Genomic DNA, 121,105 nt, shown 5'->3' on the forward strand with positions numbered 1-121,105 from the left:
CAAATGTTAAACTTGGACTATAATGGCTAAATGACTAATTATGGCCGCACTGATGTTTACACAGTGTGTAAACAAATGTGTAAATAAATACCTGTTTTCATGCCGATATATTTTTCTTTGCCTCTTAAATAAAGATAGACATGGTATTATGCATAAACATATAAATTAATAAAAATTGTACATTTCAATAAAGTCATAAGTTTTGTTCATTTCTTCACTCTCTCTCTCACACACACATCTAATTCTGAGCTTTCACACCAACAAACCATAATTTCTTTGAATATTTTTGCTTGCTGTTTCTATCCATATTCATAGAGTTTAAGCCTGGGAAAAAGGTTTTTAAATCTCCAGGTCATTCCAGTCTTACACTTTGCTTGCAAACTGGGCAGGAGCTTAATACCCTGAATGAGACTGTTTAGCAGCTGTTTAGTAACTCCAGGTACTTCATTTGGCAACGTAATTCAGCCTTGGTTTGTCAAATACAGAGACAACAAATTAATAAGCATTAAAGTGCGGTTTATGGGTTGGGGTTTCTGCAATGTTATCAGCGTGTTAAAAGCTCATATTCAGAACCAATGTCTGCTTTAAAATGGTGATCTGCACCATGTAATCTACTTTCAGCAGTTATCACCGGTTATTGCACCGTAAACTGCAGAAATACAAGCAGAGTTGCTCTGTCTGCCTTTACTATCCGTCGGCTCCTATGGCGGAGGGATATTTCAGCTGGATACACTCAAATGTAGTGCAGGCAGGCCTCTTAATAACCCCCTATTTCGTCACTTATTTTGGAGCCCAAATAAGCGATTTCACTTTCAGAAACCTGCCCAAAAAAACTGCAACCCGTGACTCATGAAATTTAGAAGCGCTTTTAGAAAAAGAAGCCCAAAGTCGTATTGTGTCCGAGGGTAAAATAAACTTCGCGCTCACTGTTGGCAATAGGGCTTGGGGTCATGACGTATTACTTTGTGTGGCCGCCATATTGAATGCTTCCGCCGCCGCTACTCAGACTACTGCCTATGACTACCGCGTACTGTACTCCGTCTCTCAGCCGTGTTTTAATTTGATTAATTTTACCTTAACTTGATTTCAACCATGGTAAACCGTGCTGTGTTTGTGGGCTGTAACAGCGCAACACATGATCGCCATGGGAAAAACATAGAAAATGGGTTAACCTTCCATCGCTTTCCTGCCTGGAGGCGCAACCACGGAGAACAAGTGTCAGCGATAAAAAGAGTCGTCGGCTCGCTTGGATCACGGCTATAAGACGACCGAACATAACTTTCCACAGTATCCCAATGTCAATGAGAGTGTGTTCCCTGCCTTTTCATTCTGGTAAGTTAAGGATGCACGGTTTTATTTTATAGCCTAACATTGTTTCTTTCCTTCAGCCGCGACACCACATACATGCACATAAATACTAAAACGGCAGCGGGAAAAGGCTCAAATACGCGAGAAACCCAGAGGGTTTAGGGAGGTTTGGCAGTTAATGTTACTAACTAAACCTTTGAAACACATAGCAGCTAGTTAAAAGTACATTACATGCGTGAGTGGTTGTTAGCACTAGCAGTTAGCAGGTGCCAGAGCCCGTCTGAGCACAGCTTACCTTTGTACGAATTACTGTGTTCCCACTGTTTGCTGACTTTATGATCTGCAGCTCCTGAACCCATCCATTCGTGAACTGCACATGAGACTCCAAGGACTTGTAGCTTTGGATCTGTTCTGAAGTATAGGCGCTCACACCACTAACAAGGTAGCCGAAGACGTCTGATATGCAAAACAGTGGCAACAAGTGGTCGTCGGCGCTCCATAATAATGATGATTTTGTCAACATACCGGTCCCTGGCTTCTCTATTTAATGTGTCCCGGTAAATTTCAGATCCTTTTGGGATTTTAACATATTTTTTTCTATCTATTCTTTCTCAACTCTACTTCTACGTCTCTTTGTTCAACAACGTTAAGTCAGAGGTATTTTAAATTGCGTTGCCATCAACATGGCCGCCACGTCCCACAATGCAACGCGGATCCCAAGCCCTATATAGGGTAGTTCATTGTTATTGTTTTGATGCGGGTTTTTCGCGCATGCGCGCCGGACTGGTAGGCAAAAGGCGAAACACAATGGCGGACGCAAAACAGAGAAACTGACGAGTTCTCCACGTATTTTTCTTCTTTTGATAACGTACTACAAGATCGTTTTAAGAGTAGGTTGATGGTTGATGGTATCAGATTGCCAGATCCACACAGCAAAAGCCTGAAGGGACAGAGCGAGTCTGTGAAATGCTGGCCAAGGGTTCCGTACTGCGACATACAGCTGCCTTATAAACACGCAGGCCAGTACAGACGAGAGAGCACGAAAGCCCCTGAAACCACTGGACGGCTACAATTATTTTATATCGGGAAAAAGGCTCCAGCAACGCCCGCGACGCCTAGAGGGATTAAGATGTCAGAAAATGGATGGATGGATGGATGTTGTTCACACATGTTTGTGCAACAGCACAAAGCGGCGTCGGACACAGGCCGCGTCTCAGCAGAGAGTAAGACCAGCCCGGTAGGTTAAAAAAAAAAAACATTTTTCACTACAGATTATTTAGGTGTTTTTGTTTTGTTTTGTTTGTTTTTACGCAGCAGCCGCTGCCTGCTCCGCCGCCGTTGTCTGAAGCAGCAGCGGCTGCTGCTTCAGACAACGGTGGCTGCTGCTGCCGCTTCTCTGGCCCGTGTAGCGATCGCCACCTCCCCTCCGCCGCTATTTAAGTAGAACAATGACTAGAGCAGAATTAAGTTGTATTTACCGGAGATGAAGTGTAGACTGCAAATTCTGTCGTAGTATGATGGCTCCCCCTGTCCATTGGGAGTGTCTGCCTGTGCTCTTTTCATTGAAAATATCCATTTCTTTCTTCGTCCTTCCTCCTTCGGTAAACGACAGAAACGTACATCCAATGATTTGGAATGCCTCTGTGTGCAATCGGGAGCACAACAAGTCCTAGGCATTGTTTAGATTCCAAAAATAAACGAAGTAAAAGTACGCTCTAAATCACCTGTTTTGTCATGTAGTAGACGAGAACAGTACTGTTTTTTGCCTACCCGCGGGACCCGGATGTAGCGCAGACGTCATGCGGGAACTACCCTAGTTCCCGCATGACGTGTGAACAACATCCATCCATCCATCCATTTTCTGACCGCTTAATCCCTCGTGGCGTCGCGGGCGTTGCTGGAGCCTTTTTCTCGATATAAAATAATTGTAGCCGTCCAGTGGTTTCAGGGGCTTTCGTGCTCTCTCGTCTGTACTGGCCTGGCGTGTTTATAAGGCAGCTGTATATGTAGTGGTACGGAACACTTAGCCAGTATTTCACAGACTCGCTCCGTCCCTTCAGGCTTCTGCTGTGTGGATCGGGCAATCTGATACCAAAAACAATCAACTTACTCTTAAAACGATCTTGTGATACGTTATCTAAAGAAGAAAAATACGTGGAGAACTCGTCAGTTTCTCTGTTTGCGTCCGCCATTGTGTTCGTTTTTTGCCAACCAGTCTGGGGCGCATGCCGGAAAAACCCGGATCAAAACAATAACAATGAACTGGTCTATAGTGAGTGCAGCGCGGGTCTGTTTTGCTACAGTTTTCTAGCACTCTTGAAACTACGGAAAGCGCCGAGGGTAAAAGAAACACAGTCCGGAGAGCGCGGCGGGGGAAAAACATTAGGGAACGGTGTGTGTGCTTTGACGCGCGATTAACGGCGACAAAAAAATTGTCGGCGTTAAAATGGGTTTACGTTAACGCCGTTAATAACGCGTTTAACTGACAGCACTAATATATATATAAAGTCAGTCAGTTGACTGTACTGGCCAAACACTTCCTGAGCAGCTTGAGTGTGCAAAATAGTGTTTAGGGTCTGCTAAGATTCGTACCGAGTTTCAACAGTCTTCTTAATGAAGAACACACACGCTCTGAATTCCAATTAAATCTTTATCTAACCAACTTTCTTAACCATAACTGAATTTCTTTAAAGAAAAATAACTCTAGAGACCTGAGTGATGTTAGTAAATACTGACAAAGAATTGACTAAAGTGACCTGAAAAGTGACCAAAATAAATATAACAAATGAATAGATAGAATAGCATATTTACGTGGGAATAGCACACTTCCAGTTTGTGGTAACAAAAAAAAAAAATAAAAAATGGTAGAACTAGGCTACCATTTTACAAGCTAACTCACCGATGTAGATGGTGCCCAAAACACTGGAGCCGAGTCCAGTGATTGAGAACTGTGGCTTTCACGTTGTTAGCACTGCTATCAGTTGTGATGCATACGAGTTTGTCTTCATTCAGACCCAATGGCTCTAATAATTCTGGCAAGCCTTTTGCAATCACGTCAAGCTGTTTCTAGACATTTACTTCTCAGGTTCCATTCTTTGTCTATGTAGGGGATTGAGAGGCCTAGGTAGGCCTCGGATGTGCGACTTGATCAGAGGTCTGACGTTTTGGCGTAGTAAGACACAGATTGCATCTCATTTTGCACTGATTCCCTGCACTTATTGTACAAATTAGGTAGCTCTGTGTCAGAGAAATAACTCCTGCGGCCCAGGACTTTGTATAGCGGATCAAGAGTGGCGGTAACTGTTTTTATGCCAGGTTTTTCAACTGCTGAAGAAAAAAATTGCTGAAAGGGGGGGACAAAAATCTAATAAATCTGAAATGGTTTTACAAGAAGGCCATTTATTTACACAGCAACATCCAGCAATGCAGCAGAAAATTAATTAGTTTCAATTTTATTGAAAAATAATTCCATGAAGTCATCAGCTGAGATCTGAGGGAACAGCTCAACTATGGCACTATTTCCATGACAAAAATCCATTGTTGTGCAATTGCATGCTTTTACATAATTTAATGTTTATCAAATAACTCTCAGTCTGTTAGGTACTGCCTGGTGAATATCAGCCCTATTAGCTTTGATATTAGGACAATAATTGAAAGACTGACTTGAGCACTGGCTTTCTTCTAACAGTGAACTCTGCACACATATGGAATAAATGAGTGACAACCCCTCTTTAAGTATGACAATTAACACAAATAAATACTCATCAAATGAACATTATTATAAAATGTTTACCAGAATTAACAATATATTTCAAAACAACAACTATTCACTAGACTAGTGAAAATTAATTTAAACTTCAAAGCAAAATTAAGATTAAAGAAACTAAGGAACTGTGTACAGACAACAAGAACAAAAGTACAAATAAAATGGTTGAAAACATCACTATAAAAATCTAAGATCTAAGTTAGAGAACAAAAGTTCATCTTAAAAAATTAGGTTGAATTAATTTAAATCATTTAGAACATTTGGTATGTTCAATCCATTCACAATGCAATGCCAAGGTAGATAAAACATTATAGAAAATAATTTAAATAATGATTTGATAGGGATTGCACAGTGGCGCAGTGGGTAGCGCTGTTGCCTTGCAGCAAGAAGGTCCTGGGTTTGAGTACACCCCTGGGTCTTTCTGCATGGAGTTTGCATGTTCTCCCTGTGCATGTGTGGGTTCTCTCCAGGTACTCCAGATTTCTCCAAAAAACCCGACTGTTAGGTTAATTGGCCTCTCTAAATTCTCCTTAGGTGTGCATGGATGGTTGTTTGTCCTGTTCTCTTTGTTGCCCTGTGATAAACTGGTGACCTGTCCCAGTCTCTCGGCCATTGAATGCTGGAGATAGGCACCAGCACCCCTCATGACCCCATGACGGATAAGCGTGCATAGATAATGGATGGATGGATAATGATTTGATAAACTGAAAATCAATAACCCTCAGGACACTTGGTTTTAATTTATGTAATTATTTCTCCAGAGACAATTAAACTCAAATTGCAAATTTAAGAATGCAGAGAGTGATATAAGGGGAAGATGACTGGGAGTTGTGTTGGAAGCGCATCCGGGTCACGTCACCAGTAGCTTGATAGCCTTGTCTTAAGTTACCCAAAATACCATCAAACAACATTAATGTTCCCCAATTAATTTTAAGCCCCTTATCAAAATAAAGTTTGTCATAACTTTAAAACACAACCCAAAACACATTAAGGTAAGTCAAGTTTTTTATATAGCACATTTCAGCAGAAAGGCAGTTCAAAGTGCGAAAACACAAGAACATCGACATCACTGGTTGTGAGACCAGTAACAAACAATACATCTTATCAAGCGAAAACAGACTGCCACTCTGGGTCCCTGAGCAAGACCCTTAACCCCAGATTGCTTCCAGGATTCTCTGCATTTAACATATCCCCTTGGGGATATGTTAAATGCAGAGAACACATTTCAATGGAATGTATGTTGCAATGACAATAAAGGTGATTATTATTAAACACATGGGTTTTCAGTCTTGATTTAAAGGAACTCAGCGTTTTGCAGTTTTCTGGAACTTTGTTCCAGATTTGTGGATCATAGAAGCTGAATGCTGCTTCTCCATGTTTGGCTCTGGTTCTGGGTATGCAGAGTAGACCAGAACCAGAAGATATGAGTGGTCTTGAAGGTTGATACAGCAACAATAGGTTTTTAATGTATTTTGGTGCTAAGCTGTTTAGTGATTTATAAATCAACAAAAGTGTTTGAAGGTCTATTCTCTGAGCTACAGGGAGCCAGTTTAATGACTTTAAAACTAGAGTGATGTGCTCCATCTTCCTGGTTTTAGTGATGATGGGAGCAGCAGCATTCTCGATCAGCTGCAGTTGTCTGATTGAGTTTTTGGGCAGACATGTGAAGGCAGTAATTAATGCGACTAAAGATAAACGCATGGATGAGTTTCTCTAGATCTTGTTGGGACATCAGTCCCTTAATCCTGGAAATGTTCTTCAGGTGATAAAAGCCTGACTTTGTAACTGTTTTTAGGTGTCCTTGAAGGTTCATGTCTGAGTCCATCACTACACCCAGATTTCGGGCCTGATCACCAGTTTATAGTTGTCATAACTGAAGCTGTGTGCTGACTCTAGTTTTTCCTCTTTAGGACCAAAAATAATAAATTACAAATAATAACTTACATTTTTTTTCTGTTGAGATGGATAAGGTTTTGGCACATCCATGCATTGATTTGTACTAAGCAACCGTTCAGTGCATGGATGAATTCAGAGTCACCAGGTGACATTGTAATGTAGAGCTGTGTATGATCTGTGTAGTTATGGTAACTAATCTTGTTTCTTGTTAAAACCTCAACTAGTGGGAGTATATAGATATTGAATGGAAGGGGTCCCAGGATTGAGCCTTGACACCCCACATGTAACTTGTCTGCTCCGACCCAACTTTCCAGGTGCTTTAGTAATATATCATGGTCAACAGTGTCAAATGCTGTGCTAAGGTCCAACATAAGTAGCACAGTGGTTCTTCCACAGTCTATATGTGGATGTTTTGAACACTTTGACGTAGGGCAGTCTAAGCATGGAAACCGGACTGAAAAACATCAAAAAGGTCGGTCATTGTAAGGAAGCTATTTAACTGTTGAAACACAGATTTTTCAATAATTTTACTGATAAATGGTAGATTGGAGATTTGTCCAGATTGCTCCTTTTTTTTTTTAAATCAGAGTTATAAATGCTGCTGGAGAATCCAATATTCAGGTGGACACAGAGCTTCTTTATTAAAACATTTATTGCAAAATGTGAATAGTGGCAGATGACGTAGGCAGGCAGTAATGGGCAGAAGACCAGATGATGCAGGTGGGGTGAATGGCAGAACAAAACTGACCAGAGGTTGCGGGCAATGACAGGCCAAACCAGTGATGAAGGTGGGAGCTGACCAGAACAGGCGATGTGGACCGAGGAACTACCAGAACAGGCAGGGTGAGTGGCTGGAACACAGGGGGAAACAGGCAGACTTGGGCAGCATGCAGACACAGGCAACTTTCAACAGAAGAGTCCAGCTGGCTGAGTACACAGGAACAGGTAGAGGCAGAGCACATCACAAAAGACAAGACAAGACATTCTGGCAGGGATGAGTTGGCTGAGGCAGCTATTTATAGACAGGGAAAAAGGTGAGCAGAGTTTGCAGTAATTACTGGCTGCAGGTGGAGCTGATCTAGGCTAATTTAAAGGTGACTGAGGAGACTGATGGATTGAACAGGGGCTGGTGGCTGAGAGGTGACAAGCAGAAAATTTGGCGAAAGTCCAAAACAAACAAACAAAAACCTAAATCATGACAATCAGTGGTTTAATAACTGCTGTTTTTAAAGCCTGGGGCTAAAGACCTGATGAGAGGGACAAATTTACTATTTGAATAAGGTCAGGTGGAAGACAGGCCAAACTTTTTAATGAAGGTTGTCAGTAGGAGATCAAGACAGCAGAAGGAGGACCTTGAGTGATGGATAATTTGTCTCAGCTTTTATAATTGAGTAGTTGAAACGTGGTCACTTTCTCTGCAGTTATGTTTGTGCATGATATGTTCATTGCAGGCCATGGTAGCGTGGAGTTGAGGCGGTACAAAAACAGGAGGGTTTGTGAGTCTTTCAACTGTTGTGAATGAAGCGTGAACTTTGTTGATCTTTTTGTTTGTGATTTCAGTAAAAAACGTTTCCCTTGCATATTTTAGTGATGCGTGATAGCTTGCAGCCTCATAGGTTCATGGTAAACGTGAAGTTAAGTTCTATGCCCTATGACAAAGTTTTCTTTCAAATCTTACAAATGGGGCATTTCACCATGGAGATTTCTTTCTACCAGAGACAACCTTCACTTTAATGGGAGCAATGGAATTGATAATGTCTGAAATATTAGAATGTAAATTATATGCTAACTCATTTATTGGATTATATCAAAGAAACGAGGTGGAAGAATAGACTTGATTAAAATTTTCGGCTGTGTTGTCTGCAAAAGAACATTTTGTTATATCTGTTTTGCTAAGTGAGCCGAAGAAGATTGTACTGTAAGATAAAAGAGAAATGATCCCCTAGGGTGACATAAATTACACCTTTGAAATATTTCCAACGTTGCTGATAATCAAGTCCAGAGTGTGTCCTTGATTGTTAGATATGTTGAGTCAAACCAAAATTATCAAGTATATTGCACAGCTTTTTTGCGCCTCTGTCTTTAAGCTTGTCAACATGGATGTTGAAAACTCCCACAATTATTAAACATTCATAATCAATGCTTATAACGGATAAAAGATCATTAAAGTCATTGAAGTTTAATTTCTTTAACATATTTTGGGGTTAGTGTCTGTCTTTAAACATTAGCAAAGCTTTGTTTCATAAGGTCGCTGGTGTCATGTATCGATCTGGTGAACCCAAATTCCACCACACACAGAGCCTTGCTTTAAGACAGTTTATTGAAGATGGTGGATAGTGGATCTGAAGAACCAGAGAGCTGTACTGGTCTGGATCAGGTGAGTGGTGACGGTTGAAGTGGGAAGAGGCTGAAGGACCACGGGTGCTGCACAGAGAAGCCAGGCAAGTGCAGGTAGCCAGGTAGCCTTCAGGGCTAAGGGAGAGTACAGAAGTTCCTGGTAAGGTCAGCAGCACGGCAAGAGTTCTGGGTGCTGGTGGACAGCAGGCAGGCACGGGGAAGATGAGTACAGCAGGCTTGAGGTGAAAGGAACAGCAAGAAGGCAGCGAAGGACTTGAGGGGTAGGCTGGAGCAAGAGGTGAGCAAGGGGTTGACGTGAGGTGAGTTGAGAGAGACGTTCCAGCAATGAAGGGCCTACTCCTGTGTGTGAGCTCCGTGTGGGGTTCGGGTTCATCTTTTGGCTGGTCCATGCTGTCAGGTTTTACTGAGATGAACCGAACTCACGCCACACACATGGAGCTCCGTTTTAAGAAAGTTTATTGAAGGGAGGAAGTGAGCCAGAGTCAATAACAGGACGGAGCAGGTGGAAGATGAATGCTGGTGCCGGAGAACAGGAGGGACTGAACGACTGGTGGTTGCTGGAGCGCTGCGGACACTGCGCCGCAGAAACAGGTAGCCCCCAGAGCAGGCTAGAGAGTCCTGTCACAGGGGAGACGAGATTAGTCCAACAGAGGGAAAAAGCCTTACTTGACGCTGGGCGGTAACGGGTTGACACGGGGAACTCTGGAGCTCAGCCAAACGTGGGAAGATCTTTGGCTGGAAAGCAACAGAAGGTTGAAACTCAGGAAGAAGTAGGAGTATCTCTTACTGAGCATCAGGGGATTGAAGATTGCAGACGGACCAGCGGGGAAGTGAAGGCGGAGTGAGGCTTAAGAAGGGAGGCTGGCAGGTGAAATGGATTCTGTCTAATTAAAGCCTAACGGGTGTGACTGATTACTGGAGGAGTGGAGGGTAAACTGAGCAAGAGTATGATAAACTGAAAACTCACAGGAAACAGGAGCAAGACATAAACTAAACCCTGACAAATTCTATTCTTGATTTAACAAGAAGCCAATGAAGGAAAGCTAAAATTGGAGAAATATGATCCCTCTTGTTGATTTTCACCAGAACTCTTGCTGCAGCATTTTGGATCAGCTGAAGACTTTGAACTGCATTTTGTGGACTTCCTGATAGTAAAGAATTACAATAGTCCAGCCTTGAAGTAACAAGTGCATGGACTAGCTTTTCAGCATCACCCCTGGACAGAATGTTTCTAATTTTGGCGATATTCCTGAGGTGAAAAAAGGAAACTCTGGAAACCTGTTTAATATGGAACGTGACCGGGATCCGAGATGGCAGGATAGTAAACAACTCCGGAGACAGTGTTTGAAATATGTTTTAAAAAACCCTTGTAAAAGCTGTAAGTAAGGTTTGGAAGATAAGACACTGATATGTCTAAAGCTTCGTCTGTGAAACAGTGCGAAATTTTTACAAGAAAACGCAAGACAGCCACCAAAACAACATCGAGTCCAACGAGTGGCGAAGACGCTAATATGGCTAGCATAGCTGAGGTGCTGGAAGAGCTAAAATCACTCCGGTCGGATTTTGGAGTCAAGCTGGATAGTATAAATGAAAGACTCACTGGAATGGTAAGCGCTATGAATGCACTGGGGGCTAAAGTGTCTGAGGTAAAACAAGACCTATTAAACCAGGCGGCCCATATGGAGGAGGCAGAGGCGCGCATTGCCGAAGTAGAAAGTTCGCTTGAAAAAACAGAAACATCATTGACTTCAGCTATGAAAAGAATCCAGCTTCTTGAGGCCAAAACAGATGACCTGGAAAACCGAGGAAGGCAAAAGAACCTGCGTTCCTTTGGCATTCAAGAAGAAACAGAGGGAAGGCAACCACTGTTTGACTTTATTACCAACATGCTACCAAAATGGCTTGAGCTCGCACCGGACAAGTCGTTTACATTTGAGCAGGTACACCGCACACCGGCATCCGGGAAACCTAACCAAAGCAGGGCAGTTCTGATTCACTTCTTAAAGTTCCCGGAGAAGGAATTTGTGTACCGAGAGGCAAGGAAAAGAGATATTATACAAGATGGGGCCAAAATCATGTTTGCACAGGATCTATCTGCTGAGACGGTGCGGATCAGACGTGGGTTCCACCCGGTGGTGAAGCTGTTTGTTGATATCGGTGCATTCCGCGGATTCCAACACAACCCCTGCAAACTTCGGATCCTCCACGGTGGAAAGATCCATCTCTTCTCATCACCTCAAGAAGCTGAACAATTTTACAAGAGTCTTCCAAAATAAGCACAACGGTTGCTTCTGATCAGTGAGTCATGAAAGCGAAGCTGGTTAAGAAAAAGGAAAACAGATAAGACATTCTATTTGGCTATTCCTGCTCCAATAGAACTGATCAACGACAGGAACATAAGCAGGATAAGTTCTAAGTTAATGGGCAGTTCATATAAACATAGCTGATCTGCTTTTATGTGCTCAAGTATTTTAAGTCTAACTTGAACTGTTTTGGAATTAATGCTTAAAGTTAAGCCTTAAATAAGTTCACTGTTCTATCAAGGGTTATGGATATTTTATTTCTATAATTAGACACTGTCTGCTGTGTGGAGTTTAGAAGAGGTCACGTTGACTAGTTGCTCCTCAGTAGTGTGGATCAACGTCCCCCATATCATTGGTTCGAGGGGGAGGGGGCATTTCAGATAAAGAAATGCAAAAGTTCTGTTGGGGGTTGTTTACGACTAGTTCTGTATCTTGTACGGTTGAATGTATGAATGTATGTATATACCTGCATTTTCAGTACCATCTTTACTTACTTTATTCTAGTTTGACAGTAAATTTAATAATCTGATATGGAGAAGTCAACCAAAGGAAATATTTTAAATATCAAAGTTACAAGATGGAATGTCAGAGGAATAAGGAAGCTAACTAAATTGAAACAAGTATTGGACCGACTAAAAAGTTTGAAATCTAAAAATTTTTCTACAAGAATCTCATTTAATGGAGCATGAAATACATCAGATAACCAAAAGATGGCAGGGTCAGGTGTATCACTCTTCCTTTACCAGCCACGCCAGAGGAGTTATTATTCTTATACATAAGTCAATACCATTTCAAACTATAAGATCAATCAAAGACCCGTATGGGAGATATATTATTGTGCAAGGATGCATTTTAACATTAAAATTAAACTTCATAAATATTTATGGACCTAACAATGACAACCCATCCTTTTATGAAAATGTATTCCTAACTTTGTCAACCCTGGAGGGACTTTATATCATAGGAGGAGACTTTAATTGCACCCTAAACCCCAGTATGGATAAATCTACACAAATGGACACCAGTCATGCACAAACCAGGAAAATACTCCTTAATTATATAAAAGATTTAAAAATAAATGAAGTATGGAGAACAAGGAACCCAAGTAACAAAGAATTTTCATGTTATTCAAGCTCACACCAATCCCATTCGCGTATTGATTATTTTCTCATCTCTGTGGAGTTATTGCCTCTCATGGAGAACTGCTGGTACAATAGTATTGTAATTAGAGACCATGCTGCAGTTTCCCTGGAAATTAAAGTAAATAAGATGGATCAAGGGGTGAAATGATGGAGGATGCAGACACTTTTGCTAAAAGACTCAAAATGTGTTACATTTATGGAAACTTGCATTGACAAATATTTTGAAATGAATAAGGATGAAACAACAGCTAGTATTAGATGGGAAGCTTTTAAAGCTTATATTAGAGGAGAAATCATCAGCTATAGCAGTAATAAAAATAAACAATATAACCAAGAGGTAAAATCATTAGAGAGACAAATTAAATCCAGCGAAGTAGAACTTTATCAGAGCAATGATCATACAAAATTACACAAACTGACTGCCTTGAGAACCAGATATGAACCAGACAGAGAAAGTGGCAAAAACCTTAATGTGGACTAAACAAGCTTTTTATGATCAAGGAGAAAAGGCCGGTAAATTATTAGCCTGGAGGATAAAACGGATGCAAGCGGAAAGAACAATGAATAGCATAAAATCGAAATTGGACACTTTTATTACAGACCCTTCAGAAATAAATGAAGAATTTAAAGAATTCTATAAAATCTTATATAAATCTGAATACTCTGGAAACAAAGAAGCACAAGCTGCATTTCTTAATCAATTAAAATTTAAAACCCTTTCAGAGGAGGATAAAACAACTCTTGATAGTCCTTTAACAATAAAAGATCTATCTGAAGCAATAGCGGCAAAACACCAGGTCCTGATGGACTTCCAATAGAATTTTATAAAGCATTTAAAAATAAATTAATCCCACCACTTCTCAACATGTATGAGGAATCATATAAAGCTGGAATACTCCCAGACTCACTGAGGTTGGCTACAATAACTCTTTTACTAAAACCAAACAAACCCCCGACTGAATGCTCCTCTTATAGAGGAATCAGTCTTATGGGATGTGATACAAAGATCTTGTGTAAAGCACTTTCTAGGAGATTAGATAAATATCTGCCCAATTTAATAATAAATGATCAACAAGGATTTATTAAAACAAGACAAGGCTACCATAATATAAGACGGGTCCTTAATGTATTGTATAAAAAACATAATTGTAAAGACACGGCGATGTTATCATTGGACGCACGTCAAGCTTTTGACAGAATAGAGTGGAATTATCTGTTTGAAGTGCTCCCCAAATATGGATTTGGTGAAACCTTTCTGAAATGGATAAGATTACTATATACTGAACCCACAGCACAAGTTTTAACCAATAATAACATGTCAAAACCATTTAATTTACAACGGTCAACCAGACAGGGTTGCCCCCTGTCACCACTACTTTTTGTGTTGGCAATAGAGCCTCTGGCGATGGCTGTTAGAGCAAGTACAGGAATATCAGGTATTAGAATAGGAGGAAGAGAACATCTCATTTCCTTGTTTGCAGATGACCTGATATTTTTCATAAGTAATTTGAAGATCAGTATTCCCAATTTATTAAAGCTAATAAAAGAATTCGGTGAATTTTCAGGATATAAAATTAATAATTCTAAATCAGAATTAATGTTTCTTAATGAAGACGAAAGGAGAAGCCCTATTGTGGTTACCCCATTCAAAACAACTACAAAAGGTTTTACATATTTAGGCATTAAGATCACTCCACCCCTCAATGAAATAAGCGCAGCAAACTATAATCCCCTTGTGGAAAAAGTCACAGAAATGCTAAATCGATGGTCAAATTTGCCTATATCCATGATAGGTCGAATAAATTTATTAAAAATGACAATCCTGCCCAAATTTTTGTACTATTTTCAAACACTTCCATTGCCACTGTCAGATTCATTTTATTAAAGTATAGACAAACTATTTAATCAATTTATTTGGAGTAATAGAAAAGCAAGACTCCGTCTAAAGTTACTCTATTTGCCCTATGACAGAGGTGGACTTCAAGTCCCTAATCTCAGATGGTATTATATGGCTGCCCAACTAACATCAGCTACTCACTACTTTTGTCCAACGGCACCTCCAGCTTGGGTAGACATTGAACAGCAATCTGTTCCAGATCTCCCCTTAAACACCTTCCTATATTCTTCAGATATAAAGACACTAAAAAACCCCACAAAGAACCCTTTCTTAAAAAATACAATTATAACTTGGCACGCAGCACATAAACATGTAGGTGACCAACCAGAACTATCACAATTTACCCCTATTTGGGGTAATGAAAGATTCACCCCAGGAAAAATGATGGAGGATTTAAACTATGGAAAACCAAAGGCATTCAGAAAATTAAAGATCTATATGCAGATGGCATGTTGCTTACATTTGATCAGTTATGCAAGAAGTATTCAATACCCCCTAAACATTTTTTTAAATACAATTGAAAAATTATATGTCATCAAAACTGAAACGAATAGTTGACATTCCACCCCTAACAAAAATAGAAGAAGTGTGCGTTGGGGACATAAAAGGGAAAGGTTTTCTTTCGGCTTTCTATAACTTGTTGATGCTTTCCTCCAAGGATTCAGCAATTGACAAGTTAGACGCTTGGAGAAGAGATACTCTTGAAGATATAGATGAGGAAGACTGGAATCAGGCCTGTTTAAAAGCACAGACACAAACGGTAAACACACGATTTAAACTTCTGCAATACTAATGGCTTATGAGAACCTATATAACTCCAGTTAGGCTTCATCATATGTCCAGTGACATTCCAGACACTTGCACTAAATGCTTAATTGAAAAAGGAACTCTTCTCCGTTGTTTGTGGGAATGTCATAAAATCCAGAAGTTCTGGAGGGATGTTATTAGATGCCTGAATTGTTTAAGGTTAAAGTCCCATTGGAGGTTAAAATCTGTGTTCTAGGAATATACCCAGTGGAATTTAAACAATCGCAGACTAAAACTAAATTGATAGATTATGGACTTCTTCAAGCCAAAAGGGCTATTGCATTAAGCTGGAGGAGCATGGAGCCCCCTTCCCTGGGACTCTGGAAGAAAGAAATTGCAAATTCGCGCGGACTGGAAAAACTAACATACATCAGCAAAGGTAAACAGCGAGACTTTGAGAACCTCTGGGAGCCATATATGAGGATCATAGAGACTGAAAGCGGAGCTTATTAATGATTGTCTTGGATGGATGTCTTGACTACAGTTTCTACTTTCATACTGTATTGTTATTTTTCTCTGTCTTAATCTAAAGAGTTTTGTCATTTTTTTCTTTCTTAGAACAAATACAGGTTTGAATGGTGAGTGCGTGAGTGAATGTAAGCACGTCTACAAAGTTAAGTTAGTTAATTTGTTGTTTGTAAATTTGTTGTGTCCTAAAAGAGAAAATTCAATAAAATATATATATATAAAAAAACAAACAAACAAACAAAAAACTGTTTAATATGGGATTTAAATGACATGTCTTGGTCGAAAATAACAGCAAGATTTTTTACTTTATTACCAGAGGCCAAATTAATGCCATCCAGATTAAGTGATTGATTAAGATGTTTATTTTTTAAGGGACTCTGGTCCAAAGATTACAACTTCTGTCTTGTCAGAATTTAAGTGCAGGAAATTTAAAGTCATCCAGCTTTTGATGTCATCAAGACATGACTGCAGTCGAAGTAATTGATTGGATTCATCAGGATTTATGGATAAATATAGCTGTCATCAGCATCACAGTGGAAATTAATCCCATGCTGTCTGATAATTTTGCCAATCGGATGCATATATATATACAGTAAAGAGAATTGGTCCAAGGACTGAACCCTGTGGTACTCCACAGGTGAACCTAGAGCAGAGGTTAAAGTTCTCCGTCGCTGAAACGGATTTCCGTCATTTGGAAAATTAGCGCAAATTGTTCCGTCTACACTTTTTATTCAAGGTTTTAAACTAAAGCTGCTCTCAACCAATGAAACCTGGCAGAGCCGGGACATTAGCCAATCAGAAAGAGAGTAGGGTGGGTCTTTGCAAAGCGAACATTGCCAGACTGAGCTTCATCGGTATTCATCATTATAACTTTTGGAAGAACATCTCAAACTGGCCACAGATGCATGAATGTAAGTAGCAGTGGTCAAAGGTTTTCTTTGGATTTATGCGAACCAGCAAGTAAGGAAGTGGAGCGGATTGACCATCTGACAACAACTTCCATCGGTAAGGGGGCTGTTGCTGCTCCTGCAGTTAATTAATTAGTTATTTCCACCTGCAGCCATGTCACCAGTCAGCGTTTATTGCCTGGCTTCCAGCAATTTGGCTGATAAACGCGGTGACCGACCAGGGACCTCCTCATTATTTGCTGTTATGTTTTATTTAAAACTTGAAGAGTAAAGCGCTAGCTCAGGCTAATTTAGCATTAGGCGCTTTTTTTTTTTTTTTTTTTGAAGAAGGGTCAGAATATAAAACAATTTCCTGCATTAGGAAAAAGTAATAAAATAAAATAAATAATTTCACCTGCGCTTTTCTGAACCAAAGAAGGAGGAGCTGCAATCAGTCAATATACAGCAACGTCCATCTAATGAGCCACTGCGCACCAGGACACTCTTTGATTTTGATTATTAAGGAAACTACATAAAAAATAAAATAAACTGCAGCTACAACATGGACTCGAGAGCGGGTTCAAACTGGGTGAGGCCAGAGGTGATTCTTAGAGAGCTTTTATGAAATTACTTTTAATTTTTAAAATAAAGCAATGTGAAGCTTCACTGTAGAAGTAACTTGTACTAGAAACCAAAATTATTCAGAATAAGCCTCCTGTCTGTGGATCTATGGACTCATTTTACTCCGACCCTAAAACACCTGCCAGACAGACAGCAGCCAAGATGACCTTCAACAATATTTAACTTTACTAAATACATTAATAACATTTTGCTAATTAAAAATGTTCATATTTAAAAGCAAGTTATGTTTTTTCCTGATAAACCTTGAGCAATTTTATTAAACTTCTTAAAAATGTAACATCCCATCCTTTATCGATTTTCTATACTGGCTTTTCCCTACAGTTGTGACGTCAAGCTGTATCTGATGGGGAAACGCAGCTCGACGTCACGCAGGGTCGTGGGGGGTGGGGGCTCGTCCATCCTGGACGAGCCCCCTGTGACTGGTCTCCAGTCACAGGGCTAAGATTTAACAGTTTTATTACACTTCAAAACAGCTAAATAATGCCTTTTTATAAACTCATGAGTTGTGATGATTAATTGCTGTGCAATAACGGGCAAAGCAGAGACTGATTATTGTAATGTGCGATCTGTGTTAAACTAAAATGTATGTCATCATAGTGTTGGTTGTGTGTCGTGCATTGTCCAGGTTGTGGTTGGCCTTGTATTATAATAGGATTAATTTATACTGAATATGACAGGGAGCCATTGGAGGTAATGTTCCGGTGTGAAGAAGATGATGTAATGATGCCAGCTGCTGTCTTTCTACTAGTTGTAGTTTATAGAGGTTTATGGAGGGAAGGGAGCTGAAACTGTAAAGTGGACTGTGGACCAGTTTGGCTAAAGTGTGAAGGAAGAACTTGATGCTGCAAATATGAAAGTTAACCAGGTGATGATGTGGAAAGTGAAGGAGAGGAAAGGAGGCTGTCCAGGATGACGCCAAGGCTCTGAAGTTGAAACGTGGGACAGAGACAGGAATTTTAATTTTGGTTAAAGTTGACTTTGCACAATAAGCAAGTGAGGGAACTAATATGGCATTATTTCCACGGTCCCTGAGTTGGCATTACACAACCGAAACCATTCTGTCTGGATTCAGAAAGGCTGGAATAATTGGAACTGCAACTGACGATGAATCAGACGTAAGCGACTTAGAAGCAGAAGTGCTGCATCGTCTACTTCCAGAGTTAACTGAGTTATTTGAAAGTCACACCGAGGATGAAGATTTCACTGGATTTTAGTTATTTGGATTTTAGTTATTTGGAGTGACGCGGACGCTTGGGTTAACTTCTTTGCATGTTATTTATGCTATAGTTATCTGAATAGCTCTTAATATGTTATGTTAACATACCAGGCACGTTCTCAGTTGTGTCATGTATCGTAAGCTGCAATTATAAAGCCTGTTTTTGCCTCCGTTCAATTTTTACTTAAAATTGCCTTTCAAGATAACATGTCTCTTCTTGATGTTGGATATTATCAAATAAATTTCCCCCAAAAATGCAACTTATACTCCAGTGTGACTTAAATATGTTTTTTCCTTCTTTATTATGCATTTTATGGCTGGTGCGACTTGTTCTCCGGAACGACTTATAGTGCGGAATACGGTATATATATATATATATATATATATATATATATATAGATATATATATCTATATATATATATATATATATATATATATATATATATATATATATATATCTATATATATATATATATATATATATATATATATATATATATATATATATATATATATATATATATATGTTAGGGCTGTCCATCGATTAAAAAAATTTATCTAATTAATTACATACTCTGTAATTAATTATTAATTAATCTAAATTAATCGCATATAATTTTTGCTGTGAAAGTGTTTTAAATATTTAAATTCAAATGATTCAATGAATAATTAGCATTAGATACATTAAAGTATCGGCTGTATCTAATGCATTATCTGTTGAATACTGATAATGCTTTTGGCCACCGGGCCGGACTAAATCGTTTGGCCAGCATTCACAGACTCGCTATCTGGACGGTATCTGGATGGTATCTGACAATCTGATACCATCAACTTACTCTTAAAACGATATTGTGATACATTATCTAAAGAAGAAAAATACGTCGAGAACTCGTCGTTTGCTCTGTTTGCGTCTGCCACTGTGCTCGCCTTCTGCCTTCCAGTCCGGGCCTATTCATAAAATATCCATCCAAATATTTCCATCTTACAGGCTACTTTTACTGAAACATCACGGACAGAGGGCTTAGTTTTAAAATTGAGCTGTCATTAGAGCAAATTTATAAACAATTGTTTTCAACAGCAGACAAACTGAACTAAACAGATGCCAATGTCAAACTGAACTCACGTCAACAGGAAACATTAACTGAAATAATAATAAAAAAAAGATGAATTTAACAGATGTCAACATATTCCATATTCCAATCTACTTTTTAGGCTAATTATACACAATTTAGACATATTGCTATTTTATTAGTTGTTATCTCTTATCTGATGTATTTCTGATGTTTGGCACTTTGTTTTACCTCGTGTTAAAGTGCTCTTTAAATAATGATGACATTCATGATGATTATGATCAGAATAAACTTTTCCATCACCTCCCAGAAGCTGGAAAGAAAAGAGACAAAAACATTTCTTCTCTTTTTCACACCTCACTTACTAACTCTAATATTTTAGTCTAAATACTTTAGCCTAAATATTTTAGGCTAAAATATTACACATTTTATTTGTTTTTCTTCAATCCCTCGGTGATGTTTAGTAATTTCTGCTAAAGGCTGCAGCATTTTGATTTAATTCATCTGAATGCAGTATTTGCAAGCCATTCTCTGTTTGGATGAAAAAAAAAACTGTCTGTGATATGCTTTAACAGCCGAGAGAGCGCACAGCTGGTGTTGGAATGAGCAGGTGCGCGCGAGCAAAGTAGCGATGAGATGGAACTCACCGCGAGGACAGTGGGTTGAGAAGAGTTTTTCAGACCGTGCCAGACCGGTTTTGAGCGTTGAGAGTTGTTTCACTGCGCGCTTGGATAGGTTCCTGCGCGCTCAAACAGAAGGCACGAATATCACTACACTGTTTCACAGAGTTGAGCGGCAGCGCTGTCTTCTTCTCTGTCTTCTCACGCCTCCCCGTGACTCTTTGGCGCCCCCCCAGGGGAGGCGCGCCTCACCGATTAATCTGCGTTATTTTTTTTAATGCGTTATTTTTTTTTAAATTAATGAATTGAAATAAACGCGTTATTTTGACAGCCCTAATATATATATATATATATATATATATATATATATATATATATATATATATATATATATATATATATATAAATAAAAGGGCAGTCAAAAGTAGCCGGTCAACAGTGGCAAATCGCCTTCTTTAGCAGATCTTGCCACCGCCTACATTTCCCCGATTATATAATGGAGCGATATTTGTGCCTTCTGGTTGAGCGCGCAGGAACCAATCCGAGCTCAACTCTGAAAAACTCTTCTCGCGCGACGCTCGCGGAGAAACAGCCAAGCGAGTGCACAGCACAGCTGGTGTTGAGCATGGAATGAGCAGGTCGCGCGCGAGCAGAGAAGGAACTGAGGGTGTGCGAGACCAGTTTTGAGCGCGCACGTGTTGTCTCACTGCGCGCTCGGAAGTTAGGAAATTGTCATATATTCACCTAATCTGATCTGTTTTATATGGTGCTATTAATTCAAATTCAACTGATTTTATGCAAATTTGTTCAAAACCTTGTTAAAACATGATGATAACGTGAATTTTTAATAATAATAATAAAAAAAGGTTGTTTTTGAAGAATTGATCATTCACTTTTTTTTGCTTTTTATTCAATTTAAAACATGCACTCTGATTCTATTCTTTAAATAATCACCTGTCTTGAAAGCTTCCAAAATACATCAGGGAGACTCTATTTTTTAAAATTCTCCCCTCCGGGGCTCGAGCACCGGCATAAGTGCACCCTCCTACCTGATAGTGTGTAGTCTGCTACTGTAAAAAACTTTGACTGCCCTGATATATATATATATATATATATATATATATATATATATATATATATATATATATATATATATATAAAAAAATAGGCACTACATAGTGCATAGAATAATATAGTGTTGTTGTTTTTTTTACTTCTCTTGGCAGTATAAAGATTAGAATCAATGTGGTTGTGACAGAAGACAGGATGTCTGGAGACAGGTACATCACCAATGTGCCAATCATGGAGGACACGGTTGGAGCCAAATCCCCAGAATCTGAGCACAGAGACTCCCAAAGCACTGCAAAGGGTATGACCTTGTTATCTAATGACTGGTGTAGCCTTTTTAATGCATGTATGAGCATTAATATTAGTTTGTGTGCATTGTCAATTGAAAAAAAGGACAGTCTAACATGTTTAATTCAAACATCTTTGGAAGGCTTTATCTAACCTTACTCTCGCCAGATAGATGTAGTTCCGCTGAGGTCCACACATCCATCTGGAATCGTTGCCCTTAGTAGGGATTTCAATACCTCATAGAATGGATGAGCCAATCAGGATCACCACACGGGATTTTCATAAATGTGACGTATTACAGCAGAAACTGTTTAGATTCAGACAACAATGGTGACTCACAGCAAGGAAGCAAGAGGTGACCAGATGTCCCTGAGTCCAAGTTTTGCTTGACCTGTCCCTGCCAAAAAATTTCCTGATTTCAGTGTATATTAATGGAGTGAAAAAGTTTAATGCAGCAAGAGAAATGTACCTGGTCATGACGCTGTCCCCACGTAGAAGAAGAGCTGAGCCAAACATACCTTCCCTACCTGTTTGCGTTGTAGATCAGGCAAAACAAACCAACACCCCGACAGAGACTCTGCACATGCCCGCCCGTGTACCAAAATCAGAGATGTCCCCGGTTTTCATTAGTGAAATCTGGTCACCCGATAACATTGATGCTCCTTATTTCATCACTGTTACCCAATCTACTGATTGCTTAGAGACTTCTTTAAAAGAACACCAGAGAACGGCTTTTGAAGGCTTTTTTTAGTGGAAACGATGGTTTCAGTTTCAGTGTTGGGTTCGATGTGAGTGGTTGAAGCAGCACGTCAGTAAAGATGATGGACAAGTGGTTTATCCAGTCATATGCAAGGATTTTTGATAAGGCCCCTCCTTCTAAAATACATCTCTAATAGAGCAATCCCAGATGGATGTGTGGAGCTCTGAGGAACAAAATCCATCTGGCGAGAGTCAGGTTAGGCTGATCACCACAGGCTAGATACTTCAATAAAAAATGGTCTTGTATAGGCTAGGATCCACAAAAAAGGTAGTCTCTTAGTTTAAGATGCAGATACATCTCAGCATCAGGTCTCAAAGGGACACATATCATTATTTTTCTAAAGTATGAAGTGCTTATGATCATAAGTGACTGATCAGTCACCATTTTACCAACAGCAGACCTGTATGTTTGGTTTAAAACTGCAATAGGGAGTTTTGTAAAAGCTGTGGACTTAGTATGAACATTTGAAAAAGCACACCTTACAGGTCCCTCCCCCTCCACAGCTCCTACCCCACAGAAGTGGCGCATTTCTACAAATTGAGGTCAAGCTAGAGGAGCTTGATTTTTTTCACAGAATATCTCTCTCATATTATACTGTCAAAAGACAGTAGAGACAGTTTTTCCATGGTGCCTCTAAATAGATTTGTAGGAAGATAAATGATTAAAAAGGAGTTATTGAGAAATGTGTGAAGTGAATACTGGGAGGGCTCTGATCGCTGACCATAAATGGAATGAACAGAGACCAGCGGGACTGTGGGGAGTTTAGGCATTTGGCAGATTGGAGGTACAAGAGGTTCTTGTGATCTGTCCAGACCAGCATGGGTTGTTCTGTGCCTTCCAACGAGTGGCGCCATTCCTCAAGTGCCAGCTTGATGGCCAGAAGCGTGAAATGTGAAATGTTTGTGATCTGAGTCAGAGTGCTGGGGGAGGACAGCTCCTACTCCAGTGTCCGAGGCGTTGACTTCAAGGGTGAACTGTCTTTGCAGGCTGAGGATGAATGAGGATGGGCGCTTGGGAGAATCTCTTCTTTAATCTCAGGAAGGCAAGGCAAATTTATATATATAGCACAATTCAGTACACAGACAATGCAAAGTGCTTTACATGACTAAAATACAGGAAATAAAGCAGAAAAAAGCAAGTAGGAAAAAGTAGTTGAAAAAAATAAATAAATAATTTTTGCATTTGACTATTTAACTAGTGCAGTGAATGCAGTCCTAAACAAATGTGTTTTTAGTCTTGATTTAAAGGAACTTAGGATTTCAGCATTTTTACAGTTTTCTGAAAGTTTGTTCCAGATAAGTGGGGCATGGGAACTAAATGCTGCTTCTCCGTGTTTAGTTCTGGTTCTAGGTATGCAGAGTAGGCTGGAGCCAGAAGACCTGAGTGGTCTGGAGGGTTGATACACTGATAACAAGTCTGTGATGTATTTAGGTGCTAAGCCATTCAGGGATTTATAGACTAACAGAAGGATTTTAAAGTCTATCCTCTGAGATACAGGGAGCCAGTGTAAGGACTTTAGAACTGGGGTGATGTGCTCTACTTTCTTATACTTAGTGAGGACGCGGGCAGCAGCATTCTGGATCAGCTGCAGCTGTCTGATCCACTTATTAGGCAGACCTGTGAAAACACTGTTGCAGTAATCAATTCGACTAAAAATAAACGCATGGATTAGCTTTTCCAGATCATGCTGAGACATTAGTCCTTTAATCCTGGAAATGTTCTTCAGGTGATAGAAAGTCGACCTTGTAACTGTCTTTAGATGCTTTTGGAGGTTCAGGTCTGAGTCCATCGCTACACCCAGATTTCGGACCTGATCAGTGGTTTCTAGCTGAAGCAGCTGAAGCTGTGTGCTAACTTTTAATCTCTCCTCTATTGGTCCAAATATTATTACTTCTGTTTTGTTTTTGTTCAATTGAAGAAAATTTTGGCACATCCACGCATTGATTTCTTCAAGACATTTACTCAGTGCCTGAACTGGTCCATAGTCACCTGGTGACATGGTGATGTAGAACTGTGTGTAGTCTGCATAGTTAGCTGATGTTATTTTTTTATTATCTGAGCTAGAGGGAGCATGTAGATATTGAATAGGAGGGGACCCAGGATGGACCCTTGTGGAACCCCACATGTGATTTTTGTCATCTCTGATGTAAAGTTACCTACTGACACAAAAAATCCCCTGTCGTTTAAGTAGGATTTAAACCTGTTGAGAGCTGTACCAGAGAGGTCGACCCAGTTTTTCAGGCGCTCTAACAGGATGGAGTGATCGACAGTATCAAATGCTGCACTGAGATCCAATAGTACCAGCACGGTGGTTCTTCCACAGTCTGTATTTATATGGATGTCATTAAACACCTTGATAAGGAGGTTTCGGCCTTCTAGTCCCAGGTGAACGTTGTCTTGGTGGAGGTTAGGGTGCATAACGGGGCAGCAATCTCACTATGATTGCAGATAAAATGCCGGTAGACGTTTGCGAAGCCCAGAAAATGTTGGAGCTGCTTCCTTGATTTGGGTTCTGGCCTTGACTTTGTCCGGGTCTGATCAAACCTGCCCACCCTCAAGGATCAGTCCAAGGAAGGTGACGGATGATTTGTAGTGATTTGCACTTTTCAGCTTTGACAAACAGTTTGTTTTCCAGGACGATTTAGAGGATGGATGTGGCAGAGGTGCTCGGTGAGGTTCTTGGAATAGATGAGTATGTCATCAAGGTAAACGAAAATGAAGATATTAAGGAAGTGTCTGAGAACATTGTTGACTAGATCCTGGAAAGTGGCTGGAGCATTGCAAAGTCCAACTGGTAAGACCAGATATTCGAAATGCCCCAAAGGTGTCTTGAAGGCTCTCTTCCACTCATCCCCCTGGCGGATTCTGACCAAATGATGGGTTCTGGTTCCGACAGAGGGGTGGAGGAGGCTTGGCCCGGAGGATTCTCTGTCAGCGGCCACAGTGGTTTTGCGGAGCCGAATGGAGCGGGAGCAAGGCGGAGCAGTGTCTACAGGAGAGCGAGAGCTGCAGTGCTAAATCAATAAGGGAAAGAGAGCTCACTGAGAGCGCGTCAAGAACCCGCCAGGGAGGTGTGAGCGGCTCTTGTGGAGCGGAGCTGCGGGAGGCTGATTGCCGGGTTGATGAGGTAGAGGCGTGTCAGTGAGGCAGAGAGCAGTGGAGTGTGAGCAGGGTTCGATCGATGACGGAGCTCTTGGGAGCAGAGTCGGAACAGCTGTGAGTTGAGGATCGCTTCAGGAAGTGGATGCACTGAGAGTCTTGGGAATTTTCTTGGGATCTGGAGTTTGAAGGTGGACCAGACCTGAACACAAGAAACATAAGGTGAGTCGAAGGAACACTTACGTGTCCAAAGATGATAGCCGACTGAGTCATGCCACCGGGGCTAGCACTCTGGCAAAGAAATGCTGGCAGTCGTTTCCTTTTATACTCCTCCAGACGAGTATGAAACAAGGAACACCTGCAGCTCTCCGCCTCCCTGCTCATCAGCCTCCACCTGTGGAAAGAGTGGGAGAGCAGCAGCACAAACTAGGAGCCGCTCCCAGATCCTGACAAATAGCTTATGCATTTCATGATATTTGAATTATTTCAATAAAGCATGCGTGTGTCCCAGAAAATCCGAGACTTGTTTTTCTGGCAGGGTTTTTGTTCAAAAATAAAAATTGGACTTCAGTTGATAGAACACCTAAAGAACGAAGGGTAGCTGGTGGAAACAGCTTTATTTCCATATCGTATCAGTATATTTCCTCCCTATTACCAGAGTTCCAATTTTTAAAATAAACATTGACACAAACATCACCTCAAACCATTTTCAGGGTATTCCTTAAAAATACCAATTAGAATAGCAAAGGAGCATTGTTTTCTATTATCCTACTAAATGTTTGTCATGACCTTTTCATATATTTAATTTCTTACATTATAATTCAATACAATGTCATTTACAATACATGTCATCTCAAGGCACTTTACAAAGTAAAATTCAATCAAATCATACAGAAATATTGATCAAAAAGTTTCCTATCTAAGGAAACCCAGCAGATTGAATCAAGTGTTGACAAGCAGCATTCACATCTCATGAAAGAGCATAGAGCCACAGTAGACAGTCATCTGCATTGTCGATGGCTTTGCAGCAAAACCTGATACTGAGAATGCATGAAGCGACAGTGGAGAGGAAACCTCTCCTTTATCAGGGAGGAAAAACCTCCAGCAAAACCAAGCTCAGTGGGAATGGTCATCTGCCTCGACCGACTGGGGGCTAGAGAAGACAGAAGGAAGCACACACTGATCAAGGAATTAATTCCTCAATATTGATTGGAAGCAATCAATTTCCAATACACACACACACACACACACACACACACACATATACACATATACATATATATATATATATATATATATATATATATATATATATATATATATATATATATATATATATAATATGGTAAAGAGAACTGGCCCAAGGACTGAACCCTGTGGTATTCCACAAGTGAAGCTAAAGTTTGAAGATTTATTAACATGAACAAACTGTAATCTGTCAGACAGATAAGATTTAAACCAGCCTAATGCTTTTCCCTTAATCCCTACAGTATTGTCAAGTCTTTCTAGGAGAATATTCTGATCAACTGCATCGAATGCAGCACTGAGGTCTGACAGGACAAGTACATACACAAGTCAATTATCTGAGGCCATGAGAATATCATTAGTGACCTTGACCAGAGCTGTTTCGGTGCTATGTTGAGCTCTGAAGCCTCACTGAAACTCTTCAAATAGGTCAGTACTTTGTAAATCTATACATAATTCATTAGTAACTACTTTCTCAAGAATTTTAGATAAGAAAAGAAGATTAGCTTAAGTAATGTTTATCAAGAGAGGGTTTCTTAAGTAATGGTTTAATAACAGCTACTTTAAAAGCCTGTGGTACATATCCATTTAATAAGGATAGATTAATCATGTCGAAAACAGGGGCATTCATCAAAGGGAAAAATTCCTTAAATAACATGGTTGTTATTTAAGGAATAAATATATTCCTTAAATAACAACCATATATATACAAATATATGTGTATGAACGCTCTGTGTTCATACACCGATCAGGTTTTGAAGATTCCTCCAATGCTGCCTCACTTACTGAGGACGAGGTATTCGTGTTTGGGAGGATGCCATTGATTTTATTTTTAATACAATCACTTTTATTTATGAAGAATCTCATAAAGTCATTTATGCTGAGAGCTAAGGGAATGGATGGATCAACAGAGCTATCACTCTGGGTAAGTTTTGCAACTGTACTAAAGAGAGAGCTAGGATTATTTTTATTCCCTTCTATTAATGATGACAAATATGCTGCTCTAACAGTAGACTTTTTTTCCACATTGGTTAGGATTCCTCTAGATGTCGAGAGTGCCTTTTTCTCTCCAATTTCCTGACATTGTGCTTGAAAAAACACAGCTCTAAATTAAACCAGGGAGCCAGCTTCCTGTGAATAGTCACCTTCTTTTTCAAGGAAGCTATGTTATCTAATGCAAAACGCAACGAGGAAGTGACACCATCCACAAAAGCCTCAATTTGTGAATGGGAAGTAACAACATTGGTGCCATCTGCTGCACATTTCTGTGATACTAAGGAAATTAAAAGTGGGACAGACTCTTTATAGTCTGATACAGCATGAGCAAAACCAATTGAATCTAGGATAGTATTAAAGTCTGCATTAAGGTTATCACATTCAGTGTCAACATGAATATTAAAATCCCCAACTACAATAAACTTGTTAGTGTCTAACACTAAATCAGATAAGATGAGAACTGATCTAAAAACTGAGAGTAAGGGCCTGGTGGATGATACAAAACAACAAACAGAAGAGGTTTTATTGCTTTGGCATTTGGATGAGAAAAACTAAGGGTTAAATCTTCAAAACAATTGTAGTTATTAATTGGCCTGGGACTAATTAATAAATCAGATTGAAAGATGATTTCTTCTCCTCCTCGTTCTGTAGTTCTGGGAATGTGTAAATTTAAATAATTAGAGGGAGTTGACTGATTTATACTAACATAGTCCTCTTGCATCCAGCTTTCTCTGACACAAAATAAATGAATCTGATTATCAGAAAATCAATTCATTAACTAACTGTCAGGGTTCTCTGTTTGGTCGGTGTTCTAACTCTGCTACACAGGTGGTTCTAGTTGGCTGGGGGGCGTGGCCCACACCTGCAGCTCGTTTGGAGCAGTGTTCACTGGCGTCTTAAGGATGACTCAGACAGATGGAAGACGCCAGAGCCTTACCCAGTCGTGATACGACGTGGCCTCTGACCAGATCTTGGAAACCTGACCTTGTGAGTTTTTTCGTATCTCTGAAATCTTTTTGGATCTCCTGCTTTTTCTTTGTTTTTGTTTGGACTACTCACCCGCCTTGACGTCTCACTCGAGGAACCAGCTCCTAAGAATCCCTGAAGCTCAGATATTGCTCTGGCGCTCCCCCTCTTACTCACTTGGTGATACCAAGCCGGGCCTGAGATTCCCTTCCCTGGATTCTGCTGGTTCCTCCGCACTCTGGTTGCTCCTTCTGCCACTACTGCCTGCCGTGGCTCGCTCAGGATCCCTCGCCGACTTACCATCAGTCCGCCCTCCAGCCGCTAACCACCAGCTATCCACCGTGAGCATTCGGTCTCAGAGTTCCCTCGTCACTACTTCCCCAGTTAGGTTTGCCCAACTATATGGTAAGCGGCTAGGCTTCTGGAGATTTCTCTCTGGTTCGATCTCTCTTAACAATTCTCCTTTTCTTCCCATAGTTTCTCCAGCACTGACGTTCAGACCTCAACAGATCCCATCATCAGAATCGACCTCTGTAGTCTGAATTTAAATAAAACATCTTAAACTGCGCATTGTCTTTCGTATTGTGTCTGCATGTGGCCAAAGCATATAAAAACCATGACATCAACAAAGTCATTGTTGTGTCTCTGCTCTGTCTTTTCTAACCCCCAGTCGGTCGAGGCAGATGACCGTTAATACTGAGCCCGTTTCTGCTGGAGGTTTTCCTTCCTGTTAAAGGGGAGATTTTCTTTCTACTGTCGCTTCATGCTTGCTCAGTATGAGGGATTGCTGCAAAGCCATGGACAATGCAGACAACTGTCCCTGTGGGTCTACGCTTCTTCAGGAGGAGTGAATGCTGCTTGTCAAGACTTTGATGCAATCAACTGGGTTCCTTTGGATAGGAAATTGTTTTGACCAATCTGTATAATCTGACCCAATCTGTATAATCTGATTGAATTTGACTTTGGAAAGTGCCTTGAGATCACGTTTCATGAATTGGCGCTATATAAATGAAATTGAATTGAATTGAATTGAGGGAGAGACCTTACATTTAATAAACCACATTCAATGGTTTTATATTTTTGGTTCAAATTGAGTCGTATTGACTATTATGATTTGCTCCTTTTAGATCACTTTTTAATCTGTTTAGTTTTAGCCATGGAAAAGACTGTCTCAATGGGGTAATTAATGGGTAACAGTACAGAAGCTGTATAGAGGTGTGTTAAACTACGTCTATGCTTACTGGTTTGGACCATGGGTTGTCAGCATTTTGGAGAACTAATAAATCCGGCGAGATTCCTAGAAAGAAGAGCTGCACTATGCATCCAAAGTGGGATGGATGCCGTCTCTCCGGATCAGACCAGATTTTCCCCAGAAAGTTTGGCAGTTATCAATGTAGCCCACATCGTTTTCAACTGGCTAATGGCTCTTCCAAGAGCTGTTGAGCTCCTGCGATTCCTGTATTCTGTTGCTGTGGTGTGGATTGTGGTTTGGTGTTCGAGACTCTCTCAATATAATAGATGACAGTCTTTGCACGCTCTGACTGTCCAAGTAGCACGGAGCCTGAACTTCTTCCCCAGCCAGAGGAGCACCATCACCCTCTCATCCTGCAGGTCCACCAAGTGACCTCTTCCCTGAAAAAGGTCAACACCAACTAGGCTGCAGGTCCAGACATGGTGTCAGGTTGGATGCTTAAATTGTGTGCGGGCCAGCTAGCAGGGGTCTTTCTGGACATCTTCAGCCTCTCCCTGCAGCTCTCCGTGTTTCCTGCCTTTCTGAGATCTGTTACCGGGCTGTCCACAAGAAACCAATCATCACCTGCCTCAATGACTATCGTCCCATCACTCTGACCCCCTTCATCATGAAGTTTTTCGAGAGGATCTTCCTAAAGTACACCAAGATGCCATCCCTGCTGGCCTGGACAGCCTGCAGTTTGCCTACAGGGAGAATCGCTCCACAGAGGATGCAGCACTGCAATGCTCATTAGCACTGCCCTCAGCTGACTCATCTGCAGCATTCCAACACCAATGTTAGGATGCTGTTCATGGACTTCAGCTTAACTTAGACCCCTGTTCCCCAGATAGAACCAGCACAGAGAGCCGCCATGAACAAGGACCCAGACAAAAAGCCAGACACGGAACCATCCAAGCACCCCCTGCCCCACTTATTAAAAAAAAAAAATTTAAGTAAAATTAAATTAAACCCAGCCCAACACTAACATTCAACTCCCACTCCATATACGACGACAGACACCCAGGCTGGGTACACCCCAATTCCCCTCCCATCCCATCCACACACTAGCAGAATGCACCCCCTGAAGGGGAGAGCATCTGCCACGAGATAATAATGTCCATAACCCCCCACCCAGGTAGGGCCAGACACCCAGAAACATTCTCCACAGAACCCAAGCCCCAGAGGCCCCACAAGGACACTTGCCCAAGGGCAACACACCCCAGGAACTCCGAGCTCCGGACTCACCCCAGACGCACATCCGCCGCCACACCCCCCCCACCCCCCCCCCTTCCCTCCCCCCGAGAGTCTTGCATGTTGCCGCCGGAGGCCGCCCCGAGGTCCCACCTCAGTGGGGGCCACAGACCACGGCCCCATCCACCCGGAGATGGGGCCAAACATGAACCGAATGGGCCAGCAGATCGGAGGGGTTTTCGCCTGAGGAGCAATTCAATGTAGAACCGCCACTGGACATACCTCGAAGAGACTTTTTTCATGATTTGGAGGAATCTACCGTATTTTTCGGACTATAAGGCACACTTAAAATCCTGAAATTTTCTCAAAAATGTATGGTGCACCTTATAATCTAGTGCACCATATATATGGTCACTGTTGTACTTACTGACTGATTTTATGTGGTACAATGTGCTCAAAAATCTGTTAAAATGTGTAAGTCACTACCTGATTAGACCCCTGAGCAGTCTACAAGATTGCCTGACTGTAATGTCGGAACTAGAAGTGCATTCAAGTAAAGGCCCCCACATACTCCAGCGTACTTCACTCCGTGGAGGTCTGCGCGTACTCGAGGCGTACTCAAAGCGGAGTCTGTGCGGACTCCGAGCATATAGATACTACGTGCAGAGCTAAATTTTTATGACCATGTACGCGGTGTCACGCTATAAACTTATCAGAGGCAAGAAGTCTTCACATGGAACTGTTTTATATGTGACACCGAGCTTAAGACTGAGCTGCTCCAAGCAGGCGGCCACAAAGACGTGCAGCGTCACAGTCCCTCTCTGTTGTCACAAACAGGTGTGTGGTGGGAGCCTGCCAGAAAAAAATGGCTCTAGGTGCTCAGCTAGCTAATCACACATTTTATCATTCGTTCCACCACTTCGTCTCACTAGCAGGGTGTGACAATTATAGGAATTTGCCACAAGAACTGCTCAGTACGCTCAACTATGAAGGTTAAAAAGTCTGCGGAGAGTCAGTGCAGATTCCACCAAGCTCACAGTATGTGCACAGTATGCCCAAATATATGGGAGCCTTTAGGCAACCCATGCCCAGAGTACGCCCTAGCAACAACAAACCTAGTAAGTTAATTCAATATATAAGTTACATTTATTTTGCTGTTATGTTAGAAACAGGGCAGTGTAGTCCAACTACTTTGGTTAGCTCTGTTGGGAGCTATCCTCTGTTGGAAGGATAGCTCTCTCTCTAAGGAGAGAGCTGTGTACGCGAAGGGGCAGAGTGATATTACACACTTGGGAAGAATATTTAGTGCGCTTTATAATCCGGTGCGTCTTATATGTGGACAAATACACACAGTGACACATTAATTCACCATTTTCAATTGCATTAAAATGCTGCTATTTCATGTAGGGGAGAATTATGAGTCATGTTTGGCGAATTTTCATGTATGTTTAGGCCTCCAAAAAGTTATTTAAAGGTGAGTAGTTATAATAATACTGAATAAATCCTTCAGATAGAACAGGCCTTCATAGCGCTTTGCTACCTGGGCCTAACAAGAGCGGTATACAAAGGAGCATGGGAAGGATGATGTGGATGAAAGAGAGTCTCAGCACAAATTTTTACAAAGAAAGATTGCAGCAAGAGTAAAAGGAAAGGTTTACAATGAGAGGCCAATGAGAACTGATAGGAGTGCTTAGGAGATGCTAGTACTAACAAAAAGACATTGTAATGTTTTCTAGGATCATAATGTCTGATTTTTTTTTTTTTGCAGATGGAAAATTTGCAGATTTACTGGTCCACCTCTGAGCAGTAGTTAGGTTTGCTAATCTGTCAGAATTCCTCTCTGACTCTTTGTACGGATATGTGTGGTATTTATTCCCAGATTGAACATTCACCAGGAGGGGCTACCAGTTTTTGCTTTTTCCATATTCACTTCCAAGGAAAGAGACTATTATAAAGGGTTGTTAAGAATTTAATGTAATCCCTTTCATCTTGCTTTTTTTGTTTTCTTTTTTTTTTTTTTTGTCCCATCAAGCTCAGGGTAGATTAGATGAAAGGTTGCCACAGAATGCTCTGGCTATCTATAAATCAGAAGTGCCTAAATGCAAGGTGCAAGTTATTTTTTATTTATTTTTGTTTGTTTTGTTATTGTTGTGAGAAGCCCAGCGAGCCCAGCTGTGGGACTTTTTATTTATTTTTTATAAAATCAACATTAATCACAGCACAGAATACATTTACACAGTCAATGTACCAACCCAAAAACCTCGCTCCCACCCCCACCCCCCACACATACACACACACACTCACTCACATTCATTCACCCACATTGAATGAAATCATTCATCCACAACTTACATTTTCAGGATTAACATTTGAGAACTTCCCACCTATTTTTATGTTTTCTGGCTTCATTATCGGTTTCAACCATATAACTTTCTCAAGTTAAAAAATGCTGAATAAATGTTTTAAAGAAATTAATAAGTGAGAAACTATTTTTGGCTTTAAAAATAAATCTTTTACCAAGTACAATGATTAAATTAACTAAATCGTTACTGTTGATGAACTCTCCTAGTAAAACAGAAACCACATCAAGCTTAATAGACAGACCAATCTTTAAACACATTTTTTCAACTTCCACCCAAAATTGAGACACAATATGACAATACCAAAACAAATGCAGGGTGGATTCAGACTCCTGACAACAGAAACGGCAATCATCTGACTCTGTCATATTCCATAGTTTTAACATTTTCCCAGTGGGTAAGAAATTATATATAATTTTAATTTGAAAATAACAATTTTGTACATCAACAGTAGTTTTATAGATTAGTTTAAATATTTTATCCCACGGCAGCGGGCAGTCAAAGTAGTCCTCCCATTTTATTTATGTGCAACCCTCAGTGATTTTTTTATTAAATAAAAATTATATATTTTTCTATTAATTTTAATTCCCTTTTGCCAATTAGAGTTTCTTATTAGAGGTTTACAAACATATATTTTAGTACTTCCATTGTTAATTATTTTGTTCAATTTTTTTCCAATTACTCCAATGAGTTGGTTAAAGGAAAACTTTGAACAAGCGTCACCATACAAAGTTCTAAATTCCTCATACTCCATAATTTTACCATTCTCATTGATAATATCATTAACAAAGATAACACCTCTTTCAAACATGTTTTTCCAAAAGAACGGCTTTCCGTCTATTAGTATATTGGAATTCATCCATATTATCTGCTGCAAAATGTCCTCTCTTTTTTCTGGTACATAAAATTGAAAACACCACCATGAGTGGCTTGTTTCCTTTATGAATCCTTTATGATGTTTCCCAAAAAATCTCTACATATGGAAAATGGGAAGGCATCACTTGTAAAAAAGGATACAGTTTCTTGTGATACACTATATGTTTTTTGTCCAATAGGACACTTGTGTACCACTCATTGTTAATGTACATCTTTGGAAGAATTGATGCTTTTAAAGACAAACACATAGCTTCAAGTTTGAGGAGTTTCAAACCCCCATATTTATAGTCATTGTACAAAACCTTTCTTTTTATCTTTTCTGGCTTGCCATCCCAGATAAAAATCAAAGATTTTCTGCTCATAACACTTAAAGAAAATTTGTGATGGAGCTGGTAAGGACAGAAATAAATAAATAAATTGAGTAAAAATTAAAGAATTAACAATAGATATTTTACCATACAAGGTTAGATATTTCCCTTTCCACAATTGCAGAATTTTATCCAACTTTCTTAGTCGATTATCATAATTTACTGAATTTATATCTTCCAGATTTTCTGGGATCACAACACCAAGTATGTTAACAGGTCCATCTGTCAACATAACAGGCACTTTACATTTCATTCGAAATTATGTTTTCTTTAAACTTCAAATCCTTAATATTTTACATTTATCATAGTTAAGTTTAAGCCCTGATTGCTCTGAAAAGATGTCCAAAATATTTATAAGGTTCTGTAAACAATGAGGATTGGGGCTAATGAAGAAACTTGTATCATCCGCATACATTGTTATTTTACTTTCAATATTATTATTAATGAGCCCTTCAATATTTTTATTTAATCTCACTTTAATCGCTAATATTTCCATTGCAATAATAAATAAGTTTGGAGACAAAGGACACCCTTGTTTAAGACCTATTACTAAAGGTATTGTCCCCGAGATGTTTCCATTATTTATAATTCTACAATTAGTTTTGTTATATAGCGTCTTGATCCAGTGTAATATTGAGTTGCCAAAATTGAAAAAAGATAAACTTTTACATACAAAATCTAAGCTAATTTTGTCAAATGCCTTCTCCAAATCGGCAACAAAAATGAATCCTTTTTTATTCTCTATATTATAATTTTCTATGATTTCTAATAACTGTCTAATATTATTTCCTATATTTCTTCCTTGTAAGAAACCTGATTGGTCTTGATGAATAATATTTGGTAAAGCAGACTTAAGTCGTATAGCCAAACATTTTGCCAGGATCTTAGCATCATAACATTGAAGTGTTATTGGTCTCCATTTTTTTAAATATCCTGGGTCTTTATATTGGCCATTTGCTTTCTGTTTCAATAGCAGTGAAATAAGACCTTCTGTTTGAGAGTTTGACAAAAAACCTGTTATGTATGAATACTTAAAACTAGCCAGTAATGGTTTCTTAACCTCTTTATAAAATACTTGATAAACCTCTTTGGTATTCCATCTAATCCTGGGGTTTTCCCTGGATGGAAAGACTTAATTAACCTGACAAAAGCCAGCTGTATGTTGCTCCGCCTAGCTCCACTCACATACATCTGGGACACCGCCATAGGAATTGCCTTTACTGAAGGCTGGGCCTTATCAAAAATTCTTGCATATGATTGGATAAGCCACTTGTCTGTCATCTTTATTGACGTGCTATTTCAACCACTCACACCGAAGCTAACCCGTGACGCTGATGATAGCGACGCAGGAAAAAAAAAAATAAAATAATAATGTGTTTGCGGCTCTAGTGGCACGCGTTTTATTGACAGTGAGCTGACAGGAAGAGGGGGGAAGACAGGCGGCAAAGCACCACGGGTCGGAGTCGATTCCGGGCCGACCGCGTTGAGGACTAAAGGCCTCCTAACATAGTTAGCGCTAACCGCTAAGGGGCGCGTCTGCGCGTCCGCCCCGGAAAACAAAACTTGCCAAATCCGGTCGGGAGAAGGGCGAAAACATCGTTTCCACCAACAAAAGCCTTCAGAGGCGTTCTCTGATGTTCTTTTAATGAAACAATAGTACGTAGATTGGACAACACGGAAGAAATAGCAGCATCAATGTTAACGCTTGCTTCCTCAACGAGCCGCCATTGCTATCAAAACAGTCTCACGTCATGGTCGCGTCTCCACTACGTCACATCTATGAAATGCCAGCCCTGCGTCCTGATTGGCCAGATCATAAAATTGGTTGGGGAAATCACTTTCTACCGGCGGTGTCCCAGATGTATGTGAGTGGAGCTAGGCGGAGCAACATACAGCTGGCTTTTGTCAGGTTAAGACTTAATAGCTTCCATAAGTTCTTTTTCTTTAATGAGGCCTTCACAGGAACTACTTTCTTCAGAACTCAATTTTTTTCCTAAATTTCTGGAGAAAATTTTATTGTGTCAGGATGAATTACCGGATTTGAAAAAATATTTTTAAAATAATTTTCTATTTCATTAAACAATATGGCGTTTGTAGTCAATACTTTTCCATTTGTTTGAATAAGCTTAGAAATGTTCTTTTTTGAAAGATTTTTTGTTTGGATATAAAAAAAAATTAGAACACTTCTCACCTTTTTTCATCCAAATTGCAGTCATAACTTTTCAGTAACTGTTTTTCAACCAAATCGGCTAACTCTTCTTGTTTGGTTGTTAAGGAATTCAATTGTTAATTTGTCGGATAATCATTACCATCAATAACCTGTTGTAGATCCTCAATTTCTGTCTATAATACCTGTTTTGCTATTTTGAGTTGTTTTTTTATCCACGAAGAATAAGCAATGGCATGGCCCCTAAAACAACATTTGAAGGCTTCCCAGACTATCTGGGGATTTGAAGATCCTACATTATGTTTAAAAAAGTCATTAATAAATTGCTTAGTTTTCTTAATAAATTCATCATCTTGTAGAAGCATTTGATTAAACTTCCAATATCCGGGCCCACGTATATTATCTTCAATTACAATGTTTAAACCTATACAATAATGATCTGAGCGCAGTTTGTCATCAGTTGATATTGCAGTTACCTTCTTTAACAATGAAAATGATATAAGAAAATAGTCAATATGACTTGCCTGGTTTTGTCTTCTCCAAGTATACCGTACTACCTTAGGATTTTTAAATCTCCAGATATCTATTAGTTTAAATGCATCCATAAGATTTCGGATCTTTTGTAAAGATTGAGGATGATAATCTATTGAAGAATTACCTTTTCGGTCCAGTACTCTATCTAAGGCTTCCCAGATAATCATTTCTCCTTGTTGTTCCTGCAACTTATCCCATATTTCTTCATAAAAAGAAGGTTTGTCTACGTTTGGCCCATACAGATTCAAAATACACATCTTTTGACCCTGAATAATTGTATTTAATAATAGCCATCGTCCTTGTGAATCTTTTTCTATAGAGTTAAATTGGAAAAGAAATTGTTTTTTTATCAAAAGCATAACACCTTTTGAATTTCTGTGACCATGTGAAAAGAAAATTGGACCATCCCATTCTTTTCTCCATTTATCCTCATCTAAAGTAGTTGAATGTGTTTCTTGAAGACAAAAGAGATCATGGTTGTTTTTCTTTTAACCACATAAATATAAGTTTTCTTTTCTTGTTGTCTGCAAGACCATTACAATTATAACTAATTATTCCGACTTCATTGCCGTTCTTATATAGACCATGAGACCTGAGTAGATTAATTCTACATTTTATTGGTTCTTTTAATACCATAAATTTCATAAACTTGAGAATCTTGTAACTAAAAATTACAGCATCACCTGCCAATTCCAAGGAAACCGATATTACAAAAAATAAATCCACAAACCCCCCATCCACACCACATGCACACCCACAGCACACAAGACAGAATAACACATAGAAGTGCAAGTTATTACTCTTCTTCAGTAGGGGCTCTGCAGCTGTTCTAAAAAGAATTTGTTTGTTGTCCTAAACAGCTGATGTTTAGATGTATGCTGAAACTTGAGGATGTTTGTTTGTTAGGACTCTGCTCTGACCTTTCTTTGCCATCAAAGGGAGACTTTAATTCCACGTTTAAAACTATACATTAGTAAATGGTAAATGGACTGAACTTATATAGCGCTTTTCCAGTCATGCTGACCACCCAAAGCGCTGTACATACACTATAGCCACATTCACCCAATCGCTCTCACAAATGCACACACATTTTTACACCGAGACATAGCTCGGTTAGTATCTTGCGTAACAGCAAGTGAGAATGCTAATCTGCAGAATGATTTCAGCAGAAGATCCCTGCAGAATAGAAAAAGTAGCTGAAAAACATTGAAATCAGATTTGAAGAATTTGAAAAAAAAAATAATTTGAAGGGATTTGAAGAATTTTAAAAATTTAAAAAATTTGAAGAAATAGAAGAATGTAAAGAATTTGAAGAATGTGAAGAATTTGAAGGAATTTGAAGAATTTGAAAATATTTGAAGGAATTAGAAAAAATTGAAGAATTTGAAAAATTTTAAACATTTGAAAAATTTTAAACATTTGAAGAATTGGAACAATTGGAACAATTGGAACAATTTGAATGAATTTGAAGAATTTGAAAACATTTGAAGGAATTTAAAAATTTTGAAGAATTTGAAAAAAATTTAAGAATTTGAAAGACCTGAAGAATTTGAATAATGTGAAGAATTCTAATGTATTTGAAGAATTTGAAGGAATTGAAGAATTTAAAGGAATTTGTATTGATTTCAATGGGAGCAACCAAAAAAAAAAAAAAACGCACAAAAAGTGAAATATTTTAAAAAGTGAAAAAGTTAGCATAACCATGAGAAATAGCAGTCATGCCGGGAACGAGCCAAACATTTTGATACCAAAATTGTTGAAATCGGTTGAAGTATGCAGGAGTAGTTAGATGCCGACGGAATAATAATAAAGAAAAACAGGAAAACAATAAGTGAGAATGCTGTATTGGTAGTCATTCATTAGTAGAAGCTCGTGGCGTAGCGGGTAGCACAACCCATTTTTGGAGGCCTTTAGTCCTCGACCCCGGGTTCGAATCCGACCCACGGTCCTTTGCTGCATGTCTCTCCCCTTTCCTGTCAGTCTACTGTCAATAAAAAAAACCACTAGAAGCTGCAAAAAATCAAAAAAAGATGCAAGGAATGTATCAGTTACTGCTGATTGCACTATAGATTTAATATTCCCACCTTTAATAATTCAGGTGGTTGGTACTAGAAATTAGTATGTTTAAAATAACATCTTTAGATAGGAACTGGTTTTGGAACTGAATCAGTCACATACTTCATCTTCCATACAAGAAATATACTAATGTTAATATTTCCTTTCTCTTTATATTAGATTTTATAACGTGGTTAAGAAAATCCTTCCCAGAGGCCAAATTCTTAAATTCTAAGCTGCTCTAATTTTATAACTATGACCACAATTATTTAAAACAACAATGCAACTTCTCTGAACTGCACAGAATTTGTCAAAGCCCAACTGGCAACAAATCTGTTGAACTCCTGGAAATCAACTGTTTCTGAACTGAAATGATGTTTGTTTCCCTGTGGTCACCCAGCTGGAGTGCCAATCCTTCATTCTGTGTGCTCTCCCATCTTCCTATGGAGTGTGCTTGCCATGGCAATCACCCAGCTGAGGCTGATCTTCTTCATGGGAGCCATGAATAAGATGCTGGAGTTCTTGGTGACTCATGGTGACCCAAACTGTAAGTGTAACACATACACACAACAATTTATTACACATCTTTAGAAATGTTGTGTCCAATGCATTCAAACTGCCCTTGACTTAGTGTTAAAGCTTAATTTGTACAGCTGCTGCTATTCAATTCAATTCAGTTTTATTTATATAGCACCAATTCACAACTCATCATCTCAAAGTCAAATTCAGTCAAATCATCCAGACAGATTGGTCAAATCTGTCTATCTAGAAAACCCAGGAAATTGTGTCCAGTCACTGACAAGCAACATTCACTCCTCCTGAAAGAGAGTGGAGCCACAGTGGAAAGTTGTCTGCATTGTAGATTGCTTTGCAGCAATATAGCGATGGTGGAGTACACCCCTTTAACAGGAAGAAACTTCCACAAGAATCAGTGTGAACGGCCATCTAAGACTACCGACTGGGAGTTTAAGAACACAGAGGAGCAGAGAAGCACTGATCCAGGAATCTTTTTTATATTAGAGTGGGTAATGGCAGACGATCTGCCCCCTAGATGGTGTCACAGCTGACAGAATGCCAGACCAGGTGTACCTAATATGAAGAGGAAGAAAGACAGAGTGAACATTAAGTTAAAATTTGAAATAACAAATATGGAAAAATTGGAGAACAGTAGGAGAGCAAAGTGAGAGAAATCGATCTTGATGACCTCCAACATTCTATTCTCAGTTTAAAAGGTAGCCAGTGAAAGGAAGCTAAAATCTTTTTAACTTTCAAGAGAACTCTTGCTGCAGCGCTTTGAGTCAACTGAAGTGTTAAATAACAGACCTGTTTGCGGTCGTCCCAGGTTCTTTTATCTGGTAATGTGGTGTTTCTATTGTAGACTTCTGTAGTAATAAAAAGACTCTTTAAACCGTAACTATATTTTACTATATTTAATATAAAAGGCAGAGGAATGTTTACAGCTTCAGTACTGGTCTCTCATACACAACAATGCAACAGGTGCCCGCAAGAGTCCTGTTCATTCTCTCACCCAGACGTTAAGTAGGAAACATTGTGTCCACACAACAAAAAATACCCTCTAAAAATGAGAAAAAAATATAGTGTTTTAGGTGAAAAATTGCTTATTTGGAGCAAAATAATCTGCCAGTGCAGCAAGCAAATGGGACTTGGTAAGATTTCTTAAAACAAGAACATCTAGTAGTAAGCATCCAAAAAAACTTAAATAAAGTATAAAAATCTATTCTTTCTTTTACTTGTTAAAATTTCTTCTCTTATTTTAAGCAATTTATTCTCATTTGTTAGTCATTATTGCTTAGAATTAAATGTCCTCTAACCAATTATTGCCCAAAACAAGCCTACAACAGGCTTAAAAACACGTCAAACGTACTTGATACCAGTTAATTTAAAGGCTTAAAACTAGTCTGATTTTCTTTGCTAGAATACTTATTCTCTTATCTAGAATTTATTTCATTATTTAGGCGTAGTGAATGTATGGGAAAAATACACTTGACAAGAACTTAAAAAAAAGTTTTTATTCATATTTTAGCAGAAATCTCACAGAATTAAGAGAAATACCCCCCAACCCCCCCTAAAAAAAAAAACCAACAACAATGTGCCAAAGCTGACTGGCAGGCCTAACAATGAAGAGATGATGATGTTGCAGCATCGAGACAGGGCCCGAACACTGTTGCCCTTAACTGTTCAAACAATAAACTTCAGCATTCATCTCTCATACACACTACCTAAGAAAGGTCTGATCATCTAACTAGAGCTACTCAATGAAACAACAAATAGTGCAATTTGCAATTGTAATTTCAGAGGGATTGCAAAACCTTACCAGCAGGAAGTCCCACCGGTGGCTTCAGGACCTTCTTACAGACACCATAAAAGGAGAGTTTGGTTCTGTAGTCTGCCCAGCGCTCCTTCAGCTCTTTCACATAACGCGCGTTGTCCTTCACCACTATTCGTCTCAGCTCCTCAAGAACCTTGGCATTATATTGCAAAAAAAAAATTTAATTAATTAATTAATTAATATAACAGGTTTTTCTTAAAATACAAGGATACAGGCTGACCGGTACATTCTTCCCTTAATTCTGAGTAGTGAGTGTACTTACATGGTCTATGTTCTTGAAGCACGAGTAGGCCTCAAAGATTTTGAGATTTAGTATAATCAACTTCTTGCAACTGATAATTATCTATAAGTCTATTAGTCACGTTTCTCAATTCTTTTCGAGAGGGTCTGGTTTTACCAATCCGAAATAGAGTAAATATAATTTGCTTGTAAGGCTAAATGCAAATGTGAAATCCAATACACTTACCAACAGCTGCATCTTTCACTGGAGTGCTTGTTAATGGGGTGTGGACCTCAGGGGTGCTAGGGGTGCTGCTGGAGCTTAACAAAAGGAGAATGGTAGATGTGGTGGAATCATCAGTGTCATTGGCATCCATATATTGCAGTTTTCTTTTCCCACTTGCAGGACTGCCACCCTGGCTTTTCTTCGGTAATTGAACATTGTAGATTCTCTTTTGCAGTCGTTTGAAGACTTCAGTCTAGGCAGAAAATCCAAAGACCAAGAGAAAGACATTGTTCTTGGTCAAATATCCACATTTGCGGACTTCCGGTTCCGCTATCGAGGGGATGGCAACCTAATACGTCTAGCTCCCGAAAGGTTTTACAAATCAACTCCCTAAAAACCGTGATTTTGTCAACCCAGGTGGGTACTTTTAAGACAATGAAAAAGGGGGTTTCTACTAGAAGTAGACTAAGTATGGCGCCGGCAGAAGAAGACTCAAACGGGAGTCACAGCCGTAGCAGCTCTCCAGACCAGGCAAACACAGGAGAAAAACATCGCTCCGAGGCTAGCCTGAATAGCATCCTCAGCGAAATTCGCGCATTTAAAGAGGACGTGATAAAGAGAGCATGGCAGAAAAAGGAAGTGTTCTGCGACAACGTCCGCTTCTATGTCGACCACGACTTCCCCCCTGAAGTGCTAAAAAAACGCGGCGAATACAACAAGGCCAAAAAAGTGTTGAAAGCAAACACTGCATGAAAAGTGAGATTTTCGTCCCCGTAAACTACCGCAGATCTCCCTCATTTTCGGCAGTTAACGTCAATTTGCAACCCGCGCTTGTCGCCGTTTGTCAGTGCCACAAATTGTCGAAACCGGACTATGACGTATGTGGAGAGCGATCAGTTGTACTAATGGCCCTAATTAGCATATGAATGCAGCGAACCCGCGCGGCTGGCCAGGTCTGGCCATAGCGCCTGCAATTTGTCTCCGAGTTGTGAAGACGGCGTCCTGCTTACTGTGAATCACAAACAATACACTTTAATAAAGCTTGTTCTTGCAAGTTGAAGGTAAGTTGAACGCGAGACGTCGTCCAGCCATTGATCACTTACCAGCAGTTGTGGTTTTATTTCATCTTCAAGCTCAGAAGAGGACATGAACACACAGTAGCGGAGCGCTCAGCACGTTTTTTTCTTCTTCTTCTTCTTCTTCTTCTTCTTCTTCTTCTTCTTCTCTTCTATCATGGCGGATCGCAAGCAACTTTAAGGTGCATACCGCCACCTACTGTTAATGAGTGTGTAGCAACACTGTTTTACATCTATTAAATTCTATTTGTTAATTTTGTATTCTGAAGATAATAAATAATAAATAAATAATGCTTTCCTTAATCTATAAATATCCTTTATATTTCCTTTATTTCCCAATTATCCTTTAAGACACCATTCTTGGCATGTCCTTTTATTCCCAACAAGTTTGTAAAATTGTCGAAGTTACATTTACATCCATACTACTTTTAATTTTCATCCAATATACTAAACCTAATTTCATTCTTCTGAATTCCAGTGGAGTTTCTCCAGTCTCTACTAAAAGAGCGTTGATAGGTGTTGTTTTCACTGCTCCTGTGCATATACGTAAAGCCCTACTTTGTAATCTATCTATTCTTTGTAATGTTGTTTTAGCTGCTGCTCCATAAATAAAACTGCCATAATGTATTATTGATCTCATGAGAGCCTTATATATGTTTAATAATGATTGTCTATCTGCACCCCAATTATTTCCAGCCACAGCCTTCAGTAAATTTATAACTTCTAACTAAATAACACATTTTACGAAGTGATCAGTCCACAAGTGAAAAACCAGGAGACTTGTTGATGAAACTTCTGGCCATGATGCTTTTGTCATGGCAATCAACCTTCAAGATTTCTGACAATGCCATTACATCACTTCTTCTGTGCATCAAGTCTGTGAAATGTGGCTCTGTCTTGCTAAAGGCGAAACCTCCCCCTGCAACACTGATTTGCATTTGTATAGCTCACAGCATTTTCATTTACATGTTAAAGCCTCCCCTAGAATTAGGAGGAGGTGGGTCATGGGGGGACAACTGCCACGTCAATTTCTGACAATTCATGGCAGTTTTCGGTGTTGACTGCAAATTACCGTGAACAGCCGTTAACCTGAACTTCCACGACAATCTACAGTGCCGCATAGTGACGAAAATCACACTTTTCATGCAGTGAACCCCGCGAAGATGCGGATTTTCTATGATGACGGCACCCGGCTGTTCGAGAATGCTGCGGAAGCTATTAAAGATATGTCGGCGCGAGGGCTCCCAGTTATGGTGATAAAGATCCCCCCCACACCGGACCAAGAGGAGATCCAGCTCCTCTCTACCTGGCAGATGGTGAGGGGACAGAGAGACCAGGTCGCAGTCAGGAGCCCTCCGCTGCGGGCGGCTGCACACAACGTAAAAATCAAAACACTCATTTTAAAGATAAACTTAAGGAGTTCAGACGACAGCCCCCCCACCAACACATCAATTGACTGATCATATTTCCGCATCTATCAGATAAGTCTTATTTGAGACATTTACACCTCATAGGTCTTGTTTTCACATGCAGAAATCTGCCATAACAAATCTGCCTCACCTGGCCCATATCCATGTTTGAGTTCTGTCCATACTTGTACTTTTCTTTTGTTGCTTTATCAGATGAGCGGGACTTGTTTGGCCAGTCATCCTAGACTTTTTCCTCATTTTCTTTTATTATTTACTTTATTTGAACTTTGGCTGAAGTGCAGCCACACTCCAGGGCCCCACCTTCGTGACGTGGGATGTTCCCCAACGAGGACCTCGTCTTATCTAGGTCCCGCAGGGCTTCATGGAGGCGAGCCCCTGCATCGGAAGAGACGGTTCTGATCTGTTCTGGTGATGTTCTGTTCCAGAATGTTCGATATTGTTTCTTGTTTGTGTTCGGGAAAGATAGGTTTAGTATACTATGTCCAAGTTTCCCAGGAGGGATTTACGGGTATATAATGATAAGTGTAGACCACAGTAATACACAATGAACAGGCAAACCCTTAAGGTGATATCATTTAATGTGAATGGGGTTTTAAATCCAGCTAAGAGGAGTCAAATTTTAACAAAAATGAAAAGGGAGAATGCACAGATTGTGCTATTACAAGAGACACACCTTACCCCCCCCCCCCCAGAGCACGAAAAACGTAAAAGAATGGGCTTTTCTAAGGTCTTATAAATCAGGCCGCAGGAGAGGTGTAGCAACCCTGATCTCACAACAAATACCATTTGAACAGGTCTCAGAGATCTTGGACAAGGAAGGGAGATATGTAATAGTCTCAGACAAAATACATGATGTAGTTATGACAATTTGTAATGTTTATGTCCCCCCCCCCTGGAAGCAAATTGGATTTTTATAGGAATATATTCGATTTGATGATCAAGGACACAGGGGCTGTCATATGTGGAGGTGATTTTAATATCCGTCTCAATCCGAATTAGGACTCATCTAAAAACCTTGCTATCACATTGTTGCATAAGAAAATTAATGCCTTAATGATAGAACTTGGTATTCTGGATCTGTGGAGAGATTTCTACCTATCCGGCCGTGACTATACTTTTTATTCGCATCCGCATGATGTTTACTCCAGGATAGACTATTTTTTTATATTGAAGAGAGATCGACATCGAATTCACAATTGTGACATTGGAAGCATTGACCTATCTGACCATGCCCCCCTCTCCTGCACTGTAGATATTATCAATAACCCGGGTAGTACTTTATGGAGGTTGAACACGGGTATCCTAAATAACCCAAGATTTAAAGTCCAAATGAAAGAAGAAATAAAAAGGTTTCTTGAAGAAAATGATAATGGTGAGGTTGATTCAGCAACAGTATGGGATGCTTTAAAAGCAGTTATGAGAGGGAGAATAATATAATTCTGTGCCTATGAAAAGAAACAAAAACAATTATGATTAATAGATCTTAACAAAGAATTGAAAAACCTTGAGATACAACATAAAAGAGAACAAAAACCAGAAATACTAACTAAAATAAAAACAGTTAGAAAAGAAATAAATCTAATATATACACAGAAAATTGAAAAAAAGATGATATTCACAAGACAAACTTATTACGAATCTGGAGCCAAATCACTTAAAATCCTGGCAAGAAAACTGCTAAAACAACGAACAGACAACACAATATACAAAATAAGAGATTCGGACTCTAAAACTCCACAGTACAAACAAGATGAAATACGAAGAACGTTCAAAAAATACTACAAGCGCTTGTACACACAACCCCAATTAGAAGGTGATCAGCAAATTGATTACTTTTTAAAATCTCTCAAATTACCATCTATAACACAAGAACAAAACAAATTATTAATAGCCCCTATTACAGAGGCAGAGTTAACTAAGGCCATTTCCAACCTAAAAACAAACAAATCACCTGGCCCAGACGGATACTGCTCGGAGTGGTACAAGGTACTCAAAGCTGAACTAGTACCAACCCTTCGCCGAGCTTGTAACACGACCCTAATAGATGCCAAAATGCCTCCCTCATGGAGTGAGGCGGTGATTTCTGTCATTCCTAAGGAGGGAAAAAACAAACTACAGTGTACTTCCTACAGACCTATCTCTGTGCTTAACGTGGACTACAAACTTTATGCAACCATCCTTGCCAGAAGACTAGACAGAGTTCTTCCTCAGCTTATACATAACGATCAGACTGGATTTATTTCACAAAGACAGACTCATGATAACATTAGGCGATCTTTACATATTTTACATTATATCCAAAAGAATAACATTGAAGCCTGTTTAGTTAGTATTGATGCCGGGAAGGCCGAGCTGGCCTTTTTTATATAAAGTCCTGGAAAGATTTGGCTTAGATAGCGTTTTTATTAAAGTGATCGGTACATTATATAACAAACCGTTGGCTCGGATAAAAATAAACGGATACCTTTCTGACACTATAATACTAGAATGGGGCTCAAGACAAGAATGTCTAATCTCACCTTTGTTATTTGCACTTTATATTGAGCCCCTAGCCTTATGGATAAGACAAACTCAGAACATTAAAGGCATCTGCATTAATGGTGAAGACCACAAGGTGGCACTATACGCTGACGACGTGCTGGTTTATTTAAGTAACCCTCCTGACTCACCCCCCAAATTAATGACCGTCTTAGAAAACTTAGGTAAATTCTCAGGATACAAATTAAATATACAAAAGACACACATTTTGACCATTAATTATAAACCCACAAAGCAACTTAAAGAAAAATTCCATTTTAATTGGGATCAAAAGTCAATAAAATATCTCGGAATAAACTTGCCAAAAATGACTCGTACGATAACAGAGTTAAATTATGGCCCCCTATTGGTGAAAATTAAAAACGATGTACACAGATGGAATTCAATTTTGTTTCTTAGTCTTAGTCACAGGATCGATTCTGTAAGGATGAATATTCTCCCACGATTTCTCTACTTATTTCAGGCACTCCCTGTAGATATTCCTCCAAAGCTATTTTCTGAACTGAATAAAATTATCTCTAGATTTATTTGGCAAGGCAAAAAACCCAGAGTTAGATTTAGGACATTACAACTCCAAAAAGAGCAAGGGGGAATGTCACTACCTAATTTTAAAGATTATTTTTACGCGGCTCAGATCAGACCCCTAATTAATCTGTGTAACCCATCCTTCCAAGGTAGATGGAAAGATATAGAACTCCTAAGTCAAACCTATCCCCCAATACAAGCTGTACTTGCTCACAAACATCTGGGAGGACTCATAGATAAGGTACAGAATCCATGGATCAGAGTCCAGTTGAAAATTTGGAACCTGATAAAAGATGACTATAAATTAAACGACAAGTTGCAAATAATTCAATGGTGCGCTTACGATCCAGAATTCAGGCCTAATGCAACAGATAAAGGATTTAAATGGTGGATTCCGAAAGGGATAACGACATACTATTCCCTCACAGAAAAGGGACAATTTAAAAGCTTTGATAGGCTGAAGGAAGACCATAACCTGGACTGTACCGAATTTGTTAGGTACCTCCAGTTACGTAGCCGATTTGCACATATTAGAAAGGAAATGGACCTTAATGACCCCATATTAAAAATCTTTATTGAAGCTTATCAAACAAAGGTATCATCTCCAAAATTTATAAAGGCCTACTGTCTACAAAATCCCATAATACAGATTACATCAGGAAAAGGTGGGAGAGGGAGGGTAATCTGCTAATATCTAAGGAGGATTGGGCTGACATTTGCCAGTCCCAGTGGAAATGTACCAGCTCTCACTCATGGCGAGAGTTTGGTTGGAAGTGTGTGATCCGCTTCTTTCTAACACCAAAACAGATGACACATTTTGCCGGAGGAGAAGCTTTGTGTTGGAGACAGTGCGGACACCGGGAAGCCAATCATTGGCATATCTTCTGGGAATGCCCAGTGGTTAAACCCTTCTGGGCAGAGCTTCATAAAATATTAAGTGGATTATTTAATACCAATTTACCAATGCAATTTTCAATATTATTTTTAGGAAACTTTGATCTACAGATCAGGAAAGCTGATGAATACTTATTCGATATTTTGATAACCGCTGGCAAAAAAGCACTAATAAGACACTGGTCCACCCCTGACCCACCCACAATACAGGAGTGGATAAGTATTGTAAATGACATTTATCTAATGGAAAGAATCACCTTCTCACTCCGACTTCAAAAATCCATATTCAGTAAGAGGTGGGCCAAGTGGGATAAATACACTGGCCTTGAAGAGACACATATACAGGTTGGTACAACCCTACTATTTATTTTTTCTGAATGTCCTGTATATAAGCATTATCTGTATATAATTATTATTACACTTAACTTCAAAAACTGTATGGTAGACATCCTGCTTGTTTACCCTAAGTCTTTCTGTGTATGTCTATCTTCCCAGTTTTTTCAAAGTTGTTGGAAGAAATGTATTCAATTATGTATAGTCCTGTAAAGACAAAAAGTATTTGTGACTGACAATAATGGTTTTGTGCATTCCCTGGAGGTACTTGCTACAATATTGTAATGTTCTCACAAAACAAAAATAAAAAAATTCAAAACTATATCCACATTTGCTAAAGAAAAAAAAACTTAACCAGTATAAAGCTTTTTTATCATACCCTTCTACAACTTGTATCATTAAATAATAATAGCAATAATAATACTAGAATCGTTCAACTTCTGAAGAAGTTGAAGAAGGCGTCCGCCTCGTGGTGCGTATAACTCAGGTTATTGAATTGTTACTTGTAAAAAAAAAAAAAAAAAAGGAAAATTTGGGGACCCCCCATTGCACCAGAGGGCCCAAGCGGCCCCTTAGTACGCCTATGGCAGGGACCTGCCCTGGCTGGCTGGCTGATGCACAGAAAACTCCCAACAACTGCAGCTCAATTTGGGGAGGGTTTGGGGTTGTTGCCGGTCTGAGGTGATTTGTGAAAAATCTATAAATCGTACACCAATGAGTGTTACATTTCCTGAATCCAGACAGAAATACTTACGTTTTGATGTAGAATTTGTCTACGTAGAGTGAAAATTGAGCGAGTAGGCTTAAGTTGTTCATTGTTTTTTTAGACAATTTTGTCACCAGGGTAGGTGAAAATGGCGTGAATAAAAAAATCTATAAGTCCTACACCAATGAGGGTTACATTTTCTGAATCCAGACAAAAAGACCTACGTTTTGGTGTATAATTTGTCTACATAGAGTGAATTGAGTATGCTGAAGTTGTTCGTTGTTTTTTGCATAAGTTTGACTTTGGGGTTGTTGCCGGTCGGAGGTGATTTGCGAAAAATCTAAAAGACCTACACCAATGAGGGTTACATTTCCTAAATCCAGACAGAAATACCTACGTTTTGATGTATAATTCGTGCATGTAGAGTGAAAATTGAGCGAGTAGGCTAAAGAGAATTTTGTCACCATGGTAACTAAAAATGGCGTGATGAGAAAACGATAAAAGATATCCACATTCTGTTTTCACTTCTGAATAGTTCAAAGATATATCTACAAACTGGAAGTTAAACGATGTTCGTAGGTGAAAGCATGACGACACAGTAGAGTGTTGAAAATGACCATTTTTCTGTGTTTTTTTGCAAATTTTGTTTCAACCGTAACGGGAAATGGCGTCAAGTACAAAAAGCCCGCATCGCGTCGTCGAGACGAACGTTTTGATATATAGTATGTGTGGGTAGACCCTGCAGTTCGGCCTGTATTAACGGTGACGGAAGAAAGATATGGAATAATAATTTTAAAGAAACCCTTATTAGGTGCATAGTATAAGTCCTCCGCCATGCATTTTCAATGCATAGGCGGGCGCCTAATAATACCTAATAGGTTTAGGTATGTTACCTTACAAGTATGTTACCTAAGGTAATGGGTGCATGTATGGGAGACAGTGGAATGAACAACCAAAGGCCTCTGTAAACAAGTGTGCGATTTGAGGTACTTTATTACATTGAAAGCAATACTTACCCATGGGCGCTGTATGTCGAGCTTATCAGAGAGCATTGAATAGTAGATCATGGTGTTTGCTTCTCTTCACAGTGCAATGCCCTCAACACTGACACCGTCTTGGTCATTGTATTCCGGATGAGTCTACATGTTAGCTCTTTGGACAGCTCACACTCTGCTCCTCTCCCAAGTATTTTTAATTGAAAAAAGTAAGATTTAACATTCTCCCATTCACTATCAGTGTATATTACGTATTGGGGGCTTGGCAGTGTAAGTGTTCTGCATGTAGTCCCCCCACTCTTCTCCTCCTCTTTGCTGTCACTGTGACAGCAAAGAGGAGGAGTGGCCGCACACTGTGTTCCGTTGCTGACCTCAATGAATGCGGCAGAAGAACTGCATGAGGCCTTCTCCTGTAAAGGAATCAGCAAAAACTTGTCAGAAAACCAATGCTTAATTAATTAATTTAACAAATAAAAGTTCAGAACATACCAACACAGAATACAATTAGTTGAACACATAAGACGAGGCAATTTGGTATGAGAGAGAAAGAGGTGGGACAAGAGTTACAATACCAAACCCCATGATATTGAATAGCCTATTTATAGGCTATTCAATAAACTTAAAACTTCATTATTATAAACTTAAAAACGAAGACGATAAACCACCAACATGACATCACAGTAACACCACTAAATACAAAATAAACATGGGTCTATATACTAAATAATAGCAGACTATTTAAGTGACAGGCGAGTGACAGGATGCACTAGAGTTTTGATGACAGTGAAGTGGTGAGTATTTTGGCCAAAAGCGAAGGATTGTAGATGGATTATAATGTGCTTGTATAATGGGACATGGTTAGTGGGTGGCACACTAGATATGAGCATGAACAAAACTGAATACAATCACCTAGATACCACACTTTGGCTCAAACTCCCCAATATACATTTAACAAAACCCCAGTCCAGTCAATTACTTTTCCACCGTAGTCTCTGTGCATTACTGTGTGTATGCAAACTGTGTTTTTTTCCCCTCTATCCACTGCCATCAATGGATATGACATAAAAACGTGTTGCATTGTGCTACACAGCATTCTGGCATTAATTAATTAAAACACTGATTGTACATGAGGTTTAAAAATGTTTTGCTTACCACAGGGTGACACAGATCCCATATAGATTTTCTTTGCAAAAAATGGTCAGGACCTGGGAAGAGGTCACTAAGCTCTTCTCTCGAAAGCATCTTCAGTGCCTCCATATCGATATTGGCAGCTGTGTCACAAACAAGAGACAAAAGGTACAGAACATCAGCTGAATCAAATTAATCAACAGACGAGGTTCACTGATGCCCCAGTGACTGTCATTTAACATTCTTTTAGTGTGCGGGAGATTCTATTGAAGAGTAAGTGAATAGTACCTCACTTTCACTTTTGTTACTTACAGCAACATTCACATTATCTTCTGATCTGATCCAATATTTGTTGATCCAAATACTTTTGGTCCCATTTGTATAAAAATCCCATTCAGCAAGCTCATACAAGCCTATTGTAATGAATTATAATTTTAAAGGCATACTATGCAACATTTTTCAGTTAATGTGTTCCATACCGTTTTGGATGATTAAATGAGTCATTTCAGGCAAACAAAGGTTTTCTCGGCCGCCCTGGTGGTCTGTGGGACCGCCTCGTCAAGATAGCGCTGCGGGAAACCCTGATGTTCATACTTTCACTGTGTTAGTCATTGTTTGTACTGCCGTTTTTTCGACTTTTCATTGTGTTCGCCTGTCTGCTAAGCTCAAAACAACCACGCCTGGCTTGACGGAGAAACCAGAACAGCTGAGCATCTTTATGACAGTGCACTTTTACTTTCGCCCTCTGGGGGGAGCCTCGCTGGAAAATCAACCCCGGTTGCATAGTATACCTTTAAATTAAATGTAACTTAATTGACATTCACACAGGAGCACCATCATCACTGTATCACGTTATCATACTTACCTGTTAAGATGTCTTTGGCCACACGGTCTAACTTTTTCATATTGTCATTCATATACCCGTCCTAAGCAAAGCAGCTGGAAACAAAACACTTGGTTAACAGTGAATAAAAGCAAAATACTGTCAAAACATTCAAGCTATACGTTAGACAGAAAATCATGCAGAGCCAGCCTTTAAAACCAGGAAGAATTTTTTAGGTAAACTATGATCATTAACAGCCGCATTAGTCAAAGTAATCAACAGCATGTTTGAGACCAAAAATAGCAAATGCAGGGGTGTCAAACTCATTTTGGTTTAGGGGCCGCATACAGCTTAATCTGATCTCATAGGGGCCACACAAGTAAACTCATTGCAAGATTAAATAGTACTAATAAAAGTGGACTTGTTGTTGATCTTTATATTAAGCGAATTTCACTTTTACAAAATATATTATGAATAACCTCAAAGTAATTCAACAATACTTTTATGCAGTTAAATATTTATTTAAGTTCATTATGCATAGGAACTGATCACAGTGATTATAAAATGTTGAAAAACATTTCACAGTTTTTGGGACTTAAAAACACGATAAATTGCATGATAAAATACATCAAACAGATAAAAATTACAAATTATTTAAAATCAATGTTCCACATCTGAAGCTCAGTGCTGCTGTTAGTTCCAATTGTAACGCTTATACCTTTTCAATAAACAATTATTGTTTCTTTTCCTTTTGTTGCGCAATTCCAAAGGAATTAACCAATTCCAGAGTTCTATAGGCCATTGACAAATTTAATTAAAAGTAACTAAAAGTATCCTTAAAGGACAAAATTTAGAAAAATCAAAGGGCCTTTTTAATGGTTTCAGAACATCTCTTTTATTCGGCCACAAAATCAACAAAAAGAGAATGATTTTTTTAAAGCTATAAAACCAGTTTTAAGTCTAATAGCTTAAAATGGAAACATTTTAAATCTATGCCAATACATAGATTTTAGGTGAGTGTGTTGCCACCGCATTTCTACTATAATATAAAACAAACAACATAAAATAAACGAGTCATCGTCGAGTGGTTGCCAGAAAACACTCAATGAAATCCTTTATCTAGGTTAATTGGGCTTGATTCAACAATATTCTTTAGTGATTTAGGAAAAACGCCAGCACAAGCAGCTAGCCACAGCGATGAAAGAGATCCCGAGTTCACCTCTGACCGGGAATTTAAAAAGTGCTGCTAGTTTGACCCGCCAAAATAAAATACGGCTTGATTATTTTGTGCAGGTTACACGTGTAGTGTTGCATCATGTTGTCTGCTCTGAATAAAACACAGCGGCCCTCGTGGACAATATAGGAACTGTAGATTTTCAATTGAACGCAGTACATGTTTTTTTTACAATAATCATTGTTGAATAATGACAAGGCATTTAGCCACCGGGCCGGACTAAATTGTTCGGTGGCCCGGGGCACGTTTCACACCTCTGAGCTAACACAAGGTCGATGTCACTCTGATCATGCAACCCTCTATGGTCTGAAAGTTTCATACACACCTGATAGCATATCTGTATCTTCTGATATCCTCCTGGTCTCAAATCCTTGCAAGCAGCAGCCAGGGTAAAAAGAACGCGCAAAAGCCGATAGGCGAATCCAAGTCAGCCCAAATTGGGAGTGCATGGAATTGTGAAATAAAATCAAAGAGTTATGAAGTAGTCAATTATAGCACTCAATAAAAGTTTATTCTCCAGTTTTGAAAAAGAAATTGAATATTTGTGTAAAAGAGGCTGGGTGCAATCACACAATTCACTTTAGGTCAGTCTCCCCACCCCCCGGTTTTGTATGGAATTGTCCATTGCAGGAAAGCGAATAGCCTACAAAATGCAAAACGTGGGTTCTCATCTCAATCTATCAAGTTAGGAACACTTTGTGAAGATGGCTGGTTGGCGATGTTTGATTTGCTTTGCATTTATTGCAGTGACTTTAAAAGTGTTTTTAAGCCATATAACACGGCACATGGACGTAGTAGAAACTTCCGTGTGGTTTGTGGAATCGATGGGTGCAAAGAAGAATACCGGGTATTGAATTTGTTCTGTTATCACATCAAGCGTAGGCATGCAGCGTACCTCGCCAATGGTCGTCCGCCCAGGGATTGCATTCCAGTTAGCTCCAGGTGCCATGGGGGTGAACGATTTGACATGGACCTACCTATTTTTTCCAACTGTATCACTCCAGCTACCCACCAAGTTCAATATTCTACCCAACTACCAATATGAGGCAGAACACAACGCAGGTTGACTTAAGATAAGATGACGCTTGCAAAGAGAGCGAGGCGATTGAACCACTGCAATCTAACAACGAAAAGGTAGGCATACAAACATTGATCGAATTTTGTTCCAATCATTTGTAATGAATACATTTTCTAGAATATTTTTGGAACCACTTGCATAACCCATAAACCGGTGTAAACTTAGTTGTGAATTTGAGCAAACCCAGAATGCATCATTGTCTAAAAGTGCTAAAAGCCTGAGTTCCTTTAAATCAAGAGTAACAACACATTTGTTTAGGATTGTCTTCGACTGTTCTAATTAAACTATTTTTTGAAATATAATTAGTTAAAAAAAATCCAAATGTTTCTTAATGTTTGATTTTAGTTTCTATTTTCCCACGTGCTATTTTGTGTCTACATTGTGTTTCTACATTCTGACTTGCTATTATTCAGTTTTTTCCCCTATATTTTAATCACGTAAAGCACTTTGAATTGTTTCTGTACTGAAATGTGCTATACAAATATATTTGCCTTGCCTTGCCTTGTCTGTAATGCAAATGGCACTGGCAAAAACAACTTTGACAACTTTGGCAGATTCAGCTTGTCATTTAACAAGCTGAATCTGCTACTTTAACAGGAATTGACCAGACATGCAGCTGCCTTTACCGTGGATGTCCGTGAAACATGCTGTCTTTCTCGGGTAGGTGTTGCTTTTTTGTGATTTTATGGGATTTACTGAGGACAGATCATATTTTTACTTTCATTTTTTGCAATAAAAGATGTGAATACAACTTAAAATTCCTCTGAGTGACACATTTTATGTTTTGACCCATATCCTGTCATTCATGGTCTTTATAATGCCATAATAGTATGCTTTTCTGCCTCAGGGTAATACCAACAGGATTATAGGGAAAACGCAGCAGTTAGAAATGGCTGTTGTAGGAACCTTGCAGGACAGAGTGATGGATGTCTTTGATAGACACGACCCTTCAGTCGGCATTGACCAGCTCCGAAATGAGATTTTGGCAACGTTTGAGGGTTTTCCAGATCAATTTGACCAACCATCCAACTTGACTACAACTTACATGCAGGACCAAACCATTGAGGAACTTTTTAAGTTAAGTTAAGCGAGGCTCTTCAAGGGTTCTTACCATTATAAACAAAGTTTTTTTCTATGTTCCTTACATCAAGAGTCTACAGCAGTTGCTATCCAACCCTAGAATTTTTAGCATGGTCAGTAATCCACCAGAAAATTGTAACAACAATGGATATCTCCATGACATTGTGAATGGCAGCCTTTTCAGAACTCATCCATTGTTTTCTGTTAAGCCAACTGCTTTACAGTTAATTTTATATTCCAATGAAATAGAGATTTGCTTCCCTCTTGGACCCCATGCCTCTATGAACAAGTTACTCATGTTTTATTATACTGTAGGAAACATAAACCCCAAGTTTAGGTCTAAGCTTGCTGCCATAAGACTTCTTGCCATTGCAAAAGCTAAGGATATCTCAGAGCCTGGTGCTGATGTTATATTAACAAGAATTGAACAGGATTTGAAGGAACTGTACAACGGTGTCAACATTCAAGTTGGAAATAGTGAGACTATATTATATGGTGCAGTAATATCAATATGTGGTGATACCCTTGCTCAGCATGACCTGGCCGGGTTTAAATCTGGAGTTGGGTTTGCTTTCAGTAAGTGTAGGCATTATGAGTGTGACTTTGAGACAATGCAAAACCAATTTGATGAAAATATTTTTACCCTAGGAACATTACAAAGTCACATCAGACAGTGCAGGGAAATAGAGAGGGCCAGTACAGACTCTCTTAAAAATGCCCTCATGACTACCTATGGTATAAGTAGAAGGAGTAAACTTATAGATTTTTCAGGCTATGATCTTATTCAACAAACCCCTCAAGCTATAATGCACATCATGCTTGAGGGTGTTATGCAACAGGAAATAAAATGTGCATTAAAGCACATTATTTTGTCAGGGCATATTGATCTACACTCTATAAATTCAGGTATACAAGGTTTTCCATATTCAAGCAGGGATATACAAGACAAGCCATGTCCAATCAGTGTCAGTACAGTGGCAGATGCTGATATTTCTGAAGATATTCCCCTTTATTATGAATAGCATCAAGGACAATGTCTATGTTCAGTATATCATAGAATTAATTGAAATAACACATTATTTTTGCTCCTTTTGTGACGATGGAAACCTTACAAAAACTGAAAGTAATGATAGAGCAGCATCTGAAACAATTTGGCAACTTTTCCTGGACAAAAACATAACCCCTAAGCAACATTATATGCTACATTTACCTTCACAAATTGAAGCACTGGGTCCTTTGACGAGACACATGTGCTTGAGGTTTGAGTCTAAGCATCAGTGGTCCTCTAAATAATAGTATAAAAAATTCTACAAATCTCTTGTAAATCATAGCAAAATTGTCAAAAGTACCTATCAAACAAACAATATATTTGCTCATGAAAAAGAATTAGGCCCCACATCAGCGGTTTCAGAGGCCTCAGAGGCATATGTCAGTTCAAAGATTATAGATTTTTTGAATATTGACAGTTTCCATCATGTAATCTCAGTGAAATGAATGTCTCTTAATGGCAACAAGCACATTAGTGGAAACACTTTAATAGTCACAGACTCAAATGATGGGCTCCCTATTTTTGGACTAATAAGTAATATTTATTTATGTAAGAAAAAAGCTGCTCAGAATCAGTTGTATTATCTAGGTAGGATGAAAAAGATGAAACAAGTCAAATAATCTTAACAATATTCAGTCAATAACCCCCCCCCCCCCACGTTGGTGTGCCCCAAAGGCACAGCACCACAAAAGCAATTCCAAAATTTGGCCAGGACAAACGTCAATGGAACATTTAACACCAATCAGCATGAATAATTCATGATTCAGCATATATCACTCAAGACCACAGTACAAGCATTTATCTAAAATTTTTAGTTCAACTAATTGAGTTAGGCCTGTTTTAGGTTGCTATGCGCACATTATTTTAATTTTACATCAGACTAGGTAAGTTAAGACTGTTCAGTAACCAAGGTCGAATCCGTCTACTCTTCCCCCACCCCAAAAAACCTCCACTCTCCATTCCCTGGACAAACATCCATCACTGCCATGCCTTAAAAATCCAAGAGTACCAGTAGGGGGCATCACAGGGTGGGCAGGGCCTTTCCCCACTTGAAAATGCCACCTCGTCTAAGAGACGATAAATACAGGTGAGACCCCCAGGGAAATCCCACTCTCCGCCAATCTGAGCAAGAACACCCTGTATTTAATCGGAAAATTATCATTACCAAGTATTTTAAGTATTTTATTGGTGGCAATAAGATCCTGGTTTTCCCTATATCAAAGGAAAAAGATTGCATCAACTGTAGGTCTTGGTGTGTGGGTCCGAAGCAGACAGTTTCTATTCTTAATCATAAAACCATAATGCAACATGACAGTATAAATGTGATAACACATAAAATCAAACAGGAACATGTAAGTCGGTGGAATAGGGCAGTAGAAAAATACAGTAATATAAGAGTAATGAAGAGAGTATGTCAAGAACGCAACATAAAAAAAGCCTTCAGGCCATTCAGAGCAGATGGCACACATGAATCTAATTGCGCATAAGTGGTTGGCTCAGGGTTCTCAGGCTAGGGTGACCAGACGTCCCCGTTTTCCGGGGACTGTCCCCGTTTTGGACCACCTGTCCCCGGCTAAAGCTGTCCCCGGAAATGTCCCCGATTTTACCGAGGGGGAAAATGTGTTGCGGTAGCTGGTTGCGCTGCTGATAATATAAAGACGAGGAACAGAGCGCACCACTAGATGGCGGTAATGATCCTTTTGGATGTCAGATGTCATTAAAACACGAAGAGGAAGAAGAAGAAGACGAGCGCACCACTTCTAAAACAGAAGAAGAAGAAGTGGAAAGTCGTTGTCAACTGGTGGCAACTGATGGGGAGCTGCTGTGTTATGGTAAGTGTGTTAATCGATTCATTTTATTTGGATCAAGCTGATCCTGTGAGAAATGTTTGTTTTTTTTCCAGGTTAAAAAATAATCAATAAAAAGTAAGACAAGACCACGAGTTGCTGCTCACATGAGTAAAAGACACTCAGATAAAATGTAACAGAATGATTGAAAACTCTTTGTAAGGCGCTAATTTGGTTTGCCGGTTCTCCAGGGATCAACAAGGGTTCGTCTAAAGATGTTTTAGAACTGATTGGTGACCTTTAGTTTATATTTCAGATAGTTAGTTATTAGTAGAGTTATTACATGTTTTTTTGCTGATTTATGGCTGTGATTTATGAGCATAGACTTCCAGGCTTAGGTTTAGCATTTCTCCTGCTCAGTTTGGATTTATAAAAGTTCCTCATGAAAAAATAGGAGTCAGTAACAGGAGAACTGAATGAAGATCTGCATGATCTGAGAATGATGGAGTAAGAGATAACCACCTGTTTAATGTCCATTTATTATGTTGTTTTTGCTTGTAGCTCCTCATATTGTGGTAATTAGCATTTTTTGTATTTAATCAGAGGAAATAATAATAATAATAATTGGAAGTTTTCATGTTGTACATTCTAATGTTTTTGGAAGTGATTTTAAATATATAATGTCTCTGTTTTAGAATAATGTAAGATTGATACAAGAGGAGAGAGGAAGAAGATAGGAAGACAGAAAGGAGGTTAAATGAGAGTGGAGGAAAATAGGAATATTGATGTAAAGAATGATTGACGAGAAGGGAGAAATATTTACTTAGAATATTAATAAAGTTCAAGTGATAAAACTCTGACATGATACACTCAGGTTTGAGCTGAGAAGCCCAATTGTCTGAGGATATAACCTCTTTCTGAGTCTCTGCACTGAACATGAGTTTCACTGCACTTCCCTAGCTGTGGCACAATAAAGAGCGGGTTTAGTTGTTTTGTTCTTTTTCTTGTGTTTTAAAAAATTCAGTTCTGCACATAATATATCCTCTTCTCCTCTTATTTTATCCAGACCTGGCTGATGGCTCTTCAGACACAGAACGCCTTGAAGAAACCAGAGATAAACTCATGTTAGCTGACTCACTGACCGGAGTTAACTCACCTTAAAGGAGCAAACAATATACTCACACATCAGCTACTACCATACACATACACATAATGTAGTTATACACACTTTATGTAAGTTTATACATGCTCATGCTGCACTATACACACAATCACTTGCATTCATGTCAAGGGGTTTTCCAAGTCTGTGCCCTTGTTTCACCTCACATCACCTCAATCCATTGGACAATGTCTTGTTCCAAACAGGCTCTATGCACTATGTGCTCTATGTGCTTATAGCCCATTATGGGAGAAATTAATCTGCTTTGTGATGCACAGAACCCTTATGTGGTCAGTTGACAGTAAGAAACATATATCATCCTTTACCAGCGAGCTTGACTACTACTTTTTGATGTTAACGCAGAAAAAACTATTTCTCATAGGTATGTAGATGTGAACAGAATGAGTATTTGTTGCAGTTTTTTGAAATTTGGGGGACTCTGTCTCCACAGACAGCCACCGGCTAAATGTTTGTATTTACTGATTTTTCTTTTCCTCATGTCACTTTCCCCTTAGGGGGTGGCAGAGCTCTTTGAGCCCCACAAAATTGGAAAACCTTGCTAACCACTCTGGACCCCTCCACTCCCACTCCCACCACTTTGCCCCAACCCAGAGACACAGTTCTAGTTTCTATTAATAACACTATTTATTGATTTTATTAATCTTAGGATGCACTAAAGGTCTGGAGAGGCACATTCCTGTCTTTTACACTTGATTTTTATTGTTTAAATATTAATAAACATGTAAAAATAAACGAAACCATTACTGTCCCCGTTTTCTAATTTCATCTTGATTAGATGTCTTGATTTTTATCCACGAGCAAGAAATGTCCCCAGATTTGATTTTAGAAATCTGGTCACCTTATCTCAGGCATCTCTTCTGGTTAAGAAATCATAGTTTTCTGGCTTCTTCTTCCCCAGTATCGTCAGTCCTCCTTTTGTTCCCCCGCTTGCAGAAGGTGATTGAGCTGGATGGCAATGTGTGTACAGCTCCGGCTCGGGCAATGAGATGGTCAGCAGACACAAGCCTTTGTTATCTGTTCGAAAACAGAAACAAAAGTGTAATTAGTGTCATTCATTCAAAACATTCAAAGCACTTTCACATCCAAGATATTCCTGTGCACAATTATTTAGCTCTCTGCTTAAAATCCTGCACTGTAATTATTACATAATGCCTTACCTATATTAAAGGTGTAATCTTAAAGTTTAAATGTATCTGCAGCAGTTTTTCTCTGTAATTCTTAACAGAATTCATCCTATATGTCTCACCTTTCAATGTCTGACGGTTAAAAGTTCTCTGCAACATAATTTTATTATCTAACTCATTTCATGGCTACTGTGTCTAATCTCTACTGTGTCAAGGTTCATCTTATCTCATTTAACACACACAGTCAGTCTCAACAAATAATCATATTAAAACCTTTTGGAAACTCCTTACTGAATTATGTGTTTTCTTAAAACCCAAACAGTAAACCCTTAAGTTTGTAAGCGATGCACCACTATATAGATTTCCAGAACTTCATTGTATTTTAATCAGAAGCATTCCTACATATCTTTGTCTTATTTTGAAAAGCTCACCTGACACCGTCAGCCGCAGATCCTCCAGGAGTCCTCCCGATCACTCCGGTCAACCAAACTTAAACTTTGATTCTGAGAATCCCGGGGATGAGAAGATCTGGCCGTTTTCCCATGTAACGCTAATTCGTCTCTTTCAACTGGAGGAGCACCGTTCACCACCTGGCCTGACGTGCGCTGCCAGCACTACCGATGCCACACCTCGTCAACACTCAATCAACACTTAAATAACTTCTCTCCCCCCAGGTTCCGTAAACCAGATGTTTTTTATAGTGGACAATTATGAAGATTCTTAAACATAAACAAGACATCCTTGCTTTAATTATTGATGATCACATTAAAGTTAAGAATTTAGCCTTCATAAAAAAACTATTGTTGTCAAATCATTGTGACAACGTTACAGTCCCCCCCCAGCCGGAGGCACCGGAGACCTGTCGCCGTAATATGGCTTTAAGTTGACCACATTAACCGATTCTATTTTTTGGTCCTGGTCTATCCACTGTATCTGGTAATTTACGGGTCCTATCTGCTTCTTTACCACTGCCGGCCCTGACCATTTGGGCACAAGCTTAGCAGAAAATCTGTCTGTAGCTTTAGAAAGTGGATGTGTTCGGACCCAGACCAAGTCTCCCTGGAAGAGCTGTACACTTCTCCTGCGGCTATTATAATACTTGGCTTGTCTGGCCTGGTTCATCCCTACTCTCCGGCTAACTTGTTCTGCCATTTTTTTGTGCCTTTCAACTAGTTTATAGGGAGACTGCTGGGGATTAGGTGGATGGCTAATGATTCTCTCTAAGGGGCCTTTAAGATAGCGTCCAAGCATAAGCTCAGCCGGGGATCTCCCTGTCGTCTCGTGCTGAGTAGCATTGATGGCAAACCGGAACTCCTGAATCCACTGGTCCCAGTTGATATGATACTCACCCACAAAGGAGGCTATCATAGTTTTGATGGTTTGATTAGATCTTTCAGTCAGGTTGGCTTGAGGGTGATAACTGGTGGTAAATTTTTGAGTTACTCCCCAAGTTTTACAGAGAGAAGCCATCTCATTGCTGTTGAATTGGGGACCCCGATCTGAAACCATCTCTCGTGGAACCCCATATCGAGTAAAGATTTCATTTTTCAGGATGCAAGTGATTTTCGATGTTTTGCTATCTTTTAAAGGAAACATCTCCACCCACTTGGTGAAATAATCAACGGTGACCAGAAGATATTTGTTACCTTTTTTGCTACGTGGTAGTGGTCCCATTAGATCAACTCCAATCTTCTCCCACGCTTCATTGACTGCAGTAGGCTGCATAAATCCAGCTGGTTTTTGGTTTTCAGGTTTATAGGTTTGGCAGGTAGTACAAGTCTTTACATAGGACCCCACATCATTCCTGATTGTCGGCCACCAGGCTACCTCCAAAACCCTCAACAACATTTTCAACCTTCCCAAATGTCCACTCAGAGGGTGATCATGGAAGTAGCATAGAAATTGGGAAATTAAGGATTTAGGCACAACTAGTTGGAACTTCTCGCCATCATCCTTATTGATTTTCTTCCTGTACCATACCTCCTGAATTTTATAGAACCCCATTCTATTAGGTCTGTTAGTAGTAGCAGCCTGGACCATATCAAGGAGCTCAGGGTCGTTCTCCTGGGATATTCTGATGTCAGCCAACGACAAAGGTAAGTCTGTACCTAATTTACGCACAGCTTCAGATACTGCTCGAGATAGGGCATCAGGAGCGGAGTTATGGAGCCCTTTTCTGTACTTTACTTTGAACTGGAATTCCTGTTGGAGTAGTACCCAACGAGTCAGTCGAGAGGTTCTTTTGGGACAGTTAAATGCCCACGTCAATGCAGCATGGTCTTTATATACTATGAATTCGGTACCTTCTACAAAATGTTGCCATTTCTCCACAGCCCATACAACAGCCAAGCATTCTTTTTCTGAGGCAGAATAATTACACTCAGCACCTCTTAGGGCTAAGTGTAATTGGAGGCAATGACACGTTCCCCCTCCAACGTCATCTGGACCAGGACAGCTCCTAATCCAACACCACTGGCATCAGTGTGTATCTCAAATGGCAACTGGAAATCAGGCTGCATTAATATGGGAGCCTTTGTCAAAGCATTCTTTAGTTGTTCAAACGCATATTGGCTTTCAGGTTTCCATTCCCATTTTCTGTCTTTTTTGATGAGTAGATATAATGGAGCAAAGTGAGAAATTAATTTGTGGTACCAGCCAGCCATCCCCAGGAATCGTTGCAGACTCTTCTTGTCAGTTGGGATCGGGTAATCTGAGACAGTTTGGCTCTTTTCAGGATCCACCTGAATTCCTTTCCCTGAGACTACATGGCCCAGGAACTTGAGTTCTTGTTGTAAGAAGTTGCATTTAATTAGGTTTAAAGTCTGGTTGGCCTGATGTAGCTTGGCAAAAACCTCCTCTAGGTCTTTCAGGTGTTGTTCCGGAGTGGGTGAAAAGATGATCACATCATCAATATACACAAAACAACTTTTCCCTCTCAGCTCCCCCAACACTTTTTCCATCAGTCTTTGAAAAGAGGCACCAGCATTTTTATGGCCGAATGGCATGCATCTAAACTGATAGAGTCCAAAAGGGGTTATAACAGCAGTTTTGGCTTTACTCTCTGCAGCTTCTGCCATTTGCCAGTACCCCAACTTTAAATCCAGGGTGCTGAAAATCGAGGCTCCATTCATCGATTCGAGCAGCTCATGTATTAGAGGCATCGGATAGGCATCCTGACGGGTCTTGGCAATTACGGTTCGGTAGTCAACACAAAACCTAAAGGTCTTATCAGGTTTTGGAATGAGAACTAATGGGGAGGCCCAAGATGACTGAGAGGGCTCTATGATGCCATCTTTTAACATTCTCTCAACGTGTTCTTTTATTATTTGCCGCTTGAAAGGTGAAACTCTGTAGGCTCGGCAGCGCACTGGCATTTCGTTGGTGGTATAAATCGTATGTTTTTCAACAGAAGTCCTGCCTAGTTTGTCAGTACATACGGATGGCCATGCTTGTAGAAGTCTTTTAACCTCTGGTGGATAATTCCCTCCTGTGGGTTTTAACTCCAAGGAAGGTTTCAATATTTCATTATTAGGCAGGGCCACGATCAAACTTAAATGGGATGAACAAGGAAGTGCCGGTTTGGTGAGTGCGGGCGAAGAAACAAAAGGGTAAAATGAATAACCCCGAGGTCCTTTGACTCCATAGGTGTAGTCCCCTAGATTAATGATGGTAGAGGTTTTTGTCAGGAAATCAAGACCCAATATGATGGGAAATGTAAAGTTAGTATCTTCCGCCACAAATGTCTCCAATGACCACATCATTCCATGCCAACAGTATAAAATGGTGGTTTTTCCTAAAGCACTATAAGTCTTCCCATTGGCTAGGGCAAACTTTTGGCTTTTAGCTTGTTTTAGTATTTCACCCTCACGTGCAACTTCCTGCCAGAAACTGTGGCGCATTAATTTAAAGGTGCAAGCAGTATCTAACACAGCATTACATCTTCTGTCTCGTACCTCTATAGGGACATACAACAGGGGAGATGACGTCTTCGGACCTCGTTCTATAACAGACACCACGTCAGCTGGTCTTCTAGCCATCCCTTTTTGCTGAGATTTGGCTGGAATCTTCCCTTTGGACTTATGTTGGTCAACTTTTCCCCAATAGGCCTTAGCTCCAGCACAGTCTTTTTCCAACTGTGAGCCTACTGTCACTAGTTGATCCATTGTTGTGAAAGTTCCTCGAAGGCACCCAGCTAGTTTAGGATTGCAATTATTCAAAATCCTCCTTACTAATTCAGCTTCTGAAATATCAGGCTTCCAACGTAAACACAATGCTCGGTAATCAAAGGCAAAGTCTCTCAAGCACTGTTCTGGTAGTTGGACAATGTCCCTTAATTTTTCATCCACTTCTGAAAGATAGTCTGTGGGCAGAAATGCTGTATAAAATACTCCCTTGAATTCAGTCCAGTTATGTATGTTGTTCCTGGCCACACACCACCAGCTGTGAGCAGGTCCCTTTAAGACACCAGTCAGAGTGCCAATTAATTCCGGCTCTGACAGCGGTCTCACTTTCAAGAATGTTTCACATTGATCTATGAAGTTTAATACATCTGCCACCTCTCTTGCCCCCCCCAAATGTTGGAAAGTCCATATGGATAGTAGGTTTGGCATACACCACCGGTCCCCTTCCCATAGTAAGTGGGTTGAATGGCATGGCTGAGGCATGTGGAGGTGGAGCCGGAACTCTAATAGGCCTACTCACAGGTATAATTGGGGGTGAAGAGTACGGTAATTAATTTCCCCAGACTGTGAGCTTGGTTGATTACACCTCGATGGATAGTTTGCTGCCTAAGCAGCACTAGCAGTGGATGGGCCCTGGCCAGTGGAGGTAAATGCAGTAGTAACTGTCGTAATGGGAGGCGAAAAGGTTGGAGTCCCATGTACTGCAGAAAGATCAAAAGTGGGGCGTGCAGGGATGAGCGGTCGGGTAGGTATAGAATGATTCAACTTCTCTATTTCCACCTTTCATCTCTCATCACGGCACTGTAGGCACTGAACTAACTTCCCCTCAAAATCTTGCAGTGTTGTAATCATGTGATGCTCTAAGGCCTCAATATTCCTATCTATATTAGATCTTATGTTTTGTTCTCTATTTATGGCACTATTTACAGAATCACTAAGGTTTTCCTCTAAAGCATTAACTTTTCCAGTTATTGCTATTAAATCATTTTTAAGTGCATTAATGTCTGAAAAGGTGATTTAAGGGGTAGGGTCTTGCACCTGTTCTTCCTCTTCCTCTTCATTTTCAGAGGCATACAAAGAACTGAGCAAAGAAGTTATCCCTCCCACTGGATTTCTCCTGGTAACCCAGGCATCACTATTCCTATCCCCAACTGGCTCTTCACCCTCTACAGGAGGGCTGGAATCATCATCCTCATCATCCTCATGCAATGAACCCTGTAATTTAGTGTCAAGCTGTGAACATTTGCAGTCTCATCCATATCAAAATACTTTTATCACAAAACTCACTAATCTTAAATTCTCCAAAACAATACTTTCTTAACTACACAAAATCAAATTAACCAAGCCCCATACTGGCCACCATCTGTAACATTGAGCACATTTAACGGCAATATTACAAAACACAAAGGGGGTCTTTTTTGGATTTTGCTATATTTTTGACAGCTGTTGAGCCTTTAAGAGGACAAATGGAAGAGAAAAAAAATACACGTCAGCTAACTGACGCACTTGCCGCCCCGGGCATATTTAATACAAGCAAACAAATGTACAAACAAACAAACAATCGTATGGACTTAACGGCCAATTATTATTAAACTCAGGTCCACCCGCTAAAATTAATCATGCAGAGTCCAAATCCTAAAGTGTCTCTCAAAAATAGTGTTCCAGCAAAAAAATTACCAAAAACAATGCGTCCAAAAAAAAATAACTCTCGTACTTTTACGTAATCGGTCAGTGTTCCGTTCAAAACAAGGAAAAGTTCAAAAATCAAAAACCGTGGGGCCCATTATAAAAATCTGCTGCAGCACTCAAATTAATAAGGCATAAGTCTCACCACCGTCTCTCCTCCTCCTGGCTTCGCGGGGCATTCCGCTCATCTGACACCGTCAGCCGCAGATCCTCCAGGAGTCCTCCCGATCACTCCGGTCAACCAAACTTAAACTTTGATTCTGAGAATCCCGGGGATGAGAAGATCTGGCCGTTTCCCCATGTAACACTAATTCATCTCTTTCAACTGGAGGAGCGACATCACCACCTGACCTTACGCGCGCTGCCAGCACTACCGATGCCACACCCCGTCAACACTCAATCAACACTTGAATAACTTCTCTCCCACCGCCCAGGTTCCGTAAACCAGATGTTTTTTTATAGTGGACAATTATGAAGATTCTTAAACATAAACAAGACATCCTTGTTTTAATTATTGATGATCACATTAAAGTTTATAATTTATCCTTCATATAAAAAAAACTGTTATTGTCAAGTCATTGTGACAACGTTACAATTAGTTGATATTCAGAAAGTGGGCATAGCCTAGGGAGGAGGCAGGAAAAAGTTTTGTGAATCACTTTCAGGTTGACATGCATCAAACCAAAGGACTTCTAATTGAATACTCCTTTTGCCTAAAGCGAAGAGCAATTCTAACTCCTTCAATTCCATAAGTTAATAATTTCTGTCTGTTTCAACAGACAGTTTATCTATTCAACCCTGGTTGTATTCTATAGCCACCTGTTTGAATGGTTTTGAAACAAACCTTTAAACTGTAATATCATCCTGTGAACGGTAACCCAATTGTTACTCTTTAAAAACATCTCCCCCTGTTCATTTAACTGCTCCATACTACAGCTCTAGATAAAAATAATATTGAGACTTTAAACCTGTTTCATTGATGTAATATTTGTTTCATTTATAAAACACACAATCACATTTTTAACCTCATGCAATTCAATCCTTTATTAAGTATCCTGTTCTTAGTTGTCATGTGTTCAGTCTAACCTTAAAAAAATTAAGCAGACATTACTCAGAGTGATTTTCTTACCTTTTCATTTATCCATTATTATTTCGATTGCATTTCCTACAGTTCTTCCAAATTTAGGCCACAGCATTTATGAAATTTCATCACCCAGTGATCCGTACATCCTTATGTTATGTTTGCACTACATCTTTTCCCAGCAGGTTAATCATGTCAATACATTAAGTTTTCTCCAATGCTAGAATTAGCATTTTCATATCCTTATCAATCGCTCTCTATCGTGAATATTGAAGAAATTATGTAGTTCCTTCAAACCCTTTAAATATTGACCACCTGTGGTCAAATCATCAGCATTCATTTCATGCCTCTTTTAATTCTCTGTTTAGCGTTAGTAGCTGCATTTTAGTCTGTGGATTAAAGGAATTCTTTGACGAACATGGCTCTGTGCCCGTATCTGTCTAGATCTCTGTAATTGGATGTTTGTGTTTTGAGTGTGGACCTGGTCAGGACAGAGAAAGTCTTCTCTGATGCTTCTTCTTTTGGAAACCCCAGCAAACCCCAAAAATGTTTACAGTGAATGTTAGGTGTCAGGTAATCCCTGTGGGACCACCTTGTCAGTTGCTGTTTCCAACCTGGTCCTAAGTGCCTCATCCGTCGAAACACTTTCACCACCCGTGACAAGTTCATAACAGTTTAAAACCACAGCAGATTGTCCTGGGTGTCTCCACACCCCCTGTGTGTAAAATGTCTCTCCACATGATCCCCTTGGAGCAAAACTACAGTCATGGCCAAAAGTATTGAGAATGATTCAAATGTTAATATTTACAAAGTCTACTGCTTCAGTTTCTATAACGGCAATTTGCATATACTCCAGAATGTTATACAGAGTGATCAGCATAACAGCAATTGATTGCAAAGTCAATATTTGCCTAGAAAATGAACTTTATCCCCCAAAACACATTCCAGCGTCATTGCAGCCCTGCCTTAAAAGGACCAGCTAACATCGTTTCAGTGATTGCTCCATTAACACAGGTGTGGGTGGTGATGAGGACAGGGCTGGAGATCAATCTGTCATGATTAAGTAAGAATGACACCACTGGACACTTTAAAAAGAGGCTGGTGCTTGGCATCATTGTTTCTCTTCTGTGAACCATGGTTATCTGTAAAGAAACACATGCAGTCATCATTGCACTGCAAGACCATCAAGCGCCAGGACCGTCTCTTAAAAGTGTTTCAGCTGCGGAATCGGCCTACCAAAAGCTTGCTCAGGAATGGTAGCAGGCAGGTGTGAGAGCATCTGCACGCACTGTGAGGCGGAGACTCTTGGAGCAAGGCCTGATCTCAAGGAGGGCAGTAAAGAAGACACTTCTCTCCAGGAAAAACATCAGGGACAGACTGATATTCTGCAAAAGGTACAGGGAGTGGACTGCTGAGGACTGGTGTAAAGTAATTTTCTCTGATGAATCCCCTTTCCGATTGTTTGGAACATCTGGAAAACAGCTTGTTCGGAGAAGACGAGGTGAGCGCTACCACCAGTCTTGTCTCATGCCAACTGCAAAGCATCCTGAAACCATTCATGTGTGGGGTTGCTTCTCAGCCAAGGGAGTCGGCTCTCTCACAGTCTTACCTAAAAACACAGCCATGAATAAAGAATGGTACCAGAATGTCCTCCGAGAGCAACTTCTCCCAACCGTCCAAGAGCAGTTTAACACACCTCTCTGCAGCTTCTGTACTGTTACCCATCCATTATCCTATTGAGACGGTGTCTTTCCCACGGCCAAAACTTAACAGATCAAAAACTTATCTAAAAGGAACAAATCATAAAAACCTAATAAAAATCAATACGGTTCACCTTGAACCTAAAAATAAAACAATTAAATGTGGTCTATTAAATATAAGGTCTCTCCCTCCAAAGACTTTGTTAGTTAACGAATTGATTTCTGATAAACAGATTGATTTGTTTTGTCTCACAGAAACCTGGCTACAAGAGGACTACGTTAGTATAAATGAGTCAACTCCCACCAATTATTCAAATTTCCACATTCCCAGATCTGTGGGAAGAGGAGGAGGAGTGGCAACTATCTTTCAGCCTGATTTATTAATTAGTCCCAGGCCAATTAATAACTACAGTTCTTTTGAACATTTAACCCTCAGTTTCCCTCATCCAAGCTGCAAAGCAATAAAACCTCTTCTGTTTGTTGTTTTGTATCGTCCACCAGGCCCTTACACTCAGTTTTTGGATGAGTTGTCAGATTTCTTATCTGATTTGGTGTTAAATACTGATAAGGCTATTATAGTGGGTGATTTTAACATCCATGTTGACACAGAATGTGATAACCTTAGTGTAGCCTTTAAAACTATCCTAGATTCAATTGGTTTTGCTCAAAATGTGCATGAACCGACGCACTCTCGGCTCCATACTTTAGACCTTGTTCTGACATATGGCATTGATTGTGAAGAATTAACAGTATTTCCTCACAACCCTGTCCTATCTGATCATTTTTTAATAACATTTGAGTTTAATCTAACTGAGTTCTCCACCCCCAAAAGAGGGTTCCATTATAGTAGATCTTTATCGGATAATGCTGTATCAAAACTTAAAGAGTCTGTCCCCTTTTTAATATCCTCCGTATTGCAGAAATGCCCTGCAGATAGCAGCAATGTTGTTTCTTCCAATTCACAAATAGATGTCTTTGTAAACAGTATGACTTCGTCATTGCGTTCTGCATTAGACAATGTAGCTCCCTTGAAAAAGAAGGTGATTATTCACAGGAAGCTGGCTCCTTGGTTTAATTCAGAGCTGCGTTCCTTGAAGCACAATGTTAGGAAATTGGAGAGAAAATGGCGCTCTACACACCAAGAGGAATCCTACCTAATCTGGAAGAACAGTCTATTGTTGTATAACAAGACCCTTCGCAGAGCTAGAGCAGCATATTTTTCATCATTAATTGAGGAGAATAAGAATAATCCTAGATTTCTCTTCAGTACAGTTGCCAAACTTACTCAGAGCCACAGCTCTGTTGATCCATCCATTCCCTTAGCTCTTAGCAGTAATGATTTTATGGGATTCTTCATAAATAAAATTGATTCCATTAAAAATAAAATAATTGGCATCCTCCCAAACATGATTACCTCATCCTCAGTAAGTGAGGCAGCATTGGAGGAATCCTTAGAACCTGTGCAGTGTCTGAACTGTTTAAAAGCAGTAGAGCTTTCTGAGCTATCTAAAATTTTAGCTTCATCTAAACCTTCTACCTGTATGTTAGACCCAATCCCAACCAAGTTGTTTAAGGAGGTATTCCCTCTGATCAGTGGTCCTATTTTAGACATGATTAATGTATCCTTGGTAAATGGATATGTACCACAGGCTTTTAAAGTAGCTGTTATTAAACCTTTACTTAAGAAACCATCTCTTGATCAAGATGAGTTAGTAAATTACAGACCTATATCTAATCTTCTTTTCTTATCTAAAATTCTTGAGAAAGTAGTTGCTAATCAACTATGTGAACATTTACAAAGTAATGACCTACTTGAGGAGTTTCAGTCAGGCTTCAGAGCTCATCATAGCACTGAAACAGCCCTGGTGAAGGTCACTAATGATATTCTCATGGCCTCAGATAATGGACTTGTGTCTATACTTGTCCTGTTAGATCTCAGTGCTGCATTTGATACAGTTGATCACAATATTCTCCTACAAAGACTTGAGCATACTGTAGGGATTAAGGGAAAAGCATTAGGCTGGTTTAAATCTTATCTGTCGGACAGATTACAGTTTGTTCATGTTAATAATAAATCTTCCTCAAACTCTAGGGTCACTTGTGGAGTACCACAGGGTTCAGTCCTTGGACCAATTCTATTTACTATATATATGCTTCCGATTGGCAAAATTATCAGACAGCATGGGATTAATTTCCACTGTTATGCTGATGACACTCAGCTATATTTATCCATAAATCCTGATGAATCCAATCAGTTACTTCGACTGCAGTCATGTCTTGATGACATCAAAAGCTGGATGACTTTAAATTTCCTGCATTTAAATTCTGACAAGACAGAAGTTGTAATCTTTGGGCCAGAGTCTTCAAAAAATAAAGTTCTTAATCAATCCCTTAATCTGGATGGCATTAACTTGGCCTCTGGTAATAAAGTTAAAAATCTTGGTGTTGTTTTCGACCAAGACATGTCATTTAAATCCCATATTAAACAGGTTTCCAGAGTTTCCTTTTTTCACCTCCGGAATATCGCCAAAATTAGAAACATTCTGTCCAGGAGTGATGCTGAAAAACTAGTCCATGCATTTGTTACTTCAAGGCTGGACTATTGTAATTCTTTACTATCAGGAAGTCCACAAAATGCAGTTCGAAGTCTTCAGCTGATTCAAAATGCTGCGGCAAGAGTTCTGATGAAAATCAACAAGAGGGATCATATTTCTCCAATTTTAGCTTCCCTTCATTGGCTTCCTGTTAAATCAAGAATAGAATTTAAAATTCTCCTTCTAACGTATAAAGCCCTTAATAATCAAGCTCCACCATATATCAGAGCTCTGATTACCCCGTATGTTCCTAACAGAGCACTTCGCTCTCAGACTGCAGGTCTGCTGCTGGTTCCTAGAGTCTCTAAAAGTAGAATGGGAGGCAGATCCTTTAGCTATCAGGCTCCTCTCCTGTGGAACCAACTCCCAGTTTTGGTCCGTGAGGCAGACACCCTATCTATTTTTAAGACTAATGTTAAAACTTTCCTTTTTGACAAAGCTTATAGTTAGAGTGGCTCATACCCTGAGCTATCTCTATAGTTGTGCTGTGATAGGCCTAGGCTGCTGGAGGACATCAGGGTCTAATTTTCTCACTCTACTGATTTCTACTGTTCTTCAGTCTACTGTTCTCCAGTTTTGCATTGTATTACATTGAAATGACTGTCGTCATTTCAGCTTTTAACTTTTTGCTCTCTCTCTTTTTCTTCATAGTAGGTACACCTGGTCTGGCGTTCTGTTAACTGTGACATCATCCAGAGAAGACGGCTCACCCGCTACTACCATCTAATGTAGAACAGATTACTAGATCAATGTGTGCTTCTGTGCTTGTTTGTCTGTCTTGTTGTGTCTCTGTTCTGTCTTCTGTAACCCCAGTCGGTCGAGGCAGATGACCGTTCATACTGAGCCCGGTTCTGCCGGAGGTTTTTCCTTCCCGTTAATGGGTGGTTTTTCTTCCCACTGTCGCTTCATGCTTGCTCAGTATGAGGGATTGCAGCAAAGCCATGTACAATGCAGATGACTCTCCCTGTGGCTCTACGGTTCCCCAGGAGTGACTGCTGCTTGTCGGGACTTTGATGCAATCAACTGGTTTCCTTATATAGGACATTTTTGACCAATCTGTATAATCTGACCCAATCTGTATAATATGATTGAACTTGACTTTGTAAAGTGCCTTGAGATGACATGTTTCATGATTTGGCGCTATATAAATAAAATTGAATTGAATTGAATTGAATTGATGAACAATGCCTTTTCCAGCATAATGGAGCACCTTGCCAAAAAGCAAAGGTGATATCTAACTGGCTCAGGGAACAAAACATAGAGATTTTGGGTCCATGGCCTGGAAACTCCCCTGATCTTAATCCCATTGAAAACGTGTGGTCAATCATCAAGAGACGGGTGGAAAAATGAAAACCTAAGAATTCTGACAAAATGCAAGCATTGATTGTACAAGAATGGACTGCTATCAGTCAGGATTTGGTCCAGAAGTTGATTCAGAGCAAGCCAGGGAGAATTGCAGAGGTCCTGAAGGAGAGGGGTCAACACTGCAAATATTGACTTGCTACATTAATTCATTCCAACTGTCATTAAAAGCTTTTGTTACTCATAATATGATTGCAATTGTATTTCTGTATGTATGTGATGACATCTGACATACACACATGAAAACCAGAGGGCAGCCGATCATGTGAAAATATAATATTTGTGTCATTCTCAATACTTTTGGCCATGACTGTATATCCATGCCTTCTCGTAGGCCGAATCATGAAGCATGGTTGTAAGCCCAGGATATCACCACCATTTCCTACTAAGTTTCTTGCTTTAGACTCCATTTACCCCAAGATGCATGCTACTAAATCACCATATTTAAACGTTCTTCCCTTTAAAGTCCAAGAGTGTATTGTAGGTGTATTCCCTGAATGCCAACCCGTCCAGGTCACGTTTATGTAACCGTGCAGTTGAAATCCATCACATGTAAAGCAAAGCAGTGATGCATAGTCCTGTTCAAGATGTTCTTAGCACTGCAGGAGTTCCAATGTTAGGTGCCATTGTAGCTTTATGTTCCCCAGTCAACCTTTATTAGGCGCCCGCCAATGCATTGAAAATGCATGGCGGAGGCCTTATACTATCCACCTAATAAGGGTTTCTTTATTAGGCGCCCGCCTATGCATTGAAAATGCATGGCGGAGGCCTTATACTATCCACCTAATAAGGGTTTCTTTATTAGGCGCCCGCCTATGCATTGAAAATGCATGACGGAGGCCTTATACTATGCACCTAATAAGGGTTTCTTTAAAATTATTATTCCATATTTCTTCCGTCACCGTTAATACAGCCCGAACCGTAGGGTCTACCCCCACATACTATATATCAAAACGTTCATCTTGACGGCGCGTTGAGGGCTTTTTGTACTTGACGCCATTTCAGCTTACGGTTGGAACAAAATTCACCAAAAAACACTTCTTCAACACAGTTGACCTCTCAAAAATGCATGGCTGAGCACAGCACTGGTGTTTTGGTCGAGTGGGTTAGGTCTTGGGCTGCCATGCAGAAGATTCCAGGTTCGAATCCAAGCTGTGCCAATTTCAGAGAACTACATTTTTATCCAATATTTCCTTTGCCTTTGGCTTTAAACAACTGTATTTCAATTTAAACTAGAATCGTTCAACTTGAGTTGAAAAAGGCGCCCGCCTGGTGGTGGGCATGACCGTCAAAGGCAAAGCTTCCGAGTTCCTTGGTCGTAGTCTCTCATCGCTTGGGGATTTTAAATCAAACCTTCTGAGTGAAAAGGATTTGTCTTCATCAAAACCTGCCGACCAGGAAAACTTTGCGTCTGCAGAGCTGCAAACTGCGTATTTCGATCTGAGACGCAGCTAATGACCTAATTGGCGACAGCCGACAGTCAAAGTTTGCCATTCATTTGCTACGGTAGTCCTAAACCACTACTGACGTAATACACTTTTTGGCCACAAGCGTCATTTTGGGGGCGTTGTTTCCACCTCTTCTCTTAGAGCCGTTTCTAATAGAAAGAAGAAAAGGCAAAAACGGTCCAAACAAAAGGTTGTAACGTTTACATTTGTAACCTCTGCCTTACATAAACACTAGAATTAAATCTTAATAACTAAACGTATAGACAATTATTTCAGTAACTCAATTCAGTAAGTGAAATACACTATATACAGGGGTTGGACAATGAAACTGAAACACCTCTCATTTTAGTGTGGGAGATTTCATGGCTAAATTGGACCAGCCTGGTGGTCAATCATCATTAATTGCAAATTGAACCAATAAGAACAGAGTGTGAAGGTCCAATTAGCAGGGTAAGAGCACAGTTTTGCTCAAAATATTGCAATGCACACAATATTATGGGTAACATGGGTGAGTTCAAAGGAGGACAAATTGTTGGTGCACATCTTGCTGGATGTGTCAAAACTTTCTTCAATTGAATAAAAACGAAACTGAAGTAATAATATTTGGACCAATAGAGGAGAGATCAAAAGTTAGCACACAGCTTCAGTCGCTTCAGCTAGAAAGCACTGATCAGGCCTGAAATCTGGGTGTAGTGATGGACTCAGACCTGAACCTCCAAAAGCATTTGCAGACAGTTAGTATGATAGTACACTTACCAGGTGCTTGTAGCGGATCTGTAGGGGGAACCGCTGTTTCATGTTTAACTGCAGGGAGCGAGCTGCTCTGTTCTGAACCAAAGGCTGTGCCAGATGGGGATTGGGAATCTATGAGAATTACGTCGGCATCACGACCTTCTGTCTGCTTGCACACTGAGGGCTGGACTTCGTCTGAGCAGCGGTGCTGGGGAATAGCGTCCTTTTCCCCGCTTCAGAGACACTTTACTCGTGGTCTGACTGCGTTTGGGGATTGGTAGAACGTGGGGAGCTTTCCTGTATCGGGCATCAATGTGGCCGTTCCCACTGAAATCTATAAAAATAAGATGAAGATAGTTAGAACTTTTTATTAGTATTTTACAAGGATATAATTAAAGTGAATATGAGGTTGGATTACCAAAGTCAGAATTTTCTAAAAAGATGGTTTCAAGATCGTTCACCGTGGGGTCTGAGGAATAATTAGACATAAAAAAAGAGACGTAAGCGGCTAGGTCAAGGTGGCGCGACGTGGTAGGGGATTTCCTACAGCGTCAGTGAGGGTTTCCCCGGGAGCGAGTTACACACATAACCAAGAAGAGCCCATGGAAAAAATAAACTAAAAACGATGCATGGTTACAATATATAAACAGGAAAGGGTAACTTACGGTATATCTGTGGTTGAGCGCGTGTAGAGCAGTCATTGGACTTCTGAGCGGTAGTAGCTCGCCGTGAAGAAGGATCTTGTGACATGTTTCAGGGGGAGTCACCGTGTATGCGTTCGATTAGGTGGGAGGAGAAGGATCCTTATATACATTATTGATAATACAGGCATTGTGTTGTCCGTGTGATGTTTTTTTTGTTTTAGGATGTGTAAAGGCGTGACTTGATGCATGCTGTCGATTTTTTTGATGACAGGGTGTCAGCTCTTTATGGATAATAAGCATGATAGCGTGAGGGTTGTAGAGAGAAAGACACAGTCTTTGTGTTGAGGGATAAGGTGATTGAGAGAAGGCGAGATCTTCCCCCTTGTGTCTCCTCCCGCGTGGGCGCTACGAACAAGCAGAGTATTGTTTTAACTGCTTCCTGACCGAGTCAACTTATGAACCTCACAGTGACCTATAGAGTGTATGGACTGATTATGTTCTAAGTTGCACTGGTGAGCGGTCAGTAACTGAGTTCAAGCGCTCACTGCTTAGAGGTGAAGGATAACATTGCAGGGTTCTGGCTGAGTGAACAGAGTTTGCACAAAAAAATGGTATTTGTTTTTTTATTTATTATTTATTTATTTGCAGATTCCAGATGGGCAAGTCATTTATGTGTATAAACGGTTTATTGTTTACATTTGTTTTATTTTAATACCTTTAGGTATTCAGAGTCTGACGGCTTTTATGGCTCAAACAAAAACTGATTTCCCCGCCCCTCCTTAAAGATTGGGTACGCATAATGGAATTAAAAGATTAGAAATAACTTTAAATAATCACAATAATACTACTAAAAGACCCTCAAGATTGGGTGTGCATAACGGAATTAAAAGATTAGAAAGAACTTTACATAATTACAATAATATAAATGAAAATGATAGTAGTAATAATAATAATATTAAAAATGTTGATAACAATGAGAATAATTCTAATAATATTATATCACATGAGGGTCACAAGTGGGGTCACATGACGGTCATGTGAGGGGGGTCACCTAAGGGTCAATTAAAAAGGGGCGGGACTGCCAGTGACAAATAAATCATCAAAGTCTAATCAAAATTTGACAGAAGGCATAGCCATATGTTTTTGTTGTGTTTCAATGAGCACAGTTCTAGATTAAACCAGGGAGTCAGCTTACTATGAATAACTTGCTTCTTTTTCAAAGGGGCTAATTTGTCCAATGGAAAATTTGGCTACAGCAATCTCTGATACAGATCTATTATAATGAAACCTTAATTTGGGGATGGAGAAGTCAGTTAAATTAAACTCAAATATTATTTAAAATGGTCAGCTAGGACAGGGTTGTGAGGAAATACTGTTATTTCTTTGCAATCAATGCAATGTGTCAGCCATAGGTTCAAAGTACGAAGGCAAGAATGTATAGGTTTATGCACATTTTGAGAAAAAACAATTTAGTTTTGGAAAGTATTAAAGACTACATCAAGATTATCACATTTAGTTTCTACACGAATGTTAAAATTCCCCATCATAGTAACCTTGTTAGTGTTTAACTTTAAATCATATAAGAAGTCTGAGGACTGATCTAAAAACTGAGAGTAAGGCCCTGGTGCACCATACAAAACAACAAACAGAAAAGGTTTTATTGCTTTTCAATTTGGATGAGGGAAAGTAAGGGTTAAATATTCTAAATAATTGTAGTTATTAATTGGACTAGGACTAATTAATAGATCAGGCTGAAAGATGGTTGCTACTCCTCTTCCACATCTCGTAGTTCTGAGAGGTAACTGTTTCAGACATGACTTCCACCATAAGCTTGGCCCCTGATGGAAGATAGGTGTAAAATGTCTGTGATGATACGTAGTAGAAAGAACCAAGCTAAAAGGATAAAAATCTGAAATAAACAATCATACTTAGAAGCCATATATTATCAGATACAACCAGCCACAGCGACAATGTCAACCACTAAGTCATATAAACTGGCTTTATTAAATATTAGATCTGTCAGGAAAATAACTTTTAATTAATGATTTCATTACTGACCATAATCTCGATATTGCGATTTTAACCAAAACATGGTTGCCTTAACTTAATGAGGCACCTATTCTAATACAGTCAATGTCTCCAAACCACAATTTTCTTTGTGAGAACAGACTGCAAAATAAAGGTGGAGTGGCAACTTTGCTTAGTGATTCACTAAAGGGCAAAAAGGTTTTGCTGGGAAAATTTGACTCTTTTGAATATTTGGCTCTCCAGGTAAAGAGCCCGGCACAAACCAGGTTCTTGAATGTTTACAGGCCTCCTAAGTCCAAATCAAACTTAATTTTAGTAAACTCTTATCTGTGATAAGAGGTGCAAAATAATTGTGTGACACACTTAGAAACTTTGGTTTTACTCAACATGTTAAGCAATAAACACGCAAACAGAGACATATTTTAGACTTGATCATCAGTAAGTTTCTAAACATTTACAAGGTCAACTGATGTTGCCCTGTCAGATCACTTTTCTGTTACCTTTGAAACCATAATTTCCAATGACTCAGTTAGCCAAAGAGACTTCATAAGAAAACATATCTTTAAGAACAATGCCACTGAAACCTTTTAACCAAGCTTACTCTTTTACTTCCACTTTGTCCCGTAACTCAGCAAATTAACTAGTAGAAACTTTCAGTTTAAAGTTTCAGAAATTATTGACTGCATTGCTCCAAGTAAAATGAAGGTTGTTTCTCAGAAGTAAGAATCTCCGCAGAGAAGTGCTCCAGATGTTAGAAGTGAAAAAAGGGTGTGTTGAAAAGCTGAACGCAGGTGGAGAAAGACTAGGCTCCAGTGCCCAGATGCGCTGCTATCACAAAGATTCCTAAGACTAAAAGTAGCTCTTAGTGAGGTCATTTTAGGACAAATCCTGAAGTCTTAGACTTTTACCTCGGTGAGACAAAAGTTATTCTCAAAGCGTCTTAGACCTTAAGATTGCTCGTAAACTGACAAAACGTTAGGAGTAGTAAGGAGGACCTTTAGCAAGCCTAAAAGTGTCTTAAGCAGGGAAGATGGTGGAAACAGAGACAGTTGTCTGGCTGATCCACCACCTAAACAGTGGAGCAATTGAGCACATTAAATTAATTAATTAATTAATTAATTTCAGCAGCCCGATTTGTTAAAGGCACAGCTCTAATGTCATTTTATTGAGGATAAATAAGAAATTTAAAGAATATATATAAAATAGGTGAGAAAGTATTTTCTCTATTGCATGATAACATCAGTAGCTTAAATGGTCTTCTAGAAGTTCGCTTACACCTTTTAAAAGCCTAACCAGGGACAAAGGCTGCAAATTAGTCCATGGCTACAAGCCTTATGTACTTGGACATCGGCCACCTGTTTGGTTGCAATGTTTAATTGTACTGTCCCTGTCAAATAAAAAAAAAAATAAATAAAATAATTGTGTGATGCCATCTCCTCGCTTTTGACTGCTGCATGGAGAATAAAAGCACCAGGACGCACTGAGAAATAGGCGCATTTATGAGGTAAGATCACTGTCAAAATAGACTTGTACATAAAAGGACAGTCGTGTGCATATTAGTCAGAAGTTGTGCATAACAAACATTTGAAGATAGATAGATAGATTAGATAGATTAACTTTATTGTCCCAGAGAAATTTGATTTGGGTTACAGACTCTGGCTGCTACATAGTCCAAACTATGCGTCACACTGCATTCACACATAAAACACTACGTTCAGTTAAAATCCACCCTGACCAACAGCACCACCGACTCCTCAGTCTTGTAAACTCATAATAATTGAAATCTCATGCAAAAGATACAACATACAGTTTAAATTGTTACAACTTCAATAACTAATATATACAAATTTAAAGTTTAAATTTGGGCTTTATTCTTCATGAACACAAACAGCAGAGGCTGCTTGAGAATACAGTTTTTTTCTTTGAGAATACGAATTCACAACAGTGGTCTGACGTCACGGTTTCCAAGGCTGGTTAATGGAGCGCAGAGCGCGAAGATAGGAGCCGTGCATGCGTACTATACGAGTACAGACTTGTGTTCTCGTCAAGTCCGGTCTTGGCAGGAACACAGGAAGATCGGACTTGACGAGAACGCGAGCACGCAGCATGTATCTCTGTGTATTGGAACAGAAGTGTACTCGTGACGTCATCACACCCACAAATCTTTAGCATTTCTTTAACATTCAAAACTATTTATACACTACACCATCATACCTTATTGAAAACATTTTAAAAATATATTTTTAATTTCTAAAAAGCCTAAAAAATCTCTAAAAAAAAATTACAGAACTGTGGGCATAAAACCAGTAATAGCAGGAATTTCTTTGTTGGGAGTTGTACTGGACGTATTTGTCGAGGCGATTAGATCTTTTAAAAAAATCAGCACATTGTAGAAGCAAAATGAGCAATATTGCTGTTGCTTTGGTCGTTGGTCAGCTTTACCAGCAGGCTGAACAGGAGGATTTTAAGATTGACAGCCTGTTTCCTACTTTTATCTTTAGAAAAAACATTGAGGATGGTGTTAAACACGTGATCAGGTTGAAATTGTGACTATTTTTCTATAAATAATTAAAATGAAAACCAAATTTTAACATTAGTAACAGTATGACAATAGGGTTAAGCTACTTTATTGCACCTACTGACCTTCACAGCATTGATCATTAAGAAAGGAAAAGTCACATTTCTATGTCTGCCCACTTTTACAGTGATTAATCTATAAATTATATGCAGTTAGTCCAGCTCATTCTTTCAGTGAAATGGTAAAAATACCAGAGAAGGGAAGACATTTGTTATATTTACTATACAACACTATACATTTGACCTTTTCTTTCTTGAGAACTATATTAATCTGCATATTAAGCAGGTATAGTTTTATGCTGTGAAAAGGTGAGAATTGAAAAAGCAATTATGGTAACATTTGGCATTTTTTATTTACAGGAAGAAACAGAAACAAAATATGTGAGGATAAACACCTCTGTGCTAATCCTCCAAATATTTTTAATGAAGGGGACCTGAAACCAGCCTTCTAGCTAAACAGGGCCACCATCGTCCTCCTCCTTCAGCTGCTGCCCATCCAGAAGGCCCATGGATGGTCACGGGAGATAGAGGTGCTGGTGACCCTCTACTGGCTGGCCTGCGGTGTATCCTATAGGGAAACAGCTTGCAGTAATATCTCTTACCTTCTTGTCCTTAAATAGAGCCAACAATGACACACAATTGATACATAGATTATATTAATTGGATAGAAGATGAAGACATATCAGCATATTACCTAAATTACAAGTTATTTTATATTTGGTAAAGGTCAAGTGGAGGCATGCTACAACAGGCACCACGACAGGGCGAGAAACATAATTGAGAGTGCCTTTGGTGGTCTGAAGACACAGTGGTGTTCCATCTTCTTAAGGGTGCTGGAGGTCCGCCCCACGTTTGCCCCAAAAGTAATCACCGCCTGCTGCATCCTCCACAATATTTGTATAGAGGCAGAGGACCAGCTAGACGTGGAGGACGAGGAGGTTGACCCAGAGGAGGACGGCCATCCAGCGGCTCAAGACAGGGAGCTGTCTGGAAGCTGCCTCCGAGCCAGACTGGCAGCCCAGCTCTGCTCCAGCAGAGCTGGCTGCATGTTTAAGTGAACATGACTACATCAGACCTAACCTAGATCAGTTGTAGTGATGTACACATGCTGGTTCATTTAATTTTTTTTCACCACCTGTAAAAATAATCAGTAAATTAATTTCCATTCCAACTATTTTTAATTGTATGTTTGTATCTGTTGTCTATTTGTAAAATATGTTAATAGAAGTTGTTTCTTTGTTTTAAACCATGTTAGTAACTGTTAATAATTTGGTGAATATATTACACCTTCATTCTGTTGCAAAGATAAAATATTTGTATAAAATAAATGTCTGTTATTCTCATATACTGTTATTATTGTTTTCTTTCCCTCCTTCTCCTCTCAATTCTTTGTGTCCTCCCTCAGAAGAAACTCACTTAGGTAGGAAAAACATTTATAGATTTTATTTATTCATTTTATATGCTGCTGTCATCCTTGGGAGACATTTACAATTTATTCCAGCAAGTATTGAGTTAATAAAGCAAGACACGTCAATCAGATAAACACAAAAAAATAAATCAGAACCAGCGGTACTACGCACACTACTAGGCCGACGGAAGTGTACTAAAGACCGTCTAACATTAGCCCTGGCTGCGGTTACCCTAGGAGGTCTGCGGGTCACTCTGCTCCATTCAACGTCTGACTTTTTATTAAAATTACACACTAACTCTGTAAACGGGCCATATATAGGGAAGCTTAAAAGTATAATGTTCTCGCCTCAAATGATCTGAAAACGTACTTTTGCAGAACAGCAGCAGAAAAGGGAATGTTTAACTTACCACTGTGAGCTCTGTTTGCGCTGTCTCGAATCAAGCTGCGCCCGTGGTGCATTCTGGGAAAGTGGTCAGTCTGAAGAACATATGCACGGCTCCTATCTTCGCACTCTGTTCTCCATTAACCAGTCTTGGAAACCGTGACGTCAGACCACTGTTGTGAATTTGTATTCTCAAAGAAAAAAATTTGTATTCTCAAGCAGCCGCTGCTGTTTGTGTTCATGAAGAATAAAGGCCAAATTTAAACTTTAAATTTGTAACTATTTAAACAGTATGTTGTATCTTTTGCATGAGATTTCAATTATTATGAGTTTACAAATGTTTGTTATGCACAACTTCTGACTAATATGCACACGACTGTCCTTTTATGTACAAGTCTATTCTGAAAGTGATCTTACCTCATACACATTGATCTGCAGCAAAACGATTGAAAGTCTGGCATTTGCGTCGTAATCGAGGGACCAATTCAGCTTTAAACACTCCTTCTGCTCCCAGAGAAGACCAGACAGATGCGCCGCTGTTAATTTTTTTTCTCCATTTCATATGACTCATTTTGCCATCTGCTTTATACAAGAAAGCAATCCCACTAAAATTCTGACAAGTGAGTGCACATTAATATCATATAGATGTTGTGCAATTATACACTGTTTAAAGTTATTTAATGTTTATTAAATAAACCTCTGTGTGTTAAGTATTGTGTGGTTATGATCAGCTCTTAAGCTGATATCAAGACAATGGTTGAAAGGGATGAATTCGAGCACTAGCGATCTTTTAACAGCAAAACCTGCACACACATAGAATAAAGGAGTGACAACTTCTTCTCAAGTCCAAGAATTTAATAACAGAAATAAATGAAAATCCAGAGAACATCACTATGTAATGCTGTTTATCTGAATTAACACAATATTTCGATTAACAAATCCTCTCTACAAGGCTAGTGAAACTTAACTAAACTACTAAGCAAAATTAAGATAAAAAGAAGCTAAGCTAAGCAACAATCTGAATGCAAAACAAACAAAAGACAAAACAAAAATGGTTACTCAAAATCAGATTATCCTTGTTCACTGAAGATCTGATTCCAAAAAGCATGGAATGGAATTAAAAAAAAAACATTTGCCATGCGTTTCAACCCATTCACAATGCAAAGCCCAAGTTAACCAGAACATTATTTTGAGTAAATAATATTCTGAAGATTGATTTGCTCAGTAAAATCATTTAACCTTATGACGGCCAATCTTATTAATGCGATCCTACCTTCGGGCGCTAGGGGTCGCTGCAGCGATCGTCGCTAACCTGTTTAAAGTCTATAGTTATCAAAATTGTATTGAAAACCAGCATTAATATACCATATTGATGCGGGAATAAAGCTCATAACACCATCGAAGGATGGCGGAGCAGAACAGTTAGGCTTTATGCTTTAAAACAAACTCCTTCTGAAATGTCCGAAACCGGATGTTAGCAAGGCTAATAGCAGTTTGGTTAGCGGGCGTTCGGCACTAACAAATAAAGGCTTTAGCTTTATTTTTAGTCTTAATGAGTGGGCTGGATGACATAAACATTAATGTCCCATCAATGTATGAAACCCTTGTGGAGATAACCTTCCTGTTAAAACCATAATATACACTCAAATGATATTAGCAGTACCGTAAACGGAAGGCTAGCGTGAGCTATTTCGTTAGCCCTTGGTTGTAAGCATCATGTGCCCAACGGTTTACAAAACATTTCCCAATAAACCTTTTTCTTCACCCTCAGCTCGCTGACCAAACCTGTCCTTTGTCTCGTGTTAGTTCTGTCCAGTTTGGCCATTCACGGAAGGAGCGTTGAAGGAGGGAAGTTGTTGGCAGGCTATTCAATTCAATTCAATTCAATTTTATTTATATAGCGCCAATTCGTTTATTTATTTTTTAAATATTTATTTATTTATTTATTTGAATAGGGACAAAGCACATTAATGAACATCAGTATAAAAACAAATGTAAATATGCCGGATTATAGCTACAAAGCTAGTTTTCATCTGTAGTCCCTAGGCAGGCAAATGCATAAGAAAGAACATATAATATACAATATAAGCATCGCAAGGAAAATGTTAAAAGTTTAGTGGTCACATGACTGGTTTGCTTTCATCCATAGTTTGAGTTGAGCTCTAAAGCTGATCAGTGTAGGGCTCTCCCGTATGTGTAGAGAAAGACTGTTCCATATGTTAGTGGCTCTCACAGAGAGAGTGTTCTGACCAAAAGTTGTTCTTCTGTGAGGGACCTCACAGTCTCCTCTGGAGGAAGCCCTGGTTCTCAGGCCACTTGAAGTCTTAGGTTTGAACAGGGTAGACACAGGAGATGGAGCTAGTCCATGTAGCGCTTTATAAATGAAGCATACATACTTAAAATTTATACAATTTTCAAAATTTAAGAGATTGTGCTTGTTCAAGATATTACATACATGGAAACAATTGGGTTTTTGGTCAAACACTTTAGGAGATTTTTTGTACAGTGATTCAATTAATTTTAAATTGGTAACTGTGGTGAGAGACCAACTTGTGATGCAGTATTCAATGTGAGATAAAATCATTGAGTGGAGAACCATTCTAGCAGCACCAAGTGTTAAAAAAGACCTGATTTGTTTAAAATTTAAAGGTTAAATTTGACAGTATTGGCAAGTTTTTTAATATGATTTTTGAAAGACAAAGTTGAATCAAGTATCATGCCGAGGTACTTGAATTCTGTGACAAGTTGTAATTCTTCTCCTCTCAAGAATACTCCGGAGCTTTTTATTTCTTTTGATTGCTTTGAGAACATCAAACAGACCGTTTTTTTGGAATTGAGAAGCAAACATGATTTAAAAAGCCAGTCATTTACTTGCTCCATGGCTAAGGTCATGTACACATGAAAAAAGTTGCTTTAACCTTTCGCATAATTTGAGTAACCTTATTTCTTAATGAAGTAAATTTATGCCTGTCTGTGATGAGATGGGATTTCATATATTTTTTTAGTTGCTCATCTCTGTCTCTCATCCATTTCTTACATTCTTCATTCATCCAGATATCTCTTTCTTTTGTTGTGGCTACCCCTTTTGGTAAAATTTAACATTACTTTGGTAATTTTCTTGTGACATAGGCAGCTGCTATTTTCAACATCTTTACTTTGAGTGATTTCGTTCCAATCACAACTTTACAGAGTTTCCACTAGGTTTAGTAGTAATTTTTTGGGAATTATTGTTTTGGTTGAGACTTTTGCATTTGGCCTATATGAATCATTAAAACGTTTTTTTGTAAGTTTTCTTGAGAAGAAGATGGCATTATGGTCAGACAACCCAGTCACATAATTAAAAATTTTGATAATTCTTCCAGGTTTATTTACAAAAAGCAAGTCTATCAAAGTTTTGGAGTGTAAAGTTATTCGAGTAGGTTGTTCTATTAACTGTTTAAAATTAAGATGTTCAGTGACTTGTTTTAGGTTCTTTCTAGCTTTCTTATCATTCCAGTTTACATTAAAATCTCCAATAATTATAATTTCTTTATTTAAATCACAATGATTAAGAAGAAGTTTTAAGTTGTTATAAAAGTCCAATTTAGCAGATGGTTTACGATACAAGCAAATTACAATAAAAGACATTGCAGGTGAGAGTGAGATTTCTACACCAACATACTCGAGCTGGATTTCTTCTGGCCAGTTTATCCCTCTACATTTTAGAGCGCATTTAACATAAAGAAGAATACCTCCACCCCTCCCATGTGTCTTGTCATTCCTATAAACATAATACTCTGGCATAGTTACCACTGAATCTGGAGAGTTATCTGATAACCAGGTTTCAGAGAGCCCCAGAAAGTCGATGTTAGAGTTGCAGAGCAGATGTTGAAGCTCTCAATTTTTAGAAGCCATACTCCGTATATTCAAGTGTCCGCCTAACAAGCCTTTTGGTTTGGCTCGCGGATCCCAGATTCATGAAACATGTCATCTCGAGGCACTTTACAAAGTCAAAATCAACCATATTATAGAGATTGGTCAAAAATGTCCTATATAAGGGAATCAGTTGATTGCTTCAAAGTCCCGACAAGCAGCATTCACGCCTGGAGAAGCATAGAGCTACAGGGAGAGTCGTCTGCATTGTCCATGGCTTTGCAGCAATCCCTCATCCTGAGCAAGCATGAAGCGACAGTGGAAAGAAAAACCACCCATTAGCGGGAAGGAAAAACCTCCAGCAGAACCGGGCTCAGTATGAACGGTCATCTGCCTCGACCGACTAGGGGTTACAGAAGACAGAGCAGAGACACAACAAGAGAGACAAACAAGCAGAGAAGCAAACATTGATCCAGTAATCTGTTCTATATTAGATAGGGCTGGGCAACGATTAAAATATTTAATCGCGATTAATCGCACTGATTAATCGCGATTAATCGCGATTAATCGCATTGTATTTACAAATTCCAAGAATGAATTCAAAAGTAGTGTAAAGAGCACTTTTATTTTAATGTTCTGCTGCCATATGAACAAAAGTGTTGTAACATTTGTAGCACTTATCAGTAACACATATTTAGTGTAAAGCTCAACATGTAAAACAAAAAATAGCAATAATAATAAATTAAAGCTTATTGCCACTGACAGGGAATTCTCTTTATGGGGAAAAAATCTACCAAAAACAGGCAATTTCTGAGGTAACTGCAGGGAGCAGCATTACCATTTTATGTTCAATACCAAAGTTTAACTTGGCAGTGGTTACAACTAACTTGTTTCTGTCATATTCCATGCTGGAAGAACTTTAAACTGAAATGCTTGCTAACTCGATATGCTTGCGTTTATTTGACGTTGACACGCGGTTTTTTGTTGTTGCTTTCTCGCGCGCATATAGTGAATGGCAGGGGGAAAACAGGCAAAAATACATGGATACTTTGAAACGAGAAGCGACTTCACCGACGGCGTCGATGCAGACCCCCCCCCCCCCCGCTCCGCTCCGCACAAAAGTTGTTCCGGCCGCCAACTCACCGCCTCGCCTCGCCTAAGCTCGCTCGCGGTACCTGCGGGAAACACCGCCTTCCGCCTTATGTCAGCTGTGTTTTTTTCCGGCCAGCACCTTTCTTCCTCTTTGAATCTGAGGCTGGGCTGACAGCGAGGTTATTGGCGCATTATCGCCACCTACTGTTCTGATTCAAACCCCTACACCGCAGCAACAGACCTTCACAAAATAAAAGCATGTGACCAACATGCGTTAACGCGCGTTAAAGAAAATATCGCCGTTAATAGTCTAATGAGTTAACGCGAAATTAACGCGTTAACTTGCCCAGCCCTAATATTAGATGATAATAGCGGGTGAGCTGTCTTCTCTGGATGATGTCTCAGATAACAGAACACCAGACGAGATGTACCTACTATAAGGAAAAAAAGAGAGAGAACAAAAAGTTATAAGCAGAAATGATGACAAGCAATGCATAATTGAAGAAGAGTAGAACTCGACAGAGTGAGAAAAATAGATCCTGATGTCCTCCAGTAGCCTAAGCCCATAGAAGCACATCCCCATAGGTAGGTCAGGGCAACATAAGCCACTCTAGTTGTAAGCTCTGTCAAAAACGAAAGTTTTAAGATTAGTCTTAAAAGTAGACAGGGTGTCTGCCTCACGGACCAAAACTAGGAGTTGTCTCCACAGGAGAGGAGCCTGATAGCTAAAGGATCTGCCTTCCATTCTGCTTTTAGAGACTCTAGGAACCACCAGCTGACCTGCAGTCTGAGAGCGAAGTGCTCTGTTAGGAACATACAGGGTAATCAGAGATTTGATATATGATGGAGCTTGATTATTAAGGGCTTTACATGTTAGAAGAAGAATTTTAAATTGTATTCTTGATTTAACAGGAAGCCAACGAAGGGAAGCTAAAATTGGATAAATATGATCCCTTTTGTTGATTTCCATCTGAACTCTTGCTGCAGCATTTTGCATCAGCTGAAGACTTTGAACTGCATTTTGTGGACTTCCTCATAGCAAAGAATTACAGTAGTCCAGCCTTGAAGTAACAAATGCATGGACTAGTTTTTCAGCATCACCCCTGGACAGAATGTTTCTAATTTTGGCAATATTCCAGAGGTGAAAAAAGGAAACTCTGGAAACCTGTTTAATATGGGGGTTGCAGATATCCTGTGTCGGCCCCTCCTGGGCGCACCTGCTTTAGGGACCCCTCTGGGAGTTCGGGGTTATGGGTCCCCTGACTCCTGCCTCTGTGCTCGGGGAAGGCGGGCCTTTGGTTCCAACCACTATCAAGCTATTTCCTTCTGGATAATTTTCACCTAAACTAGTGCACTCTCTCAAACTCCCACAGGTGCTGGGTCCCAGGTATTAAATGTTCACTTATATACAGTAATCTTATAATTTATTTATTTATTTATGTTCTTTCACTTTCTTTTTTCAAGTATCACATTACACATGTCAGCTTACATAATAATATATATGATTTAGCAATGGCATCTAGGTGTTATTCGATTGTATCTGTTGCTTTATGTCTGTTGGTTGTGCTGTTCTTTTTGCATCTCTCTTTCCAGGTGACGGAGCAGACGGAGAAGGTTTTATCATTCTCTCCCTTTTATCTCTTCTTTCTTTCACCTCTACTCTTTTTTTTCTTTTTCTTTTCTTTCTCTTTCTCTTCTTGTTCTTCCTTTACTCTCCCATTGTAATGTCCATATAATTAGAAATTCTCCTTGCAGGAATCACAATAAAGCTATTTACAAGCATAAATCAAGTAGAGCACTATGGCGAAAGCTGTTCGCTCCACTTGTAAAAGCAAAATCTGTCGAGCTCTATCTGGCATTGAGACATCAATTCCTATTGCCACATTGCTAGACAGGACACTGGGGAAAAATAAAAAAATAAATAAATATAGATCTACACAAAAACAAGGTAACAACATTACAAAATGTAATTTTTCTTATTTTTTTATCATTAATTATCTGTTCATTGGAGTCAAGTCCAAACTGAGTACATTTTAACTAACTTTGTCTAATTTTTTACTGGATTCATTCCTATGATTTTAACCTGGAATAAACTCCTTGTTTGTAATACGTCATCATAAAACCCATCAGTGAGGACCAGTTGAGCTGTATAAGGACCAGTAGAACCGGGCCGGTACCTGTCTGGGCTCGTTGGTTCCCATGAAGAAGGCGTGTCCTCCGAGGCCTTCCAATCCGCCGGAGCGCTCCGTCGGCGCCGCCTGTCCACACGAGTCCCAGACCACAGTGCGGCTGCGCAGGTTGTATTCGTGCTCTCCGCTGGTGCTGTGAGCTCCCTGCAGGGGGCGCCACACCACAGCTAATTAGCCTCAGTCTAAACATGTGGGCAACATCTGCTGAAGTCCCTGAAAAATGCCTTAACATTTAACCAAACCCAATCTATAAAGCTATTTTCTTTGCAGAAAAAGTTTTGATTTTAAATGCTGCAGTTTGGTTATGGAGAACATAAAATTTAGTCTCTTCTTGGCCAGAGTCTCAATTATGAGCCTTTGGTTTCATTGCCTGAAATTATTTTAACAACGTAAAGAAACAGAGCTTTAACAACAAACCAAGTTAACGGCATAATGACGTCATTTCTCTTCTGACTATCAGCTCTCAGCCTCCCTGTGGCTCAACCGTGGAACCATTTTTCTTATTCAGGCTTCATGGTGCATTCAAGTTTTTCAGTTGGTTTGTAAAACACTCAGAAGCTCTATTCTTTAGAAAAATATATAAAGTCTGATCATTTGGAAACTCTAGCAAAGTAAAGAAAGAAATGACTGAACGTTTGCATCCAAGAGACACTGAATGCAACACGGTGCATCGTTACATCTGGGATGAAGAAGAAGTGACATTTTCCTTGTCATATAAAAACACTTAATGAACCAAAGATACGAAAAGTTGGGCTTAAAGCAACTTCAATCTGTCCCATCAGCGCTGATAATATACACGACGGTCCAATAACTGCTGCTCAGATGTTAGAGGATGTGTTTACCATGTCATCATCATCTTCATCCTGGGACAGGGAGCGCGTCACTTTCCTCGTGGCCATTTCCTGTTGATGGATCCAAAGAGAAAACGTTCAGTCTGTGAAAGGAAAAGCAAAAGGACAGCTGAGATGTGAACTCGAACCTCTCCACCGGCGCTGATCAGGGTGGTCTGCAGGAGGTCGCCGGTGCCCCAGGAAGCCTGGCTCTTCCAGACCAGATCGGTGGGAGGGTTGTGGGTTCCTCCTCCGGACGCAGCCCAGACCTGCAGAGTTTGGGAGACGTTTAGTCGCCCCGTTTGGTTCTGGTTTAACGGAACAAACCCACCGACCGACCCGTGGAGCGAACTCACAGTCACGGTGGATCCGGCCTTCAGAGTGAACTTGCTGGAAAACTTGTAGGCGATCGGCGTGTCGCTCCCGACTTGTCTCTTCAGCTGCCAGTTGGCCAGCGATTGGTCCTGCAGGACAGAGAAGAGAAGAGGGAGCAGCGACGTTTATTAGGCAGCGAGACGGAGAATCAACAGTTTTTAAATCATGGTGCATAATAATGAGGCGGAGGGAAAATAAAATATTTTCATAATCCAAAAAAAAAAAAAAAAAAAAAAGGAATTTAAATGACATGTCTTGGTCGAAAATAACACCAAGATTTCTTACTTTATTACCAGAGGCCAAGTTAATGCCTTTCAGATTAAATGATTGATTAAGAAGTTTATTTTTTGAGGACTTTGGTCCAAAGATTACAACTTCTGTGTAAATGCAGGAAATTTAAAGTCATCCAGCTTTTGATGTCATCAAGACATGACTGTAGTTGAAGTAATTGATTGGATTCATCAGGATTTATGGACAAATACAACTGAGTGTCATCAGCATAACAGTGGAAATTAATCCTATGCTGTCTAATAATTTTGCCAATTGGAAGCATATATATAGTAAAGAGAATTTGTCCAAGGACTGAACCCTGTGGTACTCCACAACTGACCCTAGAGTTTAAAGAAGATTTATTATTAACATGAACATGAACAAATTGGAATCTGTCCGACAGATAGGATTTAAACCAGCCTAATGCTTTCCCCTTAATCCCTACAGTATGCTCAAGTCTTTGTAGGAGAATATTGTGATCAACTTTTTAGCGTTAGCTCTTCAGCCCTGAGCTAACCAACAGCATGTGGAGGGAATGCTTGGGTTTCTGCGGCCTAGCAGAAACACGCATGTGTGGTCGGGACTGATGTCCATTCAATAGTCTGATCGTTCAGCTTGTCTGGTGAGGGGAGGCATCCACCGTCTTGCGTCTGCTCTCCTGCAACAGCTGACAAAATTGAACAAAGCTGTTTTGGCAGTCTGTACTTTGCGGCTGGTTTGCTCAGCAGTCAGAGTGAAACGTAGCTCTGTTCCAGTGTGTTGTTTATCTGGATTTAGTCAGGGAGGTCCTCCATTGAAGCAGGCAGTCGAGTCTAGCAGACCCTGAATCAAGCGTGGCTGGTCCAGGCACCTTCCCTCAGCTGCTGGCTTGTGTGTCGGTCAGGGCCGACCAGGCTCTCATGGTCCAGGCCTTCTTTGTCTGCTCTGAGAGAGCAGACAAAGAAGGCTAACATAGGAGCTCTCTGTGAGGACTCTGTGAATATGGGCACAGGTTCACTATGACATCTAGAAAGAGAAACTTTACATATATAACTTACAGCTGAAAAATGCAAGGGAATCTTTCTTCTCTGAGATCAACAACAAAAACATTATTAATGCTCGTGCCTTATTTACCATAATTGACAGGTTTACAAACCCTCCTGTGTCTGTGGCTTCTGAGCTCCACTCAAACCAGGGCCTGCAACGAATTTGCGAAGTTCTTTACTGACAAAATACAAAAGGTTTGAGGGGCATTCTGTACATCCATATCAAGTTCAATACCAAAGCTGTCTCCAACTAGAACCGATCTTGACAAAATGCCCCAATTAAGCCAAATACACTACAAAAGCTTAGAAGAAATCATTCACCAGCTAAGTTTCTCCTCCTGCTGCCTAGATGCGTAGAACATCTGTGCGTAGAACATCTGTTCTACGCACAGCTTTCATTAAGAAGGTTGTCATAATGTCTGATTTGACACAGGTAATAAACACATCCCTTCTGGCTGACTGTTGTGTTTATGTTGGTAACGCAACTCAGGAAGTCCCACAACAGAATTCTCGCAGGCGAACGGTGGAACAGGGAACAGGCAAGAGCCTCAGGGAAATCCAGGACGAGGTCAGGGCATAGTTCCAGGTTCGGTACACAGGCAGGCTTACGATCAGAACGGGATCAGGCAGGCTCAGATATCAGGTAGCAAGTCCGGACCGGTGCACAGGCAGTCAGAGCAGGCAGGGATCAGGCAGGCTCAGAGGTTAAGAGGCAGAACAGGTCAGGAAACAGGCAATCAGAAGTCAGGATATAGAACGCTGGAATAAGTCTCACCGGATGGCTCAAAATAATCTGCCACTGATGTCTGGTCTGAAGGCTGGTTATATACTGGCATGTGCAGGTGGATTGGATGAGAGGTAATGAGAAATGGGGTGGAGCTGAGCAGGTGTGTAGAGTCAGATAGCATCAGTGCCATGATCATGACAGCTCAATGACATCCATATAAAAGCAGACTGTGGAAGAATCACAGTATTGGTATTATTGGACCTTAGTACAGCATCCGATATTGTCGATCACGCTATTCTGTTAGAGTGCCTGGAAAACTGGGTCGGCCTTTCTGGTACAGCACTCAACTGGATTAACTCCTACATAAAGGACAGGGACCTTTTTGTATCAGTATGCAACTTTAAATCAGAGGCAACAAAAATCAAATGTGGGATTCCCCAAGGGTCCATCTTTGGTTCCCTCCTATTCAATATCTACATGCTCTTTCTAGCTCAGATAATAAAAAAACAACAACATTAGTTACCATAACTATGCAGATGACACAGCTCTACATCACCATGTCACCAGGTGACTATGAACCCATTCAAGCACTGAGTAAATGCTTAGAAGAAATCAATGCATGGATGTGCCAAATCTTTGGTTGATTGAATAAAAACAAAACTGAAGTAATCATTTTTGGACCAATAGATGAGCGATCAAAAGTTAGTGCACAGCTTAAGCTGCTTCGGCTACTAATCACGGATCAGGTCCAAAATCTGGGTGCACGGATGGACCTGAACCTGAACCCCCAAAGGCATCTAAACAAAATTATAAAGTGGGTCTTCTATCACCTGGATAACATTTCCAGGATTAAAGGACAAATCTTTCAGTAGGATCTTGAAAAACTGAAACACATGTTTATTTTTATTCAAATCGATTACTGCAATGGTGTCTTCACAGGTCTGCCAAAAAAGTTAATCAAACAGCTGCAGCTGATCCAGAACGCTGCTGCCCACGTCCTCACTAAGACTAAGAAAGTAGAGCACATCACCCCAGTTCTAAAGTCCTTACACTGGCTCCCTGTATCTCAAAGAATAAACCATACTCCTGTTTGTCTATAAATCAATGAAAGGCTTAGTACCTAAATACATTGAAGACTTGTTATCCACGTATCAACCTTCCAGACCACTCAGGTCTTCTGGCTAAAATCTACTATGCATACCTAAAACCAAAAACAGAGAAGCAGAATTTAGTTTTTATGCTCCGCTTATCTGGAACAAACTCCCAGAAGACTTTAAAAGTGCTGAAAGTCTGAGTTCCTTTAAATCAAGGTTAAAAACCTATTTGTTGCCTTTAAATGTTAATGTTGAAGTATTTAGTCCAACTTGTCTTATACTGTATCTGACCTGCTGCTTCTATTCCAATGCAACGTGCTTGCCTCTGTAATATCTTCCCTCTGTCTCTGTAATGCTTTTGTTTCCTGTTTTTTTTAAAAATTTTATTCATGTATGGGACTTTGAATCGTCTCGTTAATGAAAAGTGCTTCATAAAGAAACTTATACTTAGACTTAGACAACTTTATTTGTCATTTTGTATGTACAGGGTGCATACAGAACGAAATTTTGTTGCATACAGCTTATAGGAGTATAGTCAGATTCCAGGTGGAATAAGGCAACATTGCAATATAAAGTGCAGCAGTGAACAGTGCAAGAGAAAAACAGTGTGCCGTCACATTATGCAGCAGAATTTACTAACCATTCCTCTTCCCAGAGGACAGCAGGGAGAACAGTCCATGGTGGGGGTGTGAGGGGTCCCTGATGATGTTAAGGGCTCGGGACATGCAGCACTGGGATGAAATGTCCTTAATGGAGGGAAGAAGAGCCCCGATGATCCCTTCTGCTGTCCTCACCACTCTCCTCACGTTCTTCCAGTCGGAGGCGCTGCAGCCTCCACACCACACAGAGAGACAGCTGGTCAGAATGCTCTCTATGGTGCTTCTGTAGAAGGTCGTGAGGATGGGCGGGGCAGGTGGGCTCTCCTCATCCTCCGTAGGAAGTACAGTCGCTTCTGTGCCCTCTTGACCAGTGACGTGGTGTTCACAGACCAGGTGAGATTGTCTGTGATGTGCACACCCAGGAACTTGGTGCTGCTGACCACCTCCACTGCTAAGCTGTTGATGAGCAGTGGAGCGTGGCAAGGCCGGTCTCCTTCGTCTTCTCCACATTCAGGATCAGGCTGTTTTCTCTTCACCAGCCCACCAGCTGCTCCACCTCCTCTCTGTAGTCCTGGTCGTTGTCGTCTCTGATCAGGCCCACCACCGTCGTGTCGTCTGCAAACTTCACAATGTGATTGGTAGTGAACCTGGGGACGCAGTCATGTGTCATCAGGGTGAACAGCAGGGGGCTCAGAATGCAGCCCTGTGGGGAGCCCGTGCTAAGAGTGATGACCTCAGAGGTGTTCTGTCCGACCCGGACTAACTGAGGTCTGTTGGTGAGAAAGTCTAGCAGCCAGTTGCAAAGAGGTGTGCTGAAGCCCAGATGTTCCATCATCCCTCAACCAGGTGTTGAGGGATGATGGTGTTAAACGCTGAACTGAAGTCCAGGAACAGCATCTGCACAGGATGTTCTTCTCCTCCAGGTGGGTCAGGCTCAGGTGAAGAGTGGCATCCTAAGTGGAGCGGTTCCGCCAGTAGACAAACTGGAACGGGTCGAGTGTTAGGGGGAGACTGGAGATGATGTGTTCCCTTACCGGGCTTTCAAAGCACTTCATCATGATGGGAGTCAGTGCAACAAGCCGGTAGTCGTTGAAACAGGTGACTTGAGGTTTCTTCGGCACTGGAATGATGGAGGCAGACTTAAAGCATGCAGTCACTGTGGCTTGGTCCAGCGAGGTGTTAAAAATATCTGTTAGGACACCAACCAGCTGACCTGCACACTGCTTGAGCACCCGCCCAGGTATGTTATCGGGACCTGGGGCTTTCCGCGGGTTGACTCTCTTCAGAGTCTTCCACACGTCAGCGGTGTCGAGGCAGAGTACCTCCTCTTCCTGATGGGGAACAGCCTTCACTGCTGGGGTGCTGTTTAGTGCCTCAAACCTACCAAAAAAGTTATTTAGTCCATTGAGGAAGTTAGCATCAACTTCACCCACCGGGTGGGAGGGCAAGTTGTATTCAGTGATCACCCGTATGCAGAGGTGGACTGGGACAAAAAAATCGGCCCTGGCATTTTGGATTAGACTGGCCCACCACATTTTTTTTTTGTGTACTGAATGTGTATACCAACTGTGCAATACCAACTGTGCAATACTTTGAGGCCAGGTTAATGGAAATTAGTGAGAGTGGACACTTAAAATACTTTCAAAAGAAGGGTTGAGTTCTACTTATCAACTTAAAAATATGTCATGACTGCGTGTAAGAGAAATGTTTAATTGAGCTATACTGAGAGAAATTAAGTTCATATTAAGGTAGATTTACAACTCATGTTGGGAAGCTACTTATAATTTATTTTTTCTGGGTGAAATATCCTGATTGTTAAAGAGATCTTGTGTGTTATTTGGTTGTCACATTTTGTTTGGAGCCCATATGCGCAGTTTTTTTTCTTTGCTTCAGCTCAGTTGTGGGCTAATGGTATGTTCTTATGTGTTTTTAATAGTTCTGTGCTTTTAGCATGAAAGAGTTTGAGATTTGGCCTTGTTTTTTCTTTTAAGTTGGGCAGGTTTTATGCTAGTTTGGGTTACTGGGAAACTAACAGATAGAGATGAGATAGGGTAACCTGTAGCGCTGTGTCTTAACTCAAAAGTCCAGCATAAGCTACACGCTAATAAACAAGAGCGCTGGTGTCAGGCTGAACACTGACTGAAGTAACAATTCTGTCTAAAACAGGTTCTGTAATTACAGCAGCTGTGAGAACAAGGAGCAGAACAATGCACAGTTCCCTTCTACCAGCAAGTAACTCAAGTCTCTTCAGTTTGGCAGTTTTAGTGCTTGATTCTGCTCCTTGTGCTGCTAGCTGTCCAAGCTAACCCTGCTAGCTGTCCTAGCTCACCCTGCTAGCTGTCCTAGCTCACCCTGCTAGCTTTCCCCTAGCTAACCCTCCTAGCGTGAATGTTTACTCCAGTTTAGACTTCAGTGCTGACATTTCAAACATAAACTAATAGCGCTCCTTCCAGCTCGCTCTCTGCTTTGTTGTCACTTCTTGTAATTGTTTGGTAATCAGACCAAATTTCCATCCCGCTCTACCGACACCAACGGTGACCACAGCCGAACTGCGGCAGCGACTGAAGGCTATGACTCGGTGTCCCGCCCCTCTCCAGCTGTGATTGGCTAGCATGTTGCCTTCAGTCATTGATTTGATTGGTTAAATTGTATGATTGACACATCAAAGATAGTACTAAAAGGACGATGGCCACTCCGAGGTAAGAAAACAAAGAAGACAGCTTCCAGTCCAGGGTCTGCTCCATGCTCAACCAGAAGGCACAAATATCGCTCCATTATATAATCGGGGAAATGTAGGCGGCGGCAAGAGCTGCTATAGATGCCGATTTGCCGCCGTTGACCGGCTAATTTTGACTGCCCTGAATATTAATAATAAAAAAAAAAAACGAGTTTCAAAAGGCCATTTTCGTTGATAAAGGGCAAACTTCCTAACCTGACAACAGCCAGACGCATGTCTCGCTCCGCCTAGCTCCACTCACATACATCTGGGACACCGCCATAGAAATTGCCTTTATTGAAGGTTGGGCCTTATCAAAAATTCTTGCATATGATTGGATAAGCCACTTGTCTGTCATCTTTATCGACGTGCTATTTCAACCACTCACACCGAAGCTAACCCGTGACGCTGATGAGAGCGGCGCAGGGGAAAAAAAACTTTATGTGTTTGCTGCTCTAGTGGCATGTGTTTTATTGACAGTGAGCTGACAGGAAGAGGGGGGGGAGACAGGCGGCAAAGCGCCGCGGGTCGGAGTCGATCCCGGGCGGACCGCGTTGAGGACTAAAGGCCTCCTAATATGGTTAGCCGCTAACCGCTAACGGTTAGCGGCTAACCGCTCGGTAGTGGCTAACCGGTTGCCAAATCCGGTCGGGAGAATGGCGAAAACATCGTTTCCACCAACAAAAGCCTTCAGAGCCATTCTCTGATGTTCTTTTAATGAAACAATATCAGGTAGATTGGACAGCACAGAAGAAATAGCAGCATCAATGCTAACGCTTGCTTCCTCGATGCGAGCCGCCATTGTTGTTGGAATCTCACGGTCGCTTCTCCGCTACGTCACATCCAGGAAACACCCGCCCTGCGTCCTGATAAAATAATAATAATAATAATAATAATAATAATAATAATAATAATAATATACATTTCGGGTCTGCCGGCCCAAACAGCACGTCGGCCCCCCGGGAAAATGCCTGGTAATTACTTGTCCATGCCTGCCTGTATGCCTTTCCACATGCTCCTGGTGTTGCTGGCGTCATGGAAAAGCTCCTGGATTTTCTGACTGTGGTTCCGCTTCGCTAACCTGATGGCACGGTTCAAGTTGGCTCTCGCTGTCCTCAGTGCCTTCCTTGTCACCAGACTTGAAGACTGAGTTCCGTGCTTTTAGCGCTTGATGGACCTCCTCAGTAATCTAGGGTCGTTGGTTGGCTCGGTGATGATGGTCTTTTTGGTGCTGACGTCCTCAATGCATCTGTTGATGTAGGCTGACACAGTCATGGCGTACTCATCAATGTTGATTTTGTCTTCATAAGTTGCTGCAGCTTTGAACATGTCCCAGTCAGAGCATTCAAAACAGTCCTAGAGTGCCTCCATTGCTCCCTCAGTCCACACCCTCACCTGCCTCACTATAGGTTTAGCTCTGATCAGCAGGGGTCTTTATGCAGGAATTAGCATCACAGAAAGGTAGTCTGAAGAGCCGAGGTGGGGGCGGGGGGTTGCCTTGAATGCTCCTTTTATATTTGTGTAAACTAAGTCTAGAGTGTTCTCTCCCCGAGTAGCAATATCCACGTGTTGGTAGAAATGAGGGAGAACCGTCCGTCCGTCCGTCCGTCTGTCCGTCCGTCTTCTTCCGCTTATCCGGGGTCGGGTCGCGGGGGTAGCAGCTTCAGTAGGGAGGCCCAGACGTCCCTCTCCCCAGCCACTTGGGCCAGCTCCTCAGGAGGAATCCCAAGGCGTTCCCAGGCCAGCCAGGAGACATAGTCCCTCCAGCGTGTCCTGGGTCTTCCCCTGGGCCTCCTCCCGGTGGGACGTGCCCGGAACACCTCTCCAGGGAGGCGTCCAGGAGGCATCCTGACCAGATGCCCGAGCCACCTCAACTGGCTCCTCTCGACGTGGAGGAGCAGCGGCTCTACTCTGAGTCCTCCCCGGATGACTGAGCTCCTCACCCTATCTCTAAGGGAGAGCCCAGACACACTACGGAGAAAACTCATTTCAGCCGCTTGTATCCGGGATCTCGTTCTTTCGGTCACGACCCAAAGCTCGTGACCATAGATGAGGGTAGGAACGTAGATCGACCGGTAAATCAAGAGCTTCGCCTTTTGGCTCAGCTCTCTCTTCACCACAACGGATCGGTACAGCGCCCGCTTCACAGCAGACGCTGCACCAATCCGCCTGTCGATCTCCCGCTCCATCTTCCCTTCATTCTTGAACAAGACCCCAAGATACTTGAACTCCTCCACTAGGGGCAGCACATCCTCCCCAACCCGGAGAAGGCACTCTACCCTTTTCCGGTTCAAGACCACTCGGCTGCAAACAGCTCCAGTGAGAGCTGTAGATCACACCCTGATGAAGCCAATAGGACCACGTCATCCGCGAATAGCAGAGACGCAATCCTAAGGCCACCAAAACGGATCCCCTCAACACCTTGGCTGCGCCTAGAAATTCTGTCCATAAAGGTTATGAACAGAATCGGTGACAAAGGGCAACCTTGGCGGAGTCCAACTCTCACCGGAAACGAGTCCGACTTACTGCCGGCAATGCAGACCAGACTCTGACACCGGTCGTACAGAAACCTGACATCCCTTATTAAAGGGTCCGGTACTCCATACTCCCGGAGTACCCCCCACAGGATCCCCCGGGGGACACGGTCGAATGCCTTCTCCAGATCCACAAAGCACATGTAGACTGGTTGGGCAAACTCCCATGCCCCCTCAAGAATCCTGCTGAGGGTGTAGAGCTGGTCCAGTGTTCCACGGCCGGGACGAAAACAAACCACACTGCTCTTCCTGAATCCGAGATTCGACTATCCGACGGACCCTCCTTTCCAGAACCCCTGAAAAGACCTTACCAGGGAGGCTTAAGAGTGTGATTCCTCTGTAGTTGGAACACACCCTCCGGTCCCCCTTTTTAAATAGGGGGGACCACCACCCCAGTCTGCCAGTCCAGGGGAACTGCCCCCGATGTCCACGCAATGTTGCAGACCCGTGTTAACCAACACAGCCCCACAACATCCAGAGCCTTAAGGTACTCAGGGCGAATCTCATCCACCCCCGGGGCCTTGCCACCGAGGAGCTTTTTAACAACCTTGGCAACCTCAGCACCAGAGATGGGAGAACCAGACCCAGAGTCCTCAGGCTCTGCTTCCTCAATGGAAGACGTGTTGGTGGGATTAAGGAGGTCTTCGAAGTATTCCGCCCACCGACGCACGACGTCCCGAGTTGAGGTCAGCAGCACACCACCCCCACTGTAAACGGTGTTGGTACTGCACTGCTTCCCCCTCCTGAGACGCCGGATAGTGGACCAGAATCGCTTCGAAGCCGTACGGAAGTCTTTCTCCATGGCCTCTCCGAACTCTTCCCATGCCCGAGTTTTTGCCTCGGCGACCAGCCGAGCCACCTGCCGCTTCGACTGCCGGTACACGTCAGCTGCTTCCGGAGTACCACAGGCCAAAAAAGCCCGGTAGGACTTCTTCTTCAGCTTGACGGCTTCCCTCACCGCTGGTGTCCACCAGCGGGTTCGAGGGTTGCCGCCGCGACATGCACCGACAACCTTGCGGCCACAGCTCCGACTAGCCGCCTCAACAATAGAGGCGTGGAACATGGTCCATTCAGACTCAATGTCCCCCGCCTCCCTCGGGACGTGTTTAAAGTTCTCCCGGAGGTGGGAGTTAAAGCTCCGCCTCACAGGGGACTCTGCCAGACATTCCCAGCAAACCCTCACAGTGCGTTTTGGCCTGCCCGGTCGGACCGGCTTCCTCCCCCGCCATCGGAGCCAACTTACCACCAGGTAGTGGTCGGTGGAGAGCTCCGCCCCTCTCTTCACCCGAGTGTCTAAGACATACGGCCGCAGATCAGATGAAACGACAACAAAGTCGATCATTGAACTGCGACCTAGGGTGTCCTGGTGCCAAGAACACATATGGACACCCTTATGCTTGAACATGGTGTTTGTGATGGACAATCCATGACGAGCACAGAAGTCCAACAACAAAACACCACTCGAGTTCAGATCAGGTGGGCCATTCCTCCCAACCACGCCCCTCCAGGTCCCACTGTCATTGCCCACGTGAGCGTTGAAGTCTCCCAGCAAAACGAGGGAGTCCCCAGGAGGGGCACTCTCCAGTACCCCTTCCAATGACTCCAAAAAGGGTGGGTAATCTGAACTGCTGTTTGGCGCATAAGCGCAAACAACATTCAGGGAGAACAGTTTTCATATTTGCCTGGTTAAAATCCCCAGCAATGAAAACACCCTCTGTGTGTGCAGATTGCAGCTCAGAGATAGTTTGATAGAGAACACTCATGGCCTCTTTTGTGTTAGCACTCGGAGGAACATAAACCGCTGCGATGATAACAACAGTAAACTCTCTGGGCAGATAAAACGGTCTGCAGCTAACAATCAGGAGCTCTATGTCCAGAGAGAGAAAGCTTGTGACTATTCTAGCATTTTTACACCAGGGGTTATTGATGTAAACGCAGAGTCCGCCTCCCCGGGTCTTACCGTGGATTGATGATGTGAGCCATGTCTCAATCAGGATGAGAGCGCAGCAATCTCTAAACTCCATCTTTGCAGAGAGCTCGAGTTGTAAATGGTCAGTTTTGTTATCCAGTGAGCGGACGTTGGAGGGCAGGATGAATGGAAGCAGCGGTCTAAAGGGGTTAGCCTTCATCTTAGCTCCTAAACCTCCGCGACAGCCGCCTTTCTTCGGCCGGCTGCACTGCTTCCACTTGGCCCTCCTCCAGGCTTGAGCTGCTCAGCAAGTCCACGTCGTCACAGGTCTCTGGGACTTGCTCCTGGAGTACTCCAAAGCCGTGTAAACAATCGAGCGTAGTAGTGGTTACAAGTCCAAAAACACTACATGACCGTAACTCCAGCAGGCGCTGGCGGTCATGTACTGATCGGCTGAGTAGATGAGTAATTTGTAGTGAGTTTGGCGGCATTTGTTATAAAAAAAATGTCCGCAAGTGGTCGGAGCTGTATGCCCAAGCCGCTGCCGGAAGTTGGTGCCGCCAGTTTTTCCTTGCCTTGTCAGTATTTAGCACTTAGTCAGATAAGAAGTCTGAGAACTGATCTAAAAACTGAGAATAAGGGCCTAGTGGACGATACAAAACCTGGGACTAATTAATAAATCACACTGAGAGAAGGCAAGATGGCGTCGTAGTGTGAGCACCTCGTCTGTGGAGCTCCGGTGGAGTTAGCTGAAATATCCGTCTAAAACACGTGTTCACCTGGTAAAACGTTATAAATGTGCGCGGGAGTAGCTCTATAATGAGCCTGACTGACTACTTTTTGAAAATGCCTCGTGTCAAATCTAAGAGAAATACTGCTTCTGGGGATCAACCCAGCGATGCTTCGGGGCCTACTGCTGTAGAACCCGAAAACACTAACGAAATGGATGCCGCTGCTGAAGTCGCAGAATATGAAAGTGACGTCGACCCAAATATCCTTTTGGCTTTGAGCAAGATAACTGATAACATCACAAAGTTACTGGACGCCAAAGTCAACACCGTGTTGGCTGCTATACGCGAACAAACGTCCCAGATGCAGGCCCTGGCGACGCGCGTCGGGGAGACTGAGACACGGATCTCGAGCGTGGAAGACACGATGGACGCGCTGCAGGCTAAAGTGGTGAAACTTGAGAAGCAAACATCCGACATGGCAAATCATTTTGATGACCTGGAGAACCGCAGCTGCAGATGCAATCTTCGATTGGTTGGACTGCCCGAGGGCACGGAGGGAAAAGACCTAGTCACTTTCATGGAGACGTGGCTCCCCTCCCATCTCAATCTACCAACAAAATCCGGGAAGATTAAGGTTGACCACGCTCACCGCTCCCTAGCACCGAGACCGGGCACTAACCAACGCGCAAGACCCATCATCATGAAACTTCACAACTTCGCTGATAAACAACGAGTGATGACGGCAGCTCGGCGCCTCGCTACGGAGCCGAATCAGCCAGCGGATCGGATTAAAGTTTCCTTTTTCAACGATTACTCGGCGGCGGTGGCCAAGAAACGCAAGGCTTTTGATGAGGTGAAGGTTTCCCTCAGGAGGAAGAATGTGGACTATACCCTCCTTTATCCCGCTATTCTGAAGCTGTCTATCAACGGTACAGTGAAGAGATTTGACACACCGGAGGCAGCCGCCACTTACGTGGAATTGCTGCCCTAAACATTTGTAAACACCGGATTTATTTTTCCCAGCACCGCGTCCGAACAGTGCCCTATGGAACGGTGTGAGTATCAGTCGAACTCAGAAGGGCAATGCCGTGCCTGGTGTTTTTCTTCTTTTTTTCTCCCTCCTGCTACTTATTATTATAAGTAGCAGGAGGGAGAAAAAAAGAAGAAAAACACCAGGTTTTTCTTCTTTAACGAGGTGAAAAGTAATGTTCAATTCTGCTCTGCCGTGTGCTTAGCGGACTGTAGTGTGTTTATGCCTATGAGGAGATGCGCGGTGAGCGCTTGTTGCACCTGCTGGCTCCCAGCGGCAGGCAGGAGAAGGAAGTTTTTCCCTACATGTTTAGTAGGGTTGTTGCCAAACTGTTGTTTGTTAAATGTTTTGTTGTACAGATCTTTGTATCACTTTTCTTTATTTCTCTTTGTTCACCTACTCAACTCTTACTCAGTGCATGGTGGTTCACATGTCTTAATATGGTTTGTCTGGATCATTAATAATACTAATAATGAATAAGTTACGGGTATGCACCTGGAATGTACGGGGTGTCCACAGCCCTATTAAGCGGAGAAAAATAATTACATGCATAAGGAAAGATGTTGCTATGTTACAAGAGACGCATCTTGATGATATAGAGCATTTAAAGTTACAACAAGGGCCATTTGGCCAAGTGTTCTTCTCGTCGTTCACATCGAGAAGCAGGGGTGTAGCAGTGTTGATAAGAAAGAATTTACCTCTTATAGTATCTGACAGCATTAAGGACCCGAGTGGTCGCTATGTGATAATCAAAGGAACTTTGCATGGTCAGAGTATTGTAATGATGAATGTGTACTTTCCACCTGCCCACCCAGTTAATTTTCTAACCAAAATGTTTCTGGACTTGGCTCCATTTCTTTCTAGTTCCACTGTCATTGTTGCCGGTGATTTTAACTTGATATTAAATCCGTGTGTCAAACTAGGATTGATTACTTTCTCCTCCCAAAAACCGCCTTACAGTCAGTTTTATCATGCGACATAACCAGTATAATTATTTCTGACCACGCAAGAGTAATTTTGGAACTTCATCTTAAAACAGAGTTATATCATTCTCGCCACTGGAGATTCAACACCACTATTCTTAAAGACGAGAAATTCACCTCCAACCTTTCTAGTGAACTTAAAATGTTTTTTGAAATTAATGCTCCATCTGCCAGTAACGCCTCTGTCTTGTGGGAAACATGCAAAGCCTATGCCAGAGGGTTAATTATTTTGTACTCTGCAACAAAGAACCGCAAAAGACAGGAGAAACAAAAATCTTTAGAGAGTGAATTGGCTGATAAAGAAAAAGTATATATAACCTCTCCATCACCATCATTGTGGCAAGAAATCACGACAATTAGAACAGCTTTAAATTGCCTTCTCACCAGAGAAGCAGAAAAGAAAATCAAATACTCAAGACAGAGGTTTTATGAACATGGAGACAAAGCAGGCAAATGCTTGGCATATTATGTGAAAAAACGCACAGAATCCCAAATTATTGCTGCTATTACAGACAAAGGTAGCCACAAGATATACGAAAACAAATTAATCAATATTTGTTTTAAGACTTTTTATGAAAACCTCTACTCTTCTGATCAAAATCAGGAGCAAGGGCAGCTCATGGACAACTTCTTTGCTCAGATAGATTTACCACGTCTGTCAGAAGAGCATAGAACTGCCCTCAATAGCCCCATAACTAAAACTGAAGTAATTAAAGCTATCAAAGCGTTACAAAATGGGAAATCGCCAGGCTCTGACGGATTCTGTTCCGAATTTTACAAACATTTTCAAAATATCCTAGCAGACCCTCTTCTTGACATGTTCAACCACTCCTTTACTACAGGAGTATTCCCACAGACATTGAAGGAGGCCAATATATCTTTGATCTTAAAAAAGGGGAAGTGTTCTGACTTATGCGGATCCTATAGGCCCATAGCTCTTCTAAATGTAGATAGGAAGCTGCTGTCCAAGATCCTGGCCACTCGGTTGGAAAGGTTATTGCCAGCATTGGTAAAAGAAGACCAGACAGGTTTTGTAAAGGGTCGGAGCTCAGCTTCCAATGTAAGACGCTTGTTAAATGCTATCCTAGCTTTCAAGCAGAACTCTATTAGTGGACTGGTGCTTTCTCTAGACGCAGAGAAGGCTTTTGACCGAATTGAATGGTCTTTCTTGCTCTATACACTGGACAAATTTGGATTGGGGGTAAATTTTATAAAATGGATTAGGATTATATATACTGAACCACAGGCAGCAGTTTTAACTAATGGACTCAAGTCCGAATACTTTAATACTCATAGGGGAGTGATGCAGGGCTGCCCTTTATTGCCTCTCTTATTTGTTTTGGCTATAGAGCCACTTGCAGAGGCCATTAGGACGACGCCCATGATACGTGGTTTGGAGATTGGACAGCTGTGTCACAAAATAACCTTATACGCGGATGATATTCTGATCCTCCTAACCGACCCTGAAACATCTATACCGGGCCTTCTCGATGTGATCGACCGATTTAGTTGTTTCTCCGGTTACAAGATTAACCTAACTAAATCTGAGGCGATGCCTCTCGGCATCCTTTCAACAATACCATTTACTACACCTCCCATTCCTTTTAAATGGTCTCCCAGTGGATTTGTGTACTTAGGAATCTTCATCACCCCATCCTTTGATCAATTATATAAAGCCAACTTTCCCCCACTATTTTGTAAAATCAAACAGGACCTAGAGCTATGGATGTCACTTCCCATTTCCTTCCTGGGACGCATTGCTCTGGTCAAAATGAATGTGCTGCCTAGGTTACTGTATCCTATCCAAATGATTCCTGTGTTGTTTTCTAAGCGGGTGTTGAAGGATATAGATGGTTGGCTTAGCGCTTTTATCTGGAGCAAGCGCAGACCCAGGCTTAAGTTGGCTGTGTTACATCTACCAAGCACAAGGGGCGGCCTAGATCTGCCTAATATTAAAATTTACCAACTTTGCGCCCATTTGAGATTTGTACAAGAATGGGTTACGGGTAAAACCTCAATTTGGATGGACATTGAGACAGCACTGTCACACTGCAGACTAAGCGACCTGTTGTTTTTTTAAAATTTTTGCAGAAATCAAAACCCTCTGTGCAAATCCGGTAACAATCAATACTCTAAAAGCATGGCGAATTACCCGGCGCCTTGAGAAAAGATCAAATATCACATCCATTTTTACCCCAATAATAAATAATCCTGCTTTTCCCCCGGGCTCCTCGGACCCTGGTTTTCGACAATGGTCTAACAAGAACATCAGATCCCTTAGTGACCTATTTGCAGATCATAAGCTCATGTCATTTGAACAGCTTGCAAACATTTACAAGCTCTCCAAACAGGATTTCTATCGTTTCTTGCAAATAAGGCATTATATTACTCACAGCACAAGCCTCATTGACCACCCTGAAACATCTGCTGTTGAGAAAATTCTGTTTAATCAACAAGTGAAAGCGTCTCTGAGCTCATTTTACCGTGTGCTGAACGGGATTTCAGCTACTGATGGGCGGGGTGTCAGGGGTGTGTGGGAGAGGGAGTTGTCTATAACCATAGATGAGGATAAGTGGGACATTATTTGGTCTCTTGCAAAAGGGATCTCAATTTGTACTCGGACAAGAGAAATACAATTTAAGATCTTACATAGACTACATATCTCCCCTCATCGAAGGAGCCTCTTTAACCGCTCTCTTTCCCCTCTCTGTCTCAAATGCAAAATTGATGTGGGAACTCTAACTCACTGTCTTTGGTCTTGTCACAAACTTCAAAGATACTGGGTCGAAATAATAAGTGAAATGGTGAAAATATTTCATGTTAATTTAGACATGGATCCCACATCCTTGATTCTGGGTTTGCCTTGTGTCTGTCTGAAAACAGCAGCCAACAAAAGACTGTACAATATCTTAACCTTTGCAGCTAGAAAAAATATTCTTCTGCAGTGGGTCAGCGACAAAGCTCCTTCTGTCTGTGGTTGGCGTAAAATCATTTTTGAATTAATTCCTTTGGAATATCTAACTAATGTCATGCATCACAGTGAAGACCGGTTTTACAGAGTATGGTGCCCATTTTTGGACTATATTGGACCGGACCTTTCCTCCACACTACTAAGAGGCTTGCTGCAGGCCTGAACAGTATATGTGCATCATGGGACTGATCAACCACCTTTTGCACCATATTTTATGTTCATCTGTCATGTAAGAGCTGTCATGTAGGTTTTGTTTGTTCTGTTCTGTGTCTAATACGTCAGACACTGTTTGTTTAAACACTGAAAATGCAATAAAAAAGAGTTAAAAAAAATAAATAAAATAAATCACACTGAAAGATGGTTACTACTCCTCCTCCTTGCTCCGTAGTTCAGGGAATGTGGAAATTTAAAGAATTAGAGGGAATCTACTTATTTATACTAAGGTAGTCCTCTTGCAGCCAGGTTTCTCTGAGACAATATAAATCAATCAATTCATTAACCAACAACATTTTTGAGGAGAGAGACCTTATATTCAGGAAACCACATCTCATAGTTTTAATTTTTGGTTCAAGTTGAGTCGTAATCATTTTTAGGACATTTTCATGACTTGCTCCTTTTACATCATGTTTTTAATGTTTTTTTTAAATTGGTTTTGGTTGTGGACAAGACACTGTTTCAATGTTGTAATGAGTGGGTAACAGTACAAAAGCTGAAAAGAGGTTTGTTAAACTATGGCTTTGCTATTGTGTCTTTCAGCCTCAGAGGAGCTACGGAAGGAGGCGGAAGAGCAAGGTCGGGATTCTCTGTGTCGGCTCTGTTATGATTAGTGTCCCCTGAGACAGGATCCAGTCAAGATTGCGTCTTCATCCCATTGATTGTTTTCAGATATTTGAATGGATGCCATTCTGTATGTCTTCTCCAGTTGCTTTCTACTCATCCATCTTTGGTACAACGCAGCTTCTCTGTCTGCTGACGTGTCCTTTGATTGGCTACATAATGGACTGGAGAATGAAAGAGTGTGAAGAAGAAAATCTGAACATATCAACAATCAAGAGGTAGAGAAATGTTTTATTCATTGATGTGGTTGTGTGCTGATGTGACTAAAACAGCAAGTCGGTTGATTAGGCTATAATCTATAGCAGGGGTCTTCAATTCCAGTCCTTGAGGACTGGAATTCCCAGTGTCCTGGAACTTCGACAAGTTTTCCAGTCTTGCTAATGGCCTGTTTACTTGACTAAGGTGTTTTGAGGCAAAGACACAGGTAACAATTGCAGGACACTGTACCTCGAAGAGTAGAGTTGAAGAGCCCTGATCTATAGGCGTATACATGGACTTCAGCATTAAAAAGTCCTGCCTTCATGATACCCTATTGTACTCCATGGCAAACCATGCAATATCATCACAAACTCATTACACTTGTAATGAGTTATGTCAATTGTTCCCTCAGCCACTCAGAGCCCCCAAAGAGAGACAGAAAGATCCAGAAACTGAGCAATGCCATCAGAGCCTTCATCTTCACCAACCTCCTTTTGGTCATGTTTGGAGTTATTTCCTTGATTGACAACTTGCCTATTCAGGTTAGTGTAACCCAGTTCAAAATGGTCATGGTGTGTGCTGTTGCAAATTGAAATAGGGATAAGTATTTGAAGTGTTAGAATGTGTTAAAGTTGTCATAAATTAGTCAAAACTTTGTTCATAAAGGCTACGAACAGAATGCCTTACAAAAGCTTAAAAATCTGCAAATGTGTGGTTAAAAAAGGAAGTATTGTCACATATTGTTTTATTTTGAAAGGCTAGTGTTGGATAAAGGAAGTAGTGTAGAGCATAAGGAGTTTGCCAGTTTGTCAATGGTTGATATCCAGGAAGTGGAAGGAGCTAAGAGAGAAGAGAAAAAGTTGCTGGCAAGGTTTGCTGATGACTTTCAACTTGACAGTCTTTATACAAATATTGTCTCTGCAACGTTTGCAACTACTGTGGTTATTTCAACCGGAATTTTGCTGCATAGTAGTCGTAAGTTCATGTTTCAATGCTCACTAATGCGTCAGCATTCACTAGCAAAGTGAATGGACATTTAGAACTGGGAACTAGTTCAGCTAACACAGACTCAACACGTTTCCAGCATGGAAGCTTCCACAGTTTAGCACAGTGCAGAGAGGTCAGCAAATCAGATCAATTATGAGCCTGAACTGGAGGACTGCATCTTCACTTGACCTTTCTGCTGCCTGCTGTTTTCCTGGGGACCTTGAGACTAGTGAAAGAGCTCACAAGATTCTGCATTATCTTCATTTATCAACCGAAACTGAAGGACTGGTGAAATTCTAGAGCAGTGGTTCCCAAATATTTTTTGCCATGCCCCCTCTTCTGTGTCCCAACCAGGTTGACACACCCCAAATCTTCCACACAAAAAAAATGCAGTTGCAGTTATAACAACACAACCATCATAACAAAGGCTATGTAAATAAAATTAGAACATAATTTGAATTAAATTGCAATAAAGTTACACACAGAATCCTGAGGATTTTCATGTGCATTGGTGGCTCGGCAAGGAGCGACAGAAAGAAAGAGACATTCAGATCAGTCACACCTCCACCACCTGAAACGTCTCTGAAGCAGACACCCTCCAGGTGGATTCATGGACTAAACTCTGATAACCTACCTGTGTGTGTTCTCACTTTGTTTATTTCATGCACCAGCTTCTAAGTCTGATTTACGCCGCAAAATACAAACACGAAGAAGTTTAATTTGATTTGTGTCCGATGACAAGCAAGCGAGAGAGAGAGACAATTAGGTAGAGCGACACAGAGTAACTATAACAGAGCGCTCCATAAAACTGTTATTAAAGGGATTAGGGGATTTGTGCGATGTCGCCATAACAACTCAGGGAGAATTTGATAGTCTGATTTGAAAAACAGAATTTGTTATGAGAACAAGCTGAAGCCAATTTTTCTATCAGCTTTAGAGTCTTTTGTCGCTGTCTCCTGGATCCAATTCCAATATTCCAATCGATGGGCTAGTTAACGTTCACACTTCCAGGTTTTATCCAATCTCACCTCTGTGTACCACAACCGTTTTGTTCATTCAACGACTTAGTGATCACGTCGACTGCCGCCGGCTGTCTCATCAAGGCCATGTTGACCACCAGAAGCTTCTGAAGGTGTTGATACATTAAATATCCTCCGAGACCAAAAAAGAAGAATCCAAGTATCGTAAATCCGAATAAGTAGACATCTTCTACGTCCTCAACAGAAAGAATTGAGAGGCACACTGTGGACCATTTTCCCCCTCGGGTCCAAAATGTATCCCGCAAAAAAAGTTCCGTCGGGACAGGCACGCTCCCCGGTCCTTTGCTTTCCAGTTGAAAAAATGTGATCAATAGCGTTGAGAGACCAGCTGACGAGATCCATAATTTCCTTAGAGCTTTCGGTTGCTATGAAGAAATGGCACAAAAGACACAAAACGAAGCAAATAGCAGGAGAGAAGGGGAAGGTTAATAGCAGATAAGGAGCTCTGGAGAGCTGAAGAAAAACCGACCGACCTCGAGGAGAGACAAAACAGAAAAGAGGGTTCTATAAACTTCAGAGCGAGGTATCTCATTCCGGCTGTACAACATCATATCAGGCTTGCAACAAATTTTTTGCCAACAAGAACTATATACCATAGGTGTGAGTTAGGAAGTGTGGGCCCACATAATTTGGGTTAAATTGGACAATTGAAACAGCAGCTTTATTAGTATTTGGCCCCCCTGAACTTTTCGACCTTTTGCCACATTTCAGGCTTTAACCATAAAGATATCCATCCATTATCTAACACCTCTCTCGTGAGGGGTGCTGGTGCCTATCTCCAGCGGTCAATGGGTGAAAGACGGGGTGCACCCTGGACAGGTCACCAGTCTATCGCAGGGCAACAAAGAGATAAAAATAACATTTGCGCGCACACTCAACTTAAGAGAATTTAGGGAGGTGTCAAAATACCCCTAAAATCGGTGGTGTGGTGAGCTCAACCATATTCTCTATCATTCACAAATCAAGAGATAATTTGGAAATTAAAGGTATTACGTAAAAAGGATAACATAAAGAGCTCCTTAATTATGTGTTCAATTGATTGTTTTCTCTTTATTAAATTGCACGTTTTGACTTGCACGTTTTTTCTTTCTTAAAAAGATCAAGCATTCATGTATTAAATGAGTGAAATGATGATTATTTTAGTGCAGTCCAAGTGTCAGACAGGCTAAGGAGAAAATAGTTTGTGGAAAGAGGAAGTAGCGCTTGGAAGGAGACTGCAGCTGCTGGCTACAGGAAATCTGCCGAGAAGAAAAGAGGAAGTGGAACCAGACGGTTTGGTTCAATGACCTGCTGCCTGGGGTCAGAGAAAGAGGAGCGAAAACTTTTGACTCGGCCAGAGAGCTGCGTAGGGTGAAACGTTTATGAGGTGATAAGGGACTGGGTGCAAGTGTTTGGTGGAGGGAGGGGGGATTGAGGTTTGCAACCTCCCAACGGCTCTCTCAGCACATAAAAGAAGGGTGATTTGGGTACTCGTTGCTCAGATTCTCATCTCAGAAGACATGCAGCGCGGAGCAGAAGAGAAGAAGACCCAAGACAGAAGGATGATGATAGAGCCAAAGGAAGAACCCGGTGCCCCTGTCTCTGAGAACTGCCGAGACTGAGTCAGATTATCTATTTTTCATGTTTTTCCACAATTCCGGGCCAACAATCTGCAAATCCTGTCAAAAAGAACTGCTGTGGTTTTGACCTGGTTGATGAGAAGATCCTAGATGTCCAGAAGATGTGAGTTGCACCCATGAGATGTCAGCTCTGCAGTTAGACCAACCTCTCAAGCCAAGGAGACGCACCTCAGGCACGGACATCAAGGCAGAGACTCAAGGCGTCAGTCTTTGTGAATGGGGCATTAACGGGACATCGGGGTTGATATCAAGAGAAGGCACGTTGTTCGGCTGAACAACTCCTTATCCGGCAATCAAAGTCACTTTGGGATTCCATCTGAGGTTCGGGTCAGTCTGCTCCTCCAAATTTAAAATCCTCTCCTGAACATATCAGTAAGCAGCCTTAGATAAGAGATAGGACGTTGATTAAATATTAATTTGTAATCTATTAAATTGCTTAATGCTGTTTCTAATCCCCTGCTAAAGCATACTAATTAAAGAAGCATATAAAATTTTGTTCAAAGTTGTGGACATTCAATTATCGAGTCAACATTTTTCCAAGTTCTTCTATGATTGTAAAATAGTCATGGTGCATGGTTCTAGAAATATTTTGGAGGTCTTAAAAGGTTGCCTGTAGCCCAAACTTTAAAACAACACCCTTAGGGACTTTTGAGTCTTTAAAAAATACTGATCGTGTAACAAGTGCTGATTTATAGGAGTAGGAGCCACCGTTAACTAGGGCGGTGGATGGGGTGCAGGTGGCTTCGGGCTACTAGGTTGCCTGGCCTGTCCACTGCAGAAGGGTGTGGCCCTAGGACGGAGGTGGTTAGCCGGTCAGTCGTATCCTACTCATCTAGCTGAGAAGGTCTCACAGGAATTCTAAACAGGGTAATACTCGTTAGATTCAGAGGTCTTTAGAACCCCAGCTAGTCTGAGCTTTAACCCAAAATAGGAAGGATGTGGGGAGCGGGGTTTTAGTTCAAAGCCGTAATCGTGACAGAGGCCAACAGTCATGTTTTGGGACTGTGTGAGGAAGCAAGAGCACCTAGAGAGAACCCATCCATGCACAGGGAGAACATGCAAACATGCAGAAAGGCCCAGAGCAGGAGTTAAACTCAGGACCTTCTTGCTGCAAGAAACCTGTCTAGGGTGTACCCCGCCTCTCGCCCATTGAACTCCTGGAGATAGGCACCAGCACCCCTCGCGACCCCATGAGGGATAAGTGAGTAAGAAATGGATGGATGAATGGATGATACTCCTTCCATTTCAATATTATCGCTTGCACAGTGCTCCTTGTGATGGTTAAAGCTTAGGAAATATTTTTGTATCCAAATCTGGCTTTAAACTTCTCCACAACAGTATGCTGGACTTGCCTGGTGTGTTACTTGTTCTTCATGATGCTCTCTGCGCTTTAAACAGACATCTGAGACTATCACAGAGCAGGTGCATTTATACGGAGACTTTTATATCTTTATGTTTGAAGCCTGAAATGTTCTAAACTTTATTCTTGTGTGTTGCTTGGTTATTTATGATAAGTTAATGTTTTGAATAAGAAATAAGCAGAAGTAAGGTTGGGTTATAACATTGACTTTGATTCCCTTATTTTGGATTCATACACTGACATTCAGTCAGAGAACATTGAAGAACTAGGGTACTGGTGCTCAGAGGTGAGTGAAACTCAAGTCAAAACACATAAAGCATAAAATAATTAAATGACACAGAATGATTTGTTGTAAGTTCAGTTTCAGGATTCTAACGAACTAAGTGGCCCTTACCTACTTCAATGGGGTATAGGTGGGCTACATTAGCAAAAATGAATACAAAGATAAGAGTTTCTATAAAAGTGTAGCTCTTTCAGTTGTTTTCAGGTGTTAGATTGATATATTAGGACAGCAAATTGCTTCATTTCTTCCCACACTGGACCACAGTGGTCTAAGCTTTATTTCATAAATAATGGCAAAGGGCTCTCAATATACTGTCCCTGAGGATTGGTGTCCTGCAACTTTTTAAATTAATCACATAGTTATTCTGCTTATGCGGTCATGTCTTGGAGAGCCCTGCCAATGACTTAATAATTTTATTTAGGTGTTTTGAAGCAGATACATTTAAAAGTTGCAGAGCACTTGTCCAGAGCACATCTGGATTAACATTATGTTTTCATTGAACTTTTTTGTTACAGTGCAACAATGCAAAAACCTTAGTTTTGTACTACAGTTTAAAAGCAAATATTGACAGTCCTATGAGACATGTCCTCTCTCTCATTACAGGTTTTGTCATTTGTTCTTCACACCATTGTGAGAGGATTTATCCACTCCTGCTGTGGAGGCCTCTATGCTGCAGTGTAAGTGAAACCTTAAACTAAGATTTTCATATGCTTTAGATTCATTTCACATTAAGTCACAAATTGTGAAATGATGAGATGCTTGACACAATCCCAATCCAAAAGACAGCTGTGATCACATTTTGCAGTTGTCACAGTACCACAGAGCATATTAACTTGCTGTAGCTCATCGCTCCTAATGGTGCGTATTGACCGACCGCGGTCTGCGCAGTGTGAACGGTGGATTTACATATTAACTCTATGCAAATGTCAGAAGCAGTAAAACGGCCCATGGTGCAGTAGCATTGGTCCGCGCGGAATTCACCGCTCCAGTGACTTTCGCTGAAGGTAAAATCTGAACTTTTCTGTCAAATCATGTCACGGCAACCAATTAGGGACTGGTTGTTGTTTTTGTGACACAGTGAAGGAGCGCACCAGAGACAAAGCTTTTTTTAATCAAAATAGGACATAGAAAAAGTATGAAGTAAGGAATCCTCTTTAGAGGTTTGTGGGTGGCTTTGAAAAAAGCTGTTTTAATTATATAGCGAAATAGTGCTTGAGTCGAAACAGTCTGTGCATGTACTGTATGCAAGCTAAAAACCTTGAAACAAAATGGTCTTGCACAGCTTTTTCCTAGTGTTGCCACTCTGCAGCTTTAGAGTGTCCAGTATGGCCACATGGTGCAGTCTTAGTTTATAGAGGGCACAAACAACAAGTGAAATAAGCCCAAAATGGTGTTTGTCAATCCGAGAGTGAGTTTCTTGAATGTGCCCCCCAAGATGAAACACATCTTCAGAAGCAATCTGGGCCCAGACATACTGACAGATGAAAGCCACATTGACAGTGTGTTCTGAGGGATAAAACGCTCAGCTGATCTCACTACCTTTATAGTGGCTTCAGAAGGAATCATCAGACCCCTTTTGTTTCTTTAGAGTGAGCAGGTGATAGCCCTGATCAAATGATGCAGGTTCAGCATCAGCCACCAAACTACCACGGCACACCTCACAGGAAAGCATTTTAAGAACCTGGCGGACAACAAACCCTGAGATGTACACTAGGGCATTGTCCATAAGACCACCAAAGGGGGTTGGTAAATAGCTGTGGTCAGAAAACTACAGCAGGAATGTTGGTCATCCATGCTCACTACAGAGCATGGATGAAGGACTAACTGAAAATCCTTCTCTCCTCACCGCTGTTTCCCATTGCTTTCTTAAAGCTTTAGCTTTGGGAAACCTGCAGAGTATAAACGATTTAAGTAGTTTAGTCATCTGGATTGAAAAAAACTATTGTTTTTTACTAGCTGGTTTGCCCACGGGATTGTCATTATGATGTGCGGGAATTCCCAGTATTTCTACCAAAGTCAGCAAATTCTGTTTGCTAAATGATGTTATCACGGACAAACAATATCTTATGGATTTGTTTCATTCTTACCTGTGAAAGGAAATGCCAGCAGATCTGGTTTGTTAGGTAAAATGGTTGGTATATTTCCACGCAGCACAGGAATGAGGCATCTTCTCCGATCGACGTTCACTACTTTCTGCCACATACCACATGGCGGTGACGTCGACATTCAAACATGAGGCGTCTATGTATATATGTCAGTGTTCACCGCTGTACATGTGAAATGTACAACAGTGAACACAACGTGGTGCAGGCGGAAATTTCCTATTCATGACGGTCGGTCAGAATGCACCTTAAAGGTTTTGTTTCATCACTCCTATCAACAGCAGGTTTAAATCTGCATAACAGTACTGTAACTGAACACATCCTTTAAATTGAATTGTTTTCAGATTTTGCTTTCCCTGGTCGAGAATTGTTTGTTCAAATCATATTAAATGGTTAAACTTCATTCGCCTTTGCCACCTTTAAGGAACTGACATCTAATGATCTATGTTTTTGAGTTTTGATTCATTTATTTTTTTTAAATGAAGTCAAATATTTGAAAAGATACCATTTTCATCCCTATTTCCATCCTTGTTTGTTTCATCCCTAGGTATCCAGCAAACCACTTTGGGACTTTGACAGGTTTCCAATCAACAATCAGTGCTGCTTTTGCTTTACTCCAACAACCACTATTCATACTGATGGTGGGGTATCTCAGTGGAGACCCTTATTGGGTAGGGAGCTCTCACAGAAGCACACCTGGGAAAAAGAATTTTCTGCCGAATTTCATATAAACAAAAGTAATAAAAAATATCTGCATCAGACAAAACAAGCAGATGAGGTCAGAGTATTTATGGTTGTAGCTAAATTCAGGACTGTAGTTGGAAAAGGTGTGTCTGTGCTTGTTAAAGTAGGGTAGCCTACAGTTTGGCATTACTGTATAACAGGAAACATGAATTTATGCTTTGAATGTGAAGAAACATGAGAAAGTTAATGCCTCATGATTATAACTTTATATCCTCACCAAATACTAGTTGAAAGTAGATGAAAAACAGATGAATATTTTTTTGTCAGAAATGTATTTTCAAACATACCAGGCTATAGAATGGGCATTGAGTGAACTCACATTTACCTTCTTACTGCAGATCAACGTTGGCCTTCTAATCTTCTCCCTGGCCGGCTTCCTGTTGCCATGTTATCTGTTCTATCACCGGAGAAGCCTGTTGGGAGAAAAGGAGTGTTTAAATATGTTCGCTGCCAGCCAATCGGAGAAGGAGTGTGATGATCTAATCCAGTAAGACCGTGGACCTTCTCAGAGCCAGGTTAAGAGATCTTCGGATTATGAAAACATACCTAGAAACAATGTGTTTGATTTTACTGGCTATAGTAACGTGATCAGTTATTCATATTACTGGTATTATTATCTTAATTGTGACTTGCCTGTTTCTGAGTAAAAACTTTATTCATCAAGATAAACACCCAACAGAATAAACAAAACCAAGATTCCAGGTTGAAATGACACTTGAAAAAACTACAATGATTCTCAAAGCTGGAATTGTGTGCATACATTTTTATGGATTTTGGATTTTTTTCACGTCAAAAGCAACATGTGGAATAAACTTGTCATTTTTGTTTGTCCCAAATAATAATAATAATAATAAAAAGAAATCGAGGGACCATAATGGTAGAGCTTCATAATTTGTCCAGTTTCTTTTGTTGAGTGCATCTATTATTGTCACTGTCCCTGTTCTGTGTCAGGTAGCTGCTTACAGCCATATAATTTGTGTTATTGTCCCTAAATGTGTACATATCTAAAATGTAGATTTTACTTGATGTGCAAATGCTCCAGCACCAATGGCACAGTTAATAAAAAATAACTTGTCATTCCAGGAGCAAAATAAAATCAAGATCATTGCATTCAATTTGCTCGAAAAATTGTTTAAATTCAATTCAAAAATATTTTATTAATCCCAAAGGAAATGTATAACTCCTCTACAAAATATTGTAAGGGTTTCTTCAACAGGTTGTTCTAGATGCTGATGGCTGCAGACAGCAAGGCTCTTCTGTTGTATAACAACTACCATAGTCTGATGAAGAGGATGCTCTCAGTCAGGGGCGGACTGGCCATCGGGAGAATCTGGAGTTTTCCCGGTGGCCCAGATGATGGGCTGGTCCGCTAGTCCGGCCCACTCAGTGATGCAGAGGTTCGGGTCACTCTTAATAAAAAAATATTGATACCATTCATGCAGCTAACTCAGGTATCTGCTTGTAATTCCCCAGATTGCAGTTGCAGGTGGGAAAAGACAGACACACCCCTCCTTTAACTTTCCGACGGTGCTGGTGCTCTCTGTCACACAGCAGTGCTGTTGTCAGCGACTTTTCAGACCCCTGCTCTACCGATTTATTCAATTAAAAACAACTTTTCGTCCTTTTTCTGTGTTGTTGGCGACTTGGGGGAGCTGTGATTCCTTTTCCACTTCTGTAGTCAGCCTCATAGACAGCTGCTGCTGCCTCATCATGGCTGCAAATCCCGCTATGGAGCTTCATACCCTCATGCAGATGGAGCAAAAAAATCAGAATCTCCACTCCATTTGCACTTTGCAAAAATGTATCAAATACAGTGCAGAGATACACAGTAAGTTGGAGCAAGTTAGACCATGTAAAGTGGAGCGAGAAAGTAAATAGAAAGAAAGTGGACCAGAGAAGGAGAAGTGCACTAAAATGAACTTTTTTTTTTTTATAAAGGAGCAGGTAAGACATAAACATCCTGCTCAATAGTAAGGAACCAACGATCAAAACTGACTCGATTAAGAAAAGGTTTTAAGGTATTGGAAATTTTTAAATATGGTCAGCAAAGGGTCAATGAAAAAGAAATGTAATGCTAAAACGTCATTGAATTCAGATTTAGAATATCCTGCATAAACTCAAATTCTAAAATTGTAATGGATTTAGGAGGACCCAAGAAATACCCGAAAACAAGTGAGTACAAAACTTTAACAGTCTTTATTTGACGCTGGCGGCGCGGTCCCCTGGCTCGGCTCGCACTCTGCGACTGGCCACTCCTGAAGGCAGAGTCGCAGGTTAGTGACCAGCAGATATTGACAGGTAGGTGAGAGAGAAGTAGGGTCAATAACCTGGACGTGCTGGAGGCAGAACTCTGACTCCTTATATCGATGGCGTCCGAGAGGGGGTTATCCAGGGCTCTTTGTCCAGGTCCGGTCCGGGTCTTTGTCAAGGGGAAAATCCGTTTTATCCAGGCAGCGGTTTCCAAGGGAGAATCCAACAGAGCGTCCAGGTCCAGGTCCAGGTCAAATCCAGAAAGCACAGACAGACAGGGGGCAGGCGAACTCGTTACTCACGGACAGGCTGGGGTCAGAAACACGGAGAGGCAGTCCAGTTCTCTGAGGCTGACAGGCAGGACCCAGGCAGGCAGACAAATCCAAAGGGGCAGACAGGTTTCCAAAAACAGAGGCAAAAACAGGTCGAGAGGCAGACAGGCAGACAGGAATTCAAAAGAAGGCTGGAAGCGCTCACCGTATGGCTAGAGACGTTCTGGCACTGGAGGCTGCGAGGAGCAGAGCTTTTAAGCAGCCAGGGCGGAGACCGACACAGGTGTGCTGATTGCAATCAGCAGCTCCAGTGCCAGAAACGTTACAGAGCCCCCCCCCCTCAAGGGCGGATTCCAGATGCCCCAGGTTGGTCCGGATGGGCTCTGTGAAAATCCCTAATGAGGGATTTGTCCAAGATGTGGCGGACCGGGACCCACTGCCGTTCCTCAGGACCATAACCCTCCCAGGACCATAACCCTCCCAGGACTTAAGGATCCACTTCACGGTGTAAACCGGAGAGCCATCAACCAGGCGGGGGGAGGTGGGGGCGTGGTGGTGGGAGACAGACTGGAGGTGTTGACAGGCTTGATACGGGACACGTGGAAGGTGGGGTGAACCTTTATGGTAGAAGGCAGACGGAGGCGGACTGCCACTGGGTTGATGATCTTGGTGATAGGGAATGGCCCAATAAAGCGTGGTGCCAGCTTCTTACTGTCCACCTTCAGAGGAAGGTCCCTGGTGGACAGCCAAACCCTATCTCCCACTCGGTAGGTTGGGGCTGGAACCCGCCGACGGTTGGCTGCACGGGACTGACTCTGAGATGCAGCGAGTATGGCCTTCCTGGCCCTTCTCCAGGCTCGCCGACATCTCAAAGCAGAAAGACGGGCAGACGGGACTCTGGATTCAATCTCCTCTGTGGTAAAAACTGGCGGTTGGAAACCATAAACCACATAGAAGGGAGAGAGACCAGTAGAGGCCTGGATGGCCGTATAACCGGGAGCTGTGACAGAACTCTATTACTTTTGATCTGAGTTCAGGAGAGACAAAGAGCCTGTCCTTAGGACAGGCTTCGGGCATCTGGACAGAGGCCAGGGACTCCCTTACCTCCCTCTCAAGTTCTAGGCGGGAGACAGCACACCTCACAGAATCCGGTAGGATGAACCCCCGTTCCTCCTCCGGATCCTCCTCGTTTGCCTCGAAAACCCTCGATAAGGCATCCGGCTTGGTGTTTTTAGACCCCGGCCTGTAAGATAGGGTGAAACTGAATCGACTGAAAAACAGAGCCCACCTGGCCTGCCTGG

General features: G+C 40.8%; 1 protein-coding gene and 1 long non-coding RNA gene across 6 annotated transcripts; both read left to right on the forward strand.

Annotated features, from left to right (window-relative positions):
- Positions 1–15,189: 15,189 nt before the first annotated feature.
- Positions 15,190–118,170, forward strand: LOC105922786 (large neutral amino acids transporter small subunit 3). Of its 5 annotated transcripts, XM_036129593.1 has the most exons (10): positions 15,190–15,430; positions 21,608–21,750; positions 39,986–40,132; positions 108,869–108,904; positions 109,035–109,167; positions 109,560–109,689; positions 114,401–114,439; positions 115,040–115,113; positions 117,086–117,209; positions 117,621–118,170. In XM_036129593.1, the coding sequence occupies exons 2-10, from the start codon at positions 21,648–21,650 to the stop codon at positions 117,771–117,773; spliced, it is 939 nt and encodes a 312-aa protein (XP_035985486.1). In that variant the 5' UTR covers positions 15,190–15,430; positions 21,608–21,647; the 3' UTR covers positions 117,774–118,170. The 5 variants fall into 5 exon arrangements, with proteins under 5 accessions (XP_035985486.1, XP_035985488.1, XP_035985487.1 ...); XM_036129595.1 differs by lacking the exon at positions 39,986–40,132 and having other exon boundaries at positions 15,197–15,430; XM_036129594.1 differs by lacking the exon at positions 114,401–114,439 and having other exon boundaries at positions 15,199–15,430.
- LOC118558978 lies at positions 28,563–29,371 on the forward strand. Its single transcript, XR_004928577.1, has 2 exons — positions 28,563–29,208; positions 29,281–29,371. It is a non-coding gene; the product is annotated as an uncharacterized LOC118558978 (long non-coding RNA).
- Positions 118,171–121,105: the final 2,935 nt, after the last annotated feature.

This window comes from Fundulus heteroclitus, unplaced genomic scaffold (assembly GCF_011125445.2).
Source record: "Fundulus heteroclitus isolate FHET01 unplaced genomic scaffold, MU-UCD_Fhet_4.1 scaffold_191, whole genome shotgun sequence".
Classification (NCBI taxonomy): domain Eukaryota; kingdom Metazoa; phylum Chordata; class Actinopteri; order Cyprinodontiformes; family Fundulidae; genus Fundulus; species Fundulus heteroclitus.

Excerpts from the sequence above, each read along its gene's own strand:
- LOC105922786 (XM_036129593.1), top strand. The coding sequence starts at position 21,648 with ATGTCTGGAGACAGGTACATCACCAATGTGCCAATCATGGAGGACACG. Across the intron at positions 109,690-114,400 it reads TTGACAACTTGCCTATTCAG|TCAGAGAACATTGAAGAACT; the intron begins GTTAGTGTAACC and ends ACTGACATTCAG. Across the intron at positions 115,114-117,085 it reads GGAGGCCTCTATGCTGCAGT|GTATCCAGCAAACCACTTTG; the intron begins GTAAGTGAAACC and ends TTTCATCCCTAG.